The 121,896-nt window shown below is 41.8% G+C and overlaps 2 protein-coding genes across 2 annotated transcripts; one reads left to right on the forward strand and one right to left on the reverse strand.

Moving 5' to 3' along the window:
• Positions 1-4,691: 4,691 nt before the first annotated feature.
• ELOVL2 (ELOVL fatty acid elongase 2) lies at positions 4,692-71,022 on the forward strand. Its single transcript, XM_054985999.1, has 8 exons — positions 4,692-4,911; positions 28,071-28,134; positions 38,709-38,896; positions 54,215-54,292; positions 59,359-59,530; positions 60,699-60,823; positions 63,843-63,977; positions 66,370-71,022. The coding sequence occupies exons 1-8, from the start codon at positions 4,909-4,911 to the stop codon at positions 66,496-66,498; spliced, it is 894 nt and encodes a 297-aa protein (XP_054841974.1). The 5' UTR covers positions 4,692-4,908; the 3' UTR covers positions 66,499-71,022.
• Positions 71,023-76,397: 5,375 nt separating this feature from the next.
• Positions 76,398-119,859, reverse strand: SYCP2L (synaptonemal complex protein 2 like). Its single transcript, XM_054985854.1, has 33 exons — positions 119,833-119,859; positions 117,583-117,717; positions 117,370-117,489; positions 116,079-116,183; positions 114,671-114,695; positions 113,440-113,525; positions 113,246-113,334; positions 112,505-112,539; positions 109,966-110,108; positions 109,462-109,514; positions 107,298-107,343; positions 106,386-106,478; positions 106,242-106,302; positions 104,320-104,465; positions 103,180-103,240; positions 100,513-100,616; positions 99,447-99,525; positions 99,162-99,264; positions 95,749-95,827; positions 94,417-94,469; positions 93,106-93,157; positions 91,271-91,320; positions 90,784-90,832; positions 89,596-89,755; positions 87,099-87,148; positions 84,394-84,484; positions 83,131-83,210; positions 82,925-82,994; positions 82,440-82,574; positions 80,278-80,396; positions 80,049-80,143; positions 78,262-78,361; positions 76,398-76,466 (listed from the first exon to the last, which is right to left on the reverse strand). The coding sequence occupies exons 1-33, from the start codon at positions 119,857-119,859 to the stop codon at positions 76,398-76,400; spliced, it is 2,763 nt and encodes a 920-aa protein (XP_054841829.1).
• Positions 119,860-121,896: the final 2,037 nt, after the last annotated feature.

Raw genomic sequence — 121,896 nt, forward strand, 5'->3', positions numbered from 1 at the left:
TGCATGGCGTTTACTTACAATCAAGTATGTATGCTGATATAGACATATAGATATAGATAAACACACACACAGAGAATATGGTACTGTGCTCAGAATTCAGCTTCCTGAAAATCTGTATTCTTTTTAAAATCAAGTTTCTAGTCCTCAAGCTTACAATAATATATTTGAAAGAGTGTGAAATCTTAGAAGTTAGGGGGATCGCTAAGGTCTTTTTCAGACTTGCTAATGTAGAAATCTTCCAAGTGGTCCATTGCAAAGCTGAAGCAGTATCCAATTAAACTCCTTCATACTCTTATTGTGCAAACTAGCACAATTAGTACAGTTTGCAAAATTCAGATTTTTTGTTGTAGAATTTGGTATACAGTGTCCCAGAAATTTTATTTTTCTTGTTAGCACAGTGTACATGGGCTTGTTTATAATGAGGCAGATCCAGCATAAAACTTTGTTAACTAGCATTGTGCACATTTGAGGTTGCATAATATTAATTATGAGCAATTATTTTGGCTCTTGTTCTGTAAAGAGGAGAGGCAATTTGTTTTTTAATACTATTCATTACATAACAATTTATAATGCTTTCCATGCATTGTACTTCTAATTCTGACAAATGCAATTTATTCACATTTTTCTCTTCTAATCCTAGACATTACTTTCATCATAATATACAGCTCTTTAAGAGATTTCATCCGCTCCTTCTTACTCAGTACTTTTTTTCCCCCAGTAGCAAGCAAATACAATGCTGTTATAGCATTTAATGCAAAGGGGGTCTTCTCTACATAGTTAAGTAGGCACAATTCTGTGATAAAGAGACGTCTAGACCCTATTCAAATAGAAATAATACATGTCACCATTTGCCAAGATTTTATCCTCGTGGGCACTTCTACCATTTTCAGCCTTAAGTCCTAACACAGGAGAGGAAATTAGTTACGGGATGAGCCCAGAATAATGATCATGCATTTGTACATGCCAGAAGCCATCTTTTCCTGTCCCAGATTTTTTTTCCCCAGGTAGGATTTTCTCCTTGTGCTACTTTTGTGATCCATATTAATGTAATCACAAGTGTATTTCAAATTAGATGCTGTGATGGATTGCAAGTTTTAAAAGGCCTGGAAGGGCTGTACACCCAGCTGCAGGACTGTTAAGGGTTCATCCCTCACAGCGTCAGAGTGCTTTGAGAGACAGGCTACTCCAAGGGATTTGATTGGGTAGCATGAGCTGGAGGGGTGGGTGGGTCTGTTTTTCAGTTCTAGCAGAGAGAAGATTGAGTGTCAAGGGTCTTCATGGAGAGGAGTTTCAACACCAGCAGGAGAACTGGGGAAGTTGGCAAGGAGGTTTGGGAAGTAGGTGCAGACACCCAAAAGGACCAGAGAAAGGGATATATCATCTAAGTAGAGGAGATTTTTCCTACCTAGTCAAACAGGGAGATAGTTCTGGAGAATGAAGAGATTCCTTTTTGGATGTGGTTGGAAACTGCCTGTGGAGACCTCCAGATTCAGTTAATGACTGAAGGAAAACACTAGTGTGTGAAGAGAGGGGGCCTGGGGTACTAGAAAGTGGGTACCAGCATTCCTAACTCCAGAAGAGAAAGAGAATACTAAAAGAAAGTATACTAGAGTAATTGGGGGAAAACAAGGGAACCAAAGCCTCAAAAAAGAAGCCTTTAAATATCTGTGAAGAGTATGAGCTGAAGTCTGCATGTTACCTCAGAAATTTTCAACCCCTAATTTCACCTGACCTTTCCACTCTAAATAAAATAGTTATTTTTGGAATGTTAAAAATGCTTCTGGTGCCATTTCTGTTGTTTAAGGATGAGGGAATGTCATAGATGCAAATGCCTGACAGGCAACTATAATTCATAGTCTTTCTTTCTGTGCCCCAAGGTTAATCCCTTTTCTGATTCTTTCCATAAATACTCCCTAATTTTTTTTTAAAAAAAACACACAATAATTAAATCAGTATTTTAAAAGATTTTGGAAAACTAACTTAAATGGCTCACCTGTTCAAATCAGTTTTCCCCTTTAATTTTAAGCCTTTCTGTATTTCATTTCTGATATCACTAGATTGTCCATCCATCCTAGGCTTTGGAGAAAGAAACTTTTAAAAAATCAAGACAATATTTTTGGAAAGTTCAAAAGATGTGTTTTCTTTTACAAGACAAGTGTTGAATGATTACCTTATCCTTTCTTTTCCATTACTGTTCATTCGACCCAGTAGTCTCAAACTGCTGCTGAGAGTTTATATTTAGGCAGTTAATGGGAAACTACCCACATAATAATAGGCTTTATGCAGTTGCTTTAGAATTATGTTCTTATGCTTAATGTTTCCGTATTTCTACGAAGGCAGCCAAAAATCTAGCAACCCTATATGTAACCCATCCATCTTCATTGCTCAGTTGCCTGGAAGTCTTGGCAGTTGGAGAAGCAGAATCCTTACTAATCAGGGGAAAAATCAGCTCCTGAGTTTTAAAAATTCAGAGTAGCTTAAAAGTATGTGATTAATGGACTCAATATGATTGAGGTCACAATTATTCCATACTCTCTCAGTATGGAATACCAGCGTAGCTACCTGACAAGATTGCAGATGGTAAAGCATTAAGATGCTCCAAGAGCTATATTTAGGATATGTTAAATCATAAAAATACATTGGAATATGAATTGGCAGGGGAATACCAACTGTGAAGGCTGAGCAAACTCTTCTTGACCTTACTGATGTGCTTTTCAGATGTTTCAAATGAATTTCAATCAGATGTCTTCGTTCATCAACATTTACTCTCAACTATCAATTCTGTTGAAATCCCTAGGTACTTTTGCTTGTAATGATCTTATTTGAGTTATGTGGGAAGGGAAGCCAAAGAGCTGCAGATGGGATATTTATTGCCAGTTTGGTGTAATGGTTACAAGTGTGGGATTCTAATCTGGAGAACTGGGTTTGATTCCCCACTCCTCCACTTGTAGCCAGCTGGGTGACCTTGGGTCAGTCACAGCTTCTAGGAGCTCTCTCAACCTCACCCACCTCACAGGGTGATTGTTGTTGTGGGGATAATGATAACATACATTGTAAACCACTCTGAGTGGGTGTTAAGTCATCCTGAAGGATGGTATATAAATCTAATATTGTTGTTGTTATTATTATTGCTGTTGCAAAGGGCATGGTGACTTGCTCAAGCTAGTGTGGACACCTTGTTGTACTGCCTTGGCCTCTGTCATTGGCCCAGGCTTTGTACTGGTCACATTGATTGCATTTCTCAATCTTCTGACAGCAAAGGCACATCTTTGTTTCCAGATCAATACTGGAATTGCACTTCATTTACTCTCACAAAATGTTTAGAATATGTAAGAGTAAGAATGACTGAAGAGCCTACCCTTTATCAGATTTCATCTAGGCATGCCTTCTGATTGGAAGGCGAACCCAGGTGAAAGACTCATGAAGAGATAGAATGGACAGCCTCCTTTGATGCTGTCTCTCTCCATTAGGTGGGATGAAATGATCCAGTCATACCTGAGGCAGAGAGGCAGCAGAGATCTGCAGCCCTAGCAGAGGCTGCTTGGAAGAAGGAAAGGTCAGAACAGTCTCATAGACAGACGTTATTGCTGGCACCCTCCTTTTTGGGTGGGTTCTTTGGACTCATGGGATTCTTTTTCTTTCTTTCTTTCTTTCTTTCTTTCTTTCTTTCTTTCTTTCTTTCTTTCTTTCTTTCTTTCTTTCTTTCTTTCTTTCTTTCTTTCTTTCTTTCTTTCTTTCTTTCTTTTCTTATGGCACATTAGCAGTTCTCTTGCAGTGTACAGTGTGACCAAGCACACAGCTTAGGAAGGATTTGGAGGCTTCTGTGCATTAAAACAAAAGGATGGGACCAAATAACCCCGTGAGTTGATAGTACCAGAGATCATCCAGTTATCTGTTTCAGAATCCCAAATCTCAGATAGTAGAGTGCTTAACTATTCATTGTCGGAAAATATCACACCCAGCTTATGAATCTCTTGACACACACACACACCCCATTCCGGCGCAAGGCTGGCACCTAAACGTGGGCTCCAACGATATGAAATATTGTCCCCAGCATTTCTGCTCTGAAAAATCCCCCATGCTCTCCAGCCTTTCAGTGCCAGCACCCATGATACTAAACCGAAGTCTTGCGGCACGTTAAAGGCGAACATATTTCAGATCACGTTTTCGCAGAGCAGACCTCACTGGTTCGGATGCTCGCAAGACGCCTGCTTATGTTCTGGCTGCAGCCGACCAACACGCCCACCCCAGTAAGAGGGCAGATGGGTAGCTTCTTTTTCGGACCCCCCCCCCTCCGCTTTCTCCCCTAATTTTTTGCTTTCTAGGCACGATTGTCATTTTTGTTCGTCGGGATCCCAAAGAGAGCGGCTGCTGCATCTGAAAGGAAGCGGCGGGTTGCGGGTTGCCCGGTCGCCCCCTTCGGCTGCGCCTTCGCAGGCAAGGAGGGCAAGGGAGAGGGGCCGCCAGCGTCACTCCAAAGGTCGAGACCGCCGCGGCAACTTTGCCCTGTTGGGCGCGCGAAGGGACGAGGCTCTCCCAGGGTCTGGAGCCCCCGCCCCCGCCCCGGTAGTGCACGTGGGGGAGAGGGGGAACACCCCCCCCCCCGGCGCGCCTTGGCCCCGCCTCTCTCTGAAGTCGCCGTGCGCGGGAGGGAGGGGAGGAGAGGGGAGAGGCGCGTGGGGAGGCCGGAGCGTCGCTTAAGCCGCAGAAAGGGAGAAGGCGGCGGAGGGAGAGGCGGCGAGCGCCCGCCGGGGGAACGAGGAGACCGCTCGGAGCTCCAGCGCCTGCCCGCCGCCACGGTCGCGGGGCTGAGCCGCGTGGGGGATACCCTGGACAGCGCCCCGCGCGTGGCGCTCACTCCCGCAGCCGAGCACCGCAGAGCCCTCCGCGCGACCCCTTCCCGGCGACATGGTGAGTGAAGGGGAGAGCCTATTTCTGGCCCGCGCGGCCGCTTTTCTTCCGACTCTGAATCACTCCGAGGAGGGGCGGGGGGGCGAAGCAGGGCAGCTGCGCTGTGTGTGGCCCGGGAGCCCTTTCTCCGCCTCCTTTGCAGGCCCCTCACCCCAGGGCCCTTTTCACCCCACAACCTTTTTTGTGTGTGTTTGGGACACACCCTGCTCGTTTCCGTCCACATACATCTATCGCGTAAAAGAAACTCCGCCTCAGGCAAAGCCGGCTTCCCCTTTCCTACAGACACCTGTCCTTGCTCCTTCGGCCAGACAAAATGCTTCCCTCCCGTCATGCGCTCCCACATGCCACTGCTCTCTCTCAGCCCCATTCACAAATGCCGCCTGCCCTTGCTCTCTCAGACACACCCATGCCAGACAAGCTGTCTCACACAGGGATACCCTGTACCCTTCTCTCCTCATACATTCTTTTTCACACACCTGCACAAAGTGCTCCCCTTTACATACAAGCGCCGCTTGTTCTTTCTGTCTCCTACGCATGTAGGTATGTGTTAATGCAACACAATGCACCTCACACAACACACATGCCCGTGTACATACAATGTATCGTATCACACCCCCACAAAGAGCCATATTCTACCCCTGTTTTACACATACCAACAAATACCATCCATTTTTTGCCTCACATACATCTGGGCAACAAACTGTCCACTTTACACATACTCACAAGACTCCCTCGCAAGAACCGTGCACCTTATTCTTTCTTATCTAAACCCAGTCTCTCTTTGATACACACACAGTGATTCACTGCTGCTCTCCCTTTCTCACCCACAGACTTAACAAAGACCCATTCAGATTCTCAGGGAAAGCTTCCTTTACATGCTGAGATTTATCCAACAAAAGACACGGAGTTCTCTCCGTCTCCCTCCCACACCACCGCTGCATTTTAAAAAATCATTCTGAGAAAGAGCAGGGTCCAGTTTCCATTTACACTTTGTGCTTTCCAGGGCAGCCTTTTCCCACCCATGCACACACTTCATTCTTTTCATCAGCAGTTCTTGGAGAGTTCTTCTTTTCATGAATAATCAATTATTCGTGGTACCATAGTAACAAGGGGTGAAAAGATTGCAAACTATTTTCTAACCAGATGTCCTGATGTGATTAGTGGTCTCATTCAATTTAATAACATAATAATAATATTTGATTTATATACTGCCCTTCAGGACAACTTAACACCTGCTCAGAGCAGTTTACAAAGTATGTTGTTATAATCCCCACAACAATCACCCTGTGAGGTGGATGGAGACAAGAGAACTCTGGAAGAGCTGACTGACCGACCCAAGGTCACCCAGCTGGCTTCAAGCGGAGGAGTGGGGAATCAAACCCAGTTCTCCAGATTAGAGTCCTGTCACTCTTAACCACTACACCAAACTGGCTCCTGTTTGTATTACTCTATTGTCACAAAGAGGTTGTAACATCACCCCAAGCAAAAAGCTCCAGGAGATTGGTACAATATTTCCATTTGACTATTCCCACCGGTCCATCGGGTAGCTAGTCAAAATTACAGAAAACTCAACTAGTGTGAAGGATTTCTGGTTGCCAAACTTGCCATCACTAGCTCAAAGAATTAGTCCAACCACAAGAGAGGAACCTACTCGAAAGAATAACCAAGGAGAGTGAAAGCACACGAATAGGAAACAATAATCAATCACAAAATATATCAAAATAGTTTATTGGAGTAAAAAACTCTCTCAGTCCCGTCAAAGAATCACAATGTATCATGTAACAAAGTCAAGACTCGGTGCACCTCAAAGTCACAACTTAGTGCATCTGCATAAATATCCACACAATTAGGAGTATTATATGATCCAATAAGGAAGAGGACGCCATTTGAGGACGCCAGTTGAGGCTCATTGTGACTATGCAGAGATTGATTGTATTGAATGATATGACTGAACACATTTGATTAATTATTGTTGTGGTGGAAACATCTTGCCCCTGAGGAGGTTGTGGACACGAAACAGCGGAATTAAGCCGGTGCTGCATGTCGAGCATTGTGGGCTTTGTCATCTGCATCCCACCGGCTACAGCTCCACCTGGAAAGAAAGAATACTATTTATTGACTTTATTGAATATACTTACTTGTTGGATGTCTTCCTTATTGGATCATATAATACTCCTAATTGTGTGTCTTGACTTTGTTATATGATACATTGTGATTCTTTGACTGGACTGAGAGTTTTCTTTACTCCAATATACTATTTTGATATATTTTGTGATTGATTATTGTTTCCTACTCGTGTGCAAAGAATTAGTCCAACATCTAGTTTATTTATAGCAGAGTACTCTCATAACAAAGCTTAGACAATTTAGGGTCTTAACAAAGTTTGGTTTTCACTTAAGAGTGCAAAACTTTATAAATGTAACAAATAAGCATTTGTGGATACATGTTTGACTACTGTTGCGTACTCATTCCTATGAGGCTTATTCAGTTAGGTTTTCCATGATGATATATATGCAGATTGTATACAAAAAGTATTGCTATCTGTGCAAGAACCTGTGTTGAGACGATGTTTGCATCATGTAAACCCAATAAGAGCCACAAGGAACACACTGAGTATTTGGACTTTTATTTTCTTTTGTGATCCTTTGGGTCTTATTGTGTAGGAAAGCCTTAGTTACAATTTGGCTTGTCATTTACCATACAAAAACAGCATTGCACTTAGATGACACTGGTTTAGCTTTCACCTTTGACAAAGCTTAAATTGGATTTGCCTCCTCCACCTCCAGCTATCTAAAAGGACACTAACCTTAAAGACAGAGAAATAAGGAATAGCTAGTGGCCTGCAATACCTATGCTTGATACTAGTTTCCTCGTTTCATATTGTGCTGCAAATATAGTAAGAAGAGAAGGAAAACAGTGTCATGTACATAAATTTATTCCCAATAGGTTTTATTTTCTTAGCTAGAATTAAATAAGAGGAAACCAGATTGGTTTTGAGAGCCAAAGAATACTATTTCCATTTCCAGCCAAATTGATTCCACCTGGGCAAGAATAAATGCCCATTACATATCACTAAAAGGTCAAGTGGTTAATCTCCATGGGACAACTAATTATTTATGAAGGCAGTTTCTTCAGAGTGGCAGTTATTGCGTCATTACAAAAATCAGTACACAAAAGCAAACTTATTGAACATTTTAATTTACAGCCTGTGAATTAAAAAAATATGATAAACACAAAACTGTATGAATTAATCACAAAAAGGAGCCAGATCCACTGTGTTTGTGTGTTAAATTTTGAAGTTGTTGGTATACTCTTTCAAGATACATTTGTTGGTATACTCTTTCAAGGTACAGCCCAAGAGCAGCATGCATTAAAAAAACCCCCAGAAATATCCACTTGCAAGATATAGTTTAACTATATCTTGCAGGTGGATATTTCTGGGGTTTTTTTTAATGCATGCTGCTCTTGGGCTACAATTGCATGGGGGAAGAAGATACAGGAATCTAGAGGAGTTGGTTTTTAAAAGATTTTCCCTTGACCTGTTTTCCATATGTGTAGCCAGAGATTTGATGGGGAAGTGGCATAAGGGTACACTGAGGGTAAGCTAATTATAAGTCAAGTTGAAACAGCAAACAAAGCAAAACACAACAACCTAAATGTAAGTCTGATATTGCTACCTCTAGCACAAAACCCGTCCAAGTATGGTGCTGCTACTATAGTGGTGCTTAATGATCACTGATTTTACTGACATCTCTTTTAAAAAGATTAAGTCATTTGTCATGTAACATGAAGCTTAATGCCTGCAGTAGCAAAGTTACATTTACAAAAGGCCAAGTATCAGACGTCCCATCAATGGAATAAAAATTTATTGCTTAATGTATTTAAAATGTAATTAAATCACTTCTAATTATTGGAGTAGTATTGGAGGGAGTAGTTTTAACGACTAATTTCAGGCTTCATATATTCTTTAACTGAGTCTAAAACCAGATCTACTAAAAAACAAAAACACAAATTATAGTCACATATCTGAGCTACAGTATTGTCTATTCTTGTTGTTTAATCCAGAAAGGGATTCACTATTTCCCATTTATAACCACTAATACAGATTAATACTGATCACCTTACATGTAAAGTATGGCAGGATGGGGGGGGGGATCACTTTTTCACTACATTGATAGATTCTTGGGAAATTTTAACTTGACTGTTCGTAATGCAGTTCCAATATTAAGTAGTAAAGCGTCCAGTAGCACGTTTAAGACTTGCCAATACATATTGAATACCAGAACAATTTATCCTTTTGTCGTTTTCTATTGAAGGATAACGATACAGTGATTTCTAAAATGGTTGCAGAGTTTTTAGTGGGTGTGCTTAAGATTCATACAAGCTTTGTATAAATATTTTATGTAATTATATAGTGACTTGTTTGTTGTCTTAGATCCTTGTATGCCATTAAAGGCATTTGATTTTGATTTTTTTTTGACTAACCAACTTTATTGCAGCATAAACTTTCAAGTCACAGCTCCCTTCGTCAGATGCATCTGACGAAGAGAGCTGTGGCTCTTGAAAGCTTATGCTACAATAAAGTTGGTTAGTCTTAAAGGTGCTACTGGACTCTTTACTATTTTGCTACTACAGACTAAAACCACTAACTCCTCTGGATCTATGACAAATATTAAGTGTGTTTTAACTTCCAGGCAGGCTAAGGATGAGAAGGACTGAGACCAAAACTTGAAAATGGATCAAGTCTTGCCTTGTTCCATTGCTGGTTTGATTGATGGGCTTAGCTGCATCTCAGGATAGGCAAGTGTTTGCTGCGTCCTCACTGCATCATTGGATGACTTCCGCGTGGATTATCTGACTCTGCTTCAGTGCTGTTGAGAAGCACTTTTTCCCCCTGCTTCCCAACAGCATCATGGGGCATTTATTTATTTTACATTTTATTTACCTCATTTATACTCTGCCCTTCTCCCCAGTGGGGACCCAAAGCAGCTCATGTTGTTCTCTTTTGCTCAGTTTTATCCACACAACAGCCCTGTGTGGTAGGTTAGGCTGAGAGTGTGTGACCAGCCCAAGGTCACCCAGTGAGCTTCCTTTGCAGAGTGAGATTTAAAACTGGGGTTTCCAGATCCGTGGCCAACATTCTAACCACTACACCACACTATCTCCCATTGTTTCACTGGCTTTTCACTGATCTTTCTCAAATCTGATTTGCTCTGAAGCTTTTGAACAGTTTATAGTAAAGTCTGGATAGCTGCTGTGTAGGTGGGAAAATATGGATTTCCCCACCAACAAGGCAACATTATCCCTGAGATTGTTCCTGCACTGGCCATTTCCTCCACCCACTAGGAGGCTTGAGTTTTTTTTAATTGGCACTAGAATATCATTACATTGATACTAGGTTCTCTGAATCCCCAGATTTCCTTTTTAAAAAGTTAGTCTCTAGCCCTTTCCATTGCGGAGATATAAGGAGAAGGGCATATGTTCATAATGGAAATGGCTAGATAGTTACTATTCTTTAAAATGAAAGTTGAGAATTCAGAGAACCTGATACACATGAGGCCCAGGAATTTTGTCCCTCCTGGCCCCCCAGCAGCCTTAGTTGAGGGACTGAAATGAGGAAGAAGAAAGAGGTTAAATTACTCTTCCTTTCTCTCATAAGCACAGCTCTGCTAAGAGAAGGGAGCTACCAACCTGCACAGCTGTCACTTCTGGTCTTCCTCTTCACAGGCTGCCACCAAGCAACTAGATGAAGTACAACACCACCACTTCATGGAGTGGCTCTTTTAAATGGCCATTGCTGGCAGCTTTGCCTTAGCAGACCAGCTAAGCCATAAACAAAAGAAAGGCAGGTGTGGGAGGTTCGGGTGGGCTGCTGGGCTTGCACATGATTAAACATGGTCCAAATAAAGGGTGGGGAGTGAGATGGCAGAGCAGGATCTAGGTTCTCTGCAGGCTGCAGAGGAGAGGCTTGGAAAGAGAGGAGGAGTAACAATGTGGAGTCCACCTTCTTCCCTCTCAGCATCTGGATCCTCTGAATCCCTATGTATGTTATGTTTTATTTTTATTTATTTTATTTTACTTCACTTATACATTTCTTTTATCCCTAGTGAGATTCTCTTCTCAATTTTTACTTCACAACAAACCCTGTGAAGTAAATGGTTGTGGCTGGCTGGAGCTGTCCTGCTGGCTGCTGCTTGATGGCCATTTTAGGGATTAGTAGAGAGAACTTAGTGCAGCTGTTCAAAGAGGAAACTGCTGCTCTTTGTTCAATAGGCTTGAAATTTAGGGGTTCTTTAGGCTAGAGGGAGCACTGTGTTCTGTGAGATTTTGGTGCTGTTAAGTGCAAAAACAGCGGCCTCAGAGCCTCCAATTGGTCTTCACTCCTGTTCTGCACTGAAAAGAATGGCAATTAAAATAATGAGAATGGGGAAAAAAACTAATCTGGCAATGCTCAGTCAGAAAACTATCCCATCATGTTAAACATTTCACTCAACAGCTCCAAATCCAAAACCATAATGAAAATTTCTAAATGCATGCCCCCATCCCCCATGTTGGCCAGGTGAGTGGTTGTGGAAGGTGGAGGCTGGGAGTGGTAATCCTAGTGCTGGATACAGGTTTTCCTGGAGCAAAATCCCACAAATATGGAATCAGAAATGATAATAAAAAAACAGCTGTAGGCAATCATATAACCTGCTTCTAAATGCATTCACTGGAAGTTTATCACATTGATTCCAATAGCAGTTATGTTCCATTAATGCTTTTAAGATCAAGGTGCCAGTAACTCTATTCTACAATGTATAAAAGAGTGGGAAGGCTGTACGCAGCTTTCCATTATAAGCATGTATGGCATATATGGATTACATTGCTGGATTAGTAATGCTTTTGTACCTTTTTATCTTTTGATATAACGATGCACCACATTTGTGAGGATTAGAATATGATGTTTAATCTCACTCCATTATGGGATAGGAATAGGCTTTTGCTGTCTTTGCAGAATATGTTTCCTTTAGACCAGAGTTCTTAACTGTGGATGAATTGTTTGTTCTGAATTATCACACATTTTATACATTTTTCTTAATCTTCTAACCTCTGGAATTCAGCTTTGACCCTGGCAACCACAAGTCTTGATTGCAAAGCTTTGCAAAATCCTGTCTCCTCTTTATATAAGCAGTCTTCAGTGTTCTTTGTATGTCTGAGGGTGTTTCCAGAAGTAGTAGCAAAATGACCTCATTAAAGAAAATGACCCCCTTTAAAGAAAATTTGAAATATTTTTTCTTGATTGGGTATATCTTTAGATAATCTTATCCATTTCTCCCTTTGAAATTTTTGTACAATTGAGTCAATTTACAATTTCTACATATCAGCTAGTCTGAATGGAAAATTTACCTCTGTGACAAAGAGCAGAACCACAAGTGACAAAAGTTACAGGTTGGACACTTGTCAGCTTCCCTCAAGTTTTGATGGGAAACGTAGGCAGCTTGGCGGAATGTTGGACAAGTGACAGTTGAAAAGTCCATTGGACAGCAGTCAGAGAGCCAAGCTGCAATACTAGGATGCCTACATTTCCCATCAAAACTTGAGGGAAGCTGACAAGTGTCCAACCTGTGCCTTTTGTCACTTGTAGTTCCACTCTATATTAGGGTTACCAACTTTCAGGTAGTAGCTGGAGATCTCCTGGAACTACGACTGATCTCCAGAGCAGACAGATCAGTTCCTCTGGAGGAAACAGGTGCTTTGGAGGGTAGATTCTATCACATTATACCCTGTTGAGATCCCTCCCATCACCAAACCCCACCTTCCTCAGGCTTCACCCCCCAAACCTACACGAATTTCCTAACCTTGAGCTGGCAACCCTAGAATAAATTCGCACCTGCCTCTTCAAACACTTTTAATGGATTGATTGCTGTGCAAGAAGATTTACTTATATCCACTTTTCAACTTCTCTACGCTTCAAAATGCACGTGGGGTTTCAAGGCCTCAGTGACTGTCAAATATTTTTCGTGTAATAATAATCTTCTCTAGGAAAGGGAAATTAAAAGAATTTTATCTGCCTTGTGATAGGGGTTCCAGGTGTCCAGTTTTGGCTCAGACAATCCGGTATTTTGGGGGACTGTCCCGAAAAAAAGTCCCCCAAAGACCAGAAACTTGGCCGAGGCTCTGCCCCACTCCGTCTGTTGCTCAGCCCAACCACCCAGCCTCCTGCAGCTGTGCAGCACTGCCACTGGGTTAGGAAAGTGGCCTGCCACCCGGGACGGGCAGGTGGCTTCCTGCAGTGGCGAGCCAGCCCAGGCGCCTGGCCTGTCTCCTGCAGCAGCTGTGTGGGCAGCCACCTGTAGCTATGCAGTGCGGCCCAGAAGTGTCATAGTAAAAGCATTAAGTACAAAATTCTGGAAAAAGTGTCTGAATCATACCAACTCCAGAACAAATTTGAGAGACCTTGCTAAAGTTCAGAACTATAGTATTTTAAAGCCCATTTTCATGGGTTAGCCCTAATCTTGTGTACAGTTTGGGATTTATTAGGACTTGCTTACTTCCATCTTTTTCAATTGACCTTAGAGAAATACCAGTACAGAGGACTGGTTTCCAGAGTTTGGTTGTTATGTGAAAACTCTAGATATTTGAATAGAGGATAAAGTGAGTCTGGTCACAACTTTGGTACTATGTAAGATTTCAGAATTCGTCCTTTTGCTTTGCCTAGAAGTGTGTGTGTGTGTGTGGGGGGGGTGATGATGTTACTTCCAAGAGTGACAACTTCATGCTGCCTGGAAGTGCTCTCATGCTATGGGTGCATGCAAAAGGTAAGTCCCCTGCACCTCTCGCCGGGGTCCGGTATTAGGCTGAACCCCATCTGGCAACCCTACTTATGAATCTAGGAAGATTTGGAGATAAAATTTTACAACTTACTTTTAGATCTCCTTATGTGTTCTGGAATATTTTCAGTTTATAAACCTGAGCTTTTCATATGAACTGCTTACCTTTTCAGTGTTTGCATGATGGATTTGCCTTGTAAAAAGTTTTGGTTACTGGGGGGAAACATTGATGTTTTCTGCAGTAATCATGTAATATGTGGCTGTTTATACATGGAATATATATACATCTTTAAATTTAGCTCAATGGTCTAATACGTGCTTTGCCTATAGAAATTCTCAGGCTCAATCCTCCAACATCTTCAGTTCAAGTGATTTTGACAGTAGAGCTGGGAAGGAGGACTAGGCGAGCAATTGCCAGCCAAACAATACTGTGCTGAATGAACTTAGAAAAAGATATTTTCATAAACTGTGAGAAATTCAGTTATAAATGTGAAACTGCCTTAGATGTACCAAGAGCACTTTTCCCCCTGCAAAAAACAACAGTGTGGATAATTTCCTCATTTTGTGTTGGTAAAATGGGTTGTGGACTGCTGTATTCATCTTCGACATCCTGGCAATGTATCTAATATAATGACTGGGAATTTATGCTTTTTTCTAGTTAATATTCCATATCTTGTGCCTATCAATATGATCAGTAGAATATATGCTGTAAAACTAAGCAATGTATTGCTGGGCAACTATTCAGGAGAATTGCATTGTAGTACTGTGCAGAACTACAGTATTGTACACCCATTGATTTTAATGAGCTTAGACTGGACTAACTCTGCATAGGATTGCACTGTTGAGCTCCTTTCCCAAGCAGCGCGGAGGGCAATCTAAACTCCCCTCTGTCTGGAGATCAGGGGGCAGGGACACCAGCCATGTGACCATTTTCACCGAGGGCAATTTAAACTTTTAAAAACTCCCCCCCTTGTTCCAGCTGACCCAAAGTGACGTCATTGTGTGGTCCTGAGTTCCACCACTGAGTTCCACCACCTCTTTTCCCAGAAAAAAATCCCTGGTGAGATGCATCTGATGAAGAGAACTGTGGTTCTCGAAAGCTTATGCCGCTATAAAGTTGGTTAGTCTTAAAGGTGCTACTGGACTCTTTACTATTTTGGGTAAATCAGTCAGCCTAAACTTCTCTATCACAAGACTCCACTTCGCAAGGATAAGGGGTAGCATGATAAAGTCGGCAAACTTTTTCTCCTGCAGAAAACAACTGTGTGGATAATTTCCTCATTTTGTGTTGGTAAAATGGATTGTGGAGTGCTCCATTCATCTTTGACATTATGGCAAGGCATAATTAATGCTGAACCAGTATTTAAAAAGACAAAGCAAACTCACATCCTGTCTGTATCCCCTGTTGAATAGGGCCTGTTTCTCTTCGCTGATTCCGAAATGTATCCATCCAACTGAAATCTAAATGTTCACCATTAATAGGTTATGTAAATGCATTTGCAAATCTAGACCGAGTTAATCTAATCTAATGGGGCCCACCTAGTTTTAACTGATGAAGAACACTACACTATGCCTCTCCCTATTCCTTTGATCTCCTTAAGAGGCACTTACGGTATCATATTCGGCAGCTTTCTCTCACACATGCATCTTTCACAGCCAGCATGAAGTGGATAGAACCATTTGTTCCTCACAGTCAAATTGGATAGAAAAGGCAATGTACCTCTAACTGGCACAGAGTGAATGACTGGCCCAGGCCTTAAAAGGGGTGGTTCAGTGGGGAATACTGGGTCAAAGAATTGGTGTTCACTTCATTAGGTTTCAAAGTTCCAAACAATGGCAGCTGGGCCAATTTTTCTTTCCAGTTATTTGTGTGGTTTATTTCATTTGGCTGGCTTTGCATGAAGCCAAATGAACGTACACTGACTGGTTAAAAGTTATGTGACTTTCTTTAAAAAATGTTCGTTGAAGCAAAGAGAGAGTTTATTTTATCTCTGTATTTTGAACCAAAGATGGTACTTTCAAGGCTTAAAAAGGCAGCCAAAATGTAATTCTGACTGCATTATTCCTCCATGATCCCACTGATATTAATAGATCTCTAGATTTAAATACTGTATGGCAAGGATTCAGCCTTGGGAAGTAGTAATCACAATCCATGTATTAATATCAATAGGACAACTTTTGAATATGTAGGTAAAGTTTTAGTTTTCTAATGCTTACCGTATTTACTTTTCTTGAGTGATTATATTGAAAACAATAAAATAGACCTGCTCTAGGTTATATAATCTGAAAGTTGTGCCTAAGTTCCATATTCACTGCTGCAAACTTCATGTTATATGCCTCTATAAGGGAGGGGTTGTGGCTTGGTGGTAGAGAGCATGTGATTTGCATGCAGAAGATCCAAGTTCAGTCCCCAAAAGGATCAGGCAGGAGATGATATGAAAAACTGCCATGTGAGACCCTGGAGGGCTGGTGCTGGCCTGAGAAGATGATACCGGCCTTGGTAAAACAATGGCCTGTTCACAAGTTATAGTGCATGCATGTACAATCCATGTTCAATGTACTCTTTATTTTTCTTTATATGTGCCTGGAGTCATTCTCATGTTACATTTAGTGCATGCACTGCTGCTGGACATGTGATTTAAACTGGACAGTTATCTGGGTACTGGTCCCCAGTTTCATTTGTAAAGTGAATGCATGTTAGATCTTTCTTACCAAGTATCTATGTGAACAAGGCTAGTATAAGGAAGCTTTGTGTTCGTCTTCTCCCTGCCCCAGATAACATTTGGATTGTAAGCTCCTTCGGGCAGAGTTCTCTCATTTCGTATTGTTGTGACATTCTCCTGTTGCCTGGAGATGGTCTATAAACAGTATTCAGGAGCTATTTAGGATAATCAACATGGTTATATTAAATTTCAGTTACATTAATGGGGTGAGGTTCTATTAGCAAGAACTAAAATAGTTATTTTATATCTACATGCAATACTGGGGAGATCCAATCACAGCTTATCCATGAAGCTCTCTAGGCAGCCTTGGAAAAGTCATTATCAGTGCAATCCTAAACAGAGTTACTCACTAATCCTCTGTTTAGGATTGCACTGTATATCTCTTAGCCTTTCGGACAGCAGCTCTTCCTGAAGCACTGAAAAATGTTTCCCAGCTCTGTCCCAGGCCTATAGACCAGTTTGCGGAGTGGCGCAAAAAGCTGCTGTTAGAAGCAGAAGACCATTCAAGCCCCATTGTGTGTGCAGAACTCAATGAGTAGCCCTCCAGTTTGCTGCCGCTGGAGATGGGACATTTTACACATTTTTATATTAGTGAAAACTATATTTGTACACCGAGCAAGGCCTTCAAAGTATATTATGCAGCAGTTAGGAAACATGTAGTAGAAAATCCTTTATGATCCTTCTTAGCATTAACAGAAGGGAAGTCCCTTGTGCTTTAATCCCAGTTTTGGGGACGTAGCGTTACATTGCAGGCAGCTGGGACCACGACCAAGAAACCTATTCTTATACATAGAGCCCCCTTTGTCTCAAGGCCAGAGTAGGAAAAGTTGAAAGACTGAAGGCATTCTCCACACTCCCCCCACTTCTTGATAAAAGTTCCATTGTTGAACTAGCATAGAGATACTGTGCATTAGAAGTGCATCTAATATGTGCAAAAGTGAAAAGTATAAAAAGATAGACCTTTACAACCATTCTCTTCTAGAGAATCCAAAATATATGGATTCCCATTTTGTTTTAGTCTACTTGAAGAAGTTATCCAGAGCTGATATGTACAAACTGAGTAAACTACAGTTTAGGACCTCAGGTAATAAAGGACCTCTAAATACAAAAACAATTACTAAATTATTGTTTGGCAATAGTTCTGTTGGGTCTGTTAGTATCTTAATGTAGCCCTGAGTCTATCTTGTCAATCTCTCTCTCCAAAAGAGCTATTAGCATCTGTAATTTTTATTTTATTTATTTATAAAGTTCATACCCCACCTTTCTACCTTCATCAGGACCACTAAGGTGGCTAACAGATTAAAAACATACATAATAAAAACACTTTTTAAAAAACATTAAACCTAAACAAAAACACACCATTAAAATCAAGTTAAAATATGCGTGCAAAAATATAAACACTTCAATTGAAACATAGATCAAGGAGGAGGGATCATTGAGTGAATAAAGTATTCACCTGCTGGTGGAAGACGGCAACAGAAGAGGACAAGCAAGTTGACCAAGAAGGTCCTTTCCCGGATTGCCACTTGCATAATCGCTGAAGGTGGGAACACCTGAAGCAGGGCCTCAGAAGATGACCATAGCAGTCAGGTAGCTTTGCAAGGGATGAAATGATCCTTTAGGTATGGTGGTCCCAAGCCATATTAACAAACATGCAAGCATACATTTCATGGAAGGGGGCAGTCATGATAAATTGCAGGACAATTGATTTTAAGAAGATTGAGGAATAAATGGAGTTTAATGTTTTAAGAGAGAAAAAATCCATCCATTTCTTCCTCCCACTTTGTGGGGCCAGTATGACCCCATTATCTGTTAAAGGGTTATAGCAGTCAAATAAGGAAGACCAATATTACTAACATCCTCTTATTACAGAAAAGGAGCCTAGGATAGAAATCATTTCCTGGAAGTGACATCACACTGTGACACTCTAGGAATTTCTGGTAATTTCTATGGTGTTTATCATAGAGATTGGGGAAATTACTAGAGCAACATGGAAGATGTGACATTCCCTCTCCCAGACTCTGCTCTCCAGAAGCTCTCTGGATGTACAGATATGGGCCTGGCAACCTGACTGCCCCCCCTCCTATGTGCACTCAGATTATTTACTTTTTGTTTTCCAGGGAAGAGTACAGAGCTATGAAGAATGGCAGCTCTAGCAATTCATGCTAACAACATTTTAAAGCATCCACACAACTTCTCCCAAAGGCAAAATAAGACAAAATAGCAACACTGATTTACCAGGGCCAGGAAGCAAAAGGAGGAGGAGGGCTGGATTAAGACATGCTGAGACCCTAAACTGGCAGATTGAAGAGGCCCCATAAGATTACAAAAGAAAATGATAATTTAGTACATTTTAGGGTTTTAAAAAAAATTATAGAGGCCATTTTTCATCTGAGGCCCGACTCCTGTGGTTCAGCCTGTGCGTAAAGCCAGCTCAAGGTGTAGTGGCTGTCATAAATAATGTCAGCTAGAACCTATTTTGAACACCACTGAATATTTTGGATGCCCACCAAAAAGTTTGGATATGAATGCATTTAATTACATTCTTGTTGCAGACCTTTCCCAGCTTCTTCATCAGTACCTCATTATTTAATGAAATGTGTCCTTGTATTGTATACAAATTTAGATTGCCCATTTGGCAGATCACAGCTGTCTCTGTTTTGCAGTGGTTGTACTTAAACCATTTCATCCTTTTGGGCATCCTTTCACTAAACATCTATTAAAGAACAGGTTTTCCTATGTTCCAAATCCAGTTAATCTGATTAGTGCCATTTACAGCTCCTAAATGAGTAATTACTGTGCATCACATTGTTTCTGTGTCATACTATTTTCTGTGCTTATTTTTATTTTGTGTGTGTGTGTGCAGTGAAACATTTTACACATCACTCCTGCCATTAGCCCAGTTCACTTGCTGTTATTAAGCCAAGGTGTTTGGAAACACTTGCAGGGCGATTCTGTGCCGAGTTACTCCAGTCTAAGCCTGTTGAAATCAGTGGGCTTAGACTAGAGTACAGGATTGTACAGCCTGTTACATTTATATCAACATATACTTCCATGTGGGAGCTGGAGCAATAGATACTGGTGTTCATGAGCAAGCATACATCTCTGTTACTGAAGTTAAAAATACAGAGCTCAACATAGTCAATGAAAGAAAGAAAACAAGCTGTCACTAATTCTATAGGGCTTACTCACATAACTGGATAGCACATATTTAGCTATGAGAAAAACCATTATGGGGAAACCCTATTATATATACCTTATTACCAGGTGTAGGATTCAAGCTATGTTTTTCCTGGTGCTTCCCAAAGAATACTGAAAGCAGAATACTGTGTGTAGCAATGGGAGAAAACTATTTCATCAGAAGTTGGCACTTATCACAGGCATACTTTTCCACATGCTTTTCTCATAGTTATAGGTTTATCATTTGCCCACTGCCACCCTCAATCTCCTACCCTTGATATTTTGAGAAGTAAGAAAAACATGAGGGGAAATGGTGGGGCTTTTACCATAGAGCTTAAGGAAAATTCCTACAGCATCACCCAGAAGTGAAATCACTTCCTCCTGAAACTCCGCCATTCCCAGGAACCATCTCAAAAATCGACTGGTATTTCCTGGCACAGGGCTAGGAATCCTACATCGTTACCGTATGACTGCTGGCTATGCGAAGAGGCCTTAGTTTATAAGCAGAGTACCACTTGATCTTGGAAGAGATTTCTCATTTACTTCAACTTTTTGTCAGGGAATGGGGCAACAGGATTCTCATTTTATTGAGAAGTGAACATCCCAGCCCTAAGCATATTTGCATGTTTATCTGCACCAACATAAGGTTGCTACAGGGATATCCTATTTTGTAATGCTGCATTGGTCTGTGCATTGGTGTGCGCATGCACACATTGTCTATTTTTGAGAAAGAACTTGTACCATATTCTCTGCCACAGTCATACCCCAAATAGGTATATATTAATAGCAACAAAGCAGTAATAATCAGAAAAAGTAGAATAAAAACATTAGCTCTAGGTCGCAGTCAGTTGTAGTTGGTGGTATAGTGTGTTTCAAATGTTCATAGTTGGTCAGGGATGTCATAGGACTGAGCCCTAATTTTATATTATTTTAAAATATTTTTGAGCAGATTTGAGTGCTCTTACAGTAGAAAGAGATTTTAAATTGTAAAACTTAATAAACATACAACTTTAACCTGTAGGAGTAGAGATATAGAATATCTGCCCATGTAATGGTAGATTGTTTCAGCTGAATGAACTCGTGTTTCATGTTTAAGGTTTGAGTCTAGGAGCACCTTAAAGCTTTGGGGCTTTTGAGAGTCAAGCTCCCTTTGTCGGTTTCATGTTGACCCTGGAAAAGCTGGGGAATGGTGCCTTCTGGAATCTGGTGGCTGTAAAGGGCTGTAGAAAGGCGGCGGCAGCGGGGGGGGGGGGGCAGGAACAGTGCAGTTATTGATGGTCATTTCCTTGGAAACAGTCACACCATATCTTAAGATACTCGCAAGATTAATCTTCTTTAATTACAAGTTAAGCTGATGTTCCACTATGAAGTAGGTAGAATAGAGTAGGATTACTTTTAAATGGATTTTGTTGATCTGCTTTTCAGGCAGGCTCACTTGGTAACATTGGAGTAAGTGGGTTGATTCTGGAACAGTAAATTTGATATTTTCCAAATTTAACTAACATTTTAAGTGTAGTGTGAGTGCACACTTAATTTCTTTTTTTTTAAAAAAAAAATGGCAACAAAATCACTGGAAAAATATAGCTATATTGCACACATCTATTTAAATAAGAGTAAAAGAAAAGAAACCTAAGAAGGAACTTTATTTTTGCGTTTGTTTTGTCTTTTAAGAAGAGGCTGCGGTGCCAGGATTCTGGCTGGAATGAAGAGACCAACTTCCCGATGCCATTTGAAATGCTTTTTAAAGACCTTTTCCCTTGTTTGTTGGTGTGTGTATATGAAAAACAGAAAAGCAGTTTAAATACATTGATACCATGTTTTTAATAGATTGCTGCCCATGCAATAAAATTGATTTACAGCTGCATTTCAGTCTTCTTTCTGTTTACAATGCTTGTGATTTTGATCTACTAGTTTAATTTCTTACTCTCCTACTAAGAATTTTCGTTGATGTCGCTTCCTTTAATTTTCCATATCTTTCAACCAGAAATGATACATTCAAGTTCTTTGTGTGATAACATTAATATCTATGACCCCCCCTAATGCCTAGTTCTATTACATTTTCTCAGGTGCATTCCTATAATTAATAAAACATTGGATGAATGTGTACTACTACATGATTCATACGTTTCGCAAACTGGGCACAGATTTAGAGTCAGCAAAACTAAGCCCATATATGCTGACAGAAAGAACAAATAAGCACTTCACATTTTTTCCCTCAAGCTTATGGCAGTTTTAATTTAGATACAGAAACAAAATAAGTTTGGGGTGGAAATGTGCCATCTGATAGTGAGCAAGTTGATGATCTTAAGGATAAAGGGTGCTATAGCTAAATGATACAAGCTTTTGGGCCCTTTCCAGGAATATGGTCTAGGGATAAGTATTTCCTAAAATAAGCATCTAGATACATAGGAAATCATTCAGTCATTCAAACAAGCAAGTGCTTGTTTATTTAGATATTAGTTTCATTCATTTCTGCCAATTTGTCAAAATGCACCATAGCCTAATATAGTTTGGCCACAATAATAATCATACAACAATGTAGTTCTGTCTTTAAATTTGGAATTGAATGAACAGTCTATCAGATTAAGTTTATGGAGTCTGAGAAATTATACCATAGGTCACCAGTTAACTGTTTTCAAGTAGGAAAAAGTTGCATGAAGTTGAAGAAGAAAGATTGCTTACCTAAAGCGTGTTGGACAGTTTATTTTAATGAAACGTATCCTACCACCTGTTCATGTTCTTAATTTAGCCTTTTGTTATTTTTATTATTAATACTTCTCTGCATTTTACTTTTTCATTCCTGGTAGGCATTGATACGCCCCGTGCAAAAAATCTGCCCTGCCCTGGATAGTTAACTTTTCAGGAGCTCAGAGCCAAGCTACAAGTGACGCCTGACACAGGTTGGACACTTGTCAGCTTCCCTCAAGTTTTGATGGGAAATGTAGGCATCCTGGTCTTGCAGCTGTAATGGAGAGCCAAGCTGTAAAACTAGAACGCCTACATTTCCCATTCAAAACTTGAGGGAAGCTGACAAGTGTCCAACCTGTGTCAGGCGTCACTTGTAGCTTGGCTCTCATCTGCATCAAGCTGTGAAGAGCAGTAAAAGTTTTCTCCTCCTCCTCCTCCTCCTCTTTAAATGGTGGTCCATGTTTTCCAGGAAACCTAGTAGAAACTCTTTAGAGGATGGAGAAACTCCTACTTTGACAATGGGTGGTCTCATGGTCTCATTTCTCTAGCCTATTGATTAACACTCAAGCGCAAAGTTTGAAGCTCTGCATTACAAGGAAATCTCAACATACGTACAAAATCTCCTTCTTTAGGACCCTATAAGGTTTCAGAGGCTCAAGCAGGCTATTTGCTGCCCCCTCCCAGCTCTCAACATTTTGTAGCTCCCATAAGTTATTCATTCCTCCTTGAACTGTTCTTGGAAAGATCTTTTTCTTTTGGTTAATTTACAAAATATTATGACAATGACGAGAAGGCATTAGACTAAGAAGGCAGAATTATGGGAGAGCCAGTATGGTGTAGTGGTTAGAATATCAAATAGGGTCTGAGAGACCCAGGTTTGAATCCCCACTCTGCCATGGAAACTCATTGGGTAAGGTTGTCAGGTCCCCCTGGCAACTGGCAGGAAGTGAAGTAGGGGGAGGTGACATGTACTTACCTGTATGCATGCAGCTGTGCCCACGGCCCTGATCAACGGTGTCACTTCCAGCATGACCCAGAAGCAATGGTGTCACACCAGGGCCAATTCTTTAACAATCAGCCCCAAATATTGCAAAAATGTCATCCTTCCAGTTTGTTCCAAAAGCGATGTCATTGAATGGGGCCATGGGTGCACGCATGCCTATTTCCCCCAGCCTGCCTCCTCCTGCTGATCAGCTGGCTGTTGGTGAGCAGAGACCCAATTACTGGCAAGGCTATCACTGGGTGACTTTGGGTCGGTCACACACACTCATCTCAATCTACCTCACAGGGTTGTTGTGAGGATAAAATGGAGAAGGAGAGAATATTGTGAACCACTTGGGTCCCCATTGAGGAGAAAGGTGAAGTAAAAATGAAGTAAATAAATAAATGCGTCATTTCAGACTGCAGATTAAAGAGAGTCGTACTTTTGAATGCTTCCCCACATTAAAAGTAATCCTGAATGTAGTAAATTAGATCAGAGGAGACATTTTAGCCTGCCTTTTGCCTTGAGGGAAAGCAGCTCTCTGCACAGCAATTGTCTTAGGGCCAAGCTAGAAGTGATGGATTACTAGGCTAGAAGTAGGCTAGAAGTGACATAGTGATTGAGTGGCGCGCAAGTGGAGCGCGAGTGAACAGGGAGGAATACATGTGCGTCTGTTCACTTGCCATTCAAGTGTAATTTGCCCCTTCTAGTTTGGCAGATGCATGGCGAATTGTAGCAAGTAGAGGGGATGTAGCATGGCTGTCTCTTGCCCCTCCCCCTCCTTCTATGTGCTTTCCAGAGTATATAAGCAAAACGTTTGCATCTTTCCTCTTCTGCGTGGATTGCCATTCCTAACACATCCAAAGCAGGGGAATGTCACGTGGCTGTTCTGTGCATCTGTTACCATCCTATTCCCCACCACCATCTGTGCACTCCAGGCATATAAAGAAAGTGTTTGCCTCTGGCAGGTGGGAGCAGAGAACAAAATAAGCAAGCAAGAATGACAAACTTCTACTTCTTTAGAATCTAGAAAGCCATCCTTAAGCCAGCAGTGACTCAACATGATTGGTGGAAAGAAGGCAATACTGTGCACAGAAATGCCTATCATCATAGACCGTGCCTAACTGCTCCAGCAGTTAGATTAATATGCCTCTCTTGCTTCACTTCTTCTACTTCATGCGAGTGTGGAAAGGATGCCAGGGCACCAGAATAATGGCCATTTCAGGTTTTCAGTTATTACTGAATGATGAATTTTTAGCAAGTGGATAAAGAATATTAAGTATATTAAAGAAAATGCTTGATTTGGTTTGAATTTTCATTAGTTTGTATTCTAGTGTTCACTTATTAGAGGCAGATCCTGAAAAAGGAACAATCCTATTTTAAAATTATGAAAGTAGAAATTATGTAAATTGAGTCAGGGCCATAAATGTGTGGCATTCACAGTATGTTTTTTGTCTTCTGCAGATTTTGTGAGAATCTGAGGGCCAATCATGAAATTTAAAAAAAAGAAGAGTATATACAATTCAAATGCCAGAGTTCAAGGAAACACACAGTGATGACCTGTAATGCATTAGGGGGACAAAGGCTTTGTTTCTGCTCGAGTTTTGTGTATCAAAGTGGCATGCTTGCCAAGTTAAGAAATCAGAAAACATAACATGTGGACCTGTCATATGCTTTTACTCCAACTATGCTCTGCTGCATTCAGTAGAGCTTACTCCCAAGTAAGTAAGCATAAGGTAGCAGACCTTGTGTACTGCATCCTGTTTCTTAAAGCCTATTTTACAGGTATCAATCAAACTCTGCAGATTGACTGAACATCAAGGAGCAAGACAAGGTTAGCAGTGATGAGCATTCCTTGCTTGTTGAAAAGAAATAGCAGGACAGATAATTTCATGTAGTTATGAGTATCATGAATGAAAATACCAACTTATAATACTTTTGTTTTTTCCAGGAAGTTTCCCTGAACTTTCCTCGTTCTTCATGCAAATCAGCATGCAACTCATACTCATTAAAATTCAGCCTTGGGTCTTTGCATAGATTTGCCCACCAACAATGGAATTCATTTTAATAATGCTATTATTCCTGCTTTGTATGAGCATCACTTACATAATCTAATCGTAAACGCAAGCAGCTTTGCAGCTTTGATTTCCCATATGTTATAAGCCGTGTACAAAGCATTTTTTTGAATCAAATCTCCTGTTGAATTTCTGGACAATGGTGCCTCTGTTAAACAGAAAGAGTAAGAATCAGCTAAAGTTCTCAGCTCTCTCACACTCTGTATTTCCTGGCTCAGATTCTTATTTAAAGCTGTGCTTTTCAAAAAACATACAGCCTTCTGACCATAGATCCCTGACAAGTGCTATCTTTGTATTACATGCGTTTGCAAATGAGAGTCTGTTACATTATCATTTTACATTTTAAGGATTACAGTTGAAACATCCTAGATGTACACTTTAAAAAATACAGGGAGCGATCCTAAGTAGACCTATTCAGCAGTAAATCCCACTTTTTTTCAGTGGAGTTTGCTGCTGGGAATGTGTCCTTAGGATTGGAACCATAGTGTGTAAAGTGGCCCTAGGTAAATATTATACCAGCGATTCAGTGTGGATTCAGCGTGGACACACATTTAGACACACTTGTATGTTGCTGTTAGATGAAGTGCAATATAAGTATACAGAACTTTGATGCAAATAATCTGGTGTCTCCATTTGAATCAATTCACTAATAATGGAGAGAAAGGGAGGGTATAAATATTTAAATAAATAAGTATGTAGGATTGGTCAGTCATTTTGACTAGGGTGCTTTGACCAAAGAACAAAAAAAGCACAATAGCAAAAGATTTCTTTTTCATAATTAGATTTACCAGAAACAAAATCAGTGCACACAAGGTAACACAAAACTACAGACAATAGAACAAACAATTTGCAAAAAATACTGAAATATTTCATTACAAATATACTATATAATCTCAGCTGTCCTGGGGTCTATGGAGTATACATATTAGCTGATAATCATGATAGCACCCAGGCCATATAGTTGAATGGTACAATAAAGAAAGCACAGATTAATGTTAAGATGTACCACCCCTATGTAGCAATGTGTGCATCTGCCAAAGGTATTTTAATGGTTCCCAGTTTCCATTTGAATAGCAATTCTTCCATGGCATTTATTTCTTCAGGGCATCTGTCTTACTGTTGCTTTTGTGCACAAAGATTTTACTAATGGTTTGGATGCAATCTGTGTATGTACATCCTCTGCAGAATGTATATCCCCCCCACAAAGAACCTTAATGTTCAGAGAGTACACTTTCCCGAGCAGTCTAATTCTATAGGTATTTGAAGCTGGACAGCTCATAGAAACTTTCTGTTGTGGAATCCTATGTTAGACAAGTCCATTCTCCTATTTATATAACAGGGTACTGTGGTATGTCATGATCTTAGTCCTACAACCATATAGATGATTCTGTCTTGGTTGAATGTTCTAGAGGAGGCTACATGCTCCCTTCTTTCCATTGCATAGGAGTTTTGCCAGCCACATTAATTGATGTGGCTGTAACAGTGGCATTGATGCTACACTGGTGCACTGCTGTGGTTCAGCTCCTGTTGCCAACCACTAGCAACGTTCATGTTGCCACCATCTTCAACTTCAAGAGCCATAGAAATAACTTGTGCTTTGCACTGCATGCTTATTTGCCCACATGTATAGCATATTGTGCCAGGTTGTTATGATACACTGAGGCACTGGTAAAGAAATGGATTACTGTCAGTATTACATTTTCCTTAAGAACACATGATGAGATTTGTTGAATCAGACCAAAGGTCTGTTTTGTTCAGCATTTTCTTTCCAACAGTGGTCAGCCAGATGCTACCAGTGGTTGTAGAGGTGGATGAGCTGGATGAGATAGGTTGTAGGGAATAGCTCCACTACTGCTGCTGATGGGGAAGGTGGCACTCTTATTGACAGACACTGAGCAGTGACAACAGAAACCTTGTCCACAAGTTAGAGAAAACATATGTACAGTCAGAGTCTAGGGTATACGTGATTTTTTAAATACATGCTCTTGTTATATTCAATGTATGAACAGCTGAACATGTGATACAAACCCCATATTTATCCAGGAACTGGTCCCCAGTTTGTAAATAAATATGTGTTGGCTCTTTCTTACAAACAGATGTGGGCATGTACATGCAGGATGTACATGTTAACATGTGAACAGGGCTAGGCTGCTGGGTGACAGCTGCAGCAACTTAGTGGCTAGCAATCGAGTTGCTAGCACAGGCTGAAGTCAGCCCTGGCTCCCGCAATTCTCTACTACTAGCAGTGTTTACTAGTAATGCTGCCACTTCCTTCTCTTTTTTCAGTTGTGCGGGCTAGGATATTCCCTGTGAGCCATTTTGTGAGCTTCTGCAGGCCTGTTTGCAAGGCATGAAAGTTTACATACTTCTCCTGTTATTTGCCCCAGACTGCGAGTGTTCTGCATGTACTGCTTTTGAGCAAGATTACATTTAGTTATTATGGGTATATATGGTTTCAGGTAGGTAACCTTGTTGGTCTGCAGTAGAACAGGATTTGAGTCCAGTGGCTCCTTGGAGACCAACAAGATTTTTGAAGTATACACTTTTGAGAGTCAGATACCTGACAAAGGGAGCTTTGACTCTTGAAAGCTTATACCCCAAAAATCTTGTTGGTCTCTAAGTGTGTGCATGTTTGTGTGTGTGTGTGAGAGAGAGTGAGGTGATGATAGCACATTTGATGTTTTGTTTCGTTTTGTTTTAGGAGAAGCTAAAGGCTTTCGACCAGGAAGTAAATGAATTTGTGGACTATATGTTTGGAGCTAGAGGTAAGTATTCTTTTTTCAGAGTTGTCAAACCCCCAGAGATGTAGAGTGCTGTCCTCTTCAGCCCTGGAAGAGGGAGTCCATTTGTAGGGTTGTAGACCTCTCCTCTCACCTATAGAAGCTAATTTTCTGCATTTCCTCTCCTGCTCTAATCAAGCAAATTACATTTCACGTAGTTGTATCTCCAAATCCTATCAAAAGCTTATTATCTTGGAAACTCTTTGTTGGCCTTTAAGGTGCTACTGGAGTGCAGACCAACATGGCTACCCACTTGAAACCATCCTAAACAAAATGAGAGTTTCTAATCTCATTTATTTTCATGTTCTTCAAAGTATGTAACTGCTTAAGATGACACTGTAGGAATTTGCATGACCAGAGATATGACATGAATCACAAGACTGATGTATAATTTCATAAAATGGCAGTTAATGTTTAGATTATGATACACATTATAGCTTTTTAGAAAGTGTATCTGGGTTTTAGAAGAAGCACCTTTTCAACATAGTTCTAGTATAACTGACTATATTCAGAGCTCAAAACATTTCATATGTATTATTTCAGCAATCCTTATTCATATATCTAATAGCCAAAGTGGCACAGCCATGTGGACAAAAAAAAAATCACAAATGGAGGCCTACAAGGCTAAGGTATATTTTCTGCAAATGTGGGGGAAACCCTGGGTCTGCAGAAAAAGATGAAAACTTTAAGGAAGGGTGCTTAAAAAAAGCTGTACAATAAAACTGACATCTGTCGATGTGTAGATAGAAGAAAAGAACTTCAGATTCCTACTGAGTTGTAGCAATTCAAAATGTGCCCAATAATAGAAGGAGGTGAGTAAGGGGGAAGGGGGAAGGCAGATGGGGGGAGGGGAAAAGGAGAAACCACAGAGGCTATAAGGAGGGGGAGATGATGAGGGGAGAGAACAGTGGGTGGGACAAATGGTTGGAGAAGAAAAACGGGACAGGCAGATGGGCAAGTGGAAAACAAAATCACGGGGACAAGTGCATCATAGAGGAAGAAACCGAGGGAGAGCACCCAAGCACAGATAGATTAAGAGGAGGGGAAACGGGGGCCAGGGAGAGGGAGCATATAGAATTTTCCTTTCTTGTGCAAGTTCTCAGAGCTTACTGGATTGTTCACAGGCCATACATCATATACATTAATTTATGTATTTATTTAGAAAATGTATGTGCCACCTCTCCAGAAACCTGCTAAATGTTCTCTGAGGACATCTCTTCAGAACACTCGTAATAATAGTAAATACTAGCATGAACCAGAAGACATGACATCATGAAGCATGGCATACATTGAGTGCAACAGTGTTGTCTAGACAATGCAACACCTTCCCCCATACAAGAACCACCATTCCCAAGTGACCATGCAAGAATACCTGGGTGCAAATATTTGTCAACCAATTTGTGAGCATTAAAGATTGCCACTCAAAATTTGAAAAGAAAGTGCAATTAGAGAGGACAAGACTTTGGCCGTCTCGTAAACAGTAGAGCAAGCATATTGTAATACAGGGTAAAATGTGGAAATATAGTATTGACATCAGAGTTCTTTGTTTCATTTTCTGTGTACATTTGTACATGTTCCTTGGGTTAAGGTCACGGTAGAGGAATGCTTCCTTTTCTTCCTATATTATTGAGAAGAGAGGGGCAGAGATCAAAAAGCAGAACTGTAAAAACTTTTTAAGATCTCTTCCTTCTTCCCTTCTGCTTTCTGCCCCCATTGTGACTGTTTTGCTTCCGGGGCTGTACTCTACATACTGTGGAACACATGTGGGTATGAGGAAAGGGGTGTATGTGAGAGATTGTGTGTGTGTGTGAGAGAGAGAGAGCATCAGAAATAGAATTCATGGAAATTGTCAAACTTAGATGGAATTGACATGTATGGCAAAAAATTCTAGGTGTATCCACTGGGCTTCTGCTTGGTAACAAATTAATTTCCTCCGCCTATTATTTATTTATTTATTTATGAGATGCTGTTTCTTAAAGTCCTGCTTGAGACAGCTGACAATTAAAATAATTAGTGAACAATACAAAAACAAGCCTTTAAAACCTCACTTTGATACCTCCGCCTTAGATAATTCCTACTCATTTTCTTAGCCTCTATGCTACACTGTCTTCAAGCTCATTTCTGCAATTATGTCTGTTTGGGTACTTGAGCACTTAGAGTACCAAAAGGACTAGGTTCTGACTCACAATTTTAATAGACTAATCAATTCACTCTTCTCCGCACCCAACTACCCAATCATCATACAGTTTCTGCCGTTTCATTAGTTGAAGCGAATGGTTTTTGAATGCATTAACAGCAAACCACTTCTATTATCTCTAGGTCACAGAGATCCAAGCATCAGCATTCCTTTACGTCAGTACTTTATTGATCATGAGAGGTGTTGACATCTTTCTAACTTGAACTCATTGAGCTGAAGAAGGATAGAAAGAAGGACAGTTGGCCCTAGTTTTAGTGGTGACACTGTTTTAGTGTCCCCTTAGTACAAGCATGGAACTGGGAAACAAATGTTTTTAGGCCATGAAAAATATGTACTTTAGAGTCACCAAAAGACTTGTGGTGACTACACTGTTGAACGTGAAACAGCATAACTGCAGACCTTTGTCCATTTGCTCCCAAATAATACTTTTTCATGTCAGTTTATACCCTGCCTTTCTCCCCGGCAGAGACCCAAACCTGGGCATCCTTCTCCTTCATTTTATCCTCACCACAACCTTGTTGTAGGCTGGCAGAGCATGACTGATGAAGGTCACCCAGTGACACCAGGGAGGTGATTTGAAGCTGTCTTCCAAGTCCTAGCCTGACACTCTAACCACTATACTACACTGCAACCTGTATTTTTTAGGCACATAACTACTACGGTTATGAAAACAATATGAATTCAGCTGATTGAACGTATAATTAAATTTCCTTCTTCTATTGCTATCACATATCGCTACAATCCCATAGACTGCATAATCTCTAAACTGTTTAGAATAATCCAATACTCTAATGGGCTGGCCAGGAAGTTTGCCTAATAAAGCATTTAATCTTGAGTTACAGTTTTTCAGCAATAGTGCTGTGAGTTAGAGGAGTGGTCATCAAGACTCCATGTTGGGTTTTTGGGAGATTTTCTTTTTTAAAAATGCTACTTGCTTTTGTAAGTGCAAGCAGACAACGACCACAATGCCATCATTGAGTTCTCACAAATAACATTTTCTCCTACTTCATGGTTGTGTCTATTCACTAGATTAACACTCACAGTAACTTTTAAATCTTAACTTTAGGAATGCAATCCTGAAGGGGAGGGAGCCCACAGGGAGCTGCTGAGGCGCTGCACTGGCATGTCTTTGAGATAAGCCAGTGGAGTGCTCCAACGTGGCAATGGTGCAGAGCAATGCCTGATAAGCCACTGCACTAGCAAAGAAAGGGCCAGACCCTGTGTTGTTACAGAAGACAGTTGGCTCCTTATGCCGCTCCAGGCCAGGAATGCCCCCTACTCTGGTGGATATTTATGCCTGCAAAAAAACATGGTGTAGCCCTAGCCCATAGTTGCCCATGCAGCAGAAAAGGCCAACTGCCCCCCATAGCTCTGCCTGAAAGCCCCAGATGAGCACAATATACTGACTACAGCCACAACCAATCAACTCCTTCCCCAGCACCTCAGCATTACATGAACCCCAGCCAGGATGACTCACAAGTCAGTAATTAGGGTGTGCAGCACAGGATTCTGTCTTAGAGCTCTCTGCCATGTGGGCTTAAAGCACACAGCATTGCGCCTCGGTGGCAGATGCACAGAGTGGGCACTGAGCACAACTGAGGGTGCACTTAGCACTAAGGCACAAGCGGGAGGGTAAAGTCCATGCCATGTGGTTAATGTGTCTCTTTTCAGAACCCTAACAGGTACCCCATCTCCAGAGGCTCAACCCAAAGGGCCAACCATGCACTGACAGGTGAGCCGGGGTGGGAATCCAGCTGCCCTGGGCCAGGACCCTGCCAGGACCTGACAAGCATTGCTGCAGCCAGCACAGCATCTGTGCTGTTTGCTAGCACTGCCCAGCTCCCGGAGCATCCTGCCGCAAGCAGCCTTCCATCCAGCTAGTTTGCCTCACTCACATGCTGTCCATAAGGAATAGACAGATGGTGCCAGTTTTGCATCAGCGTCTTGCCACTACCACCGCAGCAGCCCTCAAGATTGTGCTGCCGAAATGGAGTGATAAGATCAAAGTTGAAAAACAGAATAGCTTAATTTTGCCTCTGTTTTTGAATTTTGTCATTGGTTCCGTATCTCTCCCCTTGGTTCAAGATCCACAACTGAATTCTTGCAAAATGTGTTTTGTGGTGATTTATGATACTTTCAGTTAGTTTAAGAATGAGCTGGGTCAGATAACACTAGAGCTAATTTGCACTGAGTTGTCCTTCAGAACCCAGTGGAGTTCTTGTGCTATTACCAGATGTCAGGATTTTGACCCCTGTTCCTCCAAATTGTAGGCTATTTCCACGGAGATTTCCGCAGGCATGCTGTTCTGTTTGCAGAGGAATCACTGCAGTGATTGCCACAAACTTAACCTTTGCCTAGGAGCATGAAAAGAACTGGTCAAAGGATTGCTAACTCCAAAAAGGCAGTCCTTCAAAGCTGACCAACTGACCTTAGTGCCCTACCAAGTAACAAGTAGAGATGTGCAATACACACACGCACGCACACACACACACAAAAATCACTGTTTTGAATCAACTCTGTGATTTTCTGGAATGATAGCACAAATCCAAGATTCGTAGGCTTTGCAAAAAAAAAAAACCTACCCAAAAAATCCATGTTGGTTTTCATGTTCAGGTGCTTACAATCAAACATTTTGTTTTTCTTTGATTCTCCAAATTTCCCAGGCAGAGGCACTTCTCCCTTCCAGTCAGATCCTTACAAGGAATCGGGCCATGAGTGCTTCCATCTAATCACCTTTGGAGATAAGCCCAAGAGAAGGAATTTCCATGGAAGTTTCTATGCTGAGCTGTGAGTGCTCAGACTACTTCATGAGTAGCTCCAAATTTATGTGAATAACTTCCCACTGGAGATTCTTTAGCATCAGGCAAAATGCTGGGTTCCCCATCAGCAAAACAACTTCTGTGTCTTTTAAACAGCATTCTTGGAGCTGACATGCGAATCTGATTGAAGTGCTGAACTTGGAGACAACTCGTAAACAAATACATCATGTCGTTTAGCCCTTGGACTCCCTCACACCCCAGCCCCTCTACCTCCTTCTCCCCTGGAACTCCTTTAATAGGAGTAGTATTGCTTACTACAGTGGATGCCCTACAGTGGACTCCCAGGGTGAAGACATCTGATAACATCTGGATGATTTATTCATCACATTACGTCATGCACATGCTCTATATTTTTTTAAATCTGAACTATTTTCAAAGGTTGCAGGGATAGGGTAGGGGGAATGTTTTCTACAAAGGAAGCCTTCTTTACTTTGAGAAAGGAAAAAACAGACCACGACATGGAAGGATGGCAAATGCAGAGTTTTCAGTGGAAAGGATAACTTTCTATTGTCAGTCAGTCAATGTAAGGTTGCATGAAAAATGGATGCAGACAAGATTTTTTTAAATGCCAGTGGCTGGTACTATTTTCCCCTGATTGGAATCAGTGGAGAGAAGTGTGCTTATGCTGAAAGGCAGCTTTTTGGAGGTCTGTAAAATCAGCCCTGTGTCCATTCTTCTTGAAACTTAGGGTGACTATGCTCTGTGGAAATTTGATGTCATTCTTTAAAAACAGCTGCCCTAGAACTTCAAATTGGCTCTCTCTTGAAAATATTGATCCCAAAAATCTGGAACCCCCCAAACATGCACAGATTTGAATCCTGAACCAGCAATGTCCTATCTGAAAACCAACTGTGGTAAAGGTAGGCCTCTCGTGAGTTCCAGACCCAAAGTCATAATGAAATTTTTCTCATTACACACCCCTAGTAATCTGGTCTGTGGGTATTCTGTTACATGGTTTGTAAATATTTCTCTGAAATTCATTTGTAGACTGCCTCTTTCTAATCTTCAAAAATACAACACATTTTTGTCTCATTCTCTGTTTAGAATGAGCCTGGAGCTTTTTTTTTGGCCAATAAAAGCTTCATGATTAATGTTATAACTTATAAGGGCTCTTTAAAGGTACTTTAGTAGAATGGATGCTGCCTGTGCCAGTTTACACATTTGAAAGGAAAACTTGAAAGGGAAAAGGCAGTAAGTTGATATTCACAGCCTGTACTTTGCCACAGAAAGAAACAATTTTGAAAACATTTGCTTTGTTTAGGTATAAGAAAAAACTACAGAGGATCTCAGGAACATGCTTAGTGGAACTATTAGGATTCTGCTGTGGGTTGGAAGAGAAACTACCACGTATTAAGCAACGTAGCTCTTGACTTTACACTAACATAGAGAATATTTATATGAAATTCCAAAAAGTTCAGTGCTGGTGATGGCATGAGGCTGCCGTATGCATAGCAGCCAGAATAGAGATGATACTGAATCTTTCCGTGGCACCTAATTTCAGTTCTTCAAGACATGCATTGCTTCATGTCACTATTCTCCATTTGCTTCTGTGCCAAGCTGGAGCAATGATTGAAATTACAAACCAGAATTACATTATCTTATTTAGGTGGCACAAGCAGGTATTTCACCAGTGGGTACAAGAGAAATAATACAACATGACAGCCTGCTATTCTGCTTTGCATCTCCCTGGAGTTGTTTATTCAGCAGTAGTAGAAAAAAATCTCTTACAGGTATTATTAGTCATGTAGCCGCTTCCCTCTTCCTCTAACCATACCGATTAAGCAGCATTCCCTCCTATCTGTTGCCAGGCCCTTTTGTCAGAAAAACAGATACAAGAAAATATTTGTTTGTTTGTTTGTTTAATCACATTTCTAGACCGCCCTCCCCGTCAGACGGGCTCAGGGTGGTTTAACAACAGCTTAAAACAATAAAAACATTATAAAAACATTAAAACATCATATTACATAATATTACATCATATTACATAATAAAGAATATACAGAATGCCTTTCCCCCACCACTAAGCAATTATCTCTTGTCCTAACACTCTAAGAGCAAAGGAGAAATATTTCCGTCCATGGCAGATGACCAGGTGCACTTGCAGATCTAAATCCTATTTCCATCTCTCTTTAAAAGAAAATCAAATACTGCTCCCCCCATCCTTGATAGCATTCTGAGAATACTGCCCACATTTTTAAGACATGCGAGAACTTCTGTACAACTACTAAACTTAATACCCAGATTTGGTACCCAAGACCATACCAGCTGTCTTTTGCCATTGTGATTTTATGATTTGATCCTAAATATCTGTACTGGTATAACTGGCTGTTATCCAGTTATGTTCCACTCAATAAAAAAAAAACCCTTTCCAAGTCCTTTTTTGTGTTCTTCTCAGTGTTAAAAGCAAAATCAACTCTGAAGGATCATAGGAGAATGCCAGACAATCCGCCTCTAGCCTTCAGAATTTTTACAGGCAGCAAAGCAGTTTCTCTAAGTCTCTATGATATCCTTCATCCATAAATTTTCCTACCTTTGGAATGTTACCACTTCTCCAAAATTCTGAATCCATTTTGACATACACATTTAAAATTTTTCTGTTTCTGTGTCATATAGAAGTAGAAGTAGATCTAATGGATTTTAAAAAGATAATAATTCAGCAGAAAGACCACATGTTTGGGCAAATTTATAAACTTCTAAGAAGTCCTATTTCTAATAGCCAGTTCTTACACCCAGTTCTGACTTCTGGTCACTTATACATGCATGGTGGCAACTCATTGCTTACCCTGAATTTTAAAAAAGAGCCCAGAGCCTCTGACAATCCACAGGGCCTTTATTTTCCTTATTTTCATGTTGTTGCTATCTCTGATTTATCCATTATTTGTGAAAATAAATCGGAAAATGAGGAGAGTTAAAGGGTATAACTTGTGTAAACATGTTAAGAGTCTTGCACTCCCCAAGGGAGGGGCAAGTGGAAAACACTGAGAAAACAGCATGGCAAATGGCACAGTGAATATCAAATGTTGGGTCTAAAATAATAATAATTGAAAATTCTTAATAAGAAAAAAAGTTACATTTACTGATTTAAATTACTCAATTAGAACACAAAACATGACCTTTCCAGGTGCAATATTTGGGTATCCTTAGTAGACATGGGCATGAAACAGAAAAAGCCTGAAATGAGAGTTTTGTGTTTCGTCATGATACACGAATAGTGAATCATGAAACTTCACAAAATTGACACGTTTGCTGAAATGATTTGTTAGTTTCGTGATTCATCAGAATCCGGGGCATTTCAATGGCCCCCTTCATACCCGGAGATGCCAAACTTGCAGGGAGACTTCAGCAGGCTCTCCACCACCCACCTTCCCAGTTTGCAATACGTTGATCGGGAAGATCAATGGGAAGGGTGGGAAGAGAAGTACTGCCAGAGTGCATGACTGAAACGGGGACCTGGAGTTGCTAGAACAGAGCAGGAGGTCTGTGGTTGGCTGACAGACCTGCCTAACAGGGTTTGGAGGGGGGAGATTGGTGTGCCCATGGTTACAGAAGGCCCACCTCCTTGGTTGCCTAGGGGATTGACCCGCAGCTCCTGACTGGCTAGGAGAGCTGCCAATCAAAGGTAAGTGGGCTATGATTAGAGTTTCCAATGGCAACAAAAGGTCTGGGCCCATTGTTGCCTAGGGAATCAATGGATCGGCGCCAGCCTGCCTGCAATTATGAATCATTCACAAAGCTAACAAAACAGGCCAAAAAAAGTCATGAATTTTGTGATAATTTCGTGATAACCGCAGCCCCACAAAACTCGGTTTCACAACACACAAAACGGCCCATTTTGTGACAAAATTTGCTTCATATTTCAATTTGTGCCCATGTCTAATCCTTAGTGTGAACAGCCCTATATTAAAATGGAAGACTTCCCATTTTCAAGAAGTATGTATTTTAATTAAATGCAAATGGCAGTGCTCAAGAAGGGGTGGGGAGAGGTGTGTATTGCAAGTGCTAAGTCAAACATTTGATGCAGTCTTTAACATGTTAAAAATTTCAGATCTGTCATTGTAAAACCAACTTTCTATACCTTATGATTGCAACAAAAAGCTAGGAAAAATTCAGAGTCTGGTGAAGTCTCCAAAGTCAGAAATGTCTAGGCAGAGCTTCCTATAATCTTGTTACAGCCAACCTATTTCATTTCTCTGCTGTCCTTTCACTCCACTAGTCTTTGCTAATATTTCCACATCTTTGATTATCTATGATGTAATGGATCTAGTGTTGAACTTGGACTGGAGAGACCCGTATGTACATCCCCTTTGGCTAATCACCAACCTGTCCGTATAAGGATAAAACGGAATACCTCATGTAAGCTATCCTGAGCTTGGCCCCAATAGAAGCATACTTCTCTAGGCTGAGCAAGATATAAATGACATAATTAATGACTTCAGAACACTCTGGTAGCTCACTTGAAAACAGCACTTTGTGGCTGAACCCAACAGCAACCCCAGCACCCAATTTACCCATGTGCCCTCCATCTCCTGGCAACAATGGCATTTCCTTGTAAGGCCCAGTTGGCATCTACAGAGAACTGGACTGTTGTGGGACAGTCTTCCTAAAGCTGTGTGACACTGCTTTAGGAAGGCCTCATTTCTGCTGGCCTTCTGTAATTTAGTTATTTCAGAATGCTTTTTATTAAGATCTTATTAAGTTTCTGGTCAATCAAATATTACTTTTCTGTCTTGGATCTTTGTATATACTAGTGACATGATTTTGGAACTTGTGGCAGTTACCAGGTTGAGTTTCAACTTCAATATGCATTTTATTTTACCTTATAGTGTCTCTTTTTATAATTTTGTTATTAGCTGTCTTAAGCCTTTCGGGACGGTGGGGAAAAATGTTCAATAAACAAACAAACTTGTATTGTGAGTGCAGGGAAAATATGAATCAGCTATGCTATAAGTTAAGAACAATATTTGAAGCTCTGTCAGTGATGGTATACATCTTTGACAGGGAATGAAAAAAAAGTGTTAAACATGACCTTCCTTTCTCATGTTGCATGGTGGTTTCTTGGTAATAAAGTGTATTAAAATTAATTTATTAATAATAAACTGGTTTAAAAGGCAGATGATAAGTCAACTAAACGGATTTTTTTACCAGTTGATATACCTAACATGTATATAATGGGGAGAACAGGGCAGCAGGAGAGGGATGTAAAGATTAGGGGACCTGTCACTGTTGGGAGATTGCATAGGGCAGGGGTTCTTAGCCTTTTTTGTACCATGGACCCCTTTGGCAGTCTGGTAAAGCCTATGGATCCTTTCTCAGAATAATGTTTTTAAATACATAAAACAAAGTACGTAAGTTCAGTTAGATTAGTGAAAATAAAAACGTAATTTTTTTCCCCATCCAGGTTCACGGACCCACTGAAATCTGTCTCCTAGGTTAAGAACCCCTGGCATAGGGGATGATGACCTTTCTTTGGATGATTGTACCATAAAAAAAAAAGGAAATACATGCGTGCATGAATGCCTTGATATTTCGTTTTGTTTCCTCAGATCCCAGGGTCCGAGGATGGCTCATGCTGGATTCTTACCTACCTACCTTTTCGCTGACTGTTGCATATCTTCTCTTGATATGGCTGGGCACCACATTTATGAAGAACAGGCCTGCTTTTTCACTCAGGGGTCTCCTTATTGTATATAACCTGGGAGTTACACTGCTTTCATTATACATGCTTATAGAGGTAAGTCTCCTTAACTGCAGCACAACTCTATTACTGGACTTTCAACGGACTGGGATTTGTTTAGATTTTCCCCTCACCTGGGTCAGGTTGGCTGGTAGTTCCGATATTTTAAAGCTTTGTACATAACATTATCACTGGTGTAACATGTCTTGGATCATCTGCTTAGCCATCTACGTGGCCATTGTTTAAGCTATTCCTTACTCAATGTTTACATCTCCATTGCTCCTGCAGTTTTCAGGGGACAACTTCAGTTTCTTTTTAATATATTTATTCATTTATTTGCTTTATCTATAGTCCAGTTTTCTCACTGACATGCAAGATTGAAGGATATAAACAGCACAATCAGGCAGCATAATAAGACACCCAGTGAACAATGCAATAGTACCAGGATTACAGAATTAGAAAACTATGAAAAACAAATTTTCTATGGCAAGAGAGACTATAAACAATACAGAAAGTGGATTACAAGGTAAAGACAATACAGGAAAAGCAGATGATATCTGCGGTAATCATTGTAGCGGACTACAGTCCTGTTCCATTATAAAAGTACACTCCTAGGCTGTTCATTCTACAAATCTACATACGTGCCATCAACTCAAAACTGGCTTGTGGTGACCTCAGCAACGGGCTTGCAGGTGAGATTGCCATTGCCTTCCTCTGCAGAGCCTTCCTTGGTGGTTCCTCGTCCAAGTGCTGTTCATTCTCTTATGGCTTTAATCTCTTTTTAAAAAATGCTTTCTTGAACATCTTGCACATCCTGTGGAATGACAGACTTGCACATCTTGAACATCCTGTGGAAGCCTTCCTGATCTCCTCAGGCTGGTCACGCCACAGGATGGGAGCGACCATTGAGAACATGCACTGGCAGCTGTTGATCTTACCCATTTGCAGTGTGGCACCTTAGAAGGCTCTACTCAGACGAGTGAAGCTGTTGCAGCAGAGCACAGCAGAAGTGGCTATCCTGTAGGTCCAGGGTTATTCGGGGCTTTCCAGGTGATAATCGGATCCTTGAACTTGGTAACTGGCGGATAACCAGTGGAGCATCTGTAGAGTGGGCAGGGCTTTTTTTCAGCTGGAACGCGGTGGGACAGAGTTCCGGAACCTCTTGAAAATGGTCACATGGCTGGTGGCCCTGTCCCCTGATGTCCAGACAGAGGGGAATTTAGATTGCCCTCTGCGCTGCTCCAGAGGCGCGGAGGGCAATCTAAACTCCCCTCTGTCTGGAGATCAGGGGGCGGGGCCACCAGCCATGTGACCATTTTCTCTGAGGGCAACCCACTGAGTTCCACCACCTCTTTTCCCAGAAAAAAAGCCCTGAGAGTGGGTGTGACATGTATGTTCTGCCTGGTGCCCAATAATAACCAGACTGTGGTGTTCTGCACTAACTGGAATTTCCATGTTGTCCTATGTAGAGTGCCTTACAATAGTCTAGCTTCAGGGTAACCATAGCATGGATCTAGGTGGTCAGATTGGCTGAGTCAAAGTAGGGGGCTTTCTTCTGGACTAAAAGAAACTGGTAAAATGCCTCCTTTTTTTGCAGCTGCATCATCTTGCTTATGAGGTAATAGTGCTGTATCCAGTATAACTGGTAGGCTGTTAATTGAAATCTCAGTGATCTGAGAGGAGTTTTAGTGCATCTATGCAAAGGGAGAAGCAGACAAAAGTGATCATCAGTTGATTTTCAGAGCTCTATGCCCATAACTCCACAATTTTATGTATGCATATAAAGCACTTGAGTTTCTGACTTTATCAGTTTGAGGCAGTCAGTAAAACAAATGTAGTGTTGCCTTTGGAAGAGACACCACTCAGTCCACACAGACTTGTTAATGCTAGTTGGGAAAGGCACATTTTGACTAGAGAAGCACCTGGGAAAGAAGAGCTTCAGCCTTTCTTTGATGGCCATTTTGCTGCTCAAAATTCCCTGACAGCTCCTTTCCCTCAAGAGTGTATATTCCAAGCATGTATGCATTTGACTACTTGACACTCCAAGCAAATATGCATTTAACTATTTGAAACACACACACAGTTTACACAATTTAATAAAGACATGGTTTCATGCTAACTATGGTTAGTGTGAATGTCTGAATGCAGGCCGTTTTGCTAACTCTGGTAAGCAGGGCTTTTTTTCTGGGAAAAGAGGTGGTGGAACTCAGTGGTGGAACTCAAGACTGCACAATGACGTCACTTTGGGTCAGCTGGAACAAGGGGGGGGATTAAAGTTTAAATTGCCTTCAGCGAAAATGGTCACATGGCCAGTGGCCCCACCCCCTGATCTCCAGACAGAGGAGTTTAGATTGCCCTCTGCGGTGTGGAGGGCAATCTAAACTCCCCTCTGTCTGGAGATCAGGGGACCATTGGCCATATGACCATTTTTAAGAGCTGCTGGAACTCCATTCCACTGCGTTCCCACTGAAAAAAAGCCCTGCTGGTAAGTTAGGTTCCATCAAGCCAGTATCTGAAGCTGGTTTATTAACCACATTTTAACTATAGTTTCATGTGATGCAGGCATCCTGGCTCAGTCTTGGTTGAATCCTGGCTTGTTCTTCAGTGACACCCCCCACCCCAGGCTACAGAGAGGAGGCAGTGAAACAGGAATGGGCATGAGCCTGCTTTAGATGGCCAGCCAGCAGGCTCTATTCTCCCCTGACACCCTCACCTGTTTAGCTCTTTGAAGAAGGGGTGTCTTCCCCTGTGTGTCTGGGGGGGTGCTCCTTTCCCTTTTTCTCCCCGGAGAGATAATACATTTTGCGGCATCGTGCCATGTGGTTTGAGGGGCCAGGGCTAGGCCCCTTGAAGGCAGCAAAGCAGCCCATCAAAGGTTCAACTGCTGGTTCAGGACTTTGGCATGGTCCAGGCTGGAATGTGTTCAGGAATCCCCATTTTCACTCAGCTTCTGCCTGTTCCACAGCTCTGTATAACCTCCCCATCTCTCTTCCAAGTTCTTTGCATGTGCAGAGGACTTGGGGGATGGATATTCTTTTGTGCTTTACTAACCTGGTGGAAGCAGAGTGGGAGACTCCGAGTGCTTCTGCCTGCTCCAGTACAATTTGTGAGAACCCCCTCCCACCAAGTTCTCTGGCATGCGTAGAGGGCATAGTTCTCTTACGTGATACTGAGCTTTGATGCAGTGTGCAGTAGTCATATGAGAAAGAATTCCTGCTTCCCCCATTGCTGAGCATAACATGAAAGAACACTCCCCTCCCCAAGTCCTCTACCTCTGCTGGAGGGCTTGGGAGGAGGGAGGAATTGGTAGCAAGTACTACTAATGGTTTGGCTAATGAGCTTAGCTGAAATTTGTGAACCCTGGATGAGGACAAAAATCTTCATGCCAAGGACATGCCCACTGAATCCCATGGCTAAAAGAATTATTTATTCTGCTGGTACTGGTGTAATAATCCCTCAACTTTGGTATTGTGGCTAGCAGGAAAACATCATCTGTAATCTCTTTCTGTGAACAAATACCAGTTGTGTTGGAAAAGGAATTTTGTCAGGTGTAGCTTGCCATGCAGGATTGAGAGAAGCTGCTCCTGCTGCAATTCCTCTATACAACTATTAAAACGTACAGGTGTTCAGTCTTCTTTGCATCTTGTCAGCCATGTGATGGTGAAATTCAAGTTGTTCTGTCTCCAGAACCCTTCCAAATAGATTTCTACCACCTCAGCTTAGCAACAGTCACAGAACTGCATTCAGCACAATGAAACCAATGTAACAAACAGCTTAGAATGATTTCATCATACTCTCATCTTTTAGGGGTGTGCACTAAGAAAAAAAATGTTATAACTTTGGCTGCAGGCTTAAGGGGGAAGTTTTTTTTAACCAGGATTGCTTATTTCCAGATAGGACATTACTGGTTCAGATTCAAGTCTGTGTGGGTTTTTTTGGGGGGGGGGGGGTTCTAGAGTTCTGGGACCATTATTTTCAATAGGGAATGTGTATGAGGGTCTAGAGAAGCTGTTTAGAAAGATAGTGGCACCACATTTACACAGAACATAGGCCTGCCTCTAATCTGAAGCCCTCCTAAATTTCAAGCAGTTTGAACAAAGTGGGTGATTTTACACCCCCCCCCAAAAGTAGAGCCCTCTCTGTGCAGCCACACTAAGTTCTTTTTACTAATTCCTAAAATAGCTGCCAAGCAGCAGCAAGCAAGATAGCTCCAGCTGGACACCAACATTTAAAAAGACAAAGCCCTGTCTGCTCTTATTTCATTTCCCTACTCTTACCTAGACAATAATTTTTTTTAACCTTGCCACTGAAAACTCTTTGAAATAATTTTTTTAACCTTTCCACTGAAAACATTCTTTGTTGTGGATTGTTGTTTGTTTCCTTCCAGAAAGTGAGGAAGCCTTCTACTGCAGACTCCCATCGCGTCAGTCTGCCATTATTCTGTATGGGGAACTTTTCCAAGGGGAACTGGAGTAACTGTTTTCAACCAAATGACACCAAAACTGCAGCAGAGTTTCTTCTGCCCACCAAAGAACCCCAAAGTTTCAAGCAAATTTGGCAAAGGGCTTAAATTCTATGGGCCCCTGAGCAAGATTCCCCCAGCCACTTCCATTAATCCCTATGGGAGGCTTTTTCAGGGGGACTGGAGTTGTCGTTTTTCAACCAAATGTTACCAAAAGTGCAGTGGAGTATCTTGTGCCTGTCTACCAAAGAGCCCCCAAGTTTCAAGCAAATGGACAATGGGTTTGAATTCTGCAGGTCCCTGTACAAGCCCAGGCTTTCAACTTTCAGAGGAAAAAACCTCTCTCTACCCTAAAAGGTGTTGGGGAGGGAAATGGCAGCTCTCTGCATCTTGGGATTGGCTGGGAGTGCTGTGTGCCTTCTCTTGCAAACTTCCTCATTCTCCAAGGTACAATGTGGGAGAGGGAGAAGATTGTTGCACAAGATCTGTGTATGTCATTGTGTATAGGAGCAAACTTGGATAAGAGTGTGAGATGTTGCACAAGATCCGGTGCAATCAACTTCTGCAAGTGGAACTATATTAAGTACATTTCTTTTTCTGTTTGCGCATCACTGGATCCAATCCTGTGTTCCTTGTCCCTTCTGTACATTTCATGAGCTCAAAAATCTCTGGCTCCTAATTCCATATGGAATTTAATACCCTGTGGCATTCTCATTAATAATATGTATTGTACAGCAAATCTCTAAATTGCATTAGATTCTTGACAGTGCTGGGACTTCTGTGCAGCTGTTGAATGCCCACAAGTACAGAGATAACCAAAGAATGTGGACAGATAGCTAATGAACATTGATGACATTCATTCTCTAGCTCCCTAATTCTAGACATTCTGTACATCTGCATATGGGGCTGACTGTTACTTCTATTACTTGCAAGTATTTTTTTTTTAAAGAAGAACAGTATTAATGGAACAAAACAAAACAACACTGTACAGTATTAAATTCAAGCAACAACTTAACAACAATTGTTATATAACCTTCTGATTACCGAATACAAGGTATACTAATTATTATAACACGTAATTAAGTAGAGCGGATATAACTCAAAAAGAATGTATATCTATTCATATCCTCTTTGTCTTATCAAAAATCTATAGTTCAGATTTCCGGGTTTATGATTGCATAGTAAGGTAACTTTGAAACTAACAAGTCATTCTTAGACAAGAAATCTAAAAAGGGGTACCACTTCGCATAAAAATTTGTGGGTTTGGAGGGATTCATTAGTAGCTGCATTCTCTCTGTTATTTTTTCCATAACGAGCTGTTCCCATACCTTCAAATACCATGTGTTAATATTAGGTGGGAAATGTGACTTCCATCTAGACGCTATTGCATTTTTGGCAGCAGCTAAAAGTGTTAATATTACTTGCAAGTATTTGAGGTCTCTGGGCCACTTGAGTTGCAGTCTTTAAGTCCTAGCTGTCTTACATCTCCGTGGCCTTTTTAAAACCATGGATTAAACTGCAGCTCTTTGAAGATCATCTAAAAATAGGCAACCTACATAGAAAAAAGGGCTTCAGTCAAGCAGGAGCTCTGAAGTGGTGAGTTGTCAAACTTCTTGAACAAACAGAATTGCAGTGCCTCATTTCAACCTCCACTTTGGTTTGCTAGTTTTGTGCCAACATTCTCCAACCCATTCTGTCTTCATCCAGTTGAAACAGAAGCAGTGCTCTCTCTGTCCCAATCAAACAGGGTTTCTGTTTAACCTTTGTGCTAATACTTAACCACTATTTTTTTTGCTAGCAGACAAGTGTTGCAGCATCTTCAGAAGACTAACAGTTCAATCCTAACCAGAGGTACACTTTTCCAAGTCCATTCACGTCAGTGTTGACCCGAGTAACTCTGCATAGAATTGCACTGTAAGACTCTGAAGCAAATCTGAGAAAGGAAGGAGTAAGATAGTAGGGTTGTCAGGGGACCTAGGGGCAGTTACACATTAGCATCCAGACTTGTCTCTGTAGCATGTGCAGATCTCTCTCTAGTGTCCAGGAGATAATCTAACACTTGCTGCGTTAGAGTATTTATACTTGGCACATGGACTGTATATTTAACATGTTGTCATGGCTGATCTTAGGGTCTGACGTGTTATCTTACTACAGCTATTTTTGGATCCCACTGTCTCCTCTCTCAGCTGGCTTTTCTAGGCCTTCTTTAAAGCCATTTGACCAAAGTATTAAAATCATAGATTATGTCTCATTAACTTAACAATTATCTTGCCTTAATATCACACCAATGTTGCAGAAGCTGAGAAATATGAAGGAGGAATAGGAAAGAAAAGTCATCCAGATTGCCAGTGCCAAACCCTGCCTTAATGCTTCTTTCAGGGTGATTGGAACTGACACAGATTCTGCTGGGCTTAGAGCTGCCAAGGAAAGGGAAATGAGCATTACTGATTGTGCTGGAGGAAACGTCTGGTGTTGGATTGCCTTTCTTTCCCAGTAGGATCTGCAGCCCTTAACATGGCAGGTATAACATCAAGTAAAACATTCCCCATCATGCCATGCCCCAAAAAAACTTCATCTGTTGCATTCATTCCCTTCCAGAAAAATGAACTATTTCTGCTTTAACATCAGCAGATAACTGGAAATCTATATGGTGAAGAAACTTTGATCTAATATATTTACTTAGAGTATTCCTATGAAAAGCACCTGAACCCTTAATACTGTTAATTCCCATCTGAATCTGGAGCAGTTACTTCACGTAGCTTGTCCTTTCTGCAGATCACAGAAATGCAAAATATATTATTGGGCATAAATGTATATGAAAGGTGAGTTTTTGCTACTGAACCACCACCCCCACCCTGAAGGAAAAAAAAACATTGAACCTTGCAAAAAATAACATCCACAGAATATTACCAGCATCTTAATCCTGAAGTCAACACCTGTCAGTCTTTCTAATTATCTCGAATATAGAATAATGAATGAGAAAGTTGAGATTGCATGGCTATAGCACCATCACGGAGGATCAGATGCCTCCATGAAATAGCAACAGTTGCTTTGATTTTGATTTTGCATTTCAACTGTAGATAGTCATTACAGCTTGGCCTGGTTTGGCCTGATCAAGTCAGCATTCATAGCGGGCTTCTCTTATACTTGTCTGTATTTCATTTTATATTCTGTTTCACATACTCAAATAGTCGAGAGCAGGATTTTTGTAACAAAGCTATCATTATGAGCAGAGTCTGTTTATACTCGAATTGTAGAGCAGGGGTCATTTACTTGCACAACAACAGAAGCTTGTTAATTGGACCATTTTAAGTGGAAGAGCTTTTTTTCATAAAACTAAATAGCAAGATGGTTTGCTGCTTGGCAGAGTTATATAGTAACCAGGAGATAATCTGATTCATGCCTCCAACTATCATGAACTGCCATTTTATTTATTTAATTTAGGAAATATCTGTCTGGCCTTTCTGTTATTTCAAAACAACAAAAAAAGCATACATAGCAGCTCCCCCCCAAAAGGAAAAACACTGCATAGTTGTAACATGTGTTTGACTATTATGTAAGTACTAAAGGGTTGTCCATTGTCAGCTACAATGACGAAGTATCATAAAATAAGACATTGCGCCACAGCTGCAGGTATCTTTCTGCTGGGCACAGATGTTCAAGTTGCACTTCCATGTAGTCCTGAATTGATAATTTCAGTATCAAGACCCAGAGCTGCCATTCATACTCTATTTCTGCCTCTTAGTACTCCAAGCACTTGGGAGGTCTGAAGCTCTGGCAAGGGCAGAGTCAGCACTTAGTGCAAGTCTCACAGGAAGGCCCACATGAGGACAGGAAGCAGGGAAGTACAAAGCCTTGATTCAGATGTCAAGCCAAATCTTGGCTTATTTTCAGGAAGGCCAGTGTGCAGCACCGGGATTTGGATTGCAGATAATCATTCAGATCCTGTTTCACCTCAACAAGTTTCATTGCTTTGGCTTTCCCCCCACCTCCCCTGCAGAGACCCAGCTGTTATCCCAGACTGCATTGCAGCAAGGGGAGGGGGGCTTTGGGAAACAAGCCTGGATCAAGCCTGGCTGTCTGCATTTGTCTGTCAGGAAAATCCTCCGTTAAGAGTAACTGGTTAATAAAACATCTGCAAACTATAGTTTTTCTGTCCTTGTCAAACTACCGTAAGTAAAGGGTTTTCCTGCATGGGTTTTTCTGTTGGTTTTGGTTCCATACTGGTTCGATTTATCTGCTAATTTCCCCATGCATTTTTTTTGCCTTTAGTTTTCACTTCAAGATTTTTGGTTTCTCTCTCTTTTTTTTCCTGGTTCTTTTGAGACCATTTTTGCCCCAGTCTTTTTCTGAAAGCTGATTTTGAGTCAGTGTTTTCTCACACACATAATATTTCTGTTTTGTTTGTCCTACCCACACCCACCTACCTCCGACACACTTTTCAATAATTAGATATTCATCTTCATCAAACCACCGTTCCCCTCCTCCCCAGTGTTGTTGTCTATCTTTTTTTTTTAATCAATATTTTCAGTGTTATATTGACCTACCATTGTATCAATACATGTGGCAGATTCTCTGAATTCCCAGCTTTTAATAAAGCAAGTCTCTATCCTTTTCCATTGTAGAGATATGCCTTTTTCCTTATATCTCTGCAAGGGAAGGGGCTAGAGACTTAATTAAAAAAAAAAAACTGAAAGCTGGGAATACAGAGAATCTGCTGCATGTATCCTTACAGCAGTAAGTTGATAGAACACTATCAAATGGTGATTAAAGAAAATACTGCAAAAGCCTTAAGGGCCTAGCAGAGGGTGGCCTCTTCTGGCATCAGAAAAAGCAGCACAGTTTGAAAAGCACATAGCCACCGTTGCTTTGGTCTACATCCCAACAGAGGTCAGTTTTCCCCACTGGTGCCAGTCTCTGCCTCCTAGATCTGGGTCAGCCTGAGCTAGACTCTCAGGTTTGTACCAAGGGGGAGGGGTGACTTAGGTGTGGGTGGTAGAGCTGTTACCCTTTTAGGCTTCCCCATGCAAAGACTTCTCATGTGTTCATTTTTATCTTTTTTTTTAAAAAAGCCCTTCTAGTGATATAATGTTATAAGCATGCACCAAAAAATTTAAAAAGGGAGGGGGTTTGCAACATCACCAGTAACAGCATTCTGTCTTGAAAATCTTGATTATTTAAGGCACATACAGAACAAAATAGACCAACTCTACACCTGTAAGAATGCAAAGTGAGAGATGTGCAAAAGAACTGTACGCAAATTGATTCTAGTGTTTGGGGATCAACTGCTATGAACATTAGGAATAAGTTGAGTGTGGGGGAAACCCCAAAACCTAGTTGGTAGAGTGACTTACATTTGGACAATTCCACTAGTAATCATAACTAGTTTTAATTAAATCATTGTTTCACATTACATCTATACTAGGAGTCTCTTTACACGAGACATCTTAAATGAGAAAGCTCAAGGGAGACAATGCTAGGTGGGAAGTGTAGGTTGAAGTGTAGGTCTCTACACAAAGCCAGTAGAGATTGCTCCTCAGAGGATTTGTTAATTTCCTCTTCTCCTCCCAGAAGGCTCTGTCAATTTCACCTCCTCTTCCTGGAGGTGAAGAAGAAATTAACAAACCCTCTGAGGAGTAATCTCTACTGGCTTTGTGTAGAGAGGTGAAATTGACAGAGCCTTCGGCTAACATTGCAGCTAACACTGCGTCTCCCTTCACTTGAGCGTTCTCATGTAAGATGTCTTGTGTAGAGAGACTGGGCCACGGGGATGCTGTAAATTTCACATCAAATGTATTTGACATTGGAACTTACGACAATCGGTACCAAACTACTCAAATGCTTGCTGATCAAATTTACTTTGTTTCCCCTCTTGAAACTGTGCATGCACAAAAAGCACTGCTGATCAAAACAGATTGACAGCCATTAATGTCGCTAGTGACTACTTAGACCAGGAGCCCCCAAGTAGTGCCCATGGGTGCCATAGCACCCTCCTGCCAAGTGTTTTTAGAAAGTGGGCAGAGCCAGTGGAGACTTGTGCCCAGCAGGGCTTTTTATTGGCCACTGCAGAGCTGGTCAAAAGACATCATGTTAAACAAAGCTTCTGATACCAACTTGAGTTACAATGAGAGTTATGCATAACTCATTCCTTGAGTTCATCTGATCAAAGTTCATCTGCCTTTCCTTGAGTTCATCTGGTCAAAGCAGACACTGTAGACTTTTTTTCCAGCTGGCATTTGACATTTGAGGGGCAGCATCAGATAATGAGTCATTTCATTAACTCCTTAGATCGGTAAAATAGCATCAATTCCAAAAAGTTGGATCAGACCAGTCTGCCATCTCACCCAACTTGCATAGCCTCCAGTAGAATGGGTGGGTGGTGATTTGACAGCTTCAAGTTCTAGTTGTCTTGTTTTCAGTTGCCATTAATCATTTATCATCTAAGTTGAAGATGGGTTCGTTTTCTTTTTTTTTTGCTTCTTCTACAAAACGTCCTTTCACTTTTAACTGTAGAAGCTGCAGGACTTTTTCAGACATTTTTAAAAACCATTTCCCCCTTCTTTGAACTCATGGTCCTTAAAGAATGCACAGTGCAACCCTAAGCAGATTTATGCTCTTCTAAGCCCATTGTCTTTTCTTTAGAAAGGTAAATGGTAGAGCATTGATGCAGAAAGAGAAGCAGCGTTGCTGATGGTCACCAGTTAGTTTTATTAAGCGAGAGTTATTAAGGCCAAGACACTTCTCCATAAGGAAATTTGTCTTGTGTTTCCAAGGAGAGGCTCACTGAAAAGCTGTGCAGGCAAAGAGCCAGGATGTGAAATTACTAATGGGGAATATCAGTTACGGCCTTGGCAGCAGAATAAATCCTGTGCTGGGTTAATGGCACCCTAGATGTGCCATTGCCGTTTGGAGTTCATAAATTGCTCTTTCAAAATGGCAACTAAAAAGCTGATGAAAGATGGCAAAGATTGTGAGCACTTGGTAATTAGGACCAAGGAACTGGCTATTCCTCTAACTCTCAAGAGATACACTGTACTTCCTAGAAAAGAGTCCAGTAGCACCTTTAAGACTAACCAACTTTACTGTAGCATAAGCTTTCGAGAATCACAGTTCTCTCCGTCAGATGCATCTGACGAACTGTGATTCTCAAAAGCTTATGCTACGGTAAAGTTAGTTAGTCTTAAAGGTGCAACTGGACTCTTTTTCCATTTTGCTACTACAGACTAACATGGCTAACTCCTCTGGATCTATGACTGTACTTCCTAAACATGTTTCACAATGTTTCCAGGGCAAAAGTTCCAAGTTACCAATAATGCATGCATCTGTTATATGGACTTGGTAAATGGATAGTATAGTCAAAAGGGTTCTCACAGCTGTTGTAAGGATTGCACTATCAGGGAAGAAAGTGGTCATTGCAATATGACAAGGGCTTCATAGATGAAGGCCAGCATTTAAAATGTTATGTGTTACCCTATCCAACATCAGTGAAGACACTTGATGAGTAGTGAAATAATATGGGAAACCATTAGTTTCAAAGTTGGATACAAACACATCCATGGAGAGAATATAAGCCTCACAAACTTCATTGCTCCTTCTCTGCCTGGCAAAAACGGAGCATGCATGTGCACACACCAAAGAGGGGGTGCCGGGTGCAGCTGCCAGCCCCCAGGAGTGCGCCAGAGCTGGTGGTGGCAGCGTGAGTGGCTGAGCGGAGGCATTCGCCTGCCCCTCCGATGGGGCGGCTGGCTTGCTGCGCGCGCAGGACAAGGAGCACGCAGCAAGCCGGCTGCCCTGTAAGTGAGGCAGGCGAAGGGCATGGGCGGCTTCCCAACCCTCCGCTCAGCTGCTCGCGCTGCTGCTGCCAGCTCCACAGCGCACCCTGCGCTGGGGTGTCCGGCTTGCTGCATGGGCGGCACGCCTCCAGCCCCTGCGTGATGATGTCACTTCTGTGACATCATCACGCAGCACCAGGAGTGCACGCGCACTGCGCATGCATGGGAGAGGGAGGCTGGACTTGGGTTGCCCTGGGCGCCGGCAACCCTAGATCCGGCCCTGTGTACATGTGCTCCTGGACCTGCATGATGACCTCACTTCCAGGAGGTGATGTCATCACACTGGGCGAGGCCATTCTGGGAGTGCTCCTGTGCTCCACGGGAAGCCCGAATCGGGCCCAAATCCAGCTTGAGTTGGCCAGATTCAGACCAAATCAGGCTGCTGCAGAGTGTGGGAGCATTCCTGTGCTCTGCAGAAGCCCAAATCAGCCTGCAATGGGCTGTTGCAGTGCGTGGGGATGCTCTTGTGCTCTGCAGTGGCCCGATTTGGGCCAATTTGGGCCCGATCTGGGCCAGATTAGGCCCGGATTGGGCCCCTGGGAGCACAACGCATCCCTGGGAGCATGCATCTGGGAGGCCTGTGCCTCCCTCGCCAGCCATGTGAGCGGGGGTGGGAGGTGGAGTGGGCGGGGAATCCCCTGCCCCCACTGGGGGATTGGCAACCCTAAAGCCAGCCCACTCACCACCACAGTACAGGCAGGAGTGGACTTGGCCCAGAGGCCGTCACTGTTCACAGGCCAAGTCCACAGCTCCCCCACCTCTCCTCTTCCTGTTGAGGGGCACCCCCAGGAGGGCTGGCCTGCTAGGAAGGGGAAGAATTAGCACAGTGAGGAAGCTGGCCCACTTGCTGCCACAGAACAAGTAGGAGTGGACTTGGCCAGGGTGCTGGTCCCACTTGCAGGCTAAGTCCACAGTGCTCCTCCTCTCTATTCTCCTTCAAGTTGTATGTCCCAAGGAGGGCTGGCCTGGACAGGCTGATTCCCCACTGCCAGCCCACAGCTGCACGGTCCTACCTCTGAGAGACTTGAGGGTTGGGGCCTGCACAGCCTGGTGCGAAGATAGCACCTCTGGAAGTTACATCATTGTGCTGGGGCTGAGAGCTCGCATACTCAAGGTGCACATATGAGGACCTTAACAACAGTGAGTACTGCGGAGTGGGCTTTCCTCAGGGTCTGGTTTGAAGGGGGAAACACCTGGCAAAACTAGATTCCCACTATTTTGTTACTGGTGATTTTTTTTGCTGTTTCATGAAATTCTTTTTCTAATACTTGTAACTGTGGACATCTTATATCTTGTGATTGATTAAAATGACTTCATTTGTATCAATTTATACATAAAACAACTATCTAACTGAATTTTAAAGAGATGCAGATTTAATCCTGAATGTTTGTCTGTGGGGAAAAATCCACTCAGATTGTTCAATTTTCAGTTTGCGTAAGATTTAAATGGCCTGTATCAAACCACAGAGCTCCCATTTGCAGAAACCCCAGAGGGGCAGCAATTTCTGCCAGCTCCCCTCTCCCATTGCATAGCCCCGCTTTGTCCCTGTGCTGATCCAGGAGCTAAATTGTGGAGGGGAGCAGAGAAGTGCCCCTGACAAAGTTTGCAGATGGTTGTATACAAGCCAGCATAAAGAACTCAGATTTATACTATTTGCTACTGGTTAGTGATTCTGTTGTTGCTGTTTCCACTGAGGTAATGTTTGGGAAACCTATGGATGAGGTGGGTCACATGGGTCCTTCCCACATGCTCATCAACCAGTTAGAAAAGTCATAGCTTTTCTGAATAATTTTTTTTCAGAGATGTATTTTACTCTACAGCTGGGTGACACATATTAAAATCCAGAGAGGATTCATTAACACCCACTCTCATACGATCAGCTCCAACAGATCATTTGTCTCGTCGACAAAACTCTGATCCAGATACCGAGTCCTTTAGTAGCCAAATTGATTTGATGAGGCTTCAGGTCTTCTCATTAGTCAGCCCTAAGCTTCGGAATGCCCCCTTCATGGGTGACAGCCTGGTTTCTTCCCTCCCCAGCAGGCATTCCCTACAGTGGTTAAAAGAAAAATGCTTATTCTTCCGGACATTGGGAAACTGAATTTATCATGTTGACTCTGTAACCTTTCTGCTGCTGCTGGAGCTACTGTTTTGGTTTAGATATTGATGGATAATGATTATTTATAAATGGTGCTATCTGGATTTTTTAAAATAAAATTTCGTAGGGTTTTTATCAAGATGGGTAGCCGTGTTAGTCTGTTTGTAGCCGTGGAAAAGAGCAAGAGTCCAGTAGCACCTGTAAGACTAACAAAATTAGTGGTAGGGTATGAGCTTTCATGAGCCACAGCTCACTTCTTCAGATACAGCTAGAATGTGACCCCATCTGTTCTGGGAGAGTGGCGTGATTGCAGAAGCCGGATGATAATAGCTGGTGAATGACAATGGCAAGCATGATTGAATAGAGTGGAGTGTGCAGAAGGATAGTGGGTATGGAGAAATCAGCATTGGTAATGAGACAGGAAGCCTTTGTCTCGATTCAGTCCAAGTGGATGCATTGTCTTGACCTTCATTATCAGTTGCAATTCAGCAGTCTCTCTTTCTAATCTCCCTTTGAAATTCCTCTGCAGGAGAACTGCTACTTTTAGGTCAGCAACTGAATGTCGTGGAAGGTTAAAATGTTCCCCCACCAGGTTTTTGAATGTTTTGGTTCCTGATGTCAGACTTATGTCCATTAATTCTTTGTCGAAGGGACTGGCCAGTTTGTCCAATGTAGAAAGTGGAGGGGCATTGCTGACATATGATGATGTAAATAATATTGGAGGATGAGCAGGAGTGTGAACCCAAGATTGTATGTGGCTGATGTTGTTGAGTCCACTGATGATGTTGCTCGGATTGATATGAGATCTAAGTTGGCATCTTGGTTTGTTGCAGGTCTTATATTTCTAAGATAACTCTTGCTCTTTTCCACTGTTAGGGTTTTATATCCTTATAAGCTACTTTGGAATGTTGTGAGAACTTTGTGAACGACTAATCAATACAATGGGAATTTCTGTTCAAAGCGATGTCTGTGTTTTTCTCCAGCTAATTCTTGCCACTTGGGAAGGAGGTTATAACTTGCAGTGCCAGAACCTCACCAGTGCGGGAGAAGCTGACATTCGGGTAAGGCACAAGGAGCAATTCAAGGCCTCAAAGTGGGGATTGTCAGACTATGGATGACAGGATACAGCAGAGAGATCCCTGGACCATTGCAGCAAGGCACAAGTTCTTGGTCAAATGGCTTTTATTCAGAAATCAGATCATTTCCATATACAGGTCCATAGGACTACTTAGAAGCAAGGTAGACATCTAAGCAGCAAGAGTTGAAGTTGATAGGAATGACATCATATGAGAGAAACTTCTCTTTTAACATTAGAGTTTGCTCCTTTCTTCCCTCCTGACCCTAAACAAAGCTTTGGCGCTCTCCTGGTGTGAGAACTTTCTACGTATTTGTGATTATCAACTTGAGCGACTAGGAAACAAGACATAGCAAAGTCTGGGAAGGAATGCAAGGTCATAAACACTGGAAGCTGTTACAGTCCAACAGATAAACACCTGTGAAAGCCTGAGAAAGAAATAGTTATGCCACTAGCAAAGTGATATTGAGTTACAGCAGGATACATTTTGTTCAGCATAACACTCAAAATTGGCATGGATGGGGCTAACATGATAGGGATTAGCCTTCCTTCACAATTTTCATCCATCATTACATTTAATTATTCTTTAATTATTTTACTTTACTGTAATTATCCATTACTTATTATTACTTTTAATTATTACATTACTTTAATGATTCTTACATTTCTTCTTAAAATTAGTTTGTTCAATTCCTATTTGCCCATGCTTTTTCATTTGTTACAGTTTGCATTTGGTGCTGCTGTGTTTTTTCATTCTAAAACTGTCACAAAAATGTTTGGAAAGCAAATTAAAAGCATAAGAACATAAGAAGAGCCTTGCTGGGTCAGATCCGTGGTCCTAGTCCAGCATCCTGTCCTCACACAGCGGCCATCCAGTATTTCAGTTACTCTGGAGAACCAAGAGGGCACAGAGGCCAAGGCCTCCCCCCCAATGTTGCCTCCTGGAACTGGCCTTCGAATGAGGAGCCACGGATAGACTTTTCCTCCATGCATCTGTCTAATCCCCTTTTGAATCTCTCTGTGTCTGTGGCCATCACTACATTCTCTGGCAGCGAATTCCACATTTTAATCATTTGTTGAGTAAAGAAGTATTTCCTTTTGTCTGTCCTGAATCTACTGTTCATTCGCTTCATTGGATGCCCTCCAGTTCTAGTATTTGTGGAGGAAGAAAAATTTCTCTCTGTCCACTCTTATCCCATGCATAATTCCATAAACATCTATTATATTCCCCTAAACTGCCAAACTCTTCAGCCTTTCCTAATAGGAAAGGTGCTCCAACCCCTTAAACAACTTGCTTGCCCTCATCTGTACTTTTTGCAGCTCTACCGTTGTCCTTTTTGAGCGATGGGGACCAGAACTGCACTCCATATTCCAAATGAGGCTGCTCCGTAGATCTGTACAGGAGCATTATAATGTGCATGTGTGTTACATGCTGTGAAGTAGTTTCTGACTTACGGTGACCCTATGAATTACTGACCTCCACAACGTCCTATCATTGACAGCCTTGCTCAGGTCTTGCAAACTGAAGTATTATAATACTGGTTGTTTTATTTTCTATGTCTTTCCTAATAATCCTCAGCATAGAGTTTGCTCTTTTCCATGTGAAGTTGATATTTTCATTGAATTATTCACTACAACTCCAAGGTGTCTTTATATTTCAGTATCAGCAAGTTCAGACCCCATTAGCATATACTTGAAATTTTTTTTGTTCCAATGTGCATCACCATCCACTAACCTCCACTGAACCTCATTGCCCACATTGTTGCCCACTCACCCAATTTCTGGAGATCCTCATGGTACTCTTCACAGTTGGCCTTTTCACCATCCAGAATAATTTTGTGTCATATGCAAACTTGACCACACACTGCTCACCCCTGTTCCAGATCATTCATGAACAAATTACATAGCACTGGCCCCAATACTGATCCTTGTGGGACCCCACTGCTTACTTCCCTTCATTGAGAGAATTGTCCACATATTCTTACTCTCTGCATCATGTCATTTGACCACTTTTCAATCCATAACATGACTTGTCCTCTTATCTCATGACTACTAAGCTTATTCAGGAGTCTTTAATGAGGTAGCTCATGAAAACCCTTTTGAAAAACCAAATATATATAGTTTTCTAGGTCACCGTTATCTATGGGTTTGTTCACTTTCTCAAAGAACTCCAAGAGGCTGATGTGGCAGGACACCCCTTTGCAGAAGCTATGCTGATTTTTCCTCAGCAGGCTTTGTGCCTAATAATTCTATTTGCCTAATGGTCCGTCTTTGATTATAGTTTCTACTAACGTCCCTAGGACAGCCATTAGGCTAACTGGCTTGTAATTTCCTGGTTACCCTCTGACCCCCCCCCCTTTTTTTAAAATGGCATTTACTACTGTCTAGTCTTCAGGTGTAGTGGCTGATTTTAGTGACAAGATAATGTTTAGTGAATCAACAATCTCATCTTTGGATTCCCTAAGAACCATTGGGTATAAGTCTGTAGGACCCGGAAAAGTTTTTTAATTACCCCAGTAGCTTAGAAATCAATCTCGTCTCCTCAATTTGACTCAATTCTTCAGAGTTCCTTACTGAAAATAGTGGCTGTGACCTGGGTACATGCTCCCCACTTTCCACAGTGAACACAGATGCAAAGAATTCATTGCACTTCTCTTTCATCTTCCCATCTTCCTTTAGCAATCTTTTTGTTTCTTGACTATCCAAAGTCCCAACTACTACTTTGGCTGATTTCCTGCTCTGCTTATATTTAAAGAATTATTTATTGTTTGTCATGATGCTTTAGCAGTCTGCTCCCCAAATTCACTTTTTGCATGCCTAATGTACACTTCTTTTGCCAGACCCTGTGCTCCCTTCTGTTCACTTCATTGGCACAGACTTTCCACTTATTAAAAGAAACCTTCTTGACTTTGGTCATTAACCATGTAGGCATCCTTTTAGACTTGGCAGTGCTTTTCAGAACTTGGGGAATGCATTCTGTTTGGGTTTCCATTAGTGTAGTTTTAAATAGCTTCCAAGCACCCTCCAGGGTTTTGACTTTGAGTTTCAGCCTCCTTCTAACTTTCAGCTTTTTTCTGTGCGTATGTGCCATAACACAGTTGACTTACGGCAACCCCAGCAAGAGGCTTTTAGGGCAAGTGAGAACTGGAGGTGGTTTGCCATTGCCTTCCTCTGCAGAGTTTTCTTTGGTGGTTGCCTGTCCAAGTACTGACCCTGCTTAGCTTCCAAGATCTGATGAGATTGGGCTACACCAGTAATTTGATGTTTAGGAATCTCATTTCTACAGCATGACTCCATCACATGTTTACTAGTCAATGTGAGAGTGGTTGAAGTCACCCAGTATCACATTATCTGCTTTGGTCATTACTCCTGTTTCCTTCTCCATCTTCAAATCAGCCTCAAGGATTTGATCAAGTCGGTGATACTGCACCTCTACTTTTATGTAACCCTTATGGCCCAGTATTTCCACCCTTATTATTTCGGATGAGAGGTCTATTCCTCTGTTTTCTAGCTTATTTAACTCTATGCTTTTTTTGATACCCAACGCAACACCTTCCCCAACAAATCCCTTCCTGTCTTACCTATAGAGTATATACCCACTGTATCCCACTGATTTTCCCCATTCCACCATGTATCCCACTGATTTTCCCCATTCCACCATGTTTCTAAGACACCCACTATATCTAAGTTGTCATTTAGCACCAACCATTTCAGCTCCCCCATCTTGGCTCAGACGCTTCTAGCATCGGCGTTTTTTCCATCTCCAACAACCCTCACCATCCTAGGACTTTTCGTCTCTGTGAATGACCCTCCTTTGTCATCCTGCTCTCACTTCCATGTTCTACTGTGTTCCTACCTGAGCATTTACACTATTGTTCCTTTGGACTGAGATGTTCCAAACCAGAAACTCCCCAGGTCCTGTTGGCTTCCCCTCTGAGATTAGTTTAAACACTGCTCCGCCATCTTTTTGATATTAAGTGCTACCAGCATGGTTCTCCTTTGGTTCCAGTCATGCCCATCTGTTTTGTACAAGTTCAACTTGTCCCAGTGGCTAACAAATATAAACCCTTCCTCCTGGCACCACTTATCTAGACAGTATGTGATGCCCTCAACCTTTGCACCCACCATGTCACCATGTAGTCAGAACACCTGTCTCAGACCCTGCTGTCTATATTCCTAATAATCAAATCACCCACTGCCAAAAACACACCTCTTCTCCACCGCAGAGGGGTATCCTTGGTACAAGAGGATATTGCTCCATCATCCAAGGAAGCGGTCCTATCTAAGGGCCATCCTTCCTAAGGTGCTCTCCTCCCTATCATGTTCCTCCTCCTCAGCCTGATGCCTTCCAACTATGAGATGCTTAATCTCTGTGAGAGTAGAAGAGCTTTCAGCACAGGAGTGGGCCTGTTCTAGTAGGCCCCTGAAGATCTTGGCCACAAACCTCTCTTGGCCCTTCAGCTTCTCCAAGTTGACAACCTTAGCCTCATACATGGAGCAGTCCCTGCTACACACTGGATGGCCACCACTCCTCTGCTGGCTTCTTTCTTCGTAACCAGTTTGGTTGTATAAAGGGATTCCAGGTGCATTTGTTCCTCATCAGGGAGCAACTACAAATGAAGGCTGAAATCCTGTGCATACTAACTTGGAAGTAAGACCCATGGGACGCAGTGGCATTGCTTCTGCATATACATGCACAGATCAGGCTGCAAATAACTTGGAGGAAAACCTTGGCTTGCATCCAATGGAGTGTTTTTGTGATACTTACCTCCCCTTCTGTTGAAACCCAAAATGCCCTCTCCCCATTCTGTTCTTGGGATTTTTGGTGCCATAGAAGCAGCATTCTGGTGGACGTTTTGGGCTACAGTGGGAAAGGGGTTAAGAAAGACATGCTCTGCAAGCAGAAATGGTTCCATCCATGAAAACCTCTGTTTATTTTGATTAATAGTAATATTTTTAAATGAGGCTTTTGCCTGGCTGAAGTGTTCTTGGAGCACAGCAGATACTGTTCCTTCAAGAACAGATATTAATTTCTCTGTCTTGTTCTTGCAGGTGGCCAAGGTGTTGTGGTGGTATTACTTTTCCAAAGTCATTGAATTTGCTGACACCATTTTCTTTGTGTTACGGAAGAAAAACAGTCAAATTACTTTTCTTCATGTTTATCATCATGCCACTATGTTTAACATCTGGTGGTGTGTCATGAACTGGATACCATGTGGACAAAGTGAGCCTTTTATCCTTGTTTGATACCTAATATATGATCAAGTTATACATGTGTGAGATATATATACAGTACAGAGCTGTACTGCATAAATAAATACACATACGCTGGGTATTTTCTTTGATCACAGATCAATTGGGATTTATCTTAGGTACATTTAGTCAACGTGAAGGAAATGAGTGGGCGATGAGGCTCACTTGAAAATAAAATCCCACTATCCACTAGCCATGTTGCTGTATTGTCTGATTTCAGATATTCCTCTTTTCAGCAAAACTTGTGATGGATAAAAAAGCACAGAGTAGTCAGATCTGATGGTGTTTTGGTTGAAATTCTACTTGCAGCCTAATCTTGTGTGCTGGCTGGCACTGCATAGAAGGTGCTGCTTTCTCTCTTTTCAATGGTTGAATACAAAGAGCTCCAGACAGAGAATGGGATTGATCACAGTTCATTGCGGTAGTAAAGCTCAGAGGGGCAGCAGCTCATCAGAGGATCTGTTTTTCCAGTGGATCAAGGGTGCAGTAAATGAAAAGATCTGGGCTACTAATCATGCAAAATCTTTTCCCCTGCCATCTTATCTGTTGCAGTTTTCAAAGAGCAGAGGAAGAATCTGCCTACTGAGCATGCCCACTAGTCTATAATCTCTTTTCTCATCTGCTGGGCAAATAAAGTGGGCATGAACAGCTCCATCAAAGCCTCACTTCCAATATGCACAGTACTCTGGAATTATTAGTGAAACAGGTTTCAGATTCTTCCTAGTGAAATTGCCCTCTTGGTACAGGTGAAAGGGCATCTTCATAAGCTGCAAAAACACTGCCCTTGCTCATATTTTTCCAGACCTGTATAGTATTTATGCCCTGACCTGGATAGTCCAGGCAAGCCTGATCTTGTCAGATCTTGGAAGCTAAGCAGGGTAGTAATTGGATGGGAGACTTCCAATGGAGATCAAGGTTGCAGACAATGGTAAACCACCTCAGTAAGTCCCTTGCCATGAAAACGCCACCATGGTTTGCCATAAATCAGCTATGACTTGACAGCACTCTTCACCACCACAGTATTTATAGAACAGTTCATTGTTAGAAAGAGCCTTGACTCCGTGAGCTGCAGTGTTGTTAGAAACTATGTCTTTATAGAAAAATTTGCTGTGTTGACAAGTTTAATCCAATTCTTACAGGTTTCTTTGGACCCACTTTGAATAGTTTTATTCACGTCCTCATGTACTCCTACTATGGTCTGTCCGTGATTCCATCCATGCGCAGGTATTTGTGGTGGAAGAAATACCTCACTCAGGCACAACTGGTATGCTTTGATTCTCATTTGCTCTTGTAGATTTAGTTTGAAAAATGAAATTCGTTAGCAGCCAAACTGTCTTACAAACCATCTTGAAACAAGGAAAGGGAAAAAGCTGAGAGGAAAAGAAAGTAGTTCAGTCTCTCAAGATGTCTTATTTATTATTATTATTATTAATTAAATTTCTAACCTGCCCTTCCCACAAGTGGGCTCAGGACGAGGTACAACAGTTATAAAATACAATACAAATATTAAACAGTTCATAAAAACAACAGTTCATGTAATAAAATCCATAGATAATAACTGTCCCAAGACGGGGTCAATTCCAGGTTCCTGCCCATCAACATACTGGGGGAGGGAAGCAGACAGATAGCATACTGCAACCCATACATGGGTCAGCTTACGAAGGGCACTACATGGCCCCATGCTGTACTCATATGCCGGGCAGTGGGCCAGTGGACACTGTATAACCCCACACTTGGTGGGAGGCCGGTGGGAGGCTCAGTAAGGATCTCATGCTGGCCTCAACCATATGCCTGGTGGAACATTTCCGTCTTACAGGCCCGCCGTAATGATACAAGATCCTGACGGGCCCGGGTGTCCTCAGAGAGTTCCACCAGTTTGGGGCCAACCAAGCCTCCCTGGGGCCAGGGACCACCAGCAGACATTTTCCAGCTGATCAGAGCATTCTCCAGGGTACATACGGGGAGAGGCGGTCCTCCATGGGGAGCCAGTGGAGCTGCTGCAGAATTGGTGTAATATGTGTCCTGTAAGGAACACCCGTCAAAACACGCACAGCAGCATTCTGGACCCGCTGTAGTCTCCGGATCATACCCAAGGGCAGCCCTGCATAAAGCGAGTTACAGTAATCCAATCTGGAGGTGACTGTTTCATGGATCACTGTCATTAGGTCCTGTGCTGAGAGATAGGGGGCTAGCTGCCTGGCCTGCCAAAGATGGAAAAAAGCAGCCAGGGCAACCGTCGCGATCTGGGCCTCTATAGATAAGGAGGAATCCAAGATCATGCCCAAACTCCTGACTGATGGTACGGGCACAAGTGGTGCCGCCCCCAAAGGTCGGGAGATGGATCCCCGCCTCCGACAGCCCACAGCCCAAGTACAGGACCTCCGTCTTCACGGGATTAAACTTCAGCCTGCTCTGTGCCACCCATCCAGACACGGCCTCCAAAACTCTCAACAGGGCATCAGGGGCAGAGTCAGGTCATTCGTCTATCAGCAGATACAACTGGGTGTCATCCGCATATTGATGACAACCCAGTCCAAACCTCCACACTAGCTGGGCGAGGGGGCGCATATAAAGATTGAACAACAGGGAAGAGAGTATTGCCCCCTGAGGGACACCACACACCAAAGGCTGGCATGTGGACAACCTCTCCCCCAACCTCTGTCCCCAACTGTGGAGAAACGAGACAAGCCACCACAAGGCTGTCCCTTGAATCCCCATGTCGGTGAGGCGGTGGGCCAACAACTCATGGTCGACCATGTCAAATACCATGGAAAGGTCTAACAAAATCAGCAGCGCCAACCCACCACGATCCAGGTGCCTACGGAGGTCGTCCATGAGGGCAACCAACATTGCCTCTGTCCTATGGCCTGGATGGAAACTGGACTGGTATGGGTCCAGGACAGAGGTCTCTTCCAGGAAGACCTGCAGATGTTCCACCACCACCTGCTCAATCACCTTTCCCAGAAACAGGAGGTTCGATACTGGGCGGTAACTGGACAGGTCAGTGGGGTCCAAAGATGTTTTTTTCAAAAGAGGCCTCACTATGGCTTCCTTCAAGGCCCCGGAAAACCCCCCGGAGCTCAATGATGAATAATATCCTCCAATTGGGCCCCCAATGCATTGACACTGGCTTTCACCAGCTACAACGGGCAGGGGTCCAGGGAGCATGTAGTGGGCCTGACCAGCTGCAGGATCTTGTCCACTTCCTCCTGGGTGACCAGGCTGAAGTGATCAAAAGTTGGACCAGAAGATGGCCAAGGGGTCTCCAGTTCCCTTACTTTATCAATCGTGGCAGGCAGGTCGCAACAGAGAGACAAGGTTTAATCTGCATTTAATTACTGCATCAAATGCTCACATTATACATCATGCTTTTAAAGATGTACTTCAAAGAGGCAGTGGTATCATAGAGAGTTTAGAACAGGATGAGTAGTGTCCTATATAGAGTTATGTTACGTAGAAAGTGTGACCTTCACATTAAGAGAAAGAAGTGACAGATTTCCAGGCTGGCATAGACCACTATGTAGTTTGCTCAGTAAGATTGTGTTCATCTCATTGGGGCCTCATCTTTATTTCCCCACCACAAACACCACCATCATGTTAGTCATGAGCTGTTTATTGGGAAAGCAAGCATGGTGTAGTGGGTAGAGTATTGGGCTAGGACCTGGTGACCTAGGTTTGAATCCCCACTCTGCCGTAGAAGCTTGCTGGATGATCTTAGGCCAATCACACAATCAGTCTAACCTTTTGCACAGGTCTGTTGTGTGGATAAAATGGAGGATAGCAGAATGATGTGCCGTGCTTTGGGTTCCCATTGGGAAGAAAGACGGACATAAATGAAATAAACAAATACATTCATTTGCATTGCAGTCCTATTGAGAATTTACCATTTAGTTCTCCATGGTCTATTCTAGTACTTCATCACATCACACTAAGGATCTAGCCATTCAATGACATGTTTTCAGGTTTCCCCTGGGTCCTGTCAAACCAGGCATCCACTGGGAGTTACAGGTTCAGGGCTCCCACCTGTTTTTGAAACTTAATTCTGAGTTGTTTGAGAGGGGATGATTTGGATTGGCACTCTGCAGTGAATAGTGACAGGGAGCTCAAACCCTTCCCCCTCTCGACCCCATGTCATGTTCTTTCTCTAAAATGATCTATAGGATGTGTGACTAGTTGCAATGCAGAATTTGCAGGTATGTTTGGGGAGGGGGGAAGAGGTGAATTTTTGCTCTTTGCCAAGGCCTAATTGTACAAATGATGCATGTATCTTTCCCCCCCTACAGATTCAGTTTCTGCTCACCATTACACACACACTCAGTGCTGTTGTGAAACCATGCGGATTTCCATTTGGTTGTCTGATCTTCCAGTCCTCATACATGACCACACTGGTCATTCTATTTGTTAACTTTTATGTTAAGGTAAGTTGTCAGGGGATGGGGTTGAAAATACATCTGTTGCATGCTTATGTGTTAACTCTGTTAGAGATGAGTAGGTTATATACGTTCAGGGCACCTTATGAGATTTGCTAATAAAGCTCTTGATTTCAATGGGATTAGAGTAACTGCTTAGGGATTGTGCTGTAAAAACTTTTGCTTGTTTTTTGCTGAATTTTGTAAGGGAATCCAATTACATTTTAAAAAATGTCTCTCATGCCTGATCTTCCCGTGTGAGTGAGAAAGAGAGAGATGTCCTCCTCAGCAATTCTGCAACATTAATTGCAGTGTGATAATGTTTCCAGAGAGGGTGTCCAATTCTGCAACGTTCAGGGTCTTTACTGCAAGCTCGTCACTTGGCTCAGACTTCCACAATAAGCTAACATGACAGCAAAATCAGATTTCACAGGTTTTTAATAATGGGAGGGATGTAACATAAGAATAAAACAGAATCCAGCAAACCAAATACAACAAAAAAGGCTGAAATACATGAGAGAAATGGAGGCTAAAATTAAAGTCTCAGTGCTAGAATACAGAACCAGCTTCAAACTGCTGGCGTCAGAGGGGAACACTGAATTCTGATCTGCCTCAAGAAAGACAGTGAGCAGGGCATAGCTGAGTGTTGCAGTTTATGCATTTACAGAAAACTGCTTTTTTAAAGTTTTTCTTGATGGGCCAAGGCAAATCTATTCAATCTCGCACAAACAATCTGGTATTGCGGCTCTTATTTCTATGAAAAGACAATGGGTCTCCTTCACAACCAAAGTCAGTCTGGAACTGGAACCTATACCCTGAAAGCTATAGGTTATAGGTTACTACATAAAACACCATATATATTAAATATATGGTTGGGGTGAGGAGAGAAGCCTCATCAGCTATATGGCTTTCTGCTCAGGAATTAAAACCAATCCAGAACATGCTCTAAATCAGTTTAAATGCAGGTTATCTTCTGCATGCTTTTTTGAAGTGTACAGTGCAATCCAAATATGCAGGTTTTCAAAGTAGCTTCCCTTTTCCTTTATCATTTAAAAGTCCAGTTTATATCCAAATAGGAAAGGGCTAGCTGAGTTCCTGTAGATTTTTGGAATGCAGTATAATGGGTGGCAAAGCAGCAGCTTGAGCCTTTTGTATAATAAGTGTGTATTTCTTAATTTATTCATTCAGTTGTGTTTCTTTGGTTCCTGTTACAACTACAATGTTCTTGTAACTTGGGAAATGCCATTTCATGAATCTCAGTATACCCATGCTGGAGTACATAGCTAAACCACAGGAGTTTTTGGGCTTTTTTACAAAGCATCACTGCACCCATTACAGCAGGATGCTCTACTATGGGTGATGGATTGGGCTTGCACAAGAGTGGAAAGGCTATTACGTGTTTATAAAGGCATACTTCAGATACAGATGTTTACAAGCACCTAGGAAAAGGGTTGGACAAAACCAGCCAATTGCGTTTTTAAAACGTTTTGCTGAGAAAGGACTTTCCTGCAAAATCTTGCTCAACAATTCCATGAGAAAAATGCTGCTGGGCATTTGTTTAAACCACAGAGGTGGGGGTGGGGGCGGGGGCCCTAATTGCTTTAGATTTAGTGGAATAGTCAGCAGTTCTCTTCCTGAAGTGAGAGGATTCTCAGTTGCCTCCATTGCTATGGCATTATCCACTAATGCTGCCATCTTAAAAGCAACATAGGATGCTGCCTCTAGCGCAGCTAGCATGACAGATGAACTGAGCATGCACCCCACAATTCTCTGCAACTAACAATGGGCATGGGACCTACGCTTTAATTGCATGTAGAGCTCATGGCACCCCCTCCATCATCTCAACAGTGTCAAATGACAGAAAAATAGAAAAGAGTCCAGTAGCACCTATAAGATAAGCTTTTGAGAACCACAGTTCTCGTCGTCAGATGCATGGAGGGTAAGAAGAAACGGGCCAGATATATATCGGTGGTGAGGGGATATATATCTGGCTGGTTTCTTCTTACCCTCCATGCTTATCACAATAAAATAATTCCTGAGAATACTAGAATTCACAATGACATTTCTGAACGGGCACAGTGACCTGGTACCTGGGATTTATCGAACCCTGCCTCACTCATTCCACCTACTGTTCTCTAAAGCACACCGAAAAGCTTCTTTGCCTCCTGTGGGGTTCCAGCTGAATGTCAGCAAGGACAGCAACCTGGTTCTGTTGTTTGCAAGCAGTTGGCAGGGGGAAGGGGGTTAAGACAGTCCTTGGGATTGAAACCACCAGAAGAACCCAAATCCATAAGGAACTTTTTCCTTAAAACATACAGAAGACCAGTATCTTTAATGTCTACTTGAGACACAGGAAGAAATCCTAAGTTTGTTTCCTTTGTGTGTGTGTGTGTTTTTTTAGACATATCGGAAAAGACCTTCAAGGACTGATATGAAAGACGTCTCTGCAGTGACAGAAATCAAGAATGGGTTCCACAAAGAGTACATAATGGCAGCTAATGGTACTCTGAACAATAAAAAAGCACAATAAGTATATTTTAATAATACATTGTAGTCTACAAAAGCCCTCCCCCACTTTTTTTCATGAACAGAGAACGAGAGCAATCCTAAGCAGGTCTATGCAGAAGTAAGACCCATTTTATTTAACGGAGCTTACTCTCGGGAAAGTGTGAGGATTGCAACCTAAGCTGATCATTTGATTGCATACAACTTTAGGACAACCTTTGTCTCAGTTTGGTTACAATTATCTTGCTCCCTGATGCTTAACTCACTGGTATTCAAGGTTAAAAAACAAAGTAGTTTTTAATATTTTGATAAAGACCACCAGCAAAATGAAGTGTGTGGTGGGGTGGTTGCTATCGTAATCCCTGTCACTCAGCCAAAACAATGCCATATTATTTAATCTTTAACAGGGGCAGAATGCCTGACAGTTTTTGCTCAGAAAATTAAAATGTGGTTGCATTTTGCTCTAGCATTCTAGAGTTAGGATTCTATTCAGTATGAAGGCTGCTTCATTTACAGAATAATAGTGGTGTTAGCATGTACTTAATTTCATTTGCACAGTAGTGCAAAAATCATTTCCTTCCGCCCATTCCATAAATTGATTGATTTCAGAGGTGAGCTCCAATGTGTGCCCACAATACATTGCATGCCACCAGATGACTTCCATAATAGCAAGAGGCAGAAGTTGACTAAAACCTTGCTAGGCTTTTACTACAAGTTAGTGCCAATGGAGGCATCTGCTCTGCCATGAAAACTTATGAACAGAGGTGTCCAATCCACTTTTAGTAATTGCAGCACGTTACAAGCAAACAAGCATATTGGCTGCAATTTTCCCCTAACATGTCTCACACCAGATCTCATATACACTAGACACTGTGATCATTACGTGAAACAGCTGATGGTAACGTTCACTGCCTTTCTGCCCTTCCATTCCCTGGGTCAGAAAGATGCAGTCTTTGTGATTGGAGAAAACAAGTTTGGTAGATAATTTCAGTATTCTGTGCGCTGGGAAACAGGAAGAGTACTTGTGTAAAAGCAGATGAAAAGATTGAAGACGTCACAAAATCTAATAGCTTATACATTCCTAGCAGCAGCACATTTCCCTCCCTGGTTTGCCCCCTTTTTGCTTACAGAAGCAAAAGATGTATGTGTGGGTTTCACACAAACCGGGCTGAACCTACTTCAGGTTTGGTTGTCATTCGTGTACTTCAGGCTGTACTCAACTTCTCCCACCCACAGCTAGGTTGGTAAGAAGTCTAGTGGGAGTGCTAGGAGGCAACATCACAGGCAGGCTTAGCCTCTCTGCCCTGACTGCTGGCCATCCATGGCAACCGGTTGGCTAATCTGTGAGACAGGATCCTGGAAACCATGGGTCTGATCCAGCAGAGCACTTCTTGCACACTTCCTTAATGTCGTGCTATCCGGCCCTTTTTCACAGCTATCAGAGGCAGACTTCATTTCCTGCTTAGTTAAAGACTGCCTCTGGAAATGCTGAGGTTTCAAGCCAGCTGTAAACCACTGCTGTAAGCAACAGGCCCAACAAATGAAGCATACTTGGTGGCTTGCTTGAAAATGTTAGGCTGGCTAGAACTAACAGTACTACAAAGAGCATGGGTGCTATGAGCTCTGCAGCCAAGCCAACTCAGCTACGTCACCCTGGGATAGCATAGCAAAACTCCAGAGCTCACCATGCCACAAGCATTAATAGCCATGTTGCTATCACAGTCCTAGCTGAAGCAAGCGAAGTCAGCCACTTTAGCCATTGGTCCTTCCTACAAACCAAATAAAGCACACATTCTTTGTGTTCCAACTTCTCCTGTCATGACCCCCCCCCCCACGACCAGCCCAGTGACTCTCACTTGGAGGGCTCAGAGGAAGAGCCTGAGGAGCCAAGGCCAGTGAACCAGGAGGGCCAGCAGGATCAGGGAGGGCCTGATGCTGCAGAGCCTCCAAGAGAGACTGTGCCACTGGCCTCTGAGATAGCCACTAGGCCTCTTTCAGGCAGGACACAAATCCAGGCCCATAGCTCCCCCAGAACCCTCTCCCCCACTCTACAAGAACAGCCTCAGCATAATGCCCAGGCGAAGATGGCAATACGGAGGTGAAGTGCCAGACTGGCTGCATGCAACCTCCCTGCAGATCCACAGCCAAGTGCAGAGAATGGTACTTCTTCACAGGATCCTGGCCAGAGTGCAGTGCAGCTTCAAAAGTTTCAGCGTCTGCCTGCAAGTGCAGCTGAGCCTGATTAACACCCAGCCTATTTAGGCTGAGGCTTGAGAAGGCTGCCTTGCTGGATCAACTGGTCCACTAGAGGCAAGCGTGCTCCAGCTCCAATCCCCACTCTGTGTTCAAACCCAGGCAGAATTCCTACTCCAGAGGAGCCCAGCCCTGACCTGCCTGCAGAGCACAGGCACCTCCCTTCACATGCTTTTTCATAAAAGCATTGGGTGTATGAGATCACCTACTCACCCAAAATGAGACCGCCTGTCCATTATGCTCAGTCTCACCCAAGCTTATGCATTCTACACCTGCAGATACAACACACCTTATACAATGCTGCACTAAAATGGAGAACAGCTGCAGGGAAGTGCTTTTAGAGCCAACAATAAGCAAATAGGGCTCATATAGATGAGACACCTGCAGAAGACCATAAAAGTGTTACCTCCAGAAATAAAATAATGGACCATAAGTGGTAGGAGTGGCTCAGCTATGACTTGCTAATCATTACATGGTATTTTTGCTTTGTGAAGTGCTTGAACAACTGGTTATTTTGTCTCTCATCCAACTTGACCACCCCCATGTCATAGATGGGGAAAGCACGGCTAAGAAAAAATGGCTTCACCAAACTTAAAACAATGCAGCCAGTGCAGGGCAGATGCTTTCAACCCAGCTTTGCCATACAGATCTCCAGCTCTACACCAATAATAGCACTCAGGGATTTTTCCTTTCCCTTACGGCTCTAGCTCAGATTTTCTATGATCAATTGACAGCCCCAAATAAAGAAAGCATAGGTGAGGAGATTGCAGCAGTATGGGGGAAATTAATAACTGTGGCTGGAGCACAGGATCCAGGTGCAAATCCTATTTGTATCTTAACAACACAATGTGTAAAAAAAACCCTGTGACTATTACCTTAAGCACAGTAATCAATGATCTTTACACTTCAACAAAAACTAGTCTAGAATCAAGCTGTAAGTATACTTGCAAAGCACCTTCACTGAAGGCAGAGCAAGGAAAATGTCTTTTACACTTACGCACACTAATAAAATCAAATTGAAAAAGCAGTATCAGGATAGATTCAGACAACCAGTAGGGATGAACTTCTGCAATCACCACGAGTAATTTGATGGAATGAGAGGATAAAGATAGGCACCAAGTTTTTCCTCCAGCAGAACACCACTCAGAGAACCATTAAAACCAAATGCAAACATATATTCCCATTTTAAAGGAGAGCTCCTTGAGGAAGAAGCTTCCAGTAAATCTGTTTGAATTTAGTTCCAGTGTAAAAAGTTTCACTGACATCCTGTTATAAGTGCCAGTGTGGTGTAACAGCTAGGATTGTTGACTTGGTTTCAGGAGACCTGTACTCAAAACCCTAATCCCTAGGGGGATCTTTGGCCATATGCTTTTACCCTAAGTTACATCTCAGGGTTGTTGTGAGGATAAAGCAGATGAACCAAGAACCGTTTCAACCATCCTCAGCTTCTTGGGAGAAAAGGTAGGATAAAAGTATGACAGATAATGGAAACAGTTTTAGCTTGTCTGAAATAGTCCCAAGAGTGTGACTAGGCTCTACAGATGCCTTTTTTAAAATGGATGATGATCTTCAAATCTGTCATCTACTGAATCTGGTATTTTGAAAGCCAGCACAGCATACTAAAGAGAGCAGGAGTAGGATCTGCAATAAGCAGGTTTGAACCCCCCCCTGCCACAGAAGCCTACTGGTGACCATGGGCCCATCACAATCTCTCAGGGAGAAGAGAGGATGATGTCATAAGCCACTTGGGGGGGGGGGGAAGGTGGGGTATAAATAAAAAATAAGCATCAAAAATAAATTCTGTTAAGCCTCTTAGACTTGTTCAGAAGACAAATGGCCCCATATTCCAGTACTTGGTGATTGCAAAAGTAGGAAAACAGTTGCCTGAATTTTACCCTGAAGCACCTACTGTAGGGTAAACAGAGTTTCCAAATGCTTGAACTACAAAGATAATTACAAGTCGCTGGATGAGCTCTTGGAAAACTCAGTATGCCACAGGTTGGTTCCAGTTTGAAAGTCTAGCCCACCAGACATCTAGAGACTGTCTCTTCTTTTTTTAAAAAAAACCCTTGTTTTTTAAAAAAAGGAACAATGCCTTACTCAATCTTTTCAAAGGGCTGACAAAATATGCTATCTTACAGACTCAAATACACTTGATAAATTGCAATCAGGTATGTTCTAAATGTACAAAGACTATAATCAATATGCTGCTATTATGAAAGAAATACCCAGAACGACAACTTTTTAAAGTGATTCTCCTGTAATGTACCACTGAAATAAATACATTTTACAGTCAGTACGTTTCATGGTATCTATTTGTTCCTGCTGCATGGCACAGAAATACCTTGGAAGATGCCATCTGAGATCTGCCCTTTCCTCCTAATCTTCCATGAAGTATACTTCATGGGATTGAAAGACTTAAAGATCCCTCCTGTACCATCCTTCTTAAGTTCAAGGTTATTAGCAAAAAAAAAAACACCCTAACTTAAAACGTTAAAGCGAGTAATATCACACCATAAACAACGGTCTCAGAAGCCAACTGGAAAAAAATATGTCTTGCAACCCTTAGGAAAATCTGAGATAACATAATCCCCCAACCTCATCTAGAAGAGAATTCTAGACGGCTGGAAGACTTGCTGGAAAAGCTCCACCACCCTTAGTCCTCTTCACTTGTGAGACTGACGTCACTAGCAATGTTTGTTGGTGGGTTTGCCAGCAGCCATCAAATGTTCAGAGGCTTTGTGTGTGTGTGTGGGTGCGCATGTGTGTGCACGCCAGGCTGTGAAAGGCTTCAGAATTTAACACTGGCAATTTGGCCCTGAAGCAATTTGTAGCCAGCAAAGGACCAGATGAATACTTTTACCCTCTACCAGACCACAGACAGGCCACTGCTTTCTTTTGTCAATTAAAACCTCAAAGCAGTCTTCAGAAGGCACATTCGTGTAGAACACAGCGCAGCCATCAAGCCTGGGAGTTACCAAGGCACGGAGCAGCACTGCAAGATCAAGTCTAGAAGGAAAAGAATGCCTTTGTGTTAGATATCGATGGGAGGCACTTTACATGGAGTCCAACCGTCTACACCACACAGGAAATTCAGTTCTAGAACATCCCTGACAGATGCTTGACGGAACTCACATAAGACAAGATTAAGGTTTATGAATCAGTTAATTAAGCGCCACACACACTAACACAAAACTAAAAGGTATTCAACGGGCTGCATTACCTTAGCCATGATTCTCTCAATGAAGATTTCCTTCCAAAGAATTACTAAGTGACCAGCCTTTCCCTCCTGGTGGTAAAGAATAGTACCATATTCTCTTGCAAGTTTTTCTCTAGATTTTTTGAAAAATGTTCTCAACATCCCATGAGTTCAAGGGTTAAATATAAAAGGAACATATCTCAAATGATCTCTAATGAAAAAAATAGCAACATTTTTCAAGTCAAAGTGTCTTCTGAGAACAAGTACATCTTGTTCCCTACATATGAAGGTCATATTCTTCCTTTTGATAGTTCAAGTTCTTCTAGTTTATCTGCCACATTGCTAACCACTAACAGTTTCTCGATAAATACGTTTTATAAATCCGTCCCTCCCACTTCAGAGAGATTTTGAATCACAATGTCCCTTTCACTACAATACAATTCTCAACCAAATTACCTGTTTCCTCACATCCTTGTCCCCCCCTTTCTTTCCCGAAATGGCAGTGTCAAACCCTTCGATCCAAAAATCATCTGGGGTGGGTGGGTTGGTAGTGAATCCTCCTTAATCATCTTGGTTGCCCTCTTGTGTACTTTTTCCAGTTCTGCAATATCCTTTTTGAGATATAGTGACCAGAACTTCTACACGGTGTTACAAATGAAGTTCTATACAAGCTACTGGCCAATTTATTTTCAGTCCATTTCCTAATAATCCCCAGCACAGAGTTTGACACTTTTTCACTGCTAAGCACACTGGCTCAACATTTTCATCAAGCTTTATACTACAAAACTAAGGTCTCTTTCAATCTCAGTTTCAGTCAGTTCAGACCCCATCAGCACATATTTACAATTAGGATTTTCTTGTTCCAATATGCATTACCTGAACACTTAACCAACACTGAACTTCATTTGCCACATCATTGCTCACTCACCCAATTTAGGAAGATCTTCATGTAGTTCTTCACAGGCTGCCTTGGTTTTCATTATCCTGGATAATTTGGTTTCATCTGAAAACTTGGCTACTATGCTCACTCCCCCAAATCCAAATCATTCATGAACAAATTAACAACTACTTTTCCTAATACTGCTCAGAGTAGTGTGGTCACATAGAATTAAAGAGAAACTGCTTCACAATAAAGGCCCTCTTTCCAATAATATGAGACCCTAAAAATTCTGAAAACACTGGGCATGTCAGAAACTAGCTATGAGAGCCATTAAGGCTATTCATTCATTTAAAACTTAACAGTGGTTTGGATTCAAAAGATGCCCTTCTGGTCAAGGAAGGACTGCTTCCACAAGAGGAAGGGTATCTTTTTGACTTTCTAAAAAAACACTTTACAATGGATATAAATCCAAAGAACAGAGATGTCAAGAAACTGGCTATGGGAATGCTGACCACTAAGGAAAATAAACTGGAGAGGAATTGTAGAGGACTAGTGGAAGCCTCTTGATACAATAATGGTTTGTAATAGAAAAGACCAGAGGGGGCATCTAGCTGGACCCAAAGTACAACCATCCATTGAAGGTTAGGTATTAATTTAGGCAACACAGGATACAATGAATGAAATAGGGCACACATGCACAATGCTGTAAAAGGCATTGCTATAGTCCAAAAGAGTCTGTATGACAGGTCTCAGTTGCCCATAAAAAAAGGGACAAAAGGCAATGAAACCACGCACACTTGCCAGCCACCTGTGGGAGCGACCAAGTCCTGATCTTGAAGGATTGTGAAGCTCTGCTAGAGAAACTTCAGAATGCCAAATCTCAAGGATGTTTCCACCCACTTTCTAACTGGAATGCAGAACATCCGAGGGGCAGGGGAACAATTCAGAGCAAAAACGTAGAGCTGAAACAAGTGATTTTGATAATATACACTTTCTTTTAGTAGGATGGGGTGGGGGGGGTTTCCAAAATTTAACTCCTCTTCCTGGTCCCAGACCAAAGGAACATACGTATTCCAAATTCTTCTGAATTAGTTTTATTCCCATCTAAGTAGAGGGCTCTTGGATGGCACTAGAAGTCTTGAGGGACAACCTAGTTAAGTCTGTGCAGCAGCAAGCAGGGGTCTTGTGGCACCTTAAAATCTCTGGTTTTTATCCCAAGTTCTAAGTATTTTAAATTTATTCTTTAATGTACCACAAGCTTCCAATTGATTTATGCTAAACAACTAGCTACTCCCAATCATATTAACAAATTCCAGAGGGATTAATTTATTGCAGCAAAAACAAACTCGAATCTTACAGCACCTTGGAGATCTGAGTAAATGTAATCTAGTCCATAAAACCTTTTGCTGGAATAAAAGAATCTTTAAAATCCATAAAACACTACATGGCTCCTGTTTGGTGTTCAAAGTGCTTCTCTCTTAAATGAATAGGTAATAAAAGACAGTTTACAGAAGAAAAGACCCTAATTAATGATAAAGAATAAAACACTTTAAAACTCTTTTTTGGATTTGCTAATCCCTTAATGTTTTCTCTATTTAGGATAAACCAAGTTGTCTCATAGCAAACATGACTGAGGAATCTATATTTAATTTGGTTACAAAATATAATAGGCCTTAGCTGGATTTATAAAATATAGTTGAAGTAAAGCTGGAAATGTGTCACAATATCGCACAAAGCCTCAGGCACTCTCAGCATTTCAGTTGCTTTGAAGATTGGAAGCTCCTCAGTGCTGCCCCCAAGTGGGAAAGAGAAAAAATGCACAACCATTTAACCTTTTTAGTAGCACAGAGTAGTACCGATGTTGCATACAGCTATGAATTAAAGGAAAATTAGTAAACATAATATTTAAAAGTTACTCAAACATTTGCCTTGGAGGGCCTTCAAGTTTATTTCAACCAATTTTAATCAGTCAGAAGTGACAATGAAAACCTTGTCTTTCTTTTCCTCAAGGTCTATATTTTTTCCAAACTGTAGGGAAGAGAAAAAAAAGGGCATCTCAAAAATCTGTACAATATGAAAGTTAGAAGCTGAAGAAGAGGTAAAAATGATAGTTTTGTCAACACTGATCCAGTGTTTATAAAGGGTGCAATACTGACCAGCAAATGACTCAAACATCATGGCAATTTCAGCTGTTTCTTTACAGAAGGGGAGTAATGTCTGCTTAGAAGGAACAGCCTCAGTACATTGCAATGGAAGCATAGGGTGCATATCAACCCTTCACTACAAGCCAACAGGTGCCACAAATTTCTCAGTGAAGCTGTTCAGCGGATGAATTAACATTGTCTGACACCCACAATTAGACTGGATATGTTCCAGTTGCACTGAGTAACCTGAACAGCTGCCAAATGCTTAGTTTGCAGCTGATTACTGGTTGGAAGCTGAATCACAGCTCATCTGGGAGTCCTGTCTGACCCTGCTCACTCAGCAAAATAGCTCCCCAGTGAAGCAGAAAAGGGGAGAAGAGAAAGCGCTTATTTTTCTTTTTTGCACTCCAAGATGGGGAGAGGCATTGCAACAGAGAGAGGAGAAAGACCTATTTAATTTTCTCTGCAGCCCAAGTCAACAGGATGGGAAGGGAAATCAGCTGGGCTTTGATCCCCCCCCCCACCATTATTTGTTGTATCTCTGCAAATCTAGGAGATCAGAAGAACTTAACTTCTGACTGATCAGCAGGGAGTCAGCTCCTGATTTCCACTCCCTCCACCTCCACCACAAAAAACTTAGCTGAAGGACAGACCAAAATGTCTCCAGCTACACGTAGCCTATTCCAGCAAATACACATGAACAGACTGTGAACAACCCTCTGATTAATAGGCTATCTGATCACCACTGGTGTTCGGCCATCCATATGCAAGACATACAGTCTGTTTCTGTAATTACAGCTCCCCCAAAATGAATAGTGAAGTTATTATTTCGAAGGAAGGAAGGAGGAAGGAAGGAAGGTATCTGTAGGTAGGATACACCATTGGCAAGTACTGGATTTGACAAAGCCTAGCTGTCTATTAAACTGCTTGCATGCAGTCTCATATCTAGGAGTTAGGCTGCCACCTTGTACACACAATACATGGCTTACTGTGCACTCTAAAAGCAAAGTGCTGGATCGCTAAACAGATAATGAAAGCAGTACAGTGGGTCTAGGCACCAGGAAGAGGGAGTTTTTGGCATCCCTGGGACAACTCCAGGCACACACAAAAAACCCAGCCCCCCCCTTTAGCCTCTAAAAAGAACTAAGAGAGGCAGCATGAGCTGAAGGCTACTAGAGAGCAGGGTTGAGAGGGTCCTCACCTATCTCCCAAGCTAGGAGGACAACCAAGGATCTCTACAGCTTCAGAAACAGTGAACTGTCTGCGTTCAAAGTATCTCAGCAGCTCAGAGAGGGAAGGGGAGAGGACACCAGTGCTGCTGGACTAGGCCTGATGAAAATGAAACCCAGGCCTACTCGTAGCATGAAAACTGTGCTTCACATCAGTCCATTTCACATTTGAAGCTCAGTATTTAATATGTGCAAATCTGCATGATTACAATACATACCTTAACATCCTGGATTGTTTCCTTTAAATTCACTGCTGTTCCATCTGGCCCTGAATCCATGGATTGTATCCTGTAAGAAAGGCAAAACCAAATGTAATCAGATTGTAAATTGTTTTAAGGATGTATTTGTGTGTTGGTTTTACTGGTTTTTAATCTGTATGTTTTAATTTGTTAGCCATCTTGATGGCCCTATTGGGGTAGAAAGCTGGAATAAAAATCTTGTTAATAAATAAATGTAATGGGGAGCAGCAAGGAGAAAAGCTTGGGGGTAAGGGGAATCTTTCATACATCAAAATGCTATCTGCTAACTTTGACATGAGCATATTTTAGAAAGCTCTTACCGTTCAGCATTAGTGCCATGCGTGCAAAAATATATGCAGCTGTCTCACAATGTACAGACAATAACAGCTATAGATCAGAGCCAGTTTGATGTAGTGGTTAAGAGAGTGGGACTCTAACCTGGAGAACCAGATTTGATTCCCCACTCCTCCACTTGAAGCCAGCTGGGTGACCTTGGGTCAGTCACAGCTTCTAGGAGCTCTCTCAGCCCCACCCACCTCACACGGTGATTGTTGTGGGGATAATAATGGCATACTTTGTAAACAGCTCTGAGTGGGTGTCAAATCATCCTGAAGGGAGGTATATACATCGGTGGTGGTGGTTGTTATTATAGATCAGTCCTTCTGGAGGACAGTAACATTTAAAGTCAGCCTTCCTAAAACTTCATGACCAAGGATAAAGCGGGGGGGGGGGGAAGCGACACCCAGCAACAGATGAATCAGTGGAAGCAGGGCTGCACCAGCCAACAAGAGCTATGAGCTAGGAAGCAGGAGTTTGTTAAGGCTGACGGTTATATTTTGTCAGTTGAAGGTTGGACATTCTAAATGAGGAAAGAGTCTACAGAAAGTATTAGCGTAACAAGAGAATGGGACATAGACGGAGTTCGGGAAATGAGTTACTGAGCTATAGCGGAGTGCCATGGATTCTGCATAACATTTCAAGAATACTGTAACCTAGTTAAAAAAAACAAGCCCCAAAAGCTTTTTCTCCCTCTGGCATGTACCGTCTTAGAACTAGTATCCCACTTAAGTTCATTAGTTATATTTACCTCTGTTTGTGTTATTTTAAACTCAGTTCCTGTGCAGTTTTAAAATGAAAAGTCCCTCATCTCTGTCAGTTAGCCCAGCCCTCAGTTACCAGTCCAGGTGTAGCTGGGTTTCATACCCAGGCTCAGGTTCTCTCTCTGAACCGTAACTCCTGCTGGGGTTTTCTAATCCCCCCCACCCCACTTTTTAAGGGACTCCTCACAAGCTCACACACCTAGGTTCTGTCTAGGAGATGGGGAGTTAAATGCGCAACTCATAGTTTACACAGCAGTGGTTCTGATAACTTGGGCAAAAGGGATAACGTTTTTCTCCATTTATAAGCTATTAGAGTGTTACTTGAAAAGTGTAATTTTCCTAAAATGTAATACACCTAGAAAGGTGTGCTCATGTACACACATAGCCTTGCTTGGATGGCCACATGAAAACAAAATGCAACTAAGCTGGATTTACAACCAGTGCCTCTTCAATATACCCTCAACAGTGGTAAGGGAAAGGAAGTGCCCATAAGAACACAATGCCTTCAAACCCAAGCCACCGAAAAAGTGCTCAAGAAAAATGTATTTGTGCCATGAGGACAGACAGCAGGAACAGAAATACCTCTGCATTTGACGAGCACAAAAAGCATTCAGTTTATTGTTCAGCTTGTTGGATTGCTTAGTCCAAAATTCCTGAAACAATGCAGTCAATGTAAGTCCAAAGCTAAAGCATTAAAATCAATCTACAGAGGATGTGGGAAAGTGGGAAAAAACCCATACACACCACTGTATCCTTCTCAAGGCCTGAGAGAAACTGAGCTCTCTTCTCCAAGTCGTCTAGCTCCCGCACAACAGTCCTGTGGAAACTTTCCAGTTCCTTCAGCCTGATGTAGAAAAAACCCACAAAAATTATTTTATACCTTCAGAAGAGAAAATATTGAACACTAACTAAATAGTCACTGGTGAAAACATGGATAAGAATATCACACAGGCCAAGTCTCATCCAGTTTGCTGTGCACCACCGCTATGTAAGTTGCTCTGAAACCAGTAGACTAAGTATTAGCTAGCCCAACAGCGTCAACACTATGTCCCAGTGCTTCCCTCAAATCTTCTCTTTGGTAAAATGATAAGAATGGTAATGGGAAGTCAATCTTCCCACAGAAATTCATTTTTTATTGGAATAAGCAACCACAACAGAGGTGTTTGGTGCATCCTAGGTTGTTTGTTCAGCTCATGCAAAACAGTGGCGAATTCTACCATCTGGACAACACCCTCAAACATGCACCCTACAAGCAGATCCCAAAACCCTCTGCAATGCACTGGGGTTTCATAAGAGAAGGGCGAGGCTCCTTGGGAGAAAGGTCAATGGAGAAATGTTACCCTGGAGGTAGAACAGTCCAAAAAATATTGATCCAACTTCACAGGGCACAAAGAGGTTTAAGGAAAGCAGGTCATAACAACAAAAAATGTCAGAGTGAAGCACTGTTTGGTATTAGCCTTCTACGTTCCATATTACAAAAGCAGAGAACTATCATCCACAGGACCACCATAAAGATCAGAGCAGTTGTTTGGGGAGACATAAGCACCAGCCTCTTTCTATCTCTGTCTGCATCTTAACTAGAACAAGAAGCAGGTACGGACCCATCCATTTGCACTTAAACCAACGTAACATTGAAGAATGTGCCTCTGTTTGCATGGATGGACAGTGATGGAGGGGAGAGTGTGACACAGACACACACACTCATGCAAGCAAATTATTCCTAAAAACAGCCCCAGGTGGAAATAATACATTAAGTCACCTTTTCATAGGGATTGGTTTGCTTGAAACCCATCCATTAAGGGGACATATTGTGGGATCACACAGTTCTGTCTTTTTGTTCCCTTTTCGTATCTCATCTGGTTAGACCAGAATCAGCTTGGTCAAATATATTTAGGTTTGTTTTTATTTTAGCTATGTTTGGGGAAAGGACCCTAAAGCATTTGATTCTGGACTTGGTCAGGATCATTCAAGACCTGAAACTTCTGATCTCTCTTATGTGAAAACATACATTAATATTTTCAGCCAGGTACAGAAGGATAGGCTACATTAATATGAAGCCACAGATATGTAATGATGTATTTTGGAAAGCTGGTAAGCCACACCCACATCCTGGAAAAAAAAGGCTGCTTATCAGAGTTTTGTCCTGTTAATTATCCTTCTAACTTGGGATTACTGATTAATCAATCAAGAAATGTAAAAAATTCCCATAACCTTTAACTTCCTTTAAAGCACTGGTCTATCTGTCTACTACAATTGGCAATAGATTTTGAAATGACAAAGACTAAGGGTCAAGCATAGGACCTTCTCCAAGCAAACCATGGCCTCTGCCTATCTGAGCTCTGGTCTCTCACCAGTTCTACTCTACTGTTGATTCAGCAAATGTAAATTGGTGTGGCAACAAACACTAAGAGGCAACAGCAGGAAGACAGTTTACATAAAACTCTACTTTTCCCCAGTTTCCCTGGCTTAAAGTAAAAATTGTGCTCTTACAACCAATGCAAGTCAATAAGCACCCAAGCCTCACCGCTTACCGGCACTGGTGTATCTGATTCAATAACGCCGACATGTTCTGTTCAGGTGCCTTCAAGGTATTCTGCGTGTAATTCTCTATCCTCTTGTACCGAGTCTAATTTACAGCACCAGTCAGTTAGGTAAGGGGGAAAATGATGCAGATGGAAATATCTTAACTGTTGAAGTATTCACAAATCTAGTCACTTACACTCTACAAAAAAAGCTGTTATAAACAATGAATAGGGTTACCCAAAACATTTTTTTCAATTCATTTGTGAAGGTGTCAAATGCAGCAATGACCCCTGCATCACCAGTGTCTTCCTGGAATATGCAGGATATATTTTCTTCTAATGCATCTATAGGTTGACCTGCAAGAAAGAAGCACAGCCCTGTATTGGGTCTTTCACAATAATAAATGGCTTACTGAATTTATTCAGACTTGATTGTACAACAAATTGCAAGCAGACACAGAAGTCAGTAAGATAGGATGCTCGTATTGAATTTTGAACAGATAAAAAGTCAACTTTCTGAGAAATATCCAAAATTTATAAATTACTTCTGAAATGGTATACAGAGGATGAAATAGTTAAAACCCAGATGGTGAAGTGGGCAATAAACTTTCATAAAGAAATAACAATGGAGGCGTGGGAACACCTGTGGAAAAACACATTGAAGATTTCAACTTGTACGAATATTAAAGAGAATGTATATAAAATGATCTACAGATGGTATTTAACACCAAAGAAAATTGCGCTAGGGAATACAAACATGTCAGACAAATGCTGGAAATGTAAAAAGCATGAAGGATCACTGTATCATATGTGGTGGACCTGTGAAGTAGCTAAGCAATATTGGGGAGATGTAATTGAAGTAATTAATGAGATTTTACAAATTCAAATAAATAAGAACCCAGAATTGTTGCTACTGAACTTGGGGATGGAAGCTGTTCCAATGCAGTATAGAACATTATTATTTTACATGACTACAGCGGCAAGACTTTTGTACGCGCAAAAGTGGAAAGTACAAGAAATACCAACTATAGAAGACTGGATTTACAAATTGCTGTACATGGCAGAAATGGACAAAATGACAAGGAAGCTTAAAGATCTTGACCTAGGACAATACACTGCTGATTGGGGGAAATTAAAACAATATTTAGAGAAAAAATGGGATGTGAAAGGAGAACTGTGGCAGTTTGAGAATTTCTAAAGGGTGGTGGTGTAAATGGAGGAGAGAAGTGACTTTACCATTAAGGGGGAAATTTAACTATGACAATCTAAGCTAATATTATGATTAAGAAAATTTGAAGTAAAACGGATACATTAGAAAATTTATATCATATATTACATATATTATGATGTATGGTGTTAGTATATGCACTGTATACTATATTGGGATGCTATATTACAACGCATGCTAGGTTATATTGCATGGAATAGTATATAACAAATACTATATTGATAGTATATTGGATAGAGAACACGCATAAAAGAATTAGAACATGCTTAGAGTAAGAGATATTATAATTTAAGTGTTATAGATAAATACATGTTATGTTATATTTTAATGCATGCTATGCTATGTTGTATGGTACAGTATACAGCAAATACTATATTGATAGTATAGTTGACAGAGTATTTGTATAAAATAATTAGAATATGCTTAGAGTAAGAGATATTATGATCTATGTGTTGAAGAAAAATATAAGTGAAATAGTATTAAGCAATAAAAGGGGGTAAGGGTTGGAAAGCTGTTGGAAGTCAACAGGGAGGGGGGAGGAAAAGGGTGGGGAACAGGATTAATTAGATATGAAGGGAATGTATGTATTAAATTTAAAAATTTAAACTCACCAATAATTTTTTTTTTTTAAAAGTCAACTTTCTGCATAGACCATGGCTCAGATCTTATACTTTGTTTCCATTTATACTCCTTTCATCCATGGTGGAGGCAGTCCTCTACTGTGAACTATGAGCTCCTCAAGTGTCAGGCACTTCCACTCATAACGATCAGTATCGTTCAAAGAGCATAAAAGTGCCTTGCACAAGAGGCATGCTCTCCACAGTGAAGTATCCCCTTTGCAGTGGATAAAGAGGAGCATGAATGGAAAGAAGGTACTGGCTTGGGTCCAAAGAAGCATTTCCACAGGCATAAGAATTTCCCTGCCTTCACCTTCCCATGGCAGTCCAAAATGCTCTCCTCTGGATTCAAAACAATGAACTGGGGAAAACTGTAACAATTTCTTTTAGAATTATTGTATGAACAACTCTATATCACCGTTACAATTTTGCCTTAGATATATGACAGGGAATATGATACCTAATCCATGTTACTATAATTAAAATCTCTAGGCAGATTTGAGATGAATACAATTACGGCGAGGTTTAGAAATGTTGGTATTATCATCTAATTACCTTTATTCATGTCTTCTTCTAGTTCTATGGAGTCAAAAAGTTTTTTTGGTTCAAAAGAAAGGCTAGAAGACTGCTCATTACTAGGTTTCCTCTTGATGGTTTTCAATCTCTTCTTACAGAGATCACTTGAGAAGCCTAATGGAAACAAAAATACCATATCCTGGTGTTATTGCAGGTGCTAAGAAGACTTAGCTTCCTTTTCTTCAAAATGCTAGATCTGTTTTGGAATTAAATTGTCTTGATTGCTATGAATTTTCCAAGTTAAATGAACCATATTATTATGATGTTTAGGAAAATTAATTTGATCCCTTGCATAATTCGTCAGAGTGACCATACCACAGGCTGAGCTGCATAGATGAATGGAGGGGGGATAGGGAAAAGGATTATTCCTCCAGCTTAAAGCAACTAGGAAAGGGATCGTTCGAGTTTGCCCATTGTCCTTTTTTGAGCTTCTCACATTTTCTTTCACAGGTATTTGACCTTACCTGAGAGTTTGCGCTTAGATCTAGAGACCTGCTCTTTCAGAGGTAGAGTACTGGATGTGGCATCATAGTTCTAGGAAGAGTAAAATGCATTAACAAGAACATTTCCAGATGCAACATATTTTTTAAAAGTCCCATTATACTTGGAATTAAGGAGTAACAAATGTTCAATAAGTTAAATGTGTACACACACACACTTCACATCATACCTTATTTATAGCAGCATCTGAGTCGTCAAGGGAAGAAATACCACTTAGGGGCAGAGTGGCATCAGCCATTTCCAAGCCATCTGGAAGAAGCAAATTATCTGTCAAATATACTGCAAGATCTTGGAGCCATTATGGAGGGGGGGGGGGAGCCCTAAATTGTACCTTTCGTAAAAACACACAAACTGCAGAGGTATCAAACAGTAGAGCTCCTTTCTTTCAAGCTATATAAACAAAAGAATAGCTTGACAATCTTTATACTTAACAGCCAATCCCCACCCAAGCCTACCACAGTCTCTCCATCACCCACCATGCACGCAGGAGAATGAGGTGTCAGACTGCAGTGCAGAGTTACACCCTTCTACAGGTGAAGAAGATTGGGCTTAGAAGGGTATAAACTCTGCTTAGGAACAGACTGTTTCTTACTCATCCCAGTGATGCTACCGAATGTATCCCTTTCCTGACTTCTCTTTAACTGAAGAATTACCATTATTTCCAAGGTGTTACCCAGGGAGAAAGATGTGCCTAGCACCTCCCAAATGAGAAGTCATACCGCCAAACAAGCAATACAGCATTCCCTCCAGCTTCAAGGGGCAAAGGCTTTCTAATGCTGCCCCCCCACAAAATAACCCCCAAAAACTTGTTAACAAAAGCAGCATTTTTTGCAGATATAAGTATATTTCATTCGATTATGTAAAATGAACCAAGAAAGTACTGGTTATCTACACATGTATACATAGTCTATGGTACTCTGAAACTACCATACGGTTTAATTTGTGGTTCATAAGCCACCTTGGGCCACAAGCAAATGCAAGAGCAACCTTTTAATAAAGAAACTAATATTGTGTATTAGATGTATAAATATACTATTTTCACAATAAGCAAGCAGGGTATGGTTGGGTTGAGTATATACCTCATGACTGAGGAGTTTAGCAAGTAATATGGAGTGGATAGAGAAAATGATTCCCTCACTGAGGAGCATTAAATCTCCAGACCCAAAGAAGAAACAACAGAGGAATCAAAGACTCTTTTTCTATATTACCCCTATGGCATCATATCGTGGGTTGAGATCCATGGATGAGACTTTTCCTCTCCAAAACTAACTTGTGGTGTGTTTGTGGGGGGGAGGGGGGATGACACTAAAAGCAGCTTATCACTACACGCCACAGCAGCATTACCATATACAGTAAAGAAAAAAGGAGCATGGAGTATTTTAAAGGGGCGACATACTTTGATTACCGTGTTCCAAAGGGGTCGAAGTAATACCAGTTCTCTGCAATGCTGAGAAGTTATATATTCTTGTGCTCTGTTTCCTTCTTCTCTTGGCCATTTCACTGCGCATGGCTGAATTCCCAACCTGGAAGAAAAGATTATAGGCTTCTGCAGTTCATTCATTGTGGAACTGACTGCAGTTCATTCATTCTGGAACTATTCTGAAGGAGCAAAGTATACCCAGGGCCAGTGTGCCCATTGAGGCCAGGTAGGTGGTTGCCTCAGGGCGCGGGATGCCGGAGGGGGCGCCGGAGGAGGCGCTGGGGGCAGGAGCGAGCGCAACAGAGCTGCAGCCTCCCAGCCCTACCACCCCGCACTGCCACCGCTGCCAGCACACGCCCCCAGCCAGGCGCAGCAGCCGCGGGCAGGCATCTGGAGTGGCGCAGGGCAACTGAGCAGGAGAGCTGGGAGCCCACCCGCGAGCCGTCCCAGCCGCCCGCCTTAGCAATCAGGCCGGCTCGCGTGTGCACCCATGATGTCACGTGACATCATAACGCAGGCTGGTGTGCGCATATGCGCACATGTGCACGCCTGACCTGCTGGCCGGCTGCAGGCGCCGAAAACCGTGACGCCGCTCTTGAGTATACCTATCCTTTCATTTAATCAAACATCCCATCTTTAAGAGGCAAGGGAAAAAACCCTAACATTTACTCTATGGGAATATTTTGGCAAGGTTGAATTTCATGTTGTACCTGGTATGCATGATTGAGACAAGTAACTAGCAACTAATTTTGATAGAAACAAAACAATTTCACTCCATTTGTTTATTTCTACAGTAGGTAACAGTACATTTAGATGATAATCTCACTAAAAACCATGGCTTTTTTTCAGTGGGATCTCCCCGGATCTGAGATCTGGCACCTCTGAAAAAAGATTACGTGACTGATGGCCCCGCCCCTGATACCCAAGGACCCATGGGCCATCTCCCCAGATGGAGCTTCTTCCGGGCCGCCTGCTTCCCCGGCCTCTTCCCCAGCCTTTCCCTCCCTCTATTTCTCTTTCTTTCCTTCTTTCCTTGCTTACTTCCTTCTTTCCCTCCCTCCCTCCCTCCTTCCATGTCTTTTCTTCTTCCCTTTCTTTACCTTCCTTCCTGAGGCGCCGCCGCCTGGCTGGCTGAGAGGCAGGCCGGGAAGGAGAAGAAAGGAAGAGAAAGCTGCCCTCCTGTTGCTCTTCCCGCCACCGTGCCAAGCAAGGGGCAAGATAATAGAGAGATCCACCACCTCTTTTCCAAGAAAAAAAACCCTGGTAAAAACCATCTAATAGAAAGTACAAGTGTACCCAAAATAAAGATTTGCCCATACTTGCTTATCCTCATATATTATAAGATAGCGCAGAGAACATTTTACAGAGCTCCCAGAATGTGTACATTAGACTAAAACAGTTTTTCTGCTGGTGACAAAAGGACAAGGGGTTCCTATTAGATCACGGAAAATGGAGGATAAAATGGAGGAGAGGAGAACAATGTGAGCCACTTTGGATTCCCATTGGGGAGAGAGGCAGGATATAAATAAAGAAAATAAATAAATTAAAATGCTATGTACAAAAGCCAAATGGGATGAAGAACTTGGATGAGGCTGAGGTAAACATACATGGTTAGTATAAGATACAGAGTAAAAATAAAAGCCCCAATAACCCGGCCCTGTGTGGTAAGAAGGTCAGACTACGAAGTGGGAGACCCAAGTGCAAACACCTGCTCTGCCATGTCAGTTCACTGGGTGACCTTGGACTAGTCACACACTATCAGCCTAACCTACCTCACAGGATTGTTGCAAGGATAAAATTGAGGAGGGGAGAATGGTGTAAGCGACTTTGGGTCTCCATTGGGGAGAAAGGTGTGGTATAATGAAGTAAATAAATACATAAATTTATCGAGTACATTTTTATCCTGCTCTTCCCTATTTAACACCACCCCCCGGCCCAAGAAACCTGTACGGTAGATTAGGCTGAGAGGGGGCAACTGGCCCCAAGCTACCCAACATGGCAGAACTGGGAGTTGAACCCATGCCTTTGACATCCTAATTCAGAACTGTAACCACTACACTTCACTGCTTCTGTACACAGGGCACCACTATGACTTGCCTAGCCCTCCCAAGATTTGTCTACCTCAGCCTTATAACATCACCACCACCACCACCACCACCACATTTATATACCGCCCTTCAGGACAACTTAATGCCCACTCAGAGCGGCTTACAAAGTATGTCATTATCCCCACAACAAAACACCCTGTGAGGTGGGTGGGGCTGAGAGAGCTCCAGAGAGCTGTGACTAGCCCAAGGTCACCCAGCTGGCTTCAAGTGGAGGAGTAGGGAATAAAACCCTGCTCTCTTGATTAGAGTCCCGTGCTCTTAACCACTACACCAAACTGGCTCTCAGAGATCCTGCTTTGATTAACTTCTCTTTGGCTAACCACCAAATCTGCAAGCACATGTCTGAAGCTACTAACAAAAAATCTTGCTATTAAACTAGTTTCTTAAAATTTGACAGAAGTTACATAAAAGGCAAAGCCTCAAACCAACTCAAAAGATGCTTGAAAGAGGAGCTGGAAAACAGTAGTCCTTCCGACACTGGGAAACCCCAAGTCTGACCTGGGCAAAGCTAGATTAAAAAGGAAACAGGAACATCATCCTGGGGTGCATTCTCATCTTCTCACATATTTGATATTATACAACTAGTATAAACAATCTAAATTTTCTTACTTTTTTTGCACGGTGATCACTGCCACTACTAGGAGAAGATAATGGTAATACTAAAAAAGACAGGCAAAAAGTATCCATTATTAGCAATACACAAATATTCTAGTTTTACTAAGGTAGCAAACAGGAAGTAGAATTTACAGGCAGTTCCTGCTGATTGGTTTAGATCATGCCTAACTTTTCGGTGGACAGACGGGTCAACAATTTTCACCAATCCTCCTTCCCACTGCAAACCTCCAATGCCCTTCCTCATGTTTTTTTGTGGGGGTCTCTCATCCCTAGGGAGTAGCATTTCAGGGAGCATTCAGGGCTACAGTGGGAGGGGGTAGGCAAGAAAGTGTGCTCTGCCGTTAATTTTCAGCAGAATTCATTCCAGTATTTTTAACCTCTGAAAATCTTAATTTATTTAGAGACTTGTAGATGTCATTAGCTGCAGACTAGAGGTACAGTTAAAACCCAGTAAGAAACAACTACAAGCGGAACAGTGTCGATAAGCATCACGTAGCCTGAAAAGCTGAGCTAACTGTTATTGCGGAGTCCTGTAGGAACCACCAAAAGAAAAGTCCAAGATGTGGTATATCAGCTCCAGCACAACATCAATCTGCAACAGTGTATATCACCAATACATGGACATACCTGTGCTGCAACCGACAGGCAATATGCTTAGGATCACAATGCTCGAACTTCAGTTGGCCACCACCACTTTTCTTAATATTGCTAATTGCTTTGGGCCATGAGCTATTCCAGTATTTTCTGCAAATTACTGAGCTTCAAACTTGCCTCTGAGGCACTGGGCAGCCATGCAGATTCCCGCATATTGGGCTTTGTGAATTATGTATATAAATTGATAGTCAGTCAATCTTTATTACGGTCATAGACCACTATATAAATTGCTAATCCGCAGATGACAGCCTAATTCCCTCATTGGCCTTTTTGCTGTGCTAACTGGGCAGACCAGATTCACATCCAGCATATGGAGTATTTTGTGCAGAAAAAGGGAATGATTCAAAGACCCGTTCTTTCCCTAACACATAGGAATAGTAGATATAGATCCAGAGGAGTTAGCCGTGTTAGTCTGTAGTAGCAAAATCAAAGAGTCCAGTAGCACCTTTAAGACTAACCAACTTTATTGTAGCATAAGCTTTCGAGAATCACAGTTCCCTTCGTCAGATGCATGCTGGACTCTTGAATAGTAGATAGAATGCCAAACAACCTACCAATGTGTTATTATAAATGAAAACAGGGGTCTCATGGCACTTTAAAGACTAGTAACATTTTAATCCAGTATAAACCAGCTTCTTCTGATGCAACAAGTGGGTCCTCCCTATGAAGACTTATTATGTAAGGCATATTTTTTAAAAATGAGGTCAGGGCACTATAAAATGCAAAAAAACCTCCAGGGTGAAATCTTAGATGGAATTATTACATTTAATACTTCCTGCATTTTATGGACCCTTGCCCTTGCTTTAAAAAAATAGCTCCTACATAAAAAATTCTCACCACCACATCTCAAGAAGCAGTCCACAAGAGCTTATGCTGGAATAAAACTTTTCGTTTTTAAAGGTGCCAGAATGCTCTTGTTTATTTCTGTTTCCACAAGGCTACCTTCTCAGGAAACCTTAAATAGCCAACATCTTCAAGTTGCAAACATCAGTCACCTAGGATTACTTATTCAAGTATTATTTATGTTATTCAAGTACTATTTTTATGTATTTATTAAAGCATTTATACCCTGCCTTTCCACATAGTTCAAAGCAGCTTACAAAGTGATTTTTAAAATTTCCAAATTAAAACCAAGAAAAAAAATCTCGCCCTCCTCCTTTAAAAGATGCCTGCTGTTCACACCTTGCCAAAAGCCCTGGCAAACAAGCAAGGCTTGCAGTACCTACTGAATATCACCAAGAAAGGGGCTCCCCTCACCACCTCAGGGACTTCTTTCCACAGTGCAGGGGTCATGATGGAAAAGGCTCGGGTTCTGGTCGATGCCAGATGGGCCACTTTCAGTGCTGCAACAGCCAACAAATGGCTGCCTGAGTATCATAATTGATATACGAGGACATATGGAAGGCAACTGTCCTTCAGATATGTGGATCCCAGGTTGTGAAGAGCTTTAAAGTTCCTTAGAAACAACTGGCAGCCATTTCAACATGAGTAATGTATGATCCCGGCAGCAGGCCCTAACAATAATTGGGCTGCTGCATTCTGGACCAGTTGTAGTTTCCGGGCTGTCTTCAGGAGAAGCCCCGTGGAGAGTGCGTTACAAATGCAAATGTAATACTAAGTATGAAAGCAACATAGCCTCCTTAAGAGCAAGCTACAGCCAAATACAGGCTGGAACGTGTGTAACAGCTAATACAAGTCATGGTAAAGGTCCCCTGCGAGCGCCGTATATAAAATTCTGTGCTCACTTTCTTGGGAGTAAGTTCCATTGAACTCATTGGGACCCATTTCTAAACAAGCATAAGATCTGTAAATGTAGAATTATGCTCAGCCATGTTACCTTTTAAATTGCTTCTGACCTTTGGCCTTCTACGAGTGTAGTCAACAGTTTTAGACGCAGATTTTTTCTGAGAGTCAATGATCCAGCTTTTTTCACTAGCACTGTTGCTTGGCGTTTCATGGTGACTTTCAGAGAAGAGATGATTCTTGTAACTAGCAGACTTTTAAAAAGTGAGGACAAAATTCAGCTCCATCTTTTAGCTATTACACATGAAATTTACAGATATCCCAAAATCAACTTTACAAATGAAGCTGTCTTATACTGAAGACGTAACTACACTATACACCCGACACATGCCAGGTGCATGACCAGACTTGGAGCCACATGTACATGTGGACAGAGAAGGACATGTGGAATCAGAGAAAAGGGGTGAAGTCCCCTACACCGCCCCTTCCACTGGAGAAAATGGGGTAGGAGGGAAACCAGAAGCTCCTTCTCCCCACTCTCAGAGGTCCCTATCTGCACAGAGTGATTGAGTGCATTTTCTCCTGAGTATGTCTGACTGAATCCAGCGGTGCACCAGTGAACTAGTATGTGTTGAGTGTATCACATAGTTATGTCTTGAGTGAGACCATTATCCTATTCACTATTATCTGCTCTGATTAGCAGTGGATCTGGAGGGTCTCAGGCAGAGGTCTTTCATATCATGCCCTTCCTTTCTGATCTTTTTAACTGGCCAGGGATCGAACTTGGAACCTTCTGCAGAGAAAGCAGAGGCTCTGCCAATGAGGCACAGCCATGCCCCTCAACACAGAGCTAGTTCAACAAAAGGCTACATCTGTCTGATTTCACAATCACATCTTCCTCAACGGGAAATGAGCTCTTATTTAAAATATTTAAAACCCACATGTGGACTGGAAAAAAAAATGAAGGGATGACAATGTCCTTCCTTAAACACTAGGTTCAAGTAAGCGGAGACCCATATGCATTTATTTTAAAATCCCTGTATTCATCCATATATTCCAAAAAAGAAAGAGAAATCCGTAATGTTCTGATACTGTCTTCAATTCGGATGCATCAAAGCAGAGAATCTAAAGCACTGCACATCTGAATGCCCAAGTGAAACCCCAGAGGATTGACATTTGCTCCATGTTGAAGGGTTACAAGTATAATTTACCTATGTATGCCTTTAGCCTGCCACTTGCAAAATCTCTATTCCCATAACAATACTGGAAATGAGCATATTACCTGCCTTCCTTCAGCCTTGTTCAGTTCCACGTCTCCTTTTTCTGAACTCCTGTAACCACAACCAAAAAAATCACCAAATTAGAGAGCTCAGTGCAGATTAGTGCAAAATATTCATGACTACTCTGTATAATCTGCCTTGAGTCTCAGTGAGACACACCTGTGCTGCAACCAACCGACAGGCAATATGCTTAGGATCACAATGCTCGAACTTCAGTTTCCTAATATTGCTAATTTCCTGATTACTCCTACAAGTCCCTAATTCCAGCAGTATGTTTGCTGGTTTTACTACTCCCGGAAAGTCCTCCCATTGCTCAAACCAGTTCATAACACAGAGGTTCTGAAGCCTTTCCACCCCCATTGTTTCTATTACCAAGGCACCTCTTCTCCAGATTTCCTGCACTCTCTCATAGCTCATTTGTACACATTTCTTAATTAATTGTGTACAAAAGTTAAGGGAGGGGTGGGAATCAGTGTCAAGTTTCCATACCTTTGCAAAGGGGTCTTCTGGACAAAGACTTTATGCTTCATTTCAATGACCTGAAAACAAAGGGAATCGAAACTTCTTTCAAGAGGAATTAAAAGTATGAACAGGGTTAAAACCATGGATTTCACAGGAAAGCAGTCCACAATATTATGGTCTGGGTTTATTCAAAGGGCTTTTCCAAATCACACTATTAGATTTTTTTATCCCACCCATTCTCTAAATAGCTTGGGGGGAGCATACCCAGAGCCCCTTTGCCAGTTTGCTCAACAGCCATCCTGTGAGGTAGGTTAGGCTGAGAATATGTGAGTGGCCCACCCAGTAAGCTTGATGGCAGAGTGGGAATATTTATATAATATATATTTATATTATATAATTATTATATATATAATATACTCTGCCTTTCTACCCAGCAGTGACCGAAAAGATTCTTACACTCTACTCCATTTTCCCCCTCACATCAACCCTGTGAGAAAGATTAGGCTGACAGTACGTGACTGGCCAACTCAGGCCTCTCTGCTCATAGTTCAGTATGATCACATCACTGGCCCATGTGTGCACGGATTGTGAGAACGAACAGAGGTGGGGCTAGGACTTAAAATTATGACAGCTAGTATAGTGTGTTGGATTAGGACATGGAAGACCCAGGTTTAATCCCCACTCTGCCATGGAAGCCCCCTGGAGGACCTTGGGCCAGTCTTGTACCCTTAAGCTTAACTTATCTCACAGGGTTGTTATGAGGATGAAATGCAGGCGAGAACTACGTAAGTTGTTTTGGTGCCACTGCTGGGGGAAAAGGTGTGGAAGGAAGGAAGGAAAAACCCTGTGCAAGATCCAAGAAAGTACATTTGTATGTTTAGGATGGGAGACTGTTTATTGCACTTCTATCTTCCCCTTCCTCCAAGGAACGCAGGGGCCTTAATGGTTCTCTGACAATTTTCTCCATTTTTTACCACACAACAACTCTATTAGGTTATTTAGGCTAAGAGATGTTGAGTTTCATGGCTGAGTTGGCATTTGATCTCATTTGCCCCAGGCCTCAATAAAAAGATTCATTATTACACAACACTGGTCCCTCTATAGCACAGGAATACATTTTTAGCCAGCAGGTTGCTTTAAACCCAAGTATTAGTCATCTGTGATCTTTTATTTAAAGTCATTCAAGAGATGAATTTATCTTCCTTTAAGTGTTGCTTCAAAACACTGACATTTCTAGATCTGGCCCCAAATGACAGTGAACACATCTTCTAGGTTGTCATCCAACATTGCAAAAAAAATGTCTAACAGTTACCATATAAGAGCTGCCTGTAAAAACGCACTTCCAATACTTTTATTCACAAAGTCAACTACATGGAAAATTTTTGGAGCTATTGGAAGTTTCTCTTGATAGCGAATTCTTGGTCAAGTTTATTTCAGCTAGATACAAAAATGCTATCCCAGTTATGCTTGATGTTTGTATAAAAGGACTTAAGTTCCCACAGTACAATCTCATATCACAGAAGATGTTCTGCAACAAGAGAAAGGCTACTCACTTTCCAAGATCGTGTGCTGAATAGGACAACAAAAAATGTGGTCCTAAATAGGATTCACTTAAACGGCTCTAATCTGATAACAATTTGTCACACTTTGGAAGCATTTATACTACAAGGGCAAATCCACTTTAGGTCCCCATTGAGGAGAAAGACAGGGTATAAATGAAGTAAAATTAAAAAATAAAATAAGTACCAAAATTGTGTGTGGGGGAGGGCAGATAGCAACACAATTTGTATTCTCTGCATCCATACTTCCTGAAATAAGTTTACTTGGGGGAAAAGGATTATGGGAAAATGTGTAGCATTTACCATATTGTGTGCCACAGGGTCAGATAAGTATTCAAATTCATATGCATCCTTCCTGCAAAAATAAGGATTTACAGATCACTGGACTCTTGAAAATATCAGATGGAATTATGTATTTGCACAGCTACTGGAATACACAGAATTTAAAGATGGGCCATTCCATTAAGATGCATTCACAGTTTTAAAGAATGTTTATCCGAGAACAAAAAAAAAAGATGTAGAAATAATTTTTTTTTTACCATTCTCAATAGACTGGCATCTTAAGAGGTACCCTTCTTGCCTTTCCACTTATTCCACACACTGCCATAATTCTACAGTTCCATTTCAATGTGGCAATCTCAAGAAGGGTGTTGTACATCTGCTTCGCATCTCATTGTGCAAAGAGCAGGTATTTATTACTTGACAGCAAGTACAATTTGAACGAGATTCCCTCAGGGACTAAATACCAACCTCTTACTAAGTCAATACATACAAATTAACTTGCAGAATTAGTGTCATGAACTACTCACAACCACACTGCCTCATTGAAAAGGTAAGAAACAGATCCTAAGAAGCTGCATTAAGTTACAATCATTCTGCCAATGTTAAAGAGAAAGGAGGACAGATTTCTTCTGAATACTTTTCCAAAAGAGATGCACAGAAGCTGGCTGTGAACGTTACACTGCCCAGTATCTTCATCGTGACTACAGCATGAGCATCATCTCCGCTTGCATATACCTCCCCCTTCACAAGCCCCTTCACATGCAGCTAGCTACACAGTAGCTGTGGGGAATGGCTGTTAAAAAAATGAAAGAAAGCCCAAATACCTCAGTGAGAGGAGGGAAGGGGTCTGTTTTTGCTGCTCCATATGGAGTATTCTGTGCACATGGAGCAGTACAAACAGGGAAATACCCTCCTCCGCATACTATTTTGACATGGGGAAATGGCTGGGGGTGGGAGGCAGGAGCTCTTCCTTCCCCTGCAACAGTGTGTGTTTGGCTGCCCCTTAATTTTTTTTAACAGCCATTCCTCACAGCTGCTGTGTGGCTGCTGGGTACTCAAGTGCCAACTGTTGCAACCATTGTGTGTGCATACTGTCATTTTCACTAACCATTATTGGCTCCCGACCACCACCTGGAAAGTCAGGGTCCTAGTATGCATGCACCAAAGCTGAAAATACACAAGTGGTCCCTTTCAGACAAAACAGCATTTGTACAAATCAGAAGGACTACGTGTCTCATGTTCTCCCCACATACACAGTTAAATGGAATGCCTAACAAGGGTTCACATAGCATAAATATCTGAAGCGTGCATGTATCAAGCTTAATACATTACTTTGCTTCAGTCATTTCTTTGCTTGAATTCCTTTTTCTGCCTCTTTCATTATTCTAGAAAAGAAATATGAAGGGAAATATAATTACAAATTCAAGAAGATGAGTTGTTTAAGACTGAAAAAATCAGGAACTGGAAGGAATCTAGTCCTCAGGAGGCACTGGGGGCGGGAGACAGGAATTACCGGGCTCCAGGTGCAAACCCAGAAACAAAAAAAAAGAGTATAAAAAAGTGGCTCAAGCTGGAGCAAGATTTGGGGGATGGCCTCCTACGCCCTCCCAGCACCATCAGCTCTTCTCACAATCCACTCCTTCCCCTGGTCTCTCATCACCCAGACAAGCAGCAACAGAAGCAAGGAACAGCTCCTGCACCTTCTCATTTTGCTTGCTTCTCTTCCAGACAGTGGTGTGGGTTTGGTCTGAAATCCTTACTGCCACTCAGAGTTAGGATAGGTATGTGAGCGGTTCAATCATTCCCTTATCACCTCGCCTGTTCTGACAGGTAAACAATTACCATGTCTAGAAGTGTCTGCCACTGCTTGCCTACAACCCAGAAAGGGGGTAATTGGAGGCAGCGGCTGTTTCTTGCTACCACAACCACTACTTTGCAATGGCCACTGCTGCTCTGGGAAGCCACCAGCAGGTGGCTCTTTCAGGACACTGATTTATACCCTGCTATTCTCCCCTATGGAGATCTAAAAGAACCTACAAGATCATTATCCCCTCCTCCATGTTATCCTCACAACAAAAATTCTGAGATGTAGGCAAGGCTTAGAGAAAATGACTGGCTCAAGGTCACCCAGCGATCTTCCATGGCACAGAAGAGATTTGAACCTGAGTATCCCAGATCCAAGTTTGACATTATAGCCATTATACTAAGCTGGCTTCCATTCCAAAGGAGGATGCCCTACGTCTCTTATGATCCTGCCAGCTGTCCACTTTAGAAGGTAGGGATCACAATAAATTACACCCATTTATCGTGGCTACATCAGAAGGGAGTCTCAGGAGAGATTAATGCTATTTATGCCGAGGATTCATAAAAGTTGTAAATAGCTGTTCCTGCCATTCTTCCTAAGAAACAGGGTACTGCTAGGAATGGATTTCAGGCCCCTAAGAAAAAATTATCTGTACGTTTCTTAAAAGATGTTCAGGGTAACTGAAGAAGTTATGGAAGAGCTTTTACTTTCCCCCTTATCCTTGAAGATTTTTTTCTTACATATTTAAGATGAATTTTGCCTCCCCTTTCCCAAGAAATCTGGACTCATATTAACATAAAATGCATGCTATGGTAAAACAAAACCAAAAAAAAATTACAACAATATAGATTAAAGCATACCTCTAAAGTGAGTGTGTCTGTAGTCTGGTTATCAACTTTCCCTTCTGCATTTGGCTCACTGTGGACACCAGAAACAAAGCTGAGTAAGAATGATTCTTCAGTACTGAAACTGAACATCGGCTGGCTTTCAAATGAGCAACGTGCATTTATAAAACGGTAGTGTCAACAACTACTTCTTGAAATCAACGGGATTTTCTGTTAAGTAAGGCTCAAGGTAGACATGCAAGTTTTTCAATAGCTGGGTCTGCGTTCCTTGCAGCCACACAGCAGCTGTGAGAAATGGATGTTAAAAAGTAATGCAGAACCCAAATGGCATCAGAACACCACCAAGGGTGGGGGGGGGAGGGCTCCTACCTCCCCCCTCAAAGCCATATTCCAAAATAGTGAGCAGGTGTGTCTGTTTCTGTGTTTTTGCTGCTCTACGTGGAGTATTCTACGCACATGAAGCAGTAAAAATGGGGGGGGAACTCCCCATGTGTTATTTTGTCACAGGGAAATGGCTTGGGCGGGAAGGCAGGGGCTCTTCCTTCCCCTGTGTTGCCATTCTGAGGCTGTCTGTACTCTACTTTTTAACAGTCACTCCTTGCAGGTGTGGTGTGGCTGTGGGGAATCTGAGTTGGGTCTGGGGAACACAGATCTAACTTTTAAAAAACCTGCATGTCTAGCTTGACCCTAAGTGTTCCTAGGGTCAGTGATGTTTGTTTTCAAGTAAAATGCCTTCGCAGCTGTTACTTCCTTCTAGTTAAAAGAATCATTGCACCTTCCACCCATATGAGTCACTTAAAAAAAAAAACTAACATTACATAGATTATCTAAAACCACAAATTATAGGACAGAAGTTCTCATACGTACAGAAATGGCACAGTGTCAAAATATCTACCTCCAGGCTCAATAAAATCTTGAGCAAAGTGGAAAACGGCTCACAAGGAAGGTTGGCCCAAAATATTTTGGAGCCTGGAGTTTGAAATGCAAATAATACAATCTCTGTTCCACAAGAAAACATGCATAGCCCACAACCCATTGAAATGAACAGGAGTTGCATAAGGGATGCAAAATAGAAAGAGTCCAGTAGCACCTTTAAGACTAACCAACTTTACTGTAAGCATAAGCTTTCGAGAATTACTGTTCTCTTCGTCAGATGCACGGAGGGTAAGAAGAAACTGGTCAGATATATATCCCCTCTCCACCTGTATATCTGACCAGTTTCTTCTTGCCCTCCGTGCATCTGACGAAGAGAACAGTAATTCTCGAAAGCTTATGCTTACAGTAAAGTTGGTTAGTCTTAAAGGTGCTACTGGACTCTTTCTATTTTGCTACTACAGACTAACACGGCTAACTTCTCTGCTTAAGGGATGGACATCTTCCCTTCTTACAAGACACATCATGTGGATTAAATTGGGTGAACAACCAGCTCCAGGTCACTCATGGTTGAGTAAGGATACTAACCTAAGTCTCTCCACTCAACACTGTACCACTAACCCAGTGGCTCTTTAATCATTGCTAGAAATTAAAAGGAGCTAACGGCTAAAATGCCAGAAGCCAACGTTCATGGGGGGGGGAGGATTTTTAAATTATAATAAATTCTCCAGTATGCCTAGGCTCCATACAGGTGGGAAACACATAAAAGTTAGGGCCTTTTAAAATATTATCACTTCCACTCCTGTGAAGAACTTTTAAATAGCACCCACATGAGTGCTGTAACATCTTCATGGACCATTTTGAGCATATGTTGCTACAGTAGAAGATAGATTGGCTATTTGAGAAATCAAGTATTTTAAAAGCACTCACTTTATCTGAACTAAAAGAGACCAACAAGTTTTGTACTTACAACTTATTACATTACAGACACAAATCTGTCAACTCTTAAGCAAGAACCAATGAGTGGCCCTTACTGCCAACGCATTCCTCGGGTCCAAAGCACCTTTTCCTGATTCAAGTTGCTGCATCCTGCACCAGCAGAAGGTACATGGCAGTAAGCAGCAATTCTTCCCATGGAGATGCCAGCAGCTATAAGATATCCACTAGGAAAAACTTTACTATACTGCTAGATTTACCCATGACTGCTGCATAGTTAGGGGACATACAGTCCCACACTTTGGCCATTTTCACATGTCCATATATTCCACTAATTTTGCGCTATGATTCCATTAGCTGGGATCCGCTATCATAATGCACCGTTCACATTTCCTTCATTTGTGCTACTTTATTGCACTTCCAGAAGTTCACATTCCACAGAAGAAATGCAATAGTGGCCAGTGGATAAGCTCAAATCATGGTTAACGAAAGCACATTCCCACCCATTTCCCCCCCCTTTTTTAAAAAAGGCACCGAGATTTGCACTATATCTCTCTTATAGTATGCAAGATTCGACCGTTACATTCCCACTCAAAACCAAGGAGGGGAGGGGAGCCCGCTGCCTTCCCTGCTCTGCCAATCACCAGGCCAGGAGAGGAGGCGAGCTGCCACCTTCTCTGCCCAGTCGATCACTGGGCAAGGAGGGGAGACGATCCACTGCCTTCCTTGCCCAGCTGATTAGTAGGGAAGGAGGCCAGCCTTTGTCCTGGGGGGGGGGGGAGGAATGGCAAGGGGCTCTTGCCAGCTCATCTGCCTGCCAACCTCCTTGGCCCACCCTCCTGCCAGCCCTTCCCAGCCCCAGCTTTCTAGAGCCCGTTGTATTCCCACAACAGGCTTTGTTGCTAGTTCAGTAGATTTGCACAATTGCTCTCTCACTAAAAACAGGATGGAGGTGTTCCAATATTTGGAAAGTGAAGCTTTAACAGTAGACATGAAACAGTTAACTTCTATGGTTGTCAATTTTTGGCTTTGTTTGGGGTTGATTCCTTTTCAAAGTGATGTGTGGCATCACTGTTGCCAGGAGCCCGCAAAGGCTTGCAGGGCTTCTGGTCTTGGCTGGGAAAATCTCTTTCTAGGGTGCAGAAACTGAAAAAGGAGGAAGGGTTGAATGGGGTGTCTCTGGAGAAGCGTTTCCAATTGTTCTCATGCAGGCAAAAAAAGCACTAAAGAAGCATCACGAAGGGGAATAAATGGGAAATCTGTGCGCTTGAAGAAAATGCAACGATTACAGGAGGATGATGGGTTTTCATGGGAGGATTAAGAGGATGTGTGAACAGCTGTGAATACAGCGGAACAATTGTGATACTATGGCGCTACAGTAAGGATGTGTGAAAACAGCCTTTCGCTTGCTAACAAAGGATATCAGAAGGAAATAAAAAGGCAAGCTGCTATCTTGCTAAGGACATCTTGGCATCACTGAATATTTGACATGTCAGTTGACGAGTGTGCAAGGCCTAAGCAGAAGCATGGCACTATATATGAAGCCGATCAAATTAATGTTATTTCCAGAAAATAAAGCTACACTTTAGATAAGAGCTCTTTACAGGCAGAGTACTTACACAGTCTTATTCTTCTGTTTCAGTAGAGAAGGCTTCAGTGGCGGGGGAGTTTTCAACGCAGTTGCTGTGTGTATTAGAGAAACTGCTGTAAGACCCATGGATACTATTAATTAAAAGACGCAGATGTTTTTTGTTTTTAAAAAAAGCAGCTTCGAAAACATAATGGACTAAGAGGCCACCTTAACTCATTTACTTGGAAGCAAGTCCCATTGATGGGAATTTAGTTTTATATTAAGTTGTAAGGATCACTACCTTTAAAAAGGATACAGCAAGTGAAATTCTGACCTTGATCTGGGCGGCCATGTTCTTTCCCCATTTGTTGTCTTTTATCAACTGCAGAGGCATCCATAGGAGTAGCCATTTTCTGTCAGAAAGGTTATTATTGAACACAGTAATTACAAAAACCCACTGGTGAAAAAAATATACTTACCTGTACCAAAAATGAGACATTTGTACTTTTCCAAGTGACAATCAGAAGAAGGTTTGCAATCAGATACTCTGCCACTGACTTGTGACAAAAAGACTTGCCTTCAATCAGGGAACTTTTACTAAAAACTTGGTTCTTTTCTTCTTGCAGATCATAAATAACCAACACAAGCATTTGAGGTCAGGTAGATTAGCATAAATCTATGTATTAACAATTTTTAGGGATTTAGGCTGCTGGAAGCATCGAACATAGGCTGAAACCTAGATATTCTGTTATTACCTAAGCCACAAAAGTGATTTTGTAAACTCTCTTTTAACACCATCACAGCTAATACTGTATCTTCTATATCACTTAGTCTCCATCGCTGGCAACCTTCCCTTTGTCACCATCCCCTGTCTGCCCACTTTCACCTCCTTTATTAAAATACTTATAATCCAGCTTTCCCTTGTGCCTCAGAGCTCTTAGGGTTCCAAAAATTAAAAATTTACCAATACAACGAAGTTCCATTAACCCTCCCCCATCAACAAAGTCTACTGATCAAAACCTATTAAAAGCCTTTTCAAGGAAAAAACCCGAAAAATATAGTGTGCCTCCTAAACTTCTCAGGATGGTGTGGTCCCCTCACCTCCTTAGGGATCCTTTTCCCCAAGGTATGAGTCATTACAGAGAAGCAATTACTCTAGTAGATAAGCTAGAGTAACTACTAGAAGGCAGCAACTAACAGACCAGAACTAGTGCTTGGGGACACATGGAAATAAATGATTCTTTGCTGTGTGGCTGCCAAGTAAGGAGCTCACATATAACAATCAGCATTCTTTCCTGTTTATGAGTTCAGAGAGTATTTACAGATAGTTAACGGAAAGACACTTTATTAAAAATATAGCAAGAATAGAATTCCTTCTTCCGACCTATGTATATACTTACTGTTGCAATGGTAATGGATTCATCAATCTGATGTGATTCAAAAATGTCCGATAGAGAATTTGTACCTGCAGAATCTTTTATCCACTCAGCACAATTGCTTGGTACTGTAAGACAATTTTTTAAAAGTATATTTTTAAGAGGCCTAAGCTGTGTCCTGTAGGGGATGGAGACAAACCTTAAGGTAAGCACAAACATAAATAATAAAGTTAGGACTTTAGGTACTACATGAGAAATTGGGACGGTTGTGGGCCACCCAAGAAGCCTTACAATAAAATACATGGAAAGACACTATCTTAATATTCCTGATTTTTTGCTGTCTTCCCACTATTTCTCAGAGCATGGTTAAGTAGCATTAAGGTCACCTATACAGTGCTGAGAACTGAGCATTTGTCCTTCCCTCTTCCCAGGTACTGTTTTAAAGCCAGACCTTGCCTGAGGCATCAACCTCTAGTGCAGGAGCCATCAGTGCATAGCCTTTGGCATCCAGGTTGCACTGCTCCAGACTGTGAATGATTGTCATTTGAGGAAATGTCTAAGATTGCCACAGTCAGTGTTTTGAGTTATCTTAGAGAAGTTGAGACTCTATAGACCCTTTATCTGGGAAGTTGGTTACTTAATGGACTTTCCTTGAAGCTTTGGGCATTCCTTTACATATCAGTCAGGATGAGTTTGAGCTAGTATTTTAAAAAGTAAATATGCTTAATTCATATCATTGAGACTTGATGGGATGGACCCATACATGGAATGCAGTGCTCAAAGGATGTAACTTGCTTCAAGGGAATAAATTCAATGGAGAGGAAGCATGATAAAGATATAGATATGTATACCTACACAAAGCTGTAAGAGAGTACAAAATGATAGCACTGAGAAGAGCATCAAGTAAATATAATAAAACCAATGGACTGAGTCTAGTTCAGATTGCTAAACCGAAAAGAGAGTATCAATGATGTTTTCCTAAGACAGATGTTTCAGAGAAGCAAGAATTAGTACCAATGAGAGACTTTCATTGCACCAATTTCTCCCGGAAGACAAATGCCACTAAGCATGACATGGACAATAAACTTCTGACATGTCTGGCTGACAGCTTATTTCAAAAGGAGGAAGAAGGAATGAGGGGACAGGCTATCCTTTAACTGGCCCCAATCACAGGGAAGACCTGTCTGATGAGGTGAAAGCAGTGGTCATTTGGGGGAAATAACCACATAAGGCTACAATTCTTGGTCTTATGGAAAGCTGAAGGTAAGCTTAGTCAAAGGGGAAACTCAAACTTCAGGAAAGCTGATTTGATTAATTTAATAAATCTGGCCAGACTAACCCTATCACATTTTGATCAGGTTACTAGCCTAGAGTATTGTGGGAATGCTGTGGATCTACTATACTGTAATTCTACAAGGTATTTGACAACTTTTGTTAACAAATCAGTTAAATGCAGATACTACCGGCAGATCGATCTGGAGCTGTACTCAGTGAATACCCATTAATGGCCCTTTTGTCAGTCTGGAGAGAAGATCTAAGCGGACAGCACTGGGCTAGGTTCTAGGTCCGGTTCACTCAGAAAAATGAGGCAGCACAACTAGATTGGCCAGTACTACGTGCAAACTAATTATTTGCCTACAGCAAAGCCTAGAATCTTTCATACCACACAGGGGTCATGAAGGGCTTTGTCAGCATCGAAATGGTTCAAATGCCTTCATGCTCGATCGAATGTAGGTTATAAAGAAGAGATAGAAAGCTTCTGAACCCCCTCCCTCCTTACACTTAGATCACAGTGAAGAGTCATATTCCCTATCAATTCCACCTTTATTTAGAAACGCACCTTCTGTGAGTTATGGCCTGTTGACTGTTTTGTATGTATCTGGCCTAACGAGCTATTTCTCTCAAAGAAATACAGCCAGTGATCTCACATACATGAAGACAGAAGACTCTTAGCACAAATGAACTGTGACACTCCACCCCTCGTCTCATTTTACCCCTTGTTTAATTCCCCTGTGACTATAGGGAATCAGACACTGCCAAAGAATGTCCCTGGAATGCCACCTGTTTCCAGCCATAGACATGGAGAGCCTCGAGAACAGCTTCACACACACAAACTGATTTCTTATAAATACAAGTCATGAAAACAAAGGGGAGGAAAAAAAATACTTGTTACTTTCTTTTCTTTAAAAAAAAATGTAATTCCATTTTTGTTTCTATGGGAAAATTTCTGATTATGAATTTCCCCCCCTTCACCCTGTGAAGACACTACTGACTCCGTTTGTGAAATCGTGTTATTTACATGGCTGCACATAAGTTTTGTAATGCAACCAATAGCAGCTCCACAGAACAGTTTGAAGAAGTGAGACCTGTGCTTGGGGAGGACGAAGTACCTGTGCACCATGGTAGTGAGAGGACAAGGCCACAAGTGAAACTGAGAAGCACAAGACAGACACTGAAAGTCTGATGCATAGTCCTTGTATCTTCCACCAACAAACAAGAGGAATGGTCTTAAGTGCCACAAGACTCATTTTGGCTGCAACAGAATACCATAAATACCTCTCTGAAACCAAAGGCAAGACTCAGCCCTTTGACTGGGATCTCAATCAGGGCCAAGACAACCAGGCATGACTAGTGCTAAACACAGTTCTATCTGCATTAGACCAAGTACACTCACGCTTCAGAGACACTCACCAGGCACATTTTTCTGCGGTCCATCTTCACTGATCTTGGTATCAACTTTATCCAATATTACCTGTACAAGTTATTGAAAAGGAAGAGTTTAAGACCTTTACAGATAAAAATTACAGATAAAAGTTTTTAAAGTTCAGATTCTATAATAAATCTCCAAGTGACTAGAATTTAGGCAACATGACGGAGCAGTTTGCCTTATTTACGGGAAAAAAGGTAGGCCCAGGCATGTAATTTGTGCCTTTAACTGTAAAGGTAGCTTTTTTTCTGCTCAGTGAATCCATGGCATGGGCTACATCTCACACCCCAATGCAGATGGCAGCTTGTGATGTAGCCATCAGCGAGATTCCTTGTTATAATCTTTTGCACACTCAGACCCAGTCAGCCACCCACATTTTTAGTGACAGTAGGAAGCTCCAAGATGACTCCACGCATGTGTGTTATGTTTAGGCTTCTTTGGATGAGACAATTCTGGCCTAGAGTGTGTCCGTCAGTGAATATGAGCATCATACATATATATCCATCTAAATGTGTCTGGCAGACTCCTTAAATATAGCATCAGTTGTATGCATTAAGTTAAACATAAGAAGGGTCACAATTTATCATCCTTTGCTAAGGCTCTCAGCATCATATATCCAATTCTAAACTTGGCCCAAAGGTGCAATTAGAAAAAAATCCACACAATGGGACATGTAAAAGATAAGGAAGGTGTTGCTACAGATCTGGGGAAACCACCTGGTTTGCAGAAACATCTGAAGGCTTTAATAAAGTATTTACTGGCCAAAACCTTTAACAAAGCTTAGGATACAAGCTAGGAAGTAAAAATTCTATCCTGCACATGTTGCAAAAAGAACATCTCTTTCTAATCTAGTTCAGAAAACTCTTCGTCTAAAGAGCTACGCTACAGCTACCTATTACTGGCCAAGAAAAAAGGTGGTTATTGGCAACTGTTAGGCTGAAAAGAGCACCTTTGGAAGTAAGTTTGTCATCCAACATTAACAAAGGGTATTAACCTACCTACCTGGGGAACTGAACATTATCTTTTTAAAGAATACACTAATGTGACATACAGAATTCTTACGATCTCAAACAGAACTTCTACTCAAGAGTTTAAAGACAAGAAAAAGAAACGCAAGTACTTGCCATTTTCTTCTTTTCTGATATTTTATCAAGTGGACTCGAAACATCAAACTTGCTATCAAAGTGAATTTTTATCTTTGTTACTTCTTTTTTGTTGATTGTAGTGGGGTTCTGCATGAAAATTTTAAGGATCTTTTCATCCTCTTCCTCTTTATAAAAAAAAAAATAAAGAAGCATTTATTTACTTAAAATATTTATACCCAACCTTATTTCTGCTACTGCACAGCAAACACCACTGCAAAACCTACAAGGACACAAGCATACAGAAACATCCAGAAACAAATTAAGCCACACAATTAAAACACAAAGACAGTTTCGCCTCCACCAAATGCCCTCTGGAACAAAAGAGCCTTACACACTTCACTCATTCGGGTAGTCCACTTCAGATTAACAGACCTACCATAGAGAATATCCATGACTTAAGTGTTACTGAAAGAAAATCTTAGGTGAGAGATGGGTACCACTGTGAGAAGGCTGTCTGAGGAGTGTAAATGGTGCATAGGAGATACAAGAAGATGTCGCTCGAGAGGTATGAGGGCCTCAGGCCACGGTGGGCTTTATATGTGATTATCAGCACTTTGAAATAGACCCAGAAGCAAATAGGTAACCAATGCTGTTGATGCAGCACTGGATTTCTATGTTCAAAGCAGCTGACCCCAGACAAAAGTCTCACTGCTGCATTTTGAGCCAGCTGAAATTTCTGAGATGTCTGCAAAGGCAGCCCTATGTAGAGCACATTACAGCAGTCCAGCCATGCGGTTACAGTGCGATGGATCAGCAGAAGTTTTTTCCCCCATTTCCTTGATCTAATTTGAGCCACACACTACAAGTCAAATTCTTTTTTAGCGGCAGGACATCAATCATTATCTAGCCCATAAGAGCCAATTAAACACTGAAGCCCAATGCAAAAGATGAAGTGCAGGTTCACATATGCATTACCAAATGATAACAAGCATTGCACGTGTGAACTGTCAGACTTCCATAGAACTGTGACTCATGCATGGAGGAAGGCATTACAGTACATACATTAAAAATGCAACTTGTTTTTAATTTCAGTAATTAGAAGGTATGGTGGATCAATGTTACAGAGAAGTCATCGTAAGCAGGAGAAATCTGCTTTTCAAGGGTGCTGTTTTCACGAATCACAACATCACTAGTTCTACGGCAACTGAAAACAAATTCATTTCTTAATTGCATACCAGTTTGCAAGCAGTTACATGGATGCCTCACTAACCACGTAAATTTGGATATGAGCCTTGACTAACAGAGATTATAGAAATGTTGTTTATTTTAAGTTTTAAATTTTCTGAACTAGTGTTTAGAAACATATATTATTTAATTTGACTGATAATTAGCATAATTTGGTATATTATGGTATAGTACAGTTAGTATTAAAATGTTTAGATTAAAATATGTTTTATATTATTAATTTGGAGGTAAGAAAAATATAACAATGAATTTAATTAAATATTTTAAAATACAATGTTGTATTTTTAATATTTGAATTAATAGTGAGATCTAGTAAAAGAGAGAGGGGAAATGTTTCCAAGAATGATTGTAATAAACCCACAAAAGATATTTAAATGATATATGGTTATTGTATTCTAGACAATCTTTGTAATGGGTACCTTAATTTTCCTTTAGTGTAATTTGTATTCCTGTTCCTTTTTTGTTTTGCATCTCTTTTATGGTTTAGAAAATAAAATACATATATTAAAAAAAAAGACAAAGGAGCTCTTGAACTTGAGTCTACGACTCATGGTTCACAACAAAATGTTTTAAAAATCTCTACATTACATTTGTCTTAGCACAGCAAGAATTCTGCTTCTTTATAACATTTGCAACAGAACTTTTTGAGTCCACATGAAATTTAAAGAGGTATGTTTCTCTTACGCTGAATAAGAATGGCTTCTGCAGCGCCTTACCTTGCACACAGTAACTGCTGATTTCTTCTTTTGGCAATTTCACAGACTCCCAGAGAGCACTCTAAAAAGAATGTTTGGCGTAAGATGCCTTCTACTATATTAGAAGAGTCAAAAGTCAACAGTCTAGGGATTTTTATTTTTTACCTCAGGGCTATTTAAGTAGAAGGTCACACTCTCACTTCCACAATTAAAGTCAATCCAAAACTCCTCCAATTTCTCATCCGCTGGTTTTGTTAACTTGAAAAAAGACAGAGTTTAATTTCTGAAACATCAATGACATGCCAGCCTGTAAAAATACTGTTAACAGAGATCTAAAGAGCAAATTATACGTAACACTGTAGCTACATTTACTTACACCCATACGGGGCTCTCAAACTGTTTACAACATCATTCTCCCTCCTCTATTTTATCTTAACAACCATCCTGTGAGGGATTGGCCCAAGGTCATCCAATCAGCTTCCATGGCAAACTGGGGAGTCAAACCTGGGTCTCCCAGATTATAATCCAGCATTCTAACCACTACACCACAATGGATCTGACTTGCATGCAACAAAGCTCCTAATTGGACCATCTGCCTTGCAGAGCAACCACAGATTTTCTGCAGCTTCTGTTTTCATAGAGTTTCAGATAATGAGGAGGTAAAAGTAGGTGGGGAGGGAGGCAGGAGGAGTTTCAGGAAAAGAGATTTAAATTTTCTGCAACCTAAATCTTTTCTTCTGATGGTACTATACAAATGAGAAGGTGTTCTTTGCATGCTGCAACATACAAGTTAGTTTCTACTAAGAGACACCTACCTAGCACATATCCTCATATAGGATACCTCCAACTAAATGAAATGAAAGGGACACACACATCCCTTCCTTCCTTCTTCCTACTCCTCCTTTGAAACACAAACATTTTACTAGCATGTAACCAGCTTTCCCGATTACAGACTAGTAAAGCTAACATCATCCGATACCTAAAAGACACATAAATAAAAAAGGATTATCTAAAAGGTATAGTATTACTATTAAGCATTCTTGATTATGTCATGTATAAACATTAAATAGATAGTACCTTATTCGTGTCAGCATAAGCAGCTTTACAAGGAAATGAGAACACTCTGAAAAAGAATCAAAAGTGTACCCTTAGGGCAGTGATCCTAAACACAACCTTGGTTCCACCTGGTCTTTAGAAAGAAAGGGCCATGCCTACTTATGCAGATTTCTGCAAGCCCATAATAGTACTGAAGAACCATCTGGTTTTCACCACTTTCCAGGCGACTTGCTACCAACAAAGCATGCATTTCTCCAAAATGGCTGCATTGTCAAGCAGGATCTGCTAATCCAAGCGTACCCAGACTCAAATATAGCTCAGTGATATCAGTTAGCTGAGAATCCCACTTCTCTCCCCCAACAAGGTATGAAAACGGGCCTACATGCAGCTTCCAGCAGATGTCAATGATTAACCACATATTGTGTTCAACTAGGAAGATGATTTCCTCACTATTCCTAGAATCAAGCAAGAGTGAGCAGAGCACAGAACAAGCGCCGAAGTGCCCCAATGTACCATCTCTCACTCTCTAACACACACACACACAGCCTCTGCCAGCACCTCATGTATCAATACACCATGATGGACATGCAGTTATCTCACAACGTAAAGAAGGCTGATTTATGTGCAAGCACAGTTGCAGATAGTGGCATACTGCAAGATTGAACCTGAAAAATTCTACCACTAGGGGGTGACGTGTAGGGAGAAATAGTAATTAGCCTCTATCTCACTCCATGCTGTATCAGCAATGTGCTGATTTCTTCTAATATACTTTCCATGCTGCTGAAATGGGAAACCACGGAAACAGGTGCCAGCATGACTACTTCCTCTGCCAGTGTTTATTTAGAAAATGTGCTTCCTCTTCTAGAGACCTGCTTGAGGTGGCTCAATGAGAAAAACGATAAAAAACCATTGAAATTAACAAGCTTAAAAGACCCAGCTGTAAAAATCCCAGAAAATAAAATAAAAATTTAAAAACTTCCGATGTTACCTCAGTGTTGTGAACCGGAGCTACACTGAATTAGCTCTCACATCACACAGCTGGGTGAAAGGGGCCTCGAAATCTATTTGAGGGTAGCCAGATATTAGCAAGGGGTAGCAACTCTTGGCATACAAGCCAAATAAAGGCAGACCAGACCATCTGCTTGACACAGCAGTTCTATCGCTCCACCCTAAAAGCAGGGTGCAGTTGAGCCAGGCCAGATGAGACCACAGCTGGGAGATCATCAACCAGAACTCCTGCAAATCTCTCCCCTAGTAAGGGCTAGAAAAGTCTCGTCCCAATGGTTGGTCCTTTACTATGCAGCACTGCTGTTCAGTGTGCCAAGACTGTGAGGCAGGCACACCCAGCAATGTCAAATCTATGAAGAGCAGAAGTAGTTGCTACTGCTCCACCCCTAGCCCCCTGTAACCAGCACAACTAACTGCCTTCCCTCCCTGCCCCTTTTGTTTGCTGGGTCACCAATATCTTCACAGGCAGACTTTGTATTTCATTCAGCACTTGGGCCAAAAAGGTTATCTACTCTTGCATTAGCTCATTCATGCAGAATTAGGTGCACACACATGCACACACACACACACACACACACACACCAAAGACATGAGATTTTTCTCCTTATGAAAACAAAAGGATAGGAGTATGTGAAACTTGCAACACGGGAGCAAATTCCTCTATACTTAACTGGATAAGATGCCCACAGGAAAATGCTTTCCTGGTGATCTTTTAAAAAGATGAGGACTTGAGTGTTAAGCTAAACATCATCCTTCCAGAGAACGGCTTCCATCATTACAGCCAACACAAGATTTTAGCCACCATCTAGTAGCCGAATTATCTTTTGATTTCTCTTCAGAAATCCCTGTTGCATTCTCTCTCTCTCTCTCTCTCTCTCTCTCTCTCTCTCTCTCTCTCTCTCTCTGCTGATATCAATAAAATCCTCCTTTTTGTTTTGTTAAAGGGATCTAGACTGGCATCGCTGCAACATCAAATATGCCTAGGAGCTTTTTGGTGGTCTGGAGAGGAAAGGGGTACAAGGTGTCCACAGACTTCAACAATCCATCAGCAGGAACCCTGTATTATGAGAGGAAGAGCTACTTGGGAGCCTGGAAAAAGTTTTCAGACTCTGCAAGTCACTGAATAAAAGTTAGCGATTAAACCCCGAGGTGAACAGGTTTCATGACAAGCTCTTACCTTCTTTTATCCCCCTGTCTTTCATTTAGTTCATTAAGAAATTTTCTGCAGTCCTTTAAGAAAAAAAAAATAGAAAGTGACAGTGGTCTTCTGAACTGGCTTGTTTAATAAACTGCACTCTCTAAAGGACCCTCGGAGTCAATATATAACATTTCATGATGAAAACTGACAGAGAACCTTAGCTTAGGTCTACTAATCAATACAAAATTGAACAAAATCACTAACATTTTAATTTATTATTTTCAAATAAAAATAATTGATGTTATTATACAAAATAGAATAAAGTCACTACTAACTTCTTAAAAATTAACCACTGATGTTACCAATGCTTCAACCCCCATTATGTGCATTAATTCAGTAGACCATGGAAGATAACTTGTTTGGTAGACACATTTTAAAAATATCCCTCCCATGCTATCATATATTTGATGCTTTGCAAAAGTGAAACAAACACAAGTAGGAATCATTAAAGTGTTCTGATGTGAAAAAAACAAAAGAACTTACCGTCTCAAAGTCTCTATCTGTGATTTCTTTGAAGGCCTTAGCAATGTGTTCATCTTCAAACCAATTATGCGCAAGGTCATCTCTCCATTTTTTTAACATCAGCCTGAACAGGGCTTCCAAAATAGCAACCTGGATGTCATAGTCTGCCGAGCACAAATACAAGAGAATGTATGCACCTCTTGCCATTCAGAAAACCTTTTGCAAGTAATGACAGACTAATTATCCTCCTAGCACTGCAGTAGCAATCTGGGAGTAGTAAACAATGAGACGGCAGCGGAACAGAAAAAAGGAAGGATATACAGGAATCTGACCTATCCATTTTACTAGCTCTACTGCCTCCACTGGAGTACTGGTATGTTCTGTACAAAGAGATAATGCACAGTCCTTCACTTCCAACAATTTTCACAACTAAAATGCAAGCCATTGCGTTCCCATTGTGTTTATCTCCATAGTCAAGCTTGGGGGAAATTATCATATTACAAGGCAGAGACTGTCCTTTGCCAAATGTCTTGGGTTTGGAATGGCTGTAATCTAAAAAACCTGTTTGCAACTATAATTATGACAAGATTTGCCCACATATTCTTGTTCATTACTGGCAGTGATTAAGTCTAAAAAAATTACCATCTATGCCAACTTAAGACACTGTATCTTCCTGGGAGCACAAGGCAGTGGCTTGCATCCTACCAGCTTTTTTACTAGTCCAAGGAGGCGGAGCAAATTGCCCAATTCTCATCCTTTCTGCAGTTCCCATGCTATTGGGCTATTTGACCATGCAGGTCCTACAATCGCCAGCACTGCCTTTTGCAGAGGTTAAAAGGGGCTGCCTCCTCTCTCTTGTGCCAGTAGACACAACAGTACAATTAAACCCAGCAACAAGAATAATGGGTCTCCTCAAGTATTCATGACTACTGGGAGTGGGCAAGTGAGCTATGGAAAGAGAGAAACTACCTCCAGAACTTAGCAGAATTTTGGAAGCAGTGTCTATTTCCACAATCAATAGCCCTCTTCTCCCTTTAAATGAAGAGCTTGGATTTCTCTTTAGAATATTACTAAGCATTTATGTAATGCTCATCCTAAATCAGTGACCTCCAATGCAACTCCCATAGATACTGTGGTACCCACAGATGTGTTTGTTAGGGCTTTGTTTCTTCAATAAAGCATCCTTTCCTTAAAGCAAAGATGCAGCCCTTACTTTCTTTCAGAAAAATCCAGGAGACATTTGGGTTTGGGGTCTACCGAGAACACCCATTCAGCAACAGCTGCCTCCATCACAGGAGGATGCTCAGTTTGCACCCTCCCAATGTTTTGGTGATTGGCTCCAGCACTTCAAGGCAGCACACACTTCCTATTCTCAATATTTTAAAAGTACCCACAGACTCTACAAGACCGAGGACCTAAGTGCTTTACATGCATTCTTCCACTTATTCTTATAACCATTCTACTAATCCTCAGAATAATCGTAATCGTAGCTGAGAAATGCCTACAGCTATGCAATGTGTCCATTACCAAACCAAAAGTTTATACTTAGATTGTATGACTACACGTGGCTGCTTGCCAGGGCCGGATCGAGGGAGGGGGACAGGGGGGGGTAGCCTGCCCCTGGCGCTGCCAAAGAGGGGGCGCCGGGAGTGGCTGCCAGGCTCCCGGGAGGATGAGCGTAGGGTTGGGAGACCCTTGCCAGCCCCGCCGATGGGGCGGCTGGCTTGCCGCACGTGCAGGACCTCCCAGCCCTGCGCTCAGCCACCAGCACGGCAAGCCAGCTGCCCCAGTGCACGCCTTTGCTGCCACCAGCTCCGCAGCTCACCGTGCACAGGGGTGGCCGGCTTTCCGCGTGGGCAGCACAGGGCAGTGGGGCACGTGAACCACGCGGAGGGCCTCCTAGCCCTGCGCTCAGCCGGCCGCGCAGCACGCTGGCCACCCCAGCGCACGGTGAGCCGTGGAACTGGCAGCAGCGAAGGCATGCGCTGGGGCAGCTGGCTTGCTGTGTGGGTGGCTGAGTGCAGGGCTGGGAGGTCCTGCACGCTCAGCAAGCCATCCAGCCGCCCCAGCGCACGCAGGCACCACCGCCAGTTCTACGGCTCACCGGGTACTGGAGCGGCCGGCTTGCCATGCAGGTGGGCATGCCTCCTGCCCGTGCGTGATGACATCACAAAAGTGACATCATCACGCAGCGCTGGGAGCGTGCGCACGCTGTGTGTGTGCGCGGAGCACCCGGGCAAAGTTTGCCCTGGGCACCCGCATGCCCAGATCCGGCGCTGCTGCTTGCCCAGGCATACCAATTGATGTACGAAGCCATCTTTCAAAATTCACAGGCAGGCAGTAAAATAATGCCTTGGAAAACAGACAATGCCATGGGGTAGAAATATATCCAGTTTCTAGGCAGCAGTCTTTTTTCAGTTTAGGCAAGGAGAGGCAAGAAACTGGCAACAGATTTAAATACCTACCCAGCAAGGGGCTTCAAAGTTTTCAGAGTCCAAGCACTAGCCTCAGCTGCTTAAGAGCACCAGTCCAGCCCTCATCAGGTGACTAAGATGCTTACCTCCAACATCCAGGATCATCTTTGCAAGGTCTTTCCTGCAACAACATAATGTGTTAATGCATTTACATGAGTGAGAACAAAATACTGTTTTATGACAAAGTATAAACAGAAGATTCAAACTGACTGAATAGGCTGCAAATAAAACAAAATATTGATAATACAGTGAATAGCCAAGAGTCTTTTGCCAACGTTTAGCCTTGTAAGAACAAATTGACCATTTGATATTAGAACTACCACCACACACCCTTAACCTCTATGTTACTAACACAACAACAAGCTACATCTTAGCTACAAGTCACATAAATCTATAAATATATAGAAATAATAATGTATAGCTACTACATACAACAGCGGACATTATTTATTTACTTTATTTTATATAACCTGTCTTTATCACTGAGACTCAAGGCAGATTACACAATGTAAGACAATGCAACCAAACAGCATAAGCCTTCCAACAAAATGCAATAGTATTAGAATCATAAAATTAGAAACAATGCAAAAAAGTATCAGACATGTTAAACAATGCAAAAAAACACCATCAATTTTAACAGTTTCCTCTGCATCTTGCAGCAAGCGACTACAAACAAGGCAACCTTGCTTTTCTCCCCCTTTTTCTTAGAGAAAAGTTCACATTTCTGCCAAGATAGATCAATAAGTTCTGCGTAAGATGATGCAATATTTTCCCTAGTATACTGGAAGCCACACCAAGAATGACCCTCATAGAACAAACATGCTTACGTAAGTGAACACATCTCTTCAGACAATGCAAACTTCTTTCTTTCCTCTCGAGCTACGTTGTCCAACAGCGTGTTTAAGGTTCTCAGAGCCTTAGTTGCAGTGATGGGAACAAATACAGTAAAACAAAAGTCATTAAAGTAAAGGAAGATTTATCTTACACACTTTGTTCTACATTCTTCTTGTCTGAAACTAACCTCCTGTCGAAGGGCACAGTTCACCTTAGGCTCGACAGCTACATGTCCCAAGTATGGTATGAAGAATTCAAGCAACTGTTTCTTCCCTGTAATAAAAAATTGGAGGTAGAGGAGGAAAGAAACCCAATTACTAGGCAGATAGGGAGCAGACTAGTTAACTCTGAAGTGTTCTCTGGTATCCTTTAATTATTTGTACTTTACTCAAATCAGATTGGAAAATGTATACAGCTTTGCACAAGATACTTATTTACAAAAAATGTACCCCACCTTTCTGCCTCATCGGGGCCACTGGGGCAACTAACAGTAAAAACATGCATTATAAAAATCCCTTCATAAAAACAATTAAAAGATAGAGGAGGGAAGAGGCAAGACTTTAGCCATAGATTTTAATTAAAGTCTTGCCTCTTCCCCACTTCATCTGAACACTGTGTTTTACTAAGGCCACTAAGCATTTGTATTTGATTGGTCATTTGCTTTCTGATCAGGTAAAATACATGGCTAGCAAAACAGAAGACACTTGCAGAGTTCCCTTTACATAACAGCACTATGTGATCCTCCCAAAAGACAGAGCTGTACATCAAGGGGACCCCCACCATGTACAAAAAAGCCACTAGGCAAGGGCTGCTGCAGGAAGGATAGAGGGAGATCAATTAAAATTGCCCTTACCCTTGTGTTAATCGAAAGCTCATCCTGCCACACACACCACATCAGCAGAACAAAGCTGATTTTGTCCGATTTTCTTATTCACTGCAACCCCTATATCCAGAGGACTATATCCCAAGGTCCTGGGCAATACACAGAGATAATTCTAGAGGGCTGCTGCAAAACGGAGGATTTGCCTCACTGACGCCTTTTACTTAACTGACCACAGGAACCAACACCTGTGTGTTATCAAAATGCATGCAACCTTGGAGATGCTACAGGAAGTTCAAGTCTACAGGAGGAAAAGCCACTCTTAAAAAATTCCTTATTGCGATATTGGGTTAGAAGCAAAATATTTTTTTAAATTAAGTGATCGTGCCTTCAACAGCGTTAGAGGGAGCCAGTTTAACTTGATTAAGTAACCACTTAAGCTAATGAAATCTTGCAGCTCTGACTTTAGCCTTTCACCTCATTAGCTCCAAGCTGCTTAAAAACAAACGATTATAGTATACCCAAAATGCATACACTGAACATTCAAACCACCACATTTAAAACTGCTAGAAAATTATAGAGACATTTAGTGACTGACCTTCAGCGCTGCTTTTGCCAATGACCTGAGGACATAAGGGAGAGGAGAGCAGAATGGAGATTAACAGAGCACACCCATATACACACTAAAAATGTTCAAACATTGCATAGGCAACTTATTTAACGCTGTGTTCTTAAACACTACTTTGGGTGCCCTCACCTTCCCAGATCAGGCAGGGGGCAACCCAGGAGACAGGCTTCTCAGCAGCGGCACCAAAATTCTAGAACTTTCTCCCCAAGGAGATTTGCCTGTCTCCTTCAGTTGCTGTCCTCCACCAGCGGGTGAAGACTTTTTTCTTTTTGTTTCGCTTGGCATTCCCTCAGTGACCCCTCCTCCATTCACATTTTTTTTAAACTGTTGGTTTTATCTTTTGAATTTATGGCCTTTAAGGTGGTATTTTAATTTGAATGTTTTAAATTTATTAAGTGATTTATTAAGCCTTGGTGGCCCTTTGAAAGCAGAAACACAGGGTAAATATCTTAATTGAGTTACATTTCTCTAAGTTCATTGATTTCAGTGGATTTTGAAGAGTATAGGACTGCATTATAAAACATCTTAACCCTTATCCATCTCCTGTAACATAAAAAATACTTAACTGTAACACTTACTGGATCCAAACAGAACAATTCCCTCATTTGTACTTTTAATATTCGGAGATTTATTGTCTGCCTTTCTCTCAAAAGGCACATGGCTACGCATTGAAAGATTTTGTTCCAGTCATTTACTGGAGCTCACTACACAAACTTAAACAGATTCTTCAAGTGACTTTGCATGTTACCAGGAAGAGCTGGGTTTATGCACCTTTGTACTCCTGCTTTCATTTCTTGCCAGTAATGTACAAATCAGCCTCCAAAGAATGCTTTGTGAATGCACAACTTGCACCAACTCAATGGCTCTGTGAGACACTTATAATGTACTTGTGTTTGCCATGGCTGCACTAATGTACCCCACCACTGACATGAAAAGAGTCACAGGCACTGTGTGGACTGAGGCATTTGGGGGCATGTTGCCTACAGTCACCAAAAAAGTTTAAAAATGAGCAGCTGCCCTTCACAGTTTGTGCCTGCTTAATAAAATGCTAACCTACCTCACAGAGTTGTTGTGAGGAAAAGCTGCTTTGGGTCCCCAGACAGGTGAGTATACAGGAAGTAAATAAACTAAACCAGTACAATCACAGGAAAACAGAGCTCCATTATACCCTCTGAACATGTTAGTGCAGAAGTACTGTACTAGAATAGGGGCTTTTTTAAAATATAAAAAGGTCACAAATTGGCATGACTGCTGTGGGAGTGAGTTTTGTGTTGCATTATCATTATTGAGTTAAAGATGCCCAACTATGATACAAATTTTTTAGGAAGACCATTACACAATTGAGTGAGTGGAAGCATTTTCATTTCTATGCACTTACCAGTGCCGTGTCATAAAAGTCTTCAACCAGCCTTGATAAGAATTTACTTTCTTTTGGTTCTATCAGGTTCAGAAATTCTCTAGTTCTTTCAAACCAGGTGACCATGTAGAAAGAGAGAGACAAACAAAATCAGATGAATGTTTCAAGCTCTTGGAGGGAGGAGGGAGGCAACAGCAATACGTGGTTTAAAAAGTAGTAAGCGGGACTGCCTAACTATGTTTGCAGAAACCAAGAGCGAAAGAATTTTTCTTCCTCTTACGCTCCCGCTCCATAATCAACCACACTTCTTCCAGAGAATCAGTTCTGTGGACTGCTGTTATAGCTCCTCTGCTTGACCCAGAAAGTGGCTGGAGCAGTGACTGAATCCAAACTCTTCAAGCATAGGAGTAGTTGTGGTGGATCCCCTTTGGAACTGGCTCCATACAGCTGGTTCCTGGGAGACTCCCACTGCTGTATTCCGCCCCTGCCCCCCCCACCCCGCTCCAGCTAGGATGTACCCATCTTGGACAGGCAGGCTGCAGCAACAACTGTACAGCTTCCACAATGGATTCAGAGACCTAAGGAAATTAATGAAAGCTTGCTCTCTTGTCTTTAGCCTCCAAAGCCATCACTGAGGCTGAAAAGGAAGTTTATCCAGGTATATGCATATTGAAGTATAACCTTATATATAGCCTGGCATTTAGATATGGCAGAGTCAACTGGAGACAACAGGCGATGGCACTTCCCAAATCCCAGACACTGCATAATCTAAAAGCATTATATTTTCCATAAGAACTTTCAAGCTCCAATTGGCTGCACATCTATACAAACTGTTGGGATAGCTACAGGAAGATGGGGCAATTGTTTTTCCTTTTAACCACAACTGCACAGGTTTTTAGAAACAATACTGAATGTACCGAACCAAAACAACAACATTTTTAGAAACTTCATTAATACCATTCTTAAGGAACGTCTGCATTTTCGGGGGGTGACAAGAAAGCATGAATACTTTTTAGAGATCTGGCCAACAACGCATGATGAATAGTTTAAATGGGGGCATTACCCAGAAACTCACTGCAAATGTGCAAGTGTATGTGATTGATACATTGTGATATCCTGCATTTGCGGCTCATGAAGGATCACAGAGAAATTAAATGGTTGAAAAAATAAAGTTCAAGACTCAGTCTTCAGCTGAAATTGAGTACTAAACAGTTCAGTTATCTCCATATTCTTAAAGATGAACTTGTTCTGCTATGAAGGCTGATCAGGACAGATCAGTCCCCTGATGGCTCACAAGCAGAGAGTTACTTATCTTTGGTATCAATCCTTGCTGAAGAAGCAGATTCATGCCTTCCTGAGGATCACTTCTACAGTACAGCTGAATGCATCTGAGCAACAATGAAACGTTTGGGAACTCATTTTTGTCCAGTTCCTATTTTTTTTTTTAAAAAAAAGATCCACACATGTGTTACTGCCTAAAGAAGTAATTTGGTGATTTAAATTTTTAAGAAGCTGGATGACTTGCCTTTTTCAGAACTTTGTCCAGTTGGTTTAATAATTGTTTGCTGCACTTCTGAGGATAAACATCCTTTTCTTGTAATGCTTCATGTATTTTCTGAAATCCTTTCCCTTTAAAGGCATCAGCTAATAATGACTCAAGCTAAAATTTTAAAAAGTAACCACAGTTTTATAAGAATATTTGAACTACCAGCAGATTACTTTCTTACAGTAGGATTTATACATTGTTTATCTTCCCTTCATATCTGCAAGACACAGAGATACAAGTGTGAGCATATTGTGCATTCATTTGTTCAGCACTTATTGACTGTACAACTTGCTGAGGTCAGACGTTGTGTCTTTTAAAAGCTCTTTTGTTCCAAAATATATGTATTAATAGACTCATATATGTATTCTACCTTCTCCTTGAGCTAATTCAAGCTCTATAGTTCCCAATTCCAATTTTTTCTCATAAGAACATCATTGTTTATACTCCTGAAATAAGCTCCACCTAAAGAATTACCTAGTTGAGGAATGTGATATATATATATATATATTTAAAAGTACATTCAAACATTGTTTTTTCTCCATAGCACTTTCAAGTAGAAAAGGCACATATGCCAAACAATTCCTGTTTCAACATACACTCATGCTAGGAAGCCAGAACGAACCCATTTTCCACTATGCAAATACAAACAGTTCAGCTATTTTATGCCCTTCATCTATGACAACATATGCATTGCACTATGCTGCCTTTACAGACATGGCATCACTGTAAGAAAGACGACATTTATAAAATGTTTCTAAGTTAAGGCTAATGAGAACTGTAAAGTGAATATTTTACGGGAGTGATCTGGAATCATCAAATGATTTTTTAAAAACATTAATACACATGTTCATCTCACACTACTTAATTATTTCTGGTAGTATTCATGCTGCACTAAGTCTAATTTTAAATTCCAAGCATTGTATGAAGCTGCCTGAGAATAAACCAAATCAAGGCTATTCTTCCCTACTCTATCTGGCAGTAGCTCAGGTTGTGGTCTTTCCAGTTGCCCACTACCTGATCCTTTTGCCTGAAGATGCCAGGACTTGAACCTTGGATCTTCTACATGCAAAGCAGATGCTCTGTCAATGAGCCACAGCCCTTGCATTAAAACTTCTGTTGGCCAAGGCATGATTTCATAAATGACAGCCACAAACATGACTTATACACTACGAGCACACAGCCTTAATAACTATTGAGATAGAGAAGATCTGGCTTAATATTTGCAACTTTGTAGGCAAGAACAGAGTACTAACACAACAAATTGTATACAACAGAGTACTGGCAATTAATTGGAAATTAAACTCAGAAACAAATATACTGTTAGCATTACCTCTTGAACTATTTTATGACATGGCCCAGAACCATTTTCTAAGAGGAATAAAACTATCACATGGGAAGAACAGTGCATTTCTCTGGTTTGGGTGCTACAGTTTTGGCAAATGCCTATTTTTTGCTAAGAAATTAATATATCTCACCTACATGGCATTGGTATGCTTAAGACACAAGGCTGACTCTTGAACATGTAAGATCAGTTACAGTCTTTATTTACACAAGAAAGTCATGCATAGCCCAACAAATATATAACACTACAGTGCTGTGTGCTTACTTATGCTTAAACATCTAAACTCTGACTAAACAAATTTAGTGTATCTTGAATACTTACGTAGCATTCAGTGTGCTCTGGTGTTTCAGTCACCGCTTCTTCCTTTAAGTAAATTTTTTAAAACTTAAACTAGTCATTTTAAGACTTAAGTCTTCAGCACATCCTCATATAAGCAACACCCACTCATGCTTTATGAATTCAGCGTATTTCCTCTTAAACGCTTTTTTGGTAATTGTCAGTCACGGGTTGCAAATTTCGGAGGAACTCGACACAAGACCTCGAAGGTAGAAGGAGCGGTGAAACCCGGGCAGGAACGAAGGGATCCTTTCCTCGCCCGTTCATTTTAACTTGGGCTTCTGGACAAGGAAAAACTTCCAACGTAAATCCCAAAGCCACTTTCTAAGGCGCAAACACTATTGAATCACCCTGAGTAGACCTGTTTAGGATTAAACGACTCGTCTTCTTTGCTTCCGCAAAAGGCGGGAAAAGGAACTAGCGGCTAATGGCACACTGCAATGTGGCGTGTTTCCAAGCGAAGCGCATTGGCTGTGGCGGAGTAACTTTGCATAAGACCATTATTTTAGTCAAAGACCACCGCAGGTTAAATTGCGAACGCCCCTATTTACTCGGGCACAAGCTCCGCCGTATTCCATAGATTCAGGCGGGCAGTAGAAAAGAAGTAGAAGAACTCGGGTTCGCGACACTTTAAAGACCAACCAGATTTCCAGGGCGAGAGCTTTCGAGAATTAGTTTTCTCGCAGTCCCGGCTAAACGCGCGCAGCCTGAATGAGGGAAGGCCTGAGGAGAAGAGCGCGAACGTTGGGGAGGGGAGGGGGGCGAGACCCGGCCGCCGCCCCTCGTAGCTGGGGAAAAACTCACGGACCTGCAGCATGGCTAACGCCGGCTCGCCCAGCAAAGAACTGGCGCAGGTCTCGACGCCCAGGAGGCGGCTGGCGTCTCGGTTTCTTCCACGTAGCCTAAAAAGTTTACATGGCCGCCAACAGCTGGTCAGGCGACCCAATTGGGGCCTATATACACTTACCGCGCGATCTTCTAGGAACGGCTGCCTGGCTGATCCAGTAAGATCAGCGGCCGAGTTTTTTCTTTCAGGGGTGAAAAGACGGTCTTTTCTTAAAAGCGGTGAGGCGCCCCTATTCAGTTGAGTTAAAGTGATGAAACTGGTGGAAACTAATACTTAGGTAAGGGTTGTTTTTTTAAAAAAAAAAGGTAGGAAGCTCTTTGACTCTGGAAAGTTTGCGCCCTGATAGTCTTGTGAGTCTCTAAGGTGCCCCTGGACTCCCAAGCCTGCTGCTGCTCAGGTAAATTGGAACAGCAGAATAAGGCCCGGCTGCTTGAGTAATTCCTGATTAATTCAGTTGTGCTTTCGCTAAAAATAAATGTCTGCACACTTGTCTGTTTTTTGAATCTCGAAGGCAAATCAAGCTATAAATAAGTGCATTAAATAGCTGGAGACATTCCTAAATGATCTTTTTCGTTGCCGCCGTTCACACGATCTTATAGAAAACGCACCGGGATTCGGAGTGATGGGTATGTCTTTTAATTTAAAAAAAATATATTAATTGATGACAATTCTGGTAGCATAGTCAATAACAAAAAAAAAATCATTCCAGTAACATGGCTTTACGCGAAGTCGGCACATTTGGCTCTCTTCCTTCTCTGCACAACACAACTTGTTCGAAACCCCCTTAAATGCGGAAACTCATTTCCTCAAACTTTCCCCCCAAATGTCTCGAACAGGCGATTTCTTCTTTTCCTCCAGTTAATCGCCAACGATTCTAACGGCCTGTAAGAAGTTTCTAGTCAAACCCATCGTTTTTTATTAGGCCTCCGAATCCATGTTTACTCGGAAGTAAGACACAAGACGTTCAATTTAGGAAGCGATGCTAAGAAGAAACCCCGTTTCATCCAGCGGGGCTTACTCCTGGGAAAGCTCTTTTCGATGCGCTGTTCGTGTGCTGTGCATAGAGCCGCGGCTGTGGTAGGCGACCCTAGGCACGCTTATTCCGATGCAAAAACCACCGAGTTTAGTGATGTTTCCAGATAAATAGGCTGCCTTCCTAATCCCGCATGTTTCAAGGCCAAGACGCCGAATTTGTTATGCAGAGCTGGGTCTTGCCGGGAGAACCGTCTTGCGCCTCTCTTGGTGGTGCAGGAGGGGACAGGGACGCCGCAGGATTGAAGTGGCTCTGGATCGCGGACGCGGTAACTCCTCTAGAGTTTGTTGCGTTGGTCTGGCACATCCCGATCCTATGCATGGTGTAAATCTCACTGATTTTAGTGGGATTTACTGCCGAGTGGGCATGCCCAGATGAATCCCGCGGAGTTCAAGGCGTGCCCCCCCCCGAAGTATGGCTAGGAGCGTAACGTCTCTTCCACGACGGATTGCGCGCGCGCTGCCCTCCCATGTGGGCATATTTTGCAACGAAAAGTAAATCGGATTCAGGTTAGTGTAGAGCTGTGAAAGTTAAAACGGATCCAGCATCTTATAAATAAAATCCCGCCCCTCCCCCCGTCATTTCGGCTCCCCCTTCGCAAACTATATTCCATAAATGAAAAGGCAGATATTTTAAGGGACGTCCCGCTGCGCCTTTTATTGGGAACGAGATCCGGAACGTGCATTCTTAACCAACAAAAACCATTTTGCGCATAACAGCTGCAGAAATTCAACG

Source organism: Eublepharis macularius, chromosome 7 (assembly GCF_028583425.1).
Source record: "Eublepharis macularius isolate TG4126 chromosome 7, MPM_Emac_v1.0, whole genome shotgun sequence".
NCBI classification, from domain to species: domain Eukaryota; kingdom Metazoa; phylum Chordata; class Lepidosauria; order Squamata; family Eublepharidae; genus Eublepharis; species Eublepharis macularius.

Coding starts and splice junctions, on each gene's coding strand:
- ELOVL2 (XM_054985999.1), top strand. Junction 38,897..54,214: donor CATTATACATGCTTATAGAG/GTAAGTCTCCTT, acceptor GTTTTTCTCCAG/CTAATTCTTGCCACTTGGGA. Junction 54,293..59,358: donor CGGGAGAAGCTGACATTCGG/GTAAGGCACAAG, acceptor TTGTTCTTGCAG/GTGGCCAAGGTGTTGTGGTG.
- SYCP2L (XM_054985854.1), bottom strand. CDS start 119,859: ATGGAATACGGCGGAGCTTGTGCCCGA. Junction 113,526..114,670: donor TGGCAAAAGCAGCGCTGAAG/GTCAGTCACTAA, acceptor TTTTTATTACAG/GGAAGAAACAGTTGCTTGAA. Junction 90,833..91,270: donor CAGAAGACCCCTTTGCAAAG/GTATGGAAACTT, acceptor TTGTGGTTACAG/GAGTTCAGAAAAAGGAGACG.